At 43.8% G+C, this 107,138-nt stretch overlaps 2 protein-coding genes, 2 non-coding genes and 1 pseudogene across 4 annotated transcripts; 1 reads left to right on the plus strand and 4 right to left on the minus strand.

The window, feature by feature from the left end:
• Positions 1-602: 602 nt before the first annotated feature.
• Positions 603-26,673, minus strand: LOC109576057 (mitochondrial carrier homolog 1-like; annotated as a pseudogene).
• A 6,082-nt stretch (positions 26,674-32,755) lies between these two features.
• PPP1R8 (protein phosphatase 1 regulatory subunit 8) lies at positions 32,756-50,874 on the minus strand. Its single transcript, XM_019980214.2, has 7 exons — positions 50,718-50,874; positions 48,729-48,789; positions 43,520-43,673; positions 41,910-42,130; positions 40,231-40,375; positions 35,430-35,494; positions 32,756-34,199 (listed from the first exon to the last, which is right to left on the minus strand). The coding sequence occupies exons 1-7, from the start codon at positions 50,771-50,773 to the stop codon at positions 33,846-33,848; spliced, it is 1,056 nt and encodes a 351-aa protein (XP_019835773.1). The 5' UTR covers positions 50,774-50,874; the 3' UTR covers positions 32,756-33,845.
• Positions 47,036-47,201, minus strand: LOC139179209 (small Cajal body-specific RNA 1). Its single transcript, XR_011563637.1, has one exon. It is a non-coding gene; the product is annotated as a small Cajal body-specific RNA 1 (non-coding RNA).
• Positions 50,875-55,639: 4,765 nt separating the features above from the next.
• STX12 (syntaxin 12) lies at positions 55,640-91,536 on the minus strand. The gene is made up of 9 exons (XM_019980226.2): positions 91,302-91,536; positions 76,561-76,630; positions 74,771-74,870; positions 67,547-67,684; positions 65,380-65,423; positions 63,664-63,769; positions 59,258-59,330; positions 58,484-58,566; positions 55,640-57,169 (listed from the first exon to the last, which is right to left on the minus strand). The coding sequence occupies exons 1-9, from the start codon at positions 91,417-91,419 to the stop codon at positions 57,077-57,079; spliced, it is 825 nt and encodes a 274-aa protein (XP_019835785.1). The 5' UTR covers positions 91,420-91,536; the 3' UTR covers positions 55,640-57,076.
• TRNAC-ACA (transfer RNA cysteine (anticodon ACA)) lies at positions 83,691-83,762 on the plus strand. The gene has a single exon. It is a non-coding gene; the product is annotated as a tRNA-Cys (tRNA).
• Positions 91,537-107,138: the final 15,602 nt, after the last annotated feature.

Here is a 107,138-nt window from a genome sequence, read left to right on the forward strand (position 1 = left end):
CTGCACAGCCCAGTCTTGCCTAGGATTGCAGGAGAGGTCGGTGAATAAAAAAATAGGCTTTGGAGATACAGCTGGGCTTGAATCCTAGCTCCATCGCTTAGCTGTGTGATCTTGGGCAAGTTCCTAACCTCTCGGAGTCAGTCCCTTCTGTACAGTGGGGACTGGCAATGGGAGCATTGGTGAAAATGAAGGTGGAACACAGGCAAATGGGCGCCTGCCAAGTGCTTGCTGTTATCACTCTCGTTTCCCAAGGGCCTCTTGTATCTGAGACATTTCTCAGAGACCTCAGCTCTTATTTCCTTCTCCCAACCTCCTGCTTTCTATTTTTGAAAATGAGATTCTGACTGGAAAACTGTTCTTTGCTGTTACACAATATGCAAATGGAGGATCTGGAATTTGAAGCCAGGCCTGTGGTTGCCATCATCTGAGCCCTTTCCAGATGGGAACACCCGCCTGGACCTCCCCTAGTCCCTCAAGAGCTGGGTGGGTTGTGGAGGGGGAAGCCCAGGCTCACAGAGAGGCTGGGGAGGTGCTGTGGGAAGGAGCCCTCAAGGAGGGTGCCTGCTAGGACCCAGGGCGGAGTTTTCTCCATGGCCTCTCTGTCAGGTTTTTGGAGTCCGAAGGTGACGGCCTGCTGTGGGCCACCGCTGGTCAGAGTGATTTGGGGTGACCGGGGCCCTTGCTGCTGCGTTTGCACCATCTACTCTGGCATGTGATGTCCTGTGGCCTGGGGTTATCGGGCCACATTCAAGGGGGCGGGGTGGTCCTTTCCAGGAAGGGAAGGGCATGCTGAGGCAGTGCTGGACATGCTGGGTCCAGCTGTCTGCTTCAATGGCCGCCAGCGTGGCGAGCTGGCCCAAGGTGACGGAAAACACGCCGGCCATCAGGAGGGTCCAGGCCGGTGTGGACAGAGCAGGAGGATGCCTCTGCTCAAGGGTGAGCCAGCCGGCAGAGGCTGGAAGCCCTCTGCACACTGGTTGCTAGGTTAGAAGGCTTCTGTCCTGCAGCCTGAAGCCTTCCCCGGGCTCCTGTGGACTTCCTCCTCAAGCACAAGCCCTGATGGTCGTGAGAGGTGTGCGTCGAGGAGGAGCCATGTCTGGTGGTGAAGTTTCGAAGGTCTGATTCTGCTGCTCCATCTTGTGTGCAGCTCCGAAAGTTAGCTGCAAGCCCTCTTCAAGTCCCAGGACCTTGGGGAAGGCATGGGGGATATTGGCCCTGGGGGTGGGGATAGTGGGGGTCCCAGGACCCAGATCAGTAGGGGCGGCAGCTGAGGAGGCCTTTTTAGGCCTCGGAACAGGTTAGGTTCCAAAAGGAGAAGCTGGGGTGGAGCAGAACGGGAACAGAGAAAGTAGAAGCAGGGGCCTTGGGCCTGGGGAAGTGGGTGTGAGCCCAAGAGCATTTCCCCTGCACGTCCTAGCTGGGAGGGGATAGAAGCCGAAACTCCCTGCTCTCTGTGGCATCTACTTCTGTCCCAGAAGGGACTGCAGTGCCTGCGTGGCTAGCAAGCAGAGGGAAGGAAATGGGCTCAGTTCTGGGAGCAGGAGTCAGGCTTTGGGCTTCAAACACCACAAAAACCTCTGTGTAGTTTCTGGGTTTGGGGAAACAGCTGGGTCTGCAGTCTCCTCTCAGCAAAGATAAAAAGAAGTTCTCTATCTCAAAATACTAAAAATACAGTTATCATGTAATCCAGCAATAATACTTCTAGGTATAACCCAAAAGAACAGAAAGCAGAGACTCAGACAGAAATTCAAATACCCACCTGTTTATAGTAGTATTATTCACCATATCCAGAACGTCGAAAAATCCGTGTCCAGCAACCGATGAATAAACAAAACGTGGTGTGTATGTAAAATGGAATATTATTAAGTCTAAAAAGGAAGGGTAATCCGACATGTGCTACAACATGGATGAACCCTGAGGATATTATACTCAGTGAAATAAGCCAGTGACGAAAGGACAAATATCATGTGATTCCACTTACGTAAGATTTCTAGGGGCTTCCCTCATAGATCAGTCAGTAAATCATCTGCCTGCAATGCAGGAGACTCGGGTTCAATTCCTGTGTCGGGAAAATCCCCTGGAGAAGGAAACGCCAACCCACTCCAGTATTCTTGTCTGGAGAATCCCATGGACAGAGGAGCGTGGCGGGCTACAGTCCACGGAGTCACAAGAGTCGGACACGACTTAGCAACTAAAACCAAACCAAGGTATCTAGAGTAGACAAAACCATAGAGATGCAGAGTAGACGGGTGGTTGCCAGGGCCTGGAGAGAGGAAAAATTAAGAGTTATTACTTAGTGGGGATCAAGTTTCAGTTTCGTAAGATGAAAAATTTCTGGAGATTGGTATTACAACAACATGAACATACATTTTAAAAAATTAAATGTTTCTCTTTAGCTGCACTGGGTCTTCATTGCTGCGCACAGGTTTTCTCTAGTTGCCAAGAGCAGGGGCTTGCAGGCTTTTCACTACGGTGGTGTCTCTTGTGGAGCACAGGCTCTAGGGCATGCGGGCTTCAGCAGTTGCAGGGCAAGGGCTCAGTCGTTACAGCTCATGGGCTCACTCGTTTCGGCTCATGGGCTCACTCGTTGCGGCGCATGGACTCAGTCGTTACAGCTCAAGGGCTCAGAGGTTGCGGCACGTGGGCTTAGTTGACCTGCAGCACGTGGAATTTTCACAACCCCAGGATCAAACCCATGTCCCCTGCGTTGGCAGGCAGATTCCTAACCACTGGACCACCAGGGAGGTCCAATGTGAATATACTTAACACTCCTGAATATGCCCTTAATGGTAAATTTTGTTATATGTGTTTTATTATGATCTTTTTTAAAAAGTTACTTCATAAAAAACAAAAAGTTATCTCAGACTGTTTCTAAGCCTAAATCTAATGTACAACGTTGTTTATTCTTCAGAAACAATCTGCCTGACTTTGAGGTCCAGGTTGTATTCAGTATTCCCTCAACCTTGGAACATGGCTCCGTAGTCTCGGAGAAACATGTTTGCTGTTGGGAGTCCCGGGCCACTCTCATCCCAGACCCCTTGCGTCTGAAGGTTGAGAGCCTTCTCTGTCCCTGGTGCTCTGATTTTTCATGGGCTCAACCCTCTGCAGGGCTTTCCTTCTTGCTTCTGGGCACTTGTGAATCTCGTTAATACAGAGACTCTCGTTAATACAGAGACTCTCATTCTCAGTCCTAGAAACTTCCTTGTTTTGATTTTTTGTTGTTGTCTGTTTTTTTCTTTTGCTCCTTTGGGAGTGACTTTTAGTCATATACTATAGCTTCTGGGCCAGTTCTCATCTCCTTGAGCTTCTTTGCTACTTTCCAGATTTCATAGACTTCATCTTCTAACCATTCCACCACTTTTTAAATTTTTATGCTTTTATATATTTTTAATTTTCAGGAAGGACCTTATGGTGCCTTCTTGAGACAGAAAACACCCTACCCAAGTCCTCCACCTACCACTTGTTTGTGGAAAAGCTTTATCCTCCTAGGCCTTCCTCGAGTTCCAAAGGATAAATTTAATCAGAGAAGTGAGAAAATGGAGAAACAAAGGAGAATAGTCAAGCAAGACAAAATAGTAATAGTTTAACCATTAAGCAAACTCAAGGACATTTAGTTACTCCTCAAGGGCTAGGGATAATATGCTGAGCCATATTCTTTGAGCTGTTTTTCAAATACTGAAACATTCATTATTGGAAAAAGTTAATTGTATGATGTCCACAAGCACATAGATCCCCAAAAGGCTGGAACCAGAATGTTGATGTTGACTCCTGATTTTCTCATCACTGACCAATCAAGAGAAAGTCCACATGCTAATCATATACCCCACAACCCCCCTCCCCTGTCTGTAAAACTTTTTCCCTGAAAGTCATCAGGACGTTTGGGCTTTTTGAGCCCTAACCCCTTGGCCTCCTTGCTCGGTGCCCTGCAATAAACGTTGTGCTTTCCTTCCCCATAACCCAGCATCAGTAGATTGGCTTTATTGCACACAGCGCAAGTTTGCTTTGGTAATGCTTCTTTAAAATTCTGCTTTTAATTCATTCTGTTCTTATTTCATGGATATTACATATCAGGAGGAAGAGAGGGAGGTGTCAAAAAATTGTCTTCTGCTTTGACTCACTCTTCCAGAGAAAAAACCTTAGAAGTAATTAAGAGATGACTGTTGGAGGATGGAGGAAATGAAAAGTTCCCACCAAACTGAGGCAGTCTCTGGAGACTGAAAATCGAGGCAAGCAGCTCCATAAATAGATCAGTTTATTAGAGAGTAACTTACTCACAGGGTGGGATCTGGTGGGCAATGATCCAGAAGCACAGAAGCTGCACTCTGCACCACTGAGGGGACACTGGGCAATTTAATAGTTAACCTAAGGGGTGGGGGTAGGTGCTTGGAAACAGGAAGTGCATTCCCAGATCAAGATTTATGAATGGGCAACTGGTCTGGTGGGCACTGGGAATACATCATGGACGGCCCTCATTAGTGTTTGGAGACTAATAGACCATAGAGGCTACCTGGTCATTAAACAGGATCTATCTATAATGAGGCTAAGGATTGTTAAACAGTATCTATTACTACAAACCTCTTGATGACAGAGAAGTTATTTACTGCACCGTCCAGTCCTGAGTAGGGTCAGTGGAAAGACAGCAGGAGCTGAATGGGCACAAGATGGTGTCAGTTATGCCAGAAGCCATAGACTCCAATCCTGACATCTTGATAATGTCTTGATGGCCATCCAGCTTTATCCATCATTGTTCTACAGCAGCCACACTAGGGTCAGATCTTGGAAGGTGTCTTTCGTTTCTCATTGGCAGCAAGAACAAAGGATTCCTACTAAACATAAAAACATACTAAGGACATACGGTTCCCCATTTACTCAGGAGAGAAGTAAGCCAGTGAGTAAAAGCATCAGCAAAGGAAACTTTGATTAATGACTGTTTTCATATGAGAAAGTGAATCAGTTATGTTGGATTCAGATGAAATTATATAAATGGACAGCATTGCTGCCCAGTAAAGGCACAAGCTCCTCCCTGCCCAGCTGTCAAACGTCTAAAACTGTATGGTTTGCATCACCCCTTTTCTCTTTCGAACAGTTTCCTGGTTTAATAAACAGATGCTCTGGAGGGGGTTATTCAAAGCTGATGTGGGGAACTGTGCTTATGCCTGGATTACCAGAATGGCATTTACACCTGTGTATTGGGGAAGGAAAATAGATTTGGCCATTCCCAGCATGACATACTATGATGGACCTGCCACCTGGACTTCATAGTAGGAAATTATGGGGAACTTCCAGTAAGAACATGTGTATATACACATGGCCCGAGAGGGAAGGAAACCCCAAGGTGCATTACATCATTCTCCCACAGGGCAGATAAGCCACAAATAGGCTCCACATATCCAGATCCCTTGTGTGGGTGTCATAAAGTGGCCCCCTGTAGGAAGCTGCTTCTTTTCCTATCTGTTCAGTATTTCATGCCTATGGGTCACCTGCAGACTTCATTAGGAAGCCACCTATGTCTGTGATTTGTTTGGACATGGTTGGTCCTTTCTACGCACATGTGAAACTATTTACTTCTCACTAGGACTTGAGCCCATGTGCCAGGACTCAAACCCAGCCAAAACCCACAGTCTTCCAACTGAGATCATAGACCTGCTTTCAGGACCTAATGAAGCTCAGGTTCCTGGTGTCTCATTGCAGAAAGAATTCAGTGAAAGAAAAAGTAATAGGTAAGAGGTGGATTTATTTAGAGAGAAACACACTCCACAGACAGAGTGCGGGCCAGCTCAGAGGGCAAGAGAGGGCTTGGGAGAAACATATTGCACAGAGTGTGGGCCATTGCAGAAGGCAAGTTTGGCCTCAAAATGTGGTGTGGCTAGCTTTTTGTTGTTCAGTTGCTAAGTCGTGTCTGACTCTTTGCAACCTGCCCCATGGACTGCAGCATGCCAGACTTCCCTGTCCTTCACCATCTCCCAGAGCTTACTCAAACTCATGCCCATTGAGTTGGTGATGCCATCCAACCATCTCATCCTTTGTCTCCCTCTTCCCCTCCGGCCCTCAATCTTTCCCAGCATCAGGGTCTTTTCCAATGAATCGTTTCTTCACATCAGGTAGCTAAAGTATTGGAGCTTCAGCTTCAGGATCAGTCCTTCCAACGAACATTCAGGGTTGATTTCCTCTAGGATTGACTGGTTTGATCTCCTTGCTGTCCAAGGGACTCAAAAGAGTCTTCTCCGGCACCAAAAATTCAAAAGATTTTTGGGCTGAGTAATTTCATAGGCTAATAAGTAGGAGGGTTATTCCAAGTATTTTGGGGAAGGGGTAGAAATTTCTAAGAATTGGGCCACCTCCCACTTTTTGATCTTGATGGTTGGTCTTGGAACTGTCATGGTACCTCTGGGTGTGTGTGGCCAGTCGCTCAGTCATGTTCGATTCTTTGTGACCCCATGACTATAGGCTGCCAGGCTCTTCTGTCCTTGAAGTTTTTCAGGCAAGGATACTGGAGTGGGTTGCCATTTCCTTCTGCAGAGGATCTTGGACTGCAAGAAGATCAAACAAGTCAATCTAAAGGAATTCAATCCTGAATATTCATTGGAAGGACTGATGCTGAAGCTCCAATACTTTGGCCACCCGACGTGAAGAACTGACTCATTGGAAAAGACCCTGATGCTGGGAAAGATTGAAGGCAGGAGAAGGGGACAACAGAGGAAGAGATGGTTGGATGACATCACTGACTCAATGGACATGACTTTGAGCAATCTCTGGGAGATGGTGATGGACAGGAAAGCCTGGCATGCTGCAGTCCACGGGGTTGCAGAGTCAGACACGACTGAGCAACTGAACTACAATAGTGACTCCAAACAATATGCTAGTTGTCCTGGTGCAAAACTGGTCAAATGATTCCTAGATTCCCGGAGCTTAGCGTATGGGATGGTTTCGGGTACTTAGGAGCTGAACATGGACTGCTGAGGTCAGTAGCCCATCCGAAACAGGAGGAAAGGGGGCAGAGCACACCCTTTGAAAGAATGTCATAGCCTGAAGACACAATGTAAACTGATTAGAATTAAATGGGTCCAGGATGGCAGACAAGCCACCTTGGACTAGGCCTGATCCTCAGTATATACGCTCAGCTGTAATAGTGCAAAAGTAAGACCTACAAGACCTTTTAGAACTAACACCCCAAAAAGATGTCCTTTTCATTATAGGGTACTGGAATCCAAAAGTAGGAAGTCAAGAAACACCTGGAGTAACAGGCAAATTTGGCCTTGGAATACGGAATGAAGCAGGGCAAAGACTAATAGAGTTTTGCCAAGAAAATGCACTGGTCATAGCAAACACCCTCTTCCAACAACACAAGAGAAGACTCTACACATGGACATCACCAGATGGTCAACACCGAAATCAGATTGATTATATTCTTTGCAGCCAAAGATGGAGAAGCTCTATACATTCAGCAAAAACAAGACCAGGAGCTGACTGTGGCTCAGACCATGAACTCCTTATTGCCAAATTCAGACTGAAATTGAAGGAAGTACGGAAAACCACTAGACCATTCGGGTATGACCTAAATCAAATCCCTTATGATTATACAGTGGAAGTGAGAAATAGATTTAAGGGCCTAGATCTGATAGATAGAGTGCCTGATGAACTATGGAATGAGGTTCGTGACATTGTACAGGAGACAGGGATCAAGACCATCCCCATGGAAAAGAAATGCAAAAAAGCAAAATGGCTGTCTGAGGAGGCCTTACAAATAGCTGTGAAAAGAAGAGAAGTGAAAAGCAAAGGAGAAAAGGAAAGATATAAACATCTGAATGCAGAGTTCCAAAGAATAGCAAGAAGAGATAAGAAAGCCTTCTTCAGCAATCAATGCAAAGAAATAGAGGAAAACAACAGAATGGGAAAGATTAGAGATCTCTTCAAGAAAATCAGAGATACCAAAGGAACATTTCATGCAAAGATGGGCTCGATAAAGGACAGAAATGGTATGGACCTAACAGAAGCAGAAGATATTAAGAAGAGATGGCAAGAATACACAGAAGAACTGTACAAAAAAGATCTTCACGACCCAGATAATCACGATGGTGTGATCACTGACTTAGAGCCAGACATCCTGGAATGTGAAGTCAAGTGGGCCTTAAAGCATCACTACGAACAAAGCTAGTGGAGGTGATAGAATTCCAGTTGAGCTATTCCAAATCCTGAAAGATGATGCTGTGAAAGTGCTGCACTCAATATGCTAGCAAATTTGGAAAACTCAGCAGTGGCCACAGGACTGGAAAAGGTCAGTTTGCATTCTAATCCCAAAGAAAGGCAATGCCAAAGAATGCTTAAACTACTGCACAATTGCACACATCTCACACGCTAGTAAAGTAATGCTCAAAATTCTCCAAGCCAGGCTTCAGCAATATGTGAAGCGTGAACTTCCTGATGTTCAAGCTGGTTTTAGAAAAGGAAGAGGAACCAGAGATCAAATTGCCAACATCTGCTGGATCATGGAAAAAGCAAAAGAGTTCCAGAAAAACATCTATTTCTGCTTTACTGACTATGCCAAAGCCTTTGACTGTGTGAATCACAATAAACTGTGGAGAATTCTGAAAGAGATGGGAATACCAGACTACCTGATCTGCCTCTTGAGAAACCCCTATGCAGGTCAGGAAGCAACAGTTAGAACTGGACATGGAACAACAGACTGGTTCCAAATAGGAAAAGGAGTACGTCAAGGCTGTATATTGTCACCCTACTTATTTAACTTATATGCAGAGTACATCATGAGAAATGCTGGACTGGAAGAAACACAAGCTGGAATCAAGATTGCCAGGAGATATATCAATAACCTCAAATATGCAGATGACACCATTCTTATGGCAGAAAGTGAAGAGGAACTAAAAAGGCTCTTGATGAAAGTGAAAGTGGAGAGTGAAAAAGTTGGCTTAAAGCTCAACATTCAGAAAACGAAGATCATGGCATCTGGTCCCATCACTTCATGGGAAATAGATGGGGAAACAGTGGAAACAGTGTCAGACTTTATTTTTCTGGGCTCCAAAATCACTGCAGATGGTGACTGCAGCCATGAAATTAAAAGACGCTTACTCCTTGGAAGGAAAGTTATGACCAACCTAGATAGCATATCCAAAAGCAGAGACATTACTTTGCCAACAAAGGTCCGTCTAGTCAAGGCTATGGTTTTTCCTGTGGTCATGTATGGATGTGAGAGTTGGACTGTGAAGAAGGCTGAGCGCCGAAGAATTGATGCTTTTGAACTGTGGTGTTGGAGAAGACTCTTGAGAGTCCCTTGGACTGCAAGGAGAGCCAACCAGTCCATTCTGAAGGAGATCAGCCCTGGGATTTCTTTGGAGGGAATGATGTTAAAGCTGAAACTCCAGTACTTTGGCCACCTCATGTGAACAGTTGACTCATTGGAAAAGACTCTGATGCTGGGAGGGATTGGGGGCAAGAGGAGAAGGGGACGACAGAGGATGAGATGGCTGGATGGCATCACTGACTCAATGGACGTGAGTCTGAGTGAACTCCGGGAGTTGGTGATGGACAGGGAGGCCTGGCATGCTTCGATTCATGGGGTCTCAAAGAATCAGACACGACTGAGTGACTGATCTGATCTGATCTGATCTGATGATCAAACATAGAACTTTCATCAATAGGAATCAGATCACCAAGGGGATTTGGGGTCACCAACCCAAGTCATTATCCCCATTAGGTTCGGATGAACAGATGCACTGTCCACAACTTCCTCTGGGCTCTGGAGAGCAACAGGTTGCAGACCCAGCAGGCAAAACTACTGTGGACTTCCATGTTTGGGGGGCCAGGGAAGGGAGACATTTCCCGTAGCTGGAGTCAGGAAGATCATGAGGCAAACACCCGGTGGTGAAACAGATTCCATAAGGGAAGAAGATAAGGCAGATCCTCACTCACTGTAGCCATTTGATCTCTGCCGGCTAAGACCACCCCTGGTTTCGGCATTTTTCGCCATGGTGCCATGATGCCACATGTTTTGTCCTTTAATGTCTTCAGTAGGTAAACTGAAATTACACAGGGGCCTCAGTGGGAACCCGCATGGCTAACCCCACTTCAACTCCTGGGCTATTTTTCAGAAGAGATGATCTGGGTCTGTGTGGGGCCCATTCCCGTATAAAATCTCAGAATGAAGGCAATACCAAGACAAGTCCCATCACCCAAGGGCTTAGGATAAAAGTCACCCAGGAGGTGAGACCAATTTAAATACCAGTGAACTAAGTAACACCAGGCGGGAAGTCCAGGAGCAGCTGCAAAGCAAACAAACAAAAACAAGACCTTCCTCCCAGTGGACAGGCAAAGACATCCCTTTTGTACCTGCTTTCTCAGCGCCCTGGTTGTCCAAGCTGTTCACATGCAGATTGTCAGATCCAAGGGGATCAACCTTGCAATGTGCTGTCGAAGATACGCCTGTTAAGGTGGCTTTTAGCATTTAGTTAGGGGCAACCCACTTCAGTATTCTTGCCTGGGAAATCCCATGGACAGAGGAGCCTGGCGGGCTACAGTCCAGGGGGATCACAAAGAGTCAGGCAGGACTGAGCACGAGCAAGATAGGGACTTCCCTGCTGTCCCAGTGACTCAGACTGCACTCACGATGCAGGGGGCTGGGTTCCATCCCTGGTCAGGGAACTAGATCCCACCTGCGGCAGCTAGATCCCATATATCACGGCTAAGACTCTGTGCAGCCAAATAAATAAATACTTAAAAAAAAATCCAATTAACCAGTCTAGTTGTAGTGGGATTGTAAAGAAAATGTAAAGTCCAAAAACTTCGTCAGGCTTCTGCCCACTCTTGTATTTCATGTCCACTGAAATGAGTTCCTTGATCACCATCAATATGGGCCAGCGTTCCTTATCTTAACTTCCAATTTTGACAGTCCTTTGATTGTAATGGCCCGATTGGCTCTTACTGGCAAAGGTCTCCACTGATCCAGTGGCAGTATGGGTACAGGTTTAAAGCACGTGGATACCCTTCCAACACCCACTAAAACCCTATGTAATCCACTCGCCATCTGGGAACCAGATGGTCAGAGCATCTGATGTTACCTGCTGGGATGTCTCAAGGGTCAGCACCTCAAATGATCTACAGCTTGGGAATCCATATATTTGAGGATAAACAGAGCCTTTTTCCTTTGAGTGGAGCCATTCTGCCACATCAGAGGGGGTCTATAATTCCTCCAGTAATAGGGCTCTTGATCTGGTTAATGCACCAGCTACATGGCTGCCAGGTAGAGTGAAGGGTGAATGGGCTGAAATGAGCCACACGGGCACATTGACACCTGGTTGCCTGCAGGCAGTCCAAATACCAGCCCATAATTCAACCCCTGCAGAGGTTTATTGAATGTTTTCCAGTTATCTCGATGCCACTGAGACATCCACATTGTCAAGCCTTTCCACACAGCCTAATTGCCCGTGGCAAGGTTGAGGGGCACTGGACTGGTGAGTAGTCACCACCTTGAGTTCTGCCCACCGACTGCTTTGTCTACTCCCTTCCCGAACCAGATGACGTCAGAATCCAAACGAGTTGTCCAGTATGGAGGTGGGTTGCCCCTACAGCTGCCTTCCATGTGCCATGCACGAGCAGGGGGCGTTCCACACCTTCTCATACCTGTGCTTTACAGAGGGCGCCGCAGAGGAGCGGCAGAGCGGCTCTGGTGGCCACTGGGCCTAATGAAACCGAAACACCTGAGAGAGAGGATCGGTGTAAAAGGTGCTTCTCTGTTGAAGGTATGAATGCACTTGTGTAAAGTACTCAGCTGTGCACGGGCACACTTAGGTTTTGAAAGCAGGTCCTTAATCCATCAGCCCACAGGCAGAGGAGTCAGTAAGCTGAAGGGTAAGCTGGCGGTCAGATCCTCGGTTTGTTGTAAAGCTAGGGAAACTGCTATGAATTGAAAATACCTCCTGCCATATCGGGGCTTCCCTGGTGGCTCAGTTGGTAAGGAATCCACCCGCAATGCAGGACACCTGGGTTCGATCCCTGAGTTGGGAAGATCCCCTGGAGAAGGGAACGGCTACCCACTCCAGTATTCTGGCCTGGAGAATTCCACGGACAGAGGAGCCTGGCAGGCTACAATCCATGGGGTCGCCATATCTGTAAGAAATGACACAGCCATCAGCAATTTCTGCCAACCAGCAGATGCTGCCACTCCCTACGGTGACGGCTGGGGAGCTGGGGGAATGCAAGAAGCAGCCATCTGCCATTCCTTTAGATGAACAAGGAAACAGGATTGGCCCCAGATAGCTGAGGTGCATATGAAGGAATGAGGAATGAATTCAGTGAGCCCAGAGACTTGCATCTTCCCATACATAGAATACCAAATTCTTTAACTTGATACCTGATCTTTGTTGTTCAGACTGCCTGCTCCCTTTGTTGCAAATTTGTATATAGCCTGCCTCCCCACCCTCCAGCCCCCACCTCCTTGGAGCAGAGCTACTGAGATGCTGTCTCAGAGCTACTGAGCTACTGAGAGCTACCAAGATGCTGTCTCCCGGGTTCAGAGTCCTAAACATTCCCACCAGATAAAATGACTCTCCACTTTCAGGTTGGGACCGTATCTTTTAGTTAACACTGCTATGGATTGTTTTTCTATAGGACTAGACCAGTTCTGTGGGCATCACCGAGGCATCTCTGACACAATGGACATGAGTTTGAGCAAGCTCCAGGAGTTGGCGATAGCACTTCTGGCGTGCTGCAGTTCATGGGGTCACAAAGAGTCAGATACGACTGAGCGAGTGAACTGAGCTGAACTGAGACCAGTTCTCTGCCCCTTTCTGTAACTGAGACCAGAATCCCGGCAGGGCTCTTTTCCCATTTTGTTGCTGTCAAACAGTTCCCATTCAAAGCCTTCCAGATGTACACTTATGTCCAATTCACTCCTTGTGTTCAGCATTAACATGCTCTGTCCTTGGACGTGTTTGACAACCCATTTGGTCTTTTAAAAAGGCTCTTGTTGTGGGATATTCCAGTCCCAGATTGTCACTTTTTAACTAAAGCATATAGGGTCTTAATATCTGGGCAAGTGGGGATGGAGGAAAAAAAGGCCCCCTCAGCCCTATAAAGGCTGGTAACTCTTACATTACAGGATGTGGATACGCCTGTGTTTTTATCAAAGACAGTCTCAGGCATCCCTTTGGTCTCACCAGACCAGAGAACACCCAAGAACTTGACCCACTGTCCCGGTCTTTGCGTTTACTTGTCAGCGTTTACTTCTCATCTTCAAGATTTTAAATGTTCCTGAAAAGATGCAGTGGCTTGGGAAAGACAGCAAGTCATCACAGGTTATCATGATATCACCAGTGTAATAACAGAGAACAAAAGAGGGAGAAAGTCCTGGGCCACCATCCCATATAGCAGGACTGTGCTGATAACCAGGAGTCAGGACAGTAAAAGCCCATTGTCTCCCTTCCCATGGGAAGGCACATTGGTTCCAGGACTCCCTGTCTAAGGGTAAGCTGAGAAAGGCATTAGAAGAATCCAAGACACAACATTATGTCTTGAGAGACAAGATCGTATCCAAGACTCTGGCTGTGTTTGGAACTCTCACACAGAGGTGGGGTGTTAGCTGTTAAAGTCTCTGTAGTCTCCGTCATGGACCAGGTGCTGTTTGGTTTTTCATCCAGCCACGTGGGGCTACTGAACGGGCTTTGTGCCAGTCTTATAAAGCCTGTGTGCAGGCGTGTTAGGGGAAGCACACTGACTGAAACTGCCCACCCTGGCCAGGCACCATAGCAACCATTTGCATGAGCTGTTTTATGACAGGAGGCCCTGGTAAGGAACACGGACCTAATAAGCCACCGCCAACTGCAAGTGTTCGGGAAAGGTCAAGAGGAGACACCACCACCTCCCAGAATCCTTCTCTCTGGCATCCATCTTGGCTGAACAAGGCGTGCACCACCAGGAAGGACTCTGAGTCAGGATGACTGGCTAAAGACAACCCAGAAACTAATCCCATCACATAAAACCCGAGACTGCGAGCCATGAGCCATGAGGCAGAGCTCTTCTCCTGGGTTCCCTTACTCTGCTGCTCTCCACTTGGGTGCCCTTTCCCAATAAAATCTCTTACCTTGTCAGCACGTGTCTCCTCAGACAAGTCATTTCCGAGTGTTAGACAAGAGCCCAGTTTCGGGCCCTGGTAGGGGTCCCCCTTCCTGCAGCAGGCGTGCTAAGTCACTTCAGTCATGTCTGACTCTTTTGTGGCTCCATGGACTGTAGCCCTCCAGGCTCCTCTGTCCATGGGATTTCCCAGGCAAGAATGCTGGAACAGGTTGCCATTTCCTACTCCAGGGGATCTTCCCAACCCAAGTATCAAACTCGCATCTCTTACATCGCCTGCATTGGCAGACGGATTCTCTACCACTAGCACCACCTGGGAAGCCCCTTATAACCCCCAGCTTCTCTAATTCCTTGATGGTGGCCTGTTCTCCCTGTCCCCCAGGTAGGCGATATTGTTTTATTCACCACTCTCCAAAGGACAGGCAGTATTATAGGGTCCCCTTTAGCTTGATCGCTGGCATCTGTAAACGGAACTCACCCATGGTGGTTGCAAGGCCCAGGCTCTGTAGGTCACCCACATGCACCTTATTGGGTATGGACGAAGTAGAAACCAGAAAGGGACAGGGAGGCAGCCTTCTGCTCTGTAAATACGAGTGCGTTTGTTTCACTGTTTGGCCTTCATGTCCATCAGTGGTTCGAATTTCCCTTTGGAACTTGGATGGATTCCCATGAATCAGGGTACATTCAACACCAGTATCAGCTAAAGCCAGAATAGTCTGTTTATTGATGGAGGATAAAGAAATAGTTCAACAGGGGGCCTCCACTTGCCTCCTATAGCCGGCACCAAGGACCAAGCTTGACCCCACACCGATGTCTAGAAGTTGGGGTACCCACCCCTGTTCTTCATGTTCCCACAGCAATGGGACACAGGGGTGTGCTTCTTCCCCTTTTACTCATGCTATTAGGGGGGTAAGCTAGTTTTGTTTGGGTAATGCTTCTCATAGGGCGAAAAGGACTGAATTAGGGTGTTTATCCATATTATCCTTAGAGGGTCCCAGCTAATACAGTTATTGAACCAAACTTGGGTCCACTTGCCCAAGGGCAGTAAAGCCAGTCTTCTGACACCAGGATGTGGTAAAGGCAAGTGCAGTGTTTACTGCAGGGTGCCAAGCAAGAAATCCAGGGCAGCTGATGCTCAAGAGACCCAAACTCCCCAACGGCTATTAAGGAAAGGTTTTTAAAGACCGGGTGAGGGAGAGGGTTTTGAGGTGTGTGATCAGCGCATGGACATTCTTCTGACTGGTTGGTGGTAAGGTAATCAAGAGTTAACATCAGCTTTCTGGTTCCAACTGATCTGGGGTCTACGTGCTTATGGGCAACATACAGAACTTCTTCCACCCTGTGGGCTTTCAGTATTTGCAAAACAGCTCAAAAGACGGGGCTCAGGATATTATCTCTAGCCCTAAAGGAGGAGCTAAAGGCCGTTGACTTTGTTTTATGGATAAACGATTATTATTTTGTCTTGCTTGACTCTTTTCCTTTGTTCCTGCATTTTCTCAACTTTCCTGAGTAAATATATCCTTTGGAACTTGGGAAAGCATAGGAGGCTAAAGTTTTTCTACAAACAAGAGGCGGGGGAAGTGCATGCTGGGGTTCTGTCCTGGGAAGGCCCCATAGCATCCTGCTCACTTACCATACTAGATATTGTCATAATTGTTTGCGAGAAATTCTAGTTGGGCCTCTTTCTTAGTTGCCTCACTTTTTGGTTTTTTCTCTTTGGCTTTATCTACCCACCTACTTCCCTTATGTCAGACCTTTTCAGATTCACTCAGATCAGCTGTCACAGCTGCCATCATCTGAATGTGTTGATTAACCATGGGGCCAAACCTGAAGCCACGGTCCAGTACCAAGTTCCTGGAGCGGACTGCAGGATACGATCCTTCGTGCTTGCTGTAGATAACTTGGAAATTAGGAGCACAGATGGCACATTTCACTTCCAACCCCCTCACTATTTCCTGTGTGTCTTCCATACAGACCCATCGTAAAGGTGAAGGTTACACATCCCCCTCATTTGGCCAAGCCAGGTGTATACCTGCAGGTACCCCTTCAATCCAGTTGGCGAGGCAACCCTGGCTTTCTCCCAGCCCAGCTGCACACGAACGTTGCCAGAGGGCAGCCTGCACTGCTGTCGTTCAGTCGCTCAGTCATGTCCGACTCTCTGTGACCCAAGGGCCTGCAGCACGCCGGGCTTGCCTGTCCTTCACCATCTTCTGGAGTTTGCTCAAACTCATGTCCATTGAGTCAGTGATGCCATCCAAACATTTTATCCTCAGTCGCCCCTTTCTCCTCCTGCCCTCAATCTTTCCCAGAATCAGGGTCTTTTCCAATGAGTCAGTTCTTCGCATCAGGTGGCCAAAGTATTGGAGCTTCAGCTTCAGTTTCAGCCCTTCCAATGAATATTCAGGGCTGATTTCCTTTAGGATTGACTGGTTTGATCTCCTTGCTGTCCAAAGGACCCTCAAGAGTCTTCTCCAGCACCACAGTTCGAACGCATCAGTTCTTCAGTGCTCAGTCTTCTTGATGGCCCAGCTCTCACATCCATACATGACTACTGGAAAAACCATAGCTTTGACTAGATGGACCTTTGTAGGCAAAATGATGTCTCTGCTTTTAAATTCGCTCTCTAGGTTTGCCATAGCTTTCCTTCCAAGAAACAAGCATCTTTTAATTTCATGGCTGCAGTCACCATCTGCAATGATTTTGGAGTTCAGAAAAATAAAATCTGCCACTGTTTCCATTTTTCTCCCTTCTATTCGCCATGAAGTGGTCTTTATTTTTCAGCCACACGTCACAGCTTGTGGGGTCTCCTTTCCCCAACCAGGGATTGAACTCAGTGAAAATGCTGAATCCTAAGCAGTAGACCATCAGGGAACTCCCGCTTGGGTTTTAGTTTGAATCAGAGGTCATTTTCGGGTCTCCTTCCTATATAATTATGTCCTCATCTTCTGATGAGTGTTTATCCCAAGAATCCCACCTCTTGGGGTTCCAGTTCTCTCTTTCACTTCTGTGTGCTTCTCCTGTTGTATTTTCTTTGGCAAAACGTCTGAGGTGGGGAAGCAGCGAGGTGTCTGGATGTCCCTCTCTAAAGCCCGAACCTCTTTTGTCGTCTCTCGTACCCTGCTGAGCTGCAGTGCCTCTTCTGTGCTAATCCTCAGGGCCCACAGTAAAGGCCATGCAAAGCTGATAGCTAGCTCACTTTCTTTTTTCCACTTTTGCTTTCCCACCGCTTGGGTTAATACTCCTAGTAAGCCCTCTGGCATTTTCCTGGCACCCTGTGCTCACTCACTGGCCTGGAAGCATTCCACAAACCTCACCAGGTCACCCTGTGTGGGAGTAGCTTGCCAGCCTGGGATTCCCCCACCAACAACAGGCTCCCTCACCCCAGCCCCCTACACTACCCCTTTGCCCATTTCTGTGTCATTTTCAGTCTCCTAGCTGGTTTGCCAATTGTTGGCTACAGGAGGTAACAAAAACCAAACTGAGAAGTATCTTTTTTTTTTTTTTTTGGCCCTGCCTCAAGGCTTGCAGAATCTTAGCTCCCCGACCAGGAGTCAAACCCAGGGCTATGGCATTGAAAGTGTCGAGTCCTAACCACTGGACCTCCAGGGAAGTCCCTGAGAATCAGGCATCCTGAGATCAAAAAAACAAGGCAGGCTGCTTCATATAATTGGTGGATCGGTTTTTTCTAGGGTCTCTTCCTCACAGGGTGGGGACAGACAATGAAATAGAAACATTTCCAGCTGCAGTATTCACTACCGAGGACCCACTGGGGATAGCCTTATGGTTAACCTAGGGGGTGGGGTAGACGCTTGGAAACAGGAACTTTTTTTAAAAGTTACCCATGTATAAACCCAAGTCAAGGTTTATAAGTGGGTAGCTAGTCTCATGGGTACCAGGAATAGTCAGCAAAGGTCTTCATCACTGTTTGGAGACTAACAGAGCATAGAACCACATAAGCCTAACAATTATTAAACAGCATCTATTACTACAAATCCCTTGATGACAGAGAAGTGATGCGCCACACAGTACATTCCTGGCTAGGGTCAGTGGAAGGAAGGACAGGAGAAGCTGAATGGGCCCAAGATGGTGTCAGTTATGCTAACAGTCATACTGTTATAACATGACAATTATCATGGTACCGAAAGAGTGCGGGATCTGGCTGCTCACTGCTCAAAAGCCGATAAACAAGCTGAGTTGGCGGAAAGGTAAGTTTGCTGTATTTAAGATGCTGGCAACTGGGGCCGGGGGTGAGGGGCAGAAGTCTATTCAAAGGCTGACTCCTCACCACTGGCAGCCAGTGGCAGGAGGTTTATAGACAGAAGTATAAGTGAAGTCATTCAGTCGTGTCGGACTCTTTGCAACCCCGTGGACTGTGGCCTACCAGGCTCCTCCATCCATGGGATTTTCCAGGCAAGAGTACTTTATAGATAGAAGGAAGGGGCTACCTGCAGAAACAGCACAGTCAGCTCTGACAGTCACCTTCATATCGGTCATCAGTGGTCTGACCAGTGTCATCTTGATTGTTTTAGGGACAGTTAATCTTCAGGTCCAGGGTTGGTTTGTTTCCCTTTCTTTGAGGCCATTCTCGGAATTGTGGCCGCTCATGTGGTCAAGTGGTGCATTCTGGTCATCATGTAGTTAACTTCTCCACCTGGGGTTTCAGCATCTATAAGACAGCTCACAGGATATGACTCAGAATATTACATATAGCCACTGAGCAGGAACTGAATATTATGTATAGCCACTGAGCAGGAACTAAAGATTCTTGACTATGCTTAATGATACATTATTACTGTTTGGTCTCCTTTGTTTTTCACATGTTCTCATTTCTCTGATTGAATTTTTTCTTTTTTTTTTCCCAAATCACCACCAACGCATTTATTTGTGGGAGAAAGGGTCAGATCTTATTAGGTACTTTAAACTGGATATGACTAGAGACATGGGTCTGCCTAACATCTGAGAGTTCACGATTGCACAGATAACCATATCCTGCATGTGAGGCATCACCGTGGGGCATCACCCAACCTTGACCTTGACCAGGATTGGCTGGGGGTGAGGGGGGATACATTCTGAGCAGTCATACGATTTCCCATTTAGAATGTGCTGTCTTCTCAGACAAGTAGTGTTGAGAAAAACAAAGATAGGCTCCTAGCCAAGGCCTGGACATGATGGCCCTGGTGAAAGGGGCTCACATCCTATTTACAAAGCAAGAGGGCGAAGCTCCCAGCTGAGCTGCACGATGAGAGCAGGGGTGACTTGAAAGGTGTGAGTTGGGGGTGGGACCTGAACTCATGAGCCTCTGCCCATGCAACGTGGGCCTCCACAAGCCTGTCTCTGGCCCCTGCACGAGGCAGACTCGGGAAATCTGCAGAGTAAGAGTAATGGGGGAAATCTGCCCCCATTCCCCAGCTCCACCCCACCTTCCCTGGGTCTAAGAGTGCCCAGTCCACTGGACACAGCCTCACCCCTACCCAGTCCCTGCTTCTGGACAGACGCATGGGAAATATGGAAACACGCCCAGCCATGCTAGAGCACCTGTAGGTGATTCTGGGGTGGTCGTCTGACAGGTGCCCCAAGATGATCAGACCTCACCTGCGGTGGCCAAGGTGAGACAGCGTGGTTTTGCTTTTTTAGGTGATTCAGCTTACCCCAGGGCAAACCACGCTCCTGATGACACCCAGTGGAAAAGCAGGCTGGAGCCTTGGAAGAGCTGGCCCTGCACACTCAGGTACTTCCAGAGGTGGATCCAAGATTTGAATACTGGGGACCAAGGAGGGAGCCCAGCCTGCAGCCCGCAGTCCTTCCTGGCCAAGAAATCACCAACCAGCAGGAAGGAGGAGGTCAGCAGGCTCACTGCAATCCCCATCAGAAATTTGGTGTCAGCCCAGATGGCCAGCGCCTGGCTGAACTGGGAACCTAGATTCTGGTCGTTCCCCAGCCACCCCCCCAGGGCATCACTCACGCTGTCATCCACTAGGTAGGCACTGATGAAGTGGGCCAGCAGGTTACAGCCCCACAAGAAAATCTCCCAGGAGGTGGGGGTTTAAGCATATAAAGAATCCCAGCAGGCCCTCTTCTTTAAAAATCTTCCCAGTGGAGGTCAGCACACCACTGGACTTGGCCTCCCATCCCACAAACTGGACTATGCAGCGTGCCGAGACGACTTGCAGGGGGAGGGCCAGCATGTGCGACCACCCATGGCATCATCATCGCGTAGGAGGTCTCCTTCAGCACCTTCTTCAGAGACGTCTTCATGTCATCCTTGTTGGAAACCTGCTGGATCTCATCTGGTACCTTCTTCCTGCTGCCCTGGGTCACTGTGGAGAGGGCATTGGATGTCAGCCTGGGGGCTCAGGCTAGGAGCAGCCCTGTCTTTCTGTCCACTCGCACGATGTGCTTGGCATGCGAGGTAGAGGACCTTCCTCCCCAGCACATTGGTCCCAGTGGTGGGGGGCCTCGTCTCATGACCCACCTGGATGAGCAGCAGTCACGCCCAGTGGTGACTGAGCACCATCACTTCTGCACCCAACGCCACGAAAAGAGCCCCAGTGGGCAGGGCGTTGTCCCCGGAGCCCAAGTCCCCAGACACGCCGTCCGTCCTGTGGGCAGAGGGCTGCGCTGCAGGCTGAGGGGGGCACAGAGGTGCAGGCTGTGGATCCCTGAGCCCAGGCCTCGGCTCCCGCCGCCCCACAGCGAGCTCCGGCTCCAGCTCTGGCTCTTGCCGTCCCCGCGGCACCGCTGGGAGCCTAAACTTATTCTTTGAACAAGTTGTCCACAGACAAAAGGCAGGCAGAGGACCTGGTGGGGAAAGACCATAGCACCCTATTCCCTTTCAGTGATTCAGTCCAGTTCAGTTCAGTTCAGTTGCTCAGTCGTGTCTGACTCTTTGCGACCCCATGAATTGCAGCACACCAGTCCTCCCTGTCCATCACCAACTCCCAGAGTTTACTCAAACTCATGTCCATCAAGTCGGTGATGCCATCCAGCCATCTCATCCTCTGTTGTCCCCTTCTCCTCCTGCCCCTAATCCCTCCCAGCATCAGGGTCTTTTCCAATGAGTCAACTCTTCGCATGAGATGGCCAAAGTACTGGAGTTTCAGCTTCACTATCAGTCCTTCCAATGAATACCCAGGACTGATCTCCTTTAGAATGGACTGGTTGGATCTCCTTGGGACTCTCACACATCTTCTCCAACACCACAGTTCAAAAGCATCACTTCTTCGGCACTCAGCTTTCTTCACAGTCCAACTCTCATATCCATATGTGACCTCTGGGAAAACCATAGCCTTGACTAGACAGACCTTTGTTGGCAAAGTAATGTCTCTGCTTTTGGATATGCTATCTAGGTTGGTCATAACTTTCCTTCCAAGGAGTAAGCATCTTTTAATTTCATGGCTGCAATCACCATCTGCAGTGATTTTGGAGCCCAAGAAATAAAGTCAGCCACTGTTTCCACTGTTTCCCCATCTATTTCCCATGAAGTGATGGAACCAGATGCCATGATCTTAGGCTTTCAGTGATCATCCCAGCTCAAATGATCCGTTAAAGTAGCCAGTTGCCATCCCAGTCTTAAGTCTGAAATTTAAAAGTTACTTGAATACAATGTTGAACAATCTGAATCCTGGCTGTCTCTCAAAACTGTGAGAAGAACCCTTCCCAGGATTGATGTGCATTAACAGAGCTAACTAATTTCTCATGCATAGCCCCACAGTCTCTACAGTTCAGTTCAGTCGCTCAGTCGTGTCCGAATCTTTGCGACCCCATGGACCACAGCACGCCAGGCTTCCCTGTCCATCACCAACTTCAGGAGCTTGCTCAAACTTATGTCCATCGAGTCGGTGATGCCATCCAACCATCTCATCCTCTGTCCTCCCCTTCTCCTCCTGCCTTCAATCTTTCTAAGACATTGGACAGGAAAACAAGTTGGACATGCTCATGAAATTTCTTGCTTTCACCTCTATCATGTCTGATCCTTAAATTCATTTTTATGATGGAGTATAGTAAGTATTTCTGTTCCTACAGCTTCAGGGGAGAAAAGACAGGTCCTCCCCATCTTTCTGAGGCTTATTTTTACAGAAGTTGAGATTTTCATTCTTAGGGCCAGGCACTGGAATTTTGTTAGTTAATGCAGTGAGAAAGAGAAGGGTTGAGGAGGCCAAGTTCTAGAGGGAGAGAAGAAAAAAAAATTGTCTAATAACCATTATTTAACCGTACTGGAATCTAGAGTATTTGGTTGTTTTCTACAGTATTTTAGTTTGAGGTCAGAAATATCTTCTTAGAAAATGGAGTTCTTATTTCTTGCTCTCCTCAGTGTGCGTGCATGTGTGTGTGTGTGCGCGCGTGCGTGTGCGTGCGTGCGTGCGTGTGTGTGTGTGTGTGTGTGTGACGGGGCAGGGTGATTTTCAAGAAGAAAAGAGGAAGAAGATGCCTTCAATCCACTGTCTTGAAAAGACAACCTTGGAGCACTTCCTCCCACCACAGGACTTTGCATATGCCATTCCCTCTGCCTGGAATACACTCCACCCTCATGCCTGGGTAACTGTGTCAGGAAAACCCCTATCTTCCCAGGGAATTTCCTCCATGCCAAGTAATTCTCTGTGATACCAACTAGAATTATGCCCTAGAATTCAACTGCATTCTGACACAATCACCCCAGAGATATAATCAGATTCTACAGGTTAAGGGCTCAGTCCCATAAGACTGCCCCTCTCCACACACTTCAGAGGCTAGTCTGACCAGCCGTCTATACATCAACAGTTCCAATGACCCCCTCCTAGGGTTCGATCAATTTGTTAGAGTGGCTCACAGAACTCAGGGAAGCACTTACTTACCTTTAGCAGTTTATTAAAGGTTATGACAAAGGATACAGATGAACAACCGGATGAAGAGACACATAGTGTGAGGTCTGGAAAGGTCTCGAGCATGGGAACCTCTGCCCTGTGGCACGGGGGTGTGCCTCCCTCCCACAACATGGATGTGTTGGCTCGTCTAGAGCTCCCCAAAACCCATACTCTGGGGATCTTTATGTGGACATAATTAATTACTAACCTCCATCTCAAGCCCTCTCCCCTGGAGAAGTTGGCATGCGGTGTGTGTGTGTGTGTGTGTGTGTGAAAATTCCAAGCTTATAGTCATGGTTGGTCTTCCTGGTGACCAGCCCCCAGCCAGGATCCCAGCCCCACCCCCCCACAAGTGACTACAATAAAATGAAAGATGCTTCTAGTGCTCAGTCAGGAAATAACAAGCTTATAGGAACTCTGTGCCAGGAGCCAGGGGTGGATATCAATATCGATATATAATTATTATCTCACAATGACCTTTTTTATTCTGAGTTTCAACTTAAGCATCACATCCTCAAAAGACCTTCCTGATCCCACAGATGGAGCGTCCTCCCTAGCTACACCCCTGCACAGTTCCACGAACCCCTTCTCCACAGCCCCCTTTACAGTCATACTCTAATATTTGCTTGTGATTTCTCAGCATCTCTTCCTTAGTTGGCTATATGCTCCCTGAGAGCTGGCTGTGTCTCTCTTTCTCCTATTTTCACAGAACCTGGTGTTTGTTGAACAGATGATGGGAAAATGCTAGAAGGTGGGATCTACCCTCACTCCCTGACCTCCTTGGGGTAGAGAGAAGGGTCCCAGGGAGTTGGCAGCCCTGAGTCCCTGGCTTGTCACAACCTTTCTTGTGACCTTTGCTTTATTTGTTTATTTTGGGCCCTGCTGGGTCTTTGTTGCTGCTCTGGGCTTTCTCTAGTGCCAGTGAGCCGGCTGTGGTATGCGGGCTTCATTGTGGTGTGTGGGCTTCTCATTGCGGTGGCTTCTCTTGGCGAGCACAGGCTCTGGGGTACATGGGCTTCAGCAGGCGTGGACAAATGGGCTTAGTTGCTCTGCAGCATGTGGAATCTTCACGGATCAGGGATCAAACCCGTGTCTCCTGCATTAGCAGATGGATCCTTAGCCACTGGACCACCAGGAAAGTCCTTCCTTGTGATCTTGAGCTAAATAATTGTCTGTGTCTAAAGCATGTGCCCTCAAAGCCTACATTCAGCGTGGTAGGTTCAGGAGAACTGCAGTACCAACCTTGGCTCCAGGCAACACTCTGACAGCAATTCCTGCCACCTCTCAGCCTCAGTTTTCCCAGATGCAATGACAAGGTGTTGAAGGAGGCCACAGGTCCCCCTGCTTCCTCCTATTAGGACTTTCTGGTCTGCTTCAGCCCCGGGGCCCTCTCCCACAGCCCCTAGTCAGCACATCTGCCCTGATGTCCTCTGTCCCCTCTGCTGGGTCTGGCTCAGCCATCCTCGGCCAGGACGTGGCACACACTTGAATTTTCACACGCAAGAAGGTGATGGGAAGGCCTGGGAAGAACTTGGCTTCCCATGCACCAGGCGCTGTGCAAAAGGCTCTTGGTGCATGGCTTCACTCAGCTCACCATACCCGAGATGGGGTTATCTGGTGCTTTCTGTTTTGCAGGGGAAAGGTGAAGAGTGTGCCCAAGGTCTGCTGCTAGGAAGGGACGGAACCAGGGTCCCAGAATCCAGCAGCCCTTCCGCTGCTTGCTGTTTCAGGCAGGACACCCCGAGCAAGTTCCCTTTCCTAGGGGCCATCTGGAGCTCTCCCACAGAAGCTCTCGATCTATCTCATTACCCTTACTTCCCCTAAGGGACTGGGAACTTTGATGAAACGCAACTTCAGTTGCTGGTGTCTCCTCCCAACACTCTGCCAGGTCACAAGGTTCACGGCCGAGACTCTCCGGGCGGCACTGAAGGGGTGGCAGTTTCTGGATTCAGCTGCCGCTTGTTGCTGGGATGGAGGGTAACACCGCCTGCTGACCCGATCTAGTGGGGCAGGACCCAAGGATCTCGGGAGAGGAGAAGGTGGAAGCGCTTCATGATACATTTCAGTTCAATGCCATCCCTATTGGCTGGCCCACTGTGGGTTTACTGGGAAACTGTGGTCAACACCACAGACCCAGACTCTGCCTTCCAGAAACCCTGGTAGAAAAAACCCAGTGAGGTTTATTCAAGCTGACCTTCCTCCAGCAACCTGGGGACCAAGGAAGGTCATTCAGAGGAAGTGATGTGAGCCAAGGGTGAGTGGGAAATGAAGTGGGAGGGCACGAAGGAGGATGCACACTGAGAACTGACAATAAAAAAAAAAGTGTCAAGTGGCAGCCTGGGAGGCCCAGGAGAGTTTGGCTTCTGATCCAAAAGCTTTGGGGACAAGTCCCTGCTTGAGGGACAACGGAATGAGGAGTGATGTGCTGTGAACTGTATTTTAAGGAGATCACAGAAGAGGTGTGGGACATGGCTTGTTAGGCAGGGAGGGACACTCAGGGGGCTGCAGATGCTGGTGCTCCAAGGAGGCAGGAGGGAAGCCCTGCCCTGCTGGTTGGCAGGCGGCAGGGGGAGGCAGAAGGAAGCGGGACGGAGCCCAGGGAGCCTGGGTTAAGCCTTCCCATCTGAACAGGATTGCCTCCAGCTCTAGTCAGAGTCTCAGGGGCAGGGGGCTGGGGCCGTTGGGGGTGGGAAGGGAGTGTGCCAGCCTGTGCCAGACTTGCTTCCCAGCCCTGCTGTCTGGGAGCTGCTGATGGTGCCATTGTGCCCAGACTGCCTCTGGTTGACCCCTGATGTGGCCCCACTTCTGAACTGTCCCAGAATAATGAGGGCTTGAGTCCCAGGGCGGTCCAGGCTGCCATCTCTGCCCCCAGGTGGGGCTTTGGTTCCAGAGCGTGTGCGCTGTGTGCAACACAGAGCCTCTTCCACTTCCTTCTGAACAAGCCAGGGGTGGTGAATTATTAGGAGAGAGGATTCTTCTGTCCTAGCAAGTGATTCCAGGCATGGGGGCCAGGGGGCTCCAGGGAACAAAGTGAGACCTAGAGACGCCAGAGAGAGTGGAAAAGGGGTGGTGGGTCTCCTTCCACCTTTCCTGACACCCTTCCTGCCCTGAGCCCCTGGGGCTGCAGCTGCTCAGGCAGAAGTCTTCAGAAATCTCCGCCAAGGCTTCATTCCCACTGTGGCCGTCTTCTGAGCCTGAATCTCCAGTCCGACCTTGAGCTCCAGGTATATGTACAGCCCACCTGACATCTCCCCTGATGTTCCCCTGAAGGTCCTCACACTCAGCGCCTTCCCAAAACCCGTTCCTCCACGCCCCCCCTCCGCAGTGAATGGCACCTCTGAACGGCGGGGTGCCCAGGCCAGGGGTCTTCCTTCTCCCAGGACTCCGCCCCCTCTCTGCAGCTGCCACCTCGACCCAGGTGCCTTCAGTCTTGCCGCTGGTCTTCAGTCTCTGCCACTGCCTCCAGCCTCACCTCTTCCTCAGCACCGTCCTGCCATCTGCCCTTTAAATGCTGCCTTCTGGACTTCTCTGGTGGTCGAGTAAGAATCCACTTGCCAATTCAGGGGACATGGTTTTGATCCCTGGTTCAGGAAGATTCCACCTGCTGTGGAGCAACTATCCCCATGGCCCTTGGGGTGAAGTCTGAGCTCCCAATGACCCAGCTCTTCTGGGCCCTGACAACTCTGCAACCGCATCTCTTGCCCTCCCTTTCCAGAACTCCCCCTTCAGCCACTTCGAAGCGCTTGCTCTCCATCAATCCTGAAATACCCCTTGCTTCCCCAGGCCTTTTGCACCTGCTGGGAAAGCTCCTCCCCATGTTCATGCAGGATCACCTCTATTCCCCTATCAGATCCCAGCCTTCACACTCCATTTCTAGGGAAGCCTTCCTGATGACCAAGTTGGTTAGGAGTGCCTGTCCTAGCAATGGTTCTTTCATTCAGCAAATATTTACTGCTTGTTTAGATGAGCTAATCCCGGTCCCAGCCATTTTGAATACATCCAGAAACAATCCCAACCACCATCCATGCCTCTAGTACAGCTCACATTCAAATGGGGTTGGGGATGGGTGAAACAGACCATAAACAATACCAAGTGAATAAGCAACTGATCCAGTGTGGGTGAAGGCAATGGGTGCCATGAAGAAAATGGAGCGAGGGAAGCGGGAGGTAGAAGGCAGGTGGGGCGACTGCAGTCCTCACTGGAGATGGTAACCTTTGGGTGAAGACTTTGTCAACAATCTCCAGCCAAAGACTACCAGGAAGACAGGAAAATTATCACCTTGGGTTTCTGACTTGTAGTGAGGGACAGCACCCTCCATGAGGAGCATGGGGACCATGGGGCCACTCAGAGAGTGTTAGAAAGGCCTTACTCTAGGATTTGGACTTGGGTTAGATGGTTTAGAAGGGCTCCAGGAAGCAGGACTTTTCCTATGGATTGGATGCTGTCAAGAGCGGGGGCAATTCTATGACTGGGGATCTTATGAACCTTAATGAGAAGGAGGGACGACCAGCCCCAGGCTGTTAACATCAGCATGACACAAGTTTTCCTTATGAACTGTAGGGGGATAGCCGTAACAGATTACCACAAACTTGGTGGCTTAACAGAAATTTACTCTCACAGTTCCAGAGGCCAGAAGTTTGCTATCAAGATGGCAGCGTTGGTTCTTCTGGAGGCTCTGTTTCATGCCTCACTCCTTACTTCTGGTGGCTGAAGGCAACCCTTGGTGTTCCTGGGCTTCCAGATGCATCATTCCAGTCTCTGCCTCTTCTGCACAAGTTTCCCCTCTGTGTCTCAATGTCTTTCCCTGTCTCTTACAAGGACATTTACCATTGGACCTAGGGCCACTCTTATCTAAGATGATTGCATATCAAGATGCTTACCGTAATTACATCTGCAAAGACTCTTATTCCAAATAAGGTCACGTTCTGAGTTCCAAGTGGACGTACCTTTTGGGGTCACGAGTCAACCCACTAAAGGATGGCTGGTCCTTTTAGTGGCTTGAATGCAATGTCCTGAAAATACCAATCAAGTCTAACCATTCTATTGTACCATTTAGGACCTCCGTTGCCTTATTGATTTTCTGTCTAGATCTGTCCATTGATGTGAGGTGTTAAAGTCTCCTCCTGTCACTGTTTTCCCATCAGTTTCAACCTTTATGTCTTAGTATTTTAGATATTTGGGTGCTTCCGTATTAGGTGCCTATATGTTGAGTGTAAAATCCTTTCTTGTATTGATCCTTTTACCATTATACACTGTCCTTCCTTATCTTTCCTTAACAGCCTTTGCTTTAAAGTCTGTTTTGTCTGACTTGAGTACTCAACTCCAGCTTTCATTTGTTTGCATGGAATATCCTTTTCCATCCCTTCACTTTCAGTCTCTGTGGGCCCTAAGGTGGGTCTCCTGTAGGTAGCATTATTCCTAGGCTCCTGTTTTTTCATCCTGTCTGCCACTCCGTCCTTTGATTGGAGCATTCAGTCCACTGACTTTAAGGTAATTATTCCTTTTTGTAGTTTGGATAACGTTCACGTTTTGTCTGTGTTCAGACATGATGGTCTTGACCCATCATGGTCACAGAGTGGTCTTGTCTGGACACTGATGTTCTGTGAAGCTGTTTATGTGCAGGAGAATACCAAGGCCCAGCTGTGGGAGCCAGGTCAGCCACTGGAGGCCAGGGCCTGCTGTCCTCTTGTTCAACTTGAAGGCAATGAGGGAGGGAGCCATCTGGGGGCAGAGTTCCAGCCACAAGGGCAGGATGGGAGTGTGCCTTGAAGGGCCAGCCAGTCCCTGGGGTGGCTGCGGCAGAGGGAGCACGGGGGAGAAACGTAGGGGGACAGAGAGGCAACGGGAGGGGGTGCAGAGCAGTGTGCACAGTGGCTCTTAACACTGCAGGAAATAAGGGGCCTCGGGAATGCTCTGAGCAGAGCAGTGATGGAGTCCAGTCAACACCAGGACTGCAGTCATCAGCAGGCATGGTTTTGATGGAGCGTTAGGACAAAAGCCTGACTGAAGTGGATTTGAGTGCGAGTGGAAGAGAGTGAAGACACAAGACAAACCAATTCTTTCCAGAAGTTGTACTGAAAAGTGGAGCAGAGAAACAGGAAGTTGCTGGTGAGAAAGTGGAATCAAGAGGTTTTTTGCTTTGTTTCTCTTTGAAAGCAGTGATGGTGCATTTGAACGCTGCTGGGAAAAGTCTGGCGGAGAAACCGTCTTGACGGTGTCAGTTGGAGAGGGCATAACCCGAGGGGAGGGAAGACGGGCTCTGAGTGCAGGCAGTGGCCTGGCTGTGGAGGAAGACCATGGTAACGAGGAGAGGGCTGGGCTGCGGGTGCTGAGGCCGGCCGGCTGGGAGACTTCATCAGCAGAGGCTCTCTGTGGAAAGCCTCCCTCCACATCTCAGCGGCACTTCCTGTCAGTAACCTTGCCCCCAGGCCACGAGTGCAGTTAACAGTGTCTGCAGGAGCCTTTAGACACCCCGCCTGGCCCAGGTGTGGAGACAGCACTTGAAGCTCCACAGAACCCAAAGGGAACCAGAGATGGGAGACAGAAGGGAAGGAAATTGAGAAAGAGAAAAACCAGAAAGGGATCAAAATTCAGCCCTGTCTTCCACAGACTTCAGGCACAGGCAGGGGCCGCAATACCCTGTGCTGTTCACAGCCCGAAGCATCAGGGCCAGGTTTGAACTGCTAAGAAATTCACTTGTCAAGCTGAGCACTCTGCGAGCCTCAAGTTCCCAGCTATAAAGGGGGGAACACCACCAACCTCCTCTTGGGTCTTCTGTGAGAATTTAGGGGTTATAAAACACGTAAGAGTACCATTAGGGTGCCCAACAAGGAGCCAGATTTGTTTTCCTTCTCCCCGCTCATCTCCCACCCTGAGGGACCATCCTACATCCTCACACCGGTTCCTACAGGAGCTCCGAGAATGGGAGCAGGGCCCCGCCTGCTGGCTGACTCTGGAACTGCTCCTCTGCCCCGGTTCAGAGGTAGAAGACCGCACATCCAATTCTTCCAGCAATCTCTTTCCATGGCAGCAGATACCATGCAAATTCGGTAGGTGAGCACTCAGGCCTTCTTACCACCTCCACCATCACGGGGCAGGGGCCTTAATCCACCCTGACCCCCTTTATTCCTGCAGCTGCCCCTGCCTGGAGTGCCCCCACCTCCATCTGGAAATGTCAGAGGTCCGAAGCTTTCCACGACCCTCACCTCTTAGCGCCCCCTCACTCTCACAGAGAGAACTACTGGGGAACTTTCCCCACATTCTCTCCACATTTGGACTTAACCTCTAGATTGGCTAAACTGTGTGGAGAGAACTGAAACACCTGTCTCCCCTGCTTTGAGACTCACCTGAGGGCAGGAACTGCCTCATTCATCTGTTATTTTCTAACACCAGAATCCCATCAATCACTGCCCTACCTGAAACCTCCCCAAGGAAGTCTCCCCACTCTGGGTGGGGAGGGTGCGTGTCTGTGTGTGAGATGTCTCTAGATTTTTCCCGTATTTATGTCTTCACACATTTTTTTTCTTACGGGAAAAAAAGTCCTTCACTGGCTTCCTTACACCTTCAAATTCCCCAGCAAAGCTCACAGCATGCGACCTGGCCTCTGTCTTCCTGATTCCTCCCTCCTGCTGAGTAGTCATTCCCCTCATCCATCTTCCATGCATCTCTCACTGGTTCCTCTCCCTGGAGAACCACAGCTCACACTCCTCCATGCAGCAAATCCCTACTTGATCATCAATGCTCAGCGCAAATGTCATCTCCCTAGAGGCCTCCCTGACACCCCAGTCTCACTCATCTCTGCTGTCCTCATCCCATCTATCCCTCAGTTGAAGCTCTCAGCATCTGAGCAGCAGCACCGTTAAGTGTGCCTGTTTCCCTCTAGAAGGCAGGCCTCTAGCGGGCAGGGGTAGTGCCCTGCCATACGCCCAACTCACACGTGTTCGATCCATGTTAGCTGAAGTCCCCACTGCCATCATTTGCTCACAAGCAAAATGAGGGATCCAGCCAGGATCTCACAAACCCTTCTGACTAAAAATTCTGAGTTGATAATGACAAGCATATCTTAGGCATGCAGTTACCAAGCAGTTGCTCTTGAGCTGTGATCAACCTGTTGTTTTCTGCCAAAAGGTCCTTCTCCATGGGGTTCACCACCCTCTCCCATCCTGGGGAGGTAAACAGGAGTCATCCCCACCCTTCTCAGCAGAGGGCCCATTAGGGGCATAGGACGCTGGGGAACCAACAGTCAGTTGCTTCTCATCTCTGCATCCCTCACCAGCTCAGTGCTCACCGGAGCAGTGGAGACCATCTGCCGATCCTGGTGGTGAACAGGAGAGGTTTACCTCCCCAGTCATTGGCTAGAGCTGTGTTAGGGGTGAGAGGCAGCTAAGCCCCTTCCTGCAGTATTCCCCTTAGAGGGGCACTAAAACAGGATTGGAATAAATCAGAAATCTGGGTGCCAGGGAAGCCAGGTTTCCGTACCATGCCTCTATTTGCTGTGTAACCACCAAATTCAGCCATTCCTACTTCCACTAAAGTCAAACGGACCTTGGAAAAGAAAGACAGAGCTTTGCAGGCTTGGATATTCTCTACTGAGCCTTCTTTGAGACACAAATTGAAGTTTTACTCTGCAACTCAAATTCTGAAACCAAATAACACATGGCATAATCTCTTACCAGAAGGATTTTATTACCTAAAATACATCTAAATCTTTTATTATACCTTCTAGTAAGTTGTCCAGTTTGGGAAAAACTTTTCAATTTCCAAACATCTGCTGCTGCTGCTAAGTCGCTTCAGTCGTGTCCGACTCTGTGCGACCCCATAGACGGCAGCCCACCAGGCTCCCCCGTTCCTGGGATTCTCCAGGCAAGAACACTGGAGTGGGTTGCCATTTCCTTCTCCAATGCGTGAAAGTGAAAAGTGAAAGTGAAGTCGCTCAGTCGTCTAGCTCCAGTCTATAGAGCCCGGTGGCAAGCCAACTATGGCTCATACACCCTTCCCTTACCTCATCCCAGAGGCTGTGTTAACCTGTGCTCAGGCTCTGGAGTCAGAATCCAGTTCCAATCCTGACTTCACTACATGAAATCAGAAGCCTGTTTTCTCATCTGTAAAACAGGGATAAAAACAGTATTCCTCAGGGCTATTAAAATTAAATAAATGCTGCAGATGGTTGCTTGACAGTAGGCAGGTGCTCAACGACTGATTTTTAACCAGCACTAATAGTAACCTTTGCTATGACGACAGGAAGGTGTCCTCATAAGATGAGGACAGTCATCGTTACGGGAGCCGGCAGAGAAGTTAAACTTCTGCCTAGCTGTGATTTTATAGATCTCTGTTCCTTTTACCAGGCTGCTCCTGCTGTGAGTCCACACTCTCAACCTAAGGGATTTGGAACCTTGTTGGCGTTTTCATCACAAAGTCACATACTTTGTCTCACCATACACAAAGTCCACTTGCTGCACAGTGTTCTAGTATGCAAGACACATCCATCCAGTTCAAACTCCAGCTGAAATCCCCTCTAAACACCCTCAACTTCGCTTACTTTCACTCCTGTGCTTCCTGAGCTGTAGCACAAATGCACGCAGCTGCAGCCAGAGGGTGGTGGTTACACTGGCACAAGGACACCCGTCTTTGTCTTAACCCACTTTGCTCAGTGAGGCTTCATCAGGGGACTGGAATCTCTAATTAGAATTTCCAATTCATCAGGGGGCATCTTTATTTGTGGTAATAAAACGGGGACACAGCGTCACCTCCCAAGCCTGACAGCTGTACCTCTGACAAATATTCCCTCATGGCAGTGGAAGTAGGTGATGGCAACTGAATCACAAACTGCACCAGAATGACAAAAGTTACATTTAATTTACAATGTAATAAAGGTTACAGGTAAAAAGCTACACATAAAGCGTGAAAAGGCCTATTACACAAATGTACAAATCTCTGTACAAAGCTCTTATCAATGTGTCCTACCTTCGTCTCCTATGTTTGTTAGCCAGGTCTTCTAGTCTTGGAGCTCTGGGTCGAGTGGGGGAAAGAGCCTCCGAACCATCATCTAAAAATGTCCTCTTAGAGACATCCGTTACTTCAAAGTAAAAATCTTTTCCTTTTTAATTAGAATTGCTCTAACTGGTCATATCCTTTAAAAATTGCCTTCATAACACACTCAAAAAGGAAAGTAATACCTTAGAGAGTAGAGGACAGTACCCTGAAATCAAGTGAGAAACTTCTGCAAGTACTCAGATTTGACAAGAAAAACAGGTAAAGTTCAAACAATACTGTAAGTTTAAAACGGTCAACCTGTGTCTATGGCACTGGTCAGATGAAAAATCAAAATGTTCTCATTCGAACAGAAAGGACAAAAGAGAAAAGCCTAACTGCTGGACCTCAAAACCACTGACCCAGGAAAACACTTTTGAGTTTAAATCTTAGCTTAACTGGAGAATTTTAAACCCTCTTGTTAAGCAACCTGGAATCCGTGGCAACCCTTCTGCTACCTGGACTTGCAGGGATAGTAGGTATAAATTAGGCTACTGGACCCACAAGGCTGGCGGGGCTTCTGTCACCCCCACAGCTCTGGATTCAACCTGAGGGCCTAGAGTCTCTCCCTGGGGTACGTGACCTTAAAGAAAAATGACCCTAGAAAGAGGGAGAAAAGAAAAAAGGAGAAAAGGAAAGCCTGGGGAAAAGCCAGGGCAATCTATTTAAAAGGATATATGAAACATTTCTCTGCAATGAAAGTGTTCTGAAGACAGGTCTTTCTAGGATATTTCAACCTCACCCCCCGTTTTAATATTACATGGTTAGGACCCCAGGAGACATTCTGAAAGACGATACTGCACACATGAAAAGTTTTTCTCCCTAGTTCATTAGCTCCCCCCATCACCCTTCCACCCCATTCCCACCCAATCCCACCCTCCTCCATGACCAAAAATATCAAATCAGTAAGGAAGGTGTGGGCTTCTTGCCCGGCCACGCCTCTTTTGCGTATTTCTTCTTCTTGGGTTCGTTGACAGCTTCGGGGTTATAGACGGCAGGGTTTGGTGCAGGGTTCATGTTCACTGCTGATGGCACAACAGGGGTCAAGTCCACATCAGGAGCAAGGTTCGGGTATGGCATGGGCAAGCCACCAATGAGTGCTGTCCCATGGATGCCGTGTGGCTGGGAGCCAGCTTCACTGTGCGTGGGGGGCAGGCCCCCGTAGAGTCCTCCACTGAAGGCAAAGTTCTGCATGCGCCTGCTCCCGGATTCCTCCAGGCCCAGGGAGCCAGGGCCCTCCACCCGCTTCTTCTGTGGTTTACAGAGGAGACAGAGGTAAGACAGAAGAGTGCTGTTAGGTTCTTCTACTGCAGTCCTAGAAAAACTGGGACAGGCCCCTGAACCTCTAACTCGGTTGTTTCCCAAACAACCCATCTCACTGTCCTCAAATCTCAGGGCCTGAGGAGACCTTACAGTGGTCATCTAACATGTGGCTCCCAAACACTGCTCCACACAAACTGTTCACCATCCTATGTCAAACCAAGAAAAATGAGGCCAGTGTGTGAACTTTTCATAAAGTAAGACTTATCCAGTTTAAGTGACTATTTTTTACCCTAAGGTCATGCCTCTCTCTCTCTCTGTTTTTGATGTTAAAATGCCCTTTTAGGAAACAAAGGTGATTAACAGATGGTTGCAAGTATTCTAATTTTTATTTTCTGGGGGGAAACAGACAGCAGAAAATTCCAAAGGAAGAAGAAAGAAGAGAAAGGTGCTCAAGGGGAAATGTGGCACAAATTGTATGGAGTTGTATGAAAAAATTTCATCTTGTAGTTTTTCACATTGCACTAAAGTTCAACGAAAGATCTTCCTGAAACAAAGACTAACCAGAAACTTGACTCATTTCTTGATCTAATATATTCTGAAGATTAGAAAAAAAACCAACTCTCTCTAGCAGCTCTGACCAGCATCTTCCAATCACCATTTGAACACCTCTGCCAACAGGGATCTGCTTCCAGGGGCCATTGTTCCCTTTTGGAGCCCTGGCTGTCAGGTAGTTCTCCGTGTGTTGAGCACTCAGAACATCTCTGTAGCTTCCACTTCTTGGTTCTTCAATAGAGCTATCTTTAAACCTAACCCAACGTGAGCTGGCTTTCCTATCTGTGTCATTCTTGTTCACAAAATAAAGCCATGGCAAAAGCCAGAGATGCCATGCAGAAGGCAACTATGCCTCCTCTTTGCCTAACAGCGTACTCTGAGTTAAGAAGGGAAGGCTAAAGAAAGGTGGGTCTCTCTGCACCCTACCCCACTGAGAGGTAAATTTACAGACTTGCATCACATCATAATTTACATGCAGCATTAAGCTGGCTCGTCACCTGTAGTTTCTCTATGGCACTCCAGGATCCCGACACACAGATGGGGTAAAAGTATTCCCACAGTATGAAAAACAAGAAAGGAGCAAAGAACGTGTTTTAAAATTAAGCCTACACATGGAAGAGTGGGTTTTTAACCCAGACAATAAAACATTTCAAACATGCTTCCTACCTTGACTGGGACCACTGCAGTCTGCACCATGTTCCGAAAGCGACCAACCGAGGGATCCACATCCTCTGCAAAAAGACATGAGGGCAGGTTAATTCAGTAATCAACCGGGAGGATTAACGTCACACGGCTCAGTGTCAACAGTCATCACAATAACTCATATTAAAACAGTAAAATACAGCCAACACTTCAAGTGTTTGCTGGGTATGTGTTCAATCCTCACAACAACCCTATGAGCTAAGTACCACTAGAGTAAGCATATAACAGATGAGAAAACAATCTCAGGCTTGGAGGAGGAAAATGACAGGCCCAGTCACCTCGCCGGAGAGGAGCCAGGATATAAATCTCAGCAGCCAGAAACAGGCCTGTGCTCTAGACCACTTTCCCATTCCACATACTTCCCTCTTCTGAGGGGAGATTAAAAAAAAAAGCAGACATCATCAATCTCATGTTAGTAATAAAAGAGGGACACCTGAAGAGGTCACACACCACGTACTTTGCTAACACCTGCTCATAAGCGAAAAACAAAATAAGGATTCACACCCAGGGCTTCCAACTTAACTTTGCCTTTCGAGCTGAACACCTGTACACAGGCATACCTCGCTGTACTGTGTCTCACTTTACTGTGCTTTGCAGATATTGCAGGGTTTTTTTTTTTTAAATTGAAGGTTGGTGGCAACCCTGCATTGTCAGATGATAGTTTGCATTTTTTAGCAATAAAGTATTTAAAGCATTGTAAAGAAACAAGGACATGGTTTTTTTTTTTTAGATATAATGCTACTTTTTAGACATAATGCTATTGTACACTTGTAAATGTAACTTACATATGCACTGGCAAACCAAACAAATCTGCGTGACTTGCTTTGACATTTGCTTTTTTGAAGTGGTCTGGAACGGAACCCATAATATCTCCAATGCATGTCTGTACAAGGAAGACTCACTAAAAGATCTGAAGCCCCTGCCCCGGCAGCTTACACACACACTACTGCACCCTACAAAGCTTCTAGCTTCATTCATTCGCTCTGCCAGAAGAAAGCACTAAGGTCAGGTAACATGCTTGCAATCAGTCTCTCATTTATTAGACAGAAGGCAGGGAAATAAAGAGCAAAACACGGTCCTGTCTTTAAGGAGCTCACAGCTGTAAAGCCAGATGGGTCACAATACAATGGAGGTGCTTCAAGAGAAGTATGAAAGTAGTGATCTTGGAGCACAGACGGGACACTGGGTTGGATGACCTAGAATGAACAGCTTCCTCACTTAAGACGAAGTGTGGGGAAACAGGCAAGCACAGACTTACTATCATTACTAGAAAAAACAACTCCCTGGCCCTTTTATCTTAATACAGTGGTAGGAAAGGAGTTGTTTCTCTAGCAGACATTGTACACCTTATTTTAATGCATTGAAGGTGTTTGCTATTTAAAGAAACACTCCTGTGAGTCCCTTTGGGATATAAAGTATTCCTTATTTAACTGAAGAGCCCCTGGTTTATTTAAGTTTGGCTTTTCACATATTAGGATGCCTCTAAAGAATATATCCTGGAATTACGTACACAAACAATTGTTGTTCAATGAACAAACGAATGAACAGCTTCTATACGGAAAAAGAAAGAGGAAAAGGTACCCAGGCTCATCAGGAAGGAGACAAGGTCTCTAAAAAAAAGGCACCCTTATTTTCTCTCATTACCATAGGAGCCCTGTTCCAATCAGCCCTTCAGGAAAGCTAAATGAAATGCAAGAGCAACTGGAGCCCAAGAGGCATGGCTAACAGGGTATGTGCCCCACGAACACAACAGGCCTGTGGAAGTGAGGACGAGGCCATCGAGGAGACCCTGTCCTGTGCTGGCTGAACAGTGTTCGGTCCTCTCACCCTTTCCTCATTCTCGAGCTATTCGACTCCTGAAGAGGGAGTCTATCCACTGCAGGAAATCTCTGCTCCTGGAAGATCTACCAAGAAGTTCCTTGCCAGGTCTACTTCTGGTATAGGAAAGTCTGCACAGGTAAATGCAAAAGGGCTGGCAGATGATGACTGGGATAATGGCTAACATTTATCAAGAGCTACTGAGTGCCTGGATGAAGCACAAGCTGGAATCAAGATTGCTGAGAGAAATATCAATAACCTCAGATGTGCAGATGACACCACCTTATGGAAGAAAGCAAAGAGGAACAGCCTCTTGATGAGAGTGAAAGAGGAGAGTGAAAAAGCTGGATTTAAAACTCTACATTCAAAAAAGGAAGATCATGGCATCCAGTCCCATAACTTTATGGCAAATAGATGGGGAAACAATGGAAACAGTGACAGACTTTATTTTCCTGGGCTCCAAAAATCACTGCAGATGGTGACTGCAGCCATGAAATTAAAAGACACTTGCTCCTTGGAAGAAAAGCTATGACAAACCTAGAGAGCATATTAAAAAGGAGAGACATTTACTTTACCAACAAAAGACAAAGCTATGGTTTTTCCAGTAGTCATGTATGGATGTGAGAGTTGGACTATAAAGAAAGCTGAGCGCCAAAGAATTGATGCTTTTGAACTGTGGTGTTGGAGAAGACTCTTGAGAGTCCCTTGGAGTGCAAGATCAAACCAGTCCATCCTAAAGGAAATCAGTCCTGAATATTCACTGGAAGGACTGATGCTGAAGCCGAAGCTCCAATACTTCAGCCACCTGATGTGAAGAACTGACTCATTGGAAAAGATCCTGATGCTGGGAAAGATTGAAGGCAGGAGGAGAAGGGGATGCCAGAGGATGAGATGGTTGCATGGCATCATCAACTCGATGGACCTAAGTCTGAGCAATCTCTGGGAGTTGGTAACGGACAGGAAAGCCTGGTGTGCTGCAGTCCATGGGATCGCAAAGAGTCAGACACGACTGAGTGACTGACCTGAACTGAGTGCCGAGCACATATCTGAGGTATTTTCACTTAATCATTTAATCTCCCCATCAATCCTGTGGGGCCAGAACTCTGATATGTCACCTGGCCAGAGGGTCACAGAGCTACCAAGCAGAGATGTGAATTTCATACCCAGGCCCTCTGATCTGAGCCCACGCTCTTAAACACTCTGCCACACTCTCCCTGAACATACTGCCTTCATAAAGTTCCAGGACAATAACTTTCTTCTTTTTCTTTTTAGCTGCACCATGTGGCATGTGAGATCTTAGTTTCCTGACCAGATACTGAACCCATGCCCCCTGCATTAGGAGCAGAGAGTCTTAACCACTGGACCACCAGAGAAGTTCCACAATAATTTTCAAGAGAAAAAACAGAACATATCAGACCCCAGGTCTTCAAGACTTAATGAATTATCTAGTTCAGTCATTCCCATACTGTAGGCTGTTTATCAGTACAAATAAGAGCTTATTAAAACTACAGATTTCTAAGACCAACCCCTAGAAACTCTTATCTGGCATCCAGAAATAAACTTTCTAGATCAGTCATTCAGCTCCTGACTGGCCATTTCCCTTGGGCATTCACTACTTTGACAAGTTATTCATTCCACTTCACACATCATCAGAAAGTGAACAAAAGTCACTAGAATGAATGCTCCAATCTTTCACAGGAATTCTTTTAATTCTTCTTCTAAATATAAGGATTTGTTGTTGCTTTTAATGCCAAGCCAAATATTTGCTACTCACAGGCTCTGGTTTCACCCACTCCTTCCTCCTGAAGGTCAGCCTTGCAAACACCCACCCTCAGGGTGCCTCCCCCCAATATGCTCTCCTTCATGCACATTTCCCAGCATTCAGGGACCACTGTCTATAGCTGGGAGTCTCCTTCTCCCTTAAGACTACAAAACACATTTAGTATTTTAGTAGAAGTTATGGCCTTAAAGAGGCAAGTCTTCCGTGCAGTTAATAGTGGCAGTAAGTTGTCCAATTTTAAGAGTTACCAGTCATACACAGATCCCCAGGAAGACAACAGTGTCTGCTCTAACCTATACTTAAACTCTGCTATGATACTGCATCAGCAAAGGAGAACTACAGCCATGCTCTATATACTGAATTGTATGGGGCCTTGCTCTAGCTACTTCTTTCACACTGCAACTGGATAATGCTTGAGTGTTCAGGGCACTCCATCAATGAAAAAGCATAGTTTGTTTTATTGTACTTCACAGACACTGAGTTTTTTATATCGATAAATTTGAAGGAATCCTGCATCGAGTAAGTATTTCAGTGCAATTTTCCCAACAGCATTCACTCACTTCCTAGCTCTGTGTTACATTTTGGTAATTCTCACATGTTTCAAACTTTTCCATTATTATTACAGTTGTTATAGTCGGAGAAGGCGATGGCACCCCACTCCAGTACTCTTGCCTGGAAAATCCCATGGATGGAGGAGCCTGGTAGGCTGCAGTCCACGGGGTTGCGAAGAGTCGGACACGACTGAGCGACTTCCCTACAGTGATCTATGACCAGTGATCCTTGTCACTATTGTAAAAAGATTACAACTTGCTGAAGGTTCAGATGATGGCTGGTGTTTTTTAATAACAAAGTATTTTTTTAAATTAAGGTATGTACATTGTCTTTTTAGACATGATGCTACCACACACTTAACAGACTACAGCGTAGTGTAAACATAACTTTCACATGTACTGGGAAATCAGAAACTGTGTGTGACTTGCTTTACTGAAATTCTTGAACCAAACCCACAATATCTCCAAAGTATGCCTGTACTGTACAAAAATATCTCCCCTGAATACAGCACCTGTTATTCTAAACCCTGTTGAGAAACAACTGACCTACAGGTTGTGTAAACTACTCTCTAGGATCACAGCCTTTTCATCAGAAAAAACCAGGAAGACATCTCACCTGGGTTGATGATCTCATCATCCTCACTAAAGGTCACCCGTGAGTTCTTCCTCTTCCTCTTTGGTCTCTGAATGTCCAGATTCCCCTCCTCAATGGTGAGAGTGGAAATCCGCTTGTTGTGGGCAGTGTTGAATTCTGTCAGGTTCTGGGCCAGAGTTCACACAGGAAAGACAGGAATGAGTACACAAGGAATTTGAAGGAGAATATTAACAAACAAAGAGCAGGAAGGGATTAGGAGCTAACCTTGACCTCTTCACATAGATGAAATTCTCTTTTGCATCCAGAAAAGATTACTGTCCCTAAATAGCTAATACCAGCAAGACTCATTTGACAGAATGTGGAACATCTTCAGTGACCAGTGAGGCAGTGATATTCAAAAGGGGATAAAGGACCTTGAGCTGAAAACAAGTCATCTGTGCAAAAACCCTTGAATTGAGGTTTAGGGGTTTTTTGAAGAAGGTTTTCGTGTCTTCATGCTGAGAATTAAAAGAATGCGACTGGGAAGAAATTCAAGAACTGTTTTAAGTAACAAAACAGATGAGAAAGAAAAACTGACAGTTTCTTTCCCAGTAGCTCTCTCCTTTAAAACTAGCTAGGATGCTGCCAGTGCACTGAATATTTGGCATTAATATTTTGTCACTCCCCATCCCTGTCTGGCCCCATTTCTATTCATAACTATCCATCCATCTCAGTGATTAACCTGGCCTCAGCACTGCTGCCTGCCTCTTTTCAATCCCTTGGACTTATTTCAATCTGCGCTGCAGTTTGAGACATCCCAAATGTCTTGAGAACAAGACCTAGAGATACAGGAGGAGGCATGGAAGCAGCCTGGAAAAGAATGGGCAAGAGGGACTGCCAGCCAGGCCCCTGGCCATAAGACTACTTATTTACAACCAAGTAACTTCTGAGTTGTAAGATTTCTACTGTGCTTTTTTCTTCCTAAGATTTGGGAAACTGCCTCTGTATACAAGAAGAGTAAATGTGTGTGGGTGGTTACGGACAGGCAGGCATTTGATCTACCTGGATAGACCAGTCACACCAATCCAGTGACAGGCATGTGAAGACAAAAGCTACACCACCAACTACTGGGGTCAACTCTAGACAAGGAAAACCTTAACACATCAAAGTCAAATCTTGTACAATTCAGGGCAGCCAGGTCCAGAGCAAAAGCAGTCTAGTTCTACTCAGAAGATTCTTGGGCTGACTGGATGGTATCCAAAAAAGCTACATAAATGAATGAAAGCTTCAATCTCTGTAAGCCAGTGCTGTTCAAACAAACTTTCTGGATGATAGAAATGTTTTCTATCAGAGCTATTTAGTATGGTTAGTCACTAGCTACATGTGACTCTTGAGTACTTGGAATGTGGTTAGTGGCTACTGCATTGGATAGTATAGCTCTTAAGAAATGTAACTCCCAGCCTGGCTTCTAACATGCAGCAAAGGTGCCCAAGACAACCATAAGGGTCTACTGGTTAGTCAGCCCTGGATATATTTAACCAAACCCACACAATGCAGATTTCCAAGGGCCACACCACACTGGCAAAGTGGCAAAGGCTTATCACTCTGTTCAAGAAAACCTCCAGCTGCTAAGTCACTGGATTTCAAGCTACACAGAACAGCTACATACTGCAAAAACCAGAGTCTCCAAGACGTAACAATGACACAGACAATAGAATTACATCAAGTTCTGTCTCCTCCTCGGGAAGCCCCAGTAAGCCCTTGAGTTCATCATCCTCTCCACCCATCTTCTCATCTCCTTTCACAGCTGATGGCAATGTCTGAGGCTTCTCACGGAGAGTGTATGCCCGTGTGGATGCACCAAATGAGACCGTGGAGTCGATGGGAATTTGCTGAGGCTTGTGAGGCTCCAACCGAATGTGACCCAAGAAAGTGCCGTGTGCTGGGAATAACCAAATCAGAAACGTAAGAGAGGAAAAGAAAAAAACAAACAAAAAACAAACCTGAGTTGCAGAAGAGAAGCTTCTGCCAGCACATCAGTTTTGCTTTTTAAAACAGAAATGGCAGTGGGTCCACTTTGCATCCCTTGTCATGAGTCACACTGAAAAGGAAACTCCTTCACTGAATCCTTTATCACTACAGTGGATTTCTTACACATCTACAGAGCTGCTGTTACCCCACATAACAAGTTTCTCTGCTGCCAGACTGACTCCATTCTGGGTCCAGCAGGAAAGGCTCCAACCCAGCAAAAGCCATTCCCCGCAAGGAGGAGGACAGGAACTACTGCAGTCTGACCTCTCCAGCCCCCAGCCTAAGGAATACAGGAACTGCTGGACTGGTAGCAGTCATACTTGGGGATTCCCCAGGATAAGAAATGAGGCTGGCTGAAACACGTGCAATACCAATGGCAAGGTAGGCCAAAAATCCTACTGGAGAGTCTGGATATTTTTCCATGTCTACGTTCTGCATATTATGAAATGGAGAAAAAAGATGACATAAATTTTCAAGTAAGTGAGTCTGAGTGAACTCCGGGAGTTGATGATGGACAGGGAGGCCTGGCGTGCTGCGATTCATGGGGTCACAAAGAGTTGGACACGACTGAGCGACTGAACTGAACTGAACTTATGAGACAAGGCTCTCCAAAAACCATCATAACCATACTGGGGTAATGTGTGCATGTGTATGGGGAGGGGGAAAAGGAGTAAAACACAATCAACCCAGGAAGGAGATCCTTTACGTTCCATGCTGCAATTAATTATACACAGGTGAAAATGAACAAACTTCAAGGCCTCATGTAATCAAGTTTCAATTGCATTTCTGAGATTATCTCTGACAAACTTGAAAATCTTATAGTTAGGGTGTGCTCAGAGAATTAAAATTGATATTAGTAGTAATAGTCAAAGCAAAATGTAGCTGAGATAAAGAACCTATTATAAAAAATGAACTTGCTCAAAATAAGGATTTTTTTTAATGTCCTGTACCCACAACTCTGCTACATTAATGGAGCTAACCACAGCTTCTGCTTAAACTGGATCACAATCTCACAGGGGCCTATAAACACATTCCCTAGTTCCTAGGTGTTTTTTTGTTCTCTCTATACCTATTAGTCTCTTCAGGAAAGTACTCCCTAAAATCTTCTTCTCTCTCCACTCATCAATTACTTCAGTAAAATAGGAAATACCACAGGAATGGAGAAGGACTTATTCAAACACCAAACATAAACTTCTTTGATGAACAATAAAACACAATTTCAAATCTGAAGAACCCAAAGAGCATCTCCACACTGCCCAAAAGGGAATGTGTAAAATGGGATGGGATATGAGTTACTTACTACTGTTGAGATCTATAAGGAAAACTCTCTTCAGATGCTTGTGGTAGACCAAGGCAGCATGGACCCGAGAGCAAGACTGGTGGTCAATTGTGAAGTCGCACAAATCAGGGTTTCGCCCAAATAAGTAATACTTCTTCTCATCGATAATCAGTTTCTAAATAAATATAAAATACTACTTAAAGCTGGTTTCAACAGGGTTTAGCAAAGTCTTCCAATAAAAGTAGAGCATATTAACATAAAATTCCTTGTCAAAGTAAAAATATATATATATGTATGTATATGTATATATATTTCCTATTATTCTTCAAGATAAAGAGCTCAGAAAAATTTACTAACATTTTTGGGGGTTGGCAATGATTATCCCCAAATATAGTGGTCAAATGTTGAGTGCCGATATGAAAAGAACTTTCCCTAATCCTATTAGATGTAAATGGCCTGCAAGAGAGGTTGTCTTCTTTTCATTGTAAATTTAAGATTTCACTTAACTTTAGGTTGAGCAGGAAATAAAAACCTAAGGCATGCCTATAAAGGAATAAGACCTCTTTTCAGAAAAATACATATTCAAATGAAGATTATCAACTGGTTCGCAAAGGAAGGGAGGTATAAACACTTACCTATATTCTAATCATGCTGCCAGAGCCCCAAAATATTTTTGGAACCCCCTTGAAATCAGAATTACATTAGACATCACTGTATGAGCCTCTAGATCTACCTTTATGGTCCCATTTCATTTTGGCACAAAAAAGCATTACTCAGAGTTAACTCTAAATGAGTACTTGCTTTGTCCAAATATGGTATGACTTCATAGGGCAAAGATTTTCCAGGTTTGAGGGAAGAGAACGTACAGATTTACATTTATTGTGAGGCGAACGTGATAACCACAACACTACGGAAACTGGATTGTACAGATTTACATTTATTGAAGGGCTATTTTTTGCTAGGCATTTTAAGCATTATCTCATCTAATCCTCAAAACAAGTCTGTGAACTAAGTATCACATTTATTAGAGAAAGTCAAAATGTTAGTTGCTCAGTTGTGTCCGACTCTTTGCAACCCCATGGACTGTAACCCGTCAGGCTCCTCTGTCCATGGAATTCTCCAGGCAAGAATACTGGAGTGGGTTGCCATTACCTGCTCCAGGGAATCTTCCCGACCCAGGGATCGAACTGGGGTCTCCTGCATTGCAGGCAGATTCTTTACCGTCTGAGCCACCAGGGAAGCTTATCACCTTTATTATTAAACATAAGAAAATAAATTCAGAGAGATGAATCTAGTCATTCAAGGCAGTCAGGCTGGTTAACTAGCAGATGTGGGATTTAAATTCAGGTATGAATAACTTGCAACGCTAATATTCTAAACAACAGTGCCATGGGTCTGAAATAATTCTGAGAAGAACTCCAAAATGTTTCTAACCACTCCTGTGGAACTGGAAAAAATAGAACTATATAATGTCTCAATATAATAGCAGAAAAGAGGATCTTGCAGAGCAGCAAACTGTTATTTTAAAAATTGCAGGGGCTGACGTAGCACTGTTAACTTTTATTTTGCCAAAAAAGAACTTTCTTTTAAAATTGTCACCAATCATTTTATAAAAGAAAGGTCATTTTAACAAAAAAGCAGGGAGGAAAAGGATAAAGGGTCACTCTTTGAGTTGAATTTAGCTTTATGAAAAACTCACTACACTGTCTTTTTCTTTTAATCCTAGATCAGTAAAGCTTTTCCAACATACTGGTTGTGGACTGGGCTGTCACAGATGAAGGACCGTAGGTTAAATTTTTGCTAACACTTCATTCAGTTCTTAAGGTCTACAATTTGAGCCTTTGAAAAATAACCCTCATTCATATATATTATGTTGTTCCTTTACAGTTTTTATTTTTATCTGCACCACGTGGCTTGTAGGATCTTAGTTCCCAGACCAGTGACTGAACCCGTGCCCTTGGCAGTAAAAGCGCCGATCCCTAACCAGGAATGCCAGGGAATTCCCTGTTTTTTTTTTCTTTAAACAGAATGTCTCACTAAGCTCTAGTTCACATTTCACACTATGCTCCTTCTAAAATCCCTGAGAGAAGACAGCACAAAGCTGAGCAAGGAAGTACAGTCAAATTAGGATGGTACCAGGCTAGGAATCAAGAGGCTTATTTTTCGTTCCTGGCTATGTCACTGAACTCACGGTGGGCTGCTATTCTCCCCTGTGCTTCAGTGTTCTTACAAAACCAGAAATGCACCTCACATGCTGGTAACAGTTAACAACTGCTGAGTACTTAAGTGCACACATTGTGCTGTGAGTTTTATGCTATGTCATTTCATCTTTACAGCCACTCTGTGAGGTAAGGAGGTACTATTATTCCTATATTTATAGATAGGAACAGTGAGGCATAAAGAAATTAATTAATATATGCAAGTTCACACTGCTAGATATTTATAAACTGGATTAGAAATTCAGGTCTGATTTCACACAGTCTAAGCTTTTATAACCACTATATATTTTCTTCACTCTTCCTGCATCAAAAAATCTACCATATGGCAAAAAACATTTAAGGAGTGAACAAGTAGTATAGGTCATAATCTTAATTTTTTTTTAAACACTTACCCAGTTACTTGCCAGCTTATACGTTAAGGCTCAAAGGGATGGGGGTCACCTTTGGGAAACTCTGTCCAGCAGAGCCCACTTGCTGCTGGGAGAGCTTGTTCCAGGCCCCTAGTGCTAGGGGGCATCAAGATTTAACAACAGTCTGACAGCTCAATCCCACAATCATCCCATGCCTGCTTAGACCCAAATATTAAGACTTGGGTTAAAAATAAGATATTGCTTTAGAATTGTGAGAGCCCTAAAATGTCAACATGTTATTTTCTCTAGGTAATATCTATGCAAGTTGAATCTCATAGATGCATTTCCCATTCGTATCTATATGCACATACATGATGTCTTCACAAACTTAAATTTGCTAACCACAGAACTCACAAGCTGGACTTAAACAGTCATAAGACCACCAGCTCTTGGGTTCTAATACAAAATTGATCACCTTTCTATGATTCCCAGCTTCCCTGGTGGCTCAGTGGTAAAGAATCCACATACCAATGCAGGAGACACAAGTTTGATCCCTGGGTTGGGAAGATCGCTGGAGAAGGAAATGGCAATCCACTTCAGTATTCTTGCCTGTGAAATGCCAAGGACACAGGAGCCTGGTAGGCTACAATCCATGGGGTCACAAAAGAGTTGGACACAACTTAGCAACTAAACACCACCACAACAAGGTGTCAATACCAGAGATTTAGGTGTTTAGAGAAGAAAGAGAAAAAGCCTCCAAATTAAATATGCACATTCACAATTAAAGGTATCTCAATTACAGAAGTGTGAAAATGTAGAGGAAAAAAACAGTATGCCTCAGAAGCAAGAAAATGAGTGAATTCTAAGACAATTTGCTTCTTCTGTCCAGGTGAATGAAATAATGCACTGGCCCTTCAGTAGTCACTAAACCACAACTGCTTAACTAGCTATGGCTAATACCATTATCCAGTTGTGCCTCTGAGTTATAACTCAGAGTGTATCTTTACACCCTGGGCTTAAAAGACTCATGGCTTTTGTTTTAATATTGCACTTCTTAAACCCAGCTATCACAACACATCACAGGCCTCTGACATAAGGCTTGGACATAGATAGCTCGGTTAGTATCAAGTGCTGCCTAAATCCTTAAATAATAAGCAGATTTGGAGTCTATTTCTCTCAGAAACAACACAGTGATGCCTATGGATTGTAACATGACACCTTTGTGGCAACTCAGCATACCTAAGAGCACTGAAAGACAACATTACCAGTTAATGGAAACCAGTAATCAGAGGGATGTTTGACAAGTTGAGAGTGCTTTGAAAATATATATTATTTCTCAAAAGAATTATGATATTATCCTTAAAGCTAGGCTCCTTACTGTTTCTCCCTATTTCAAATTAAAGATTTATTATATTCTGGTTAAAAAAATAGATTTCTGTATGTCTATTCAGCAACATTTTATATGTGTGGAACAGTTTATAGTTAAAAAAAAAAAAAGAAGACATTTTAGCTAAATTATTCCCTTGAATAATCCTGATATTTTGTAACCTTTAAGACAGAAGAACCCAAGACAAAGTGGTTCTAACTGACTGGCTAAGGGCTTGATGAATTCATCACAGCTTCTGCCTTAATGTTTTGCAAAATACATGTATCACTACAACATCCTGAAGGTGAAAACAATGTATTTATACAACAGCCTTCAGGAGATCTCACAGTCAGTTTTCATTACGGAGTGCAATGTTTTTACTATATACACCAAAGAAAATAACTGCACTCAACAATAGGGCCTTGAACTTAAAATGTTATCTGAGCAAGCAAACCTAAAATTGGTTGAAGACATGGAGACTCACAACTCGATGGCCACAGTGGGCTTAATCCCCATTTCTTGGTAAATAAATGGCAACAAAAGAATTAAAAAAAAAATCCACACAACCTAATAGCTAAACAAAACTCGTGTTCTCTTGCAGTTCTATGTGGTTTTCATTCTAGAAACTTGGAGAAAAGCTAGAATTCTGCTACAGTTGTTCTTTATAGTACTTACTTCGATTATAATCATGTAAATTTTTGTTTGGTTCTGTCTTTCCCACCAGATGATTTCTTTGAAAACAGGAACCATGTTCATTTTGTTCACTGCTGTATTCCCTATGCCGAGCACAAAGACTGGCACATAATAAGCACTCAGTAAATGTTTAAATGAATGAATGAATTTCATCACCATTTCCATTCTCTTTTTTGAACATGTGTCTTAGTTTATTATCTTCTAGCTTGAATGTCATAAAAGCAATTTAAAAGCTGAATTCAATCTATATAATTCACTTTCTTTAATTATTGCAGATCTTGCACCTTCCACACAATTCCACATACTCAGAGAGAAGGAATTCACCAAGTTATAGGGCATCCAGTTTCACTGAGGCCTACAGGCCCATGATCTATTAAAACCCTTCATTTGGAAGGTAAGAGAAGTCACAAAAAAACTGAGTATCTGTGGAGATACACATTGGCATGTGTTTTATCACTATGTGCTTTTAATAGAAAAAAAATCAGGATGAACAAAAGTAGCATTACTGGAAAACAAAGCACAGGAGAGGGGGTGGAAAAGTGAGTCACTGGCAAGAATCTTTAGTGTGGTGGGGAAAAAAGGGAAGACGTGTATTTCCATACCTCAATTAGCTTGTCTCCTTTGACTACATCCAGATGTAAACCAGGAGGGGGTTTACCTGCCCTGAAAAGTAACAGTGAAAAAATATTTTCAGGGTGAGTTTGTAAATGCCATTTACAATCATTATCCCATTCAACACTGGGGCTCTCTTACCAGCCTATAATTAGTTCATGTTCAAGCAGAAATGTCATCTACTTTACTGTTATTATAGCTCCTTTCTGCATTTGACACTTACCTCCCCAGTGATTCAACTGCTCTAAAACATATTTCAGGGGATCTGTATTTAGAGCAGCACCAAAGAAACCTGTATTTTAACACTGAATTATCTACCTTGGAGAGAAAGCAGCACAGATAATTCAAGTACTATAGTCGGAGTTGTCTGGTCACTTTGAGTTTGAGCCTAAGATTTGCCACTACCAATAATTACCATACAACGGTAGAATAAATCAGTTGGTGTCTGGGGCTGATCAAGGTAGACTCATCACAGAAGAAACAGAGGGTATTGTCCTGAACTGAGGTCAAACCAGATATGTAATTTAGGCAGTTAGGGCAATCCAAAACTATGCCATGAAACCAGGTACCAATAAATACAAGAGATATTTGTTAACTTTGAACAGGTCATTCTACAGTGGCATGTATAAGGGAACTTTTCTCTATACTCCTATAATCATACCATCCAAGGGAGACAAATATATGTCAAAGCACCTAACACAATGTCTGGTGCACACCAGACGTTAAGGAAATGATAAGTGATCTTATACAGTCTCTTCTAACTATAAATTTACTATCCTGGCCCAGTAAACTTATAGTTAGAAGACATAAGTAAATATTCTGAAATCAATGTGGCAAGGAACCGAAATGGACACAATTTGCAGACTGGAGCAACTCTGTGTTACAGAAGTGCAGAGGGACCCAGAAAATAGCTACACATTCACTTGTTTCCTGTGTTTGCTCCTCTGAAGTTTGAAGAACAATCTTACCAGAGTCCCAGCATCTACGCACGCGTTGCGTGCACACACACACAAACACAAATGCATCCATTTACATCTAGCTGAAGATACAACATAGTCATCTCACAAGCCTGACCCAACTCCTATATGGTGGTTGCTGGGAGGACAGTGCATTGGACAAAAGCCCATTTTGTCTGGAAACCAGGGAAAGCCAAGTTACATCCAAAATATGCTTTCTGAACTCCTACTATGTGTCTGGCTCAGGCCTAGGAACTGTGACTCTACAGATACATTAGGCAGCCCTTGAGGGATTCAATATAACGGAGCCAGAGAGTAACACACACAAACAATACACTGTGACGAGCAGACACAGCTCTAACTCCGATGGGTCGCCTTACCGGGCAATTTATATAATTAATCGTGTACTCCACTCAAAGACTAAAATTATTCCATTATTCCCAAGAACTTGAGAAGGGAGGAAAGGGGTTCATCCTAACAAGCAAGGATGCCCTCTGGTGCCCGACTTCGCGCTGGTGGCTAAGAGCACAGGAGTAGGTCAGAGCTGTTCCTGCCCTCAGGGAGCTCCCAGTCAGCGAGAGACAGGCAAGGGCCGCACCAGGCTGCAGTAACAACCGCGGGATGCGAGGCTCTGAAAGGGGATCGGGGCCAGGAAGCTAGCTCGCGCGCGCTCGGGACAGAAAGCGGGGGGCAGGTACCGGGCTCCACAAGAGCACCAGGCACTCAGTCAGGAGTTGGGGTAAGTTCGAGACCAAGGCCCCGAAGCGCCCCGGCAGCCGGCTGACTTCCCGAGGGGCTGCCTAAGCCAGCGCCTCAGAGCCCCCAACTCTGGGTTTCCTCGGTTTCTGGGCCCGGGCTCCAAGCTCCAGGTTCCTCCACACGCCGCCCGGCCCGACGGACACTTCTCCCTCTGTCAGTCCTAAGATGTTTGGGCCGTTCGGCTCGCTGCGAGAAATCAGCCGCCCGGCCGGCACAGGCCAGCGCAGGCCTGGCCACTCCAGCGCTGGTCGCCCCGCCACTCACCAGGTCGGGCAGTCGAACAGCGGGAGGCTGGAGCCGGAGTTCGCGGCTGCCGCCATCTTGCGTCTCCCCCTCCCATTTGGCGGGCCCGAAGCACGCTGGGAAACTGGAAGACCCAGAGGGGGGAGAGGCGGCTTCCCAGCGACCTGTGCGTCTGCGCGCGCGCGCACACACACACCCACGCACGCACGCACGCACCGACGCACGGGGCGCTGTAGTAGCGGTGGACACTGGGATCCCGTTTAGAGGTGTTTTTCAGGGTTTGAGAGAGTTGACCTTCCCAGGAGGCCAGGGCTTCTCTCGGCCGGCAGTTGTCTGAAGAAAATGGGCTCGTAGGGAGGGGTTTGGTTTCCCTCTACGTTCTTTTTGCAAAGACGCTCCCAGGCTCTGAAGTCTTGTGATGCCACCCTTGCCCTGGGCTCGCACCGTCAGCCTTTTGACTCCCAAGATGGAGAGAAGCTAGAGGGTATAGGGCTTAGGGATTGGAAAAACACCGGTCTGCTGTGTCTCCTCTAATGGTCCTGAGAAGCTACCTTTCGGGGTCGTGTAAACTCTATAGACAAACAGCCAGGGACGGATCCAACCAGATGGCAGGCGTCCAGATCATCAAAACGCATGACTGAAAAAGGTTATTTAATCAAGTGGAGGCCTCTTTGGATTTTAAAATTTTGGTCATAGTGACTAGATTGTATAACGAAGACAGGATACAGGTCTGCTTTTGTCCAACAGCTGGGTGAAAGATCATCAGCAGGGCTTCTGGTTGTAATGGCTTATGTCTAATGCTGCTGCTAAGTCGCTTCAGTCGTGTCCGACTCTGTGTGACCCCATAGACAGCAGCCCACCAGGCTCCCCCGTCCCTGGGATTCTCCAGGCAACAACCCTGGAGTGGGTTGCCATTTCCTTCTCCAATGCATGAAAATGAAAAGTGAAAGTGAAGTCGCTCAGTCGTTTCCAACTCTTAGCGACCCCATGGACTGTAGCCCACCAGGCTCCTCCATCCATGGGATTTTCCAGGCAAGAGTACTGGCATATGTCTACTGAGTGCTTATTTGGGCAAGAATTTAGTCTATATGGATCATCTCATTTAATCCTTAAAACTCTCTTTGAAATAGGTATTATGATCCCTGAGGGGAGGCTCAGAGAGACTGAATTGCCCAGAATCACGCTAGAATGAGTGGGATTCAAACCTAAATCTGTATGAGGCCAAAGCCCATGCTCTTGAATCATCACTCTCTCTCACACTTTGATGTTGATATGATCATATTTATTTTATTAGCATGCAACTGAAGCCCAGCACTTTTTCAGTTTTGTAGAAAACATGAGAGGATTATCCAACCTGTTTTTTTCTTTTAAGGAAACCAAATGCAAAATTACTGTTCACCTATAAAGAGGCATTGCACAGCAGATTATCTCTTTCTATGGTGGAGTTCTTGTCCTGATTCCCTACTACTGGTCCTCTAGATTTTAAATCTAACATCAACCTGTTCAAAAGATTTTGCCCTGGGTGACATCTCCAGGCATCAAAATTTAACTGTAGCATATTAACTTAGAATTTAAAATGATCAACTGTTAGGAGAATCACATGTTCCACTGGTCTTCAAAAGCACAATAAACTCATCCAGCAAGGATGTTAACTGGTCAGATCACTTCTTTTTTGGGGGGGGGAGGGGCTGCATGTGTGGCTTTCAGGATCTTAGTTTCCTCACCAGGGATTGAACCCCGGGCCACAGCAGTGAAAGCACCAAGTCCTAACCACTGGACTGCTAGGGAATTCCCTCAGATCACTTATCTAATGAACGGGTTAATATACCCCCTTTTCCAGCCCTGTGATTCCAAAGATAGACTAGGCCAATAGTTCTAAACTTGGTTTCAGAGAAACAGGCTATAGCTTCCTTCTTTGAGCACAAGGACTTGATTCTTAAAAAGAATTAAATTGTCTCAAGTGTTTTGAGTATAACAGAAAAGAGAAGGTACTTTTATCTGGAGAGATTGTGTGGGCCTTTGAGGTCCTATGCCCTTTTCAGGCATGAGGTGGTACTGAAGGCATTTCTAGCTGTCAGTGACCTTAATAACATGTCAGCTTTCTTTCAATTTCTCAGCTTCCATGGGTGGTCCATTATTTAATCCCTTATAATGCTGAATATACACCCAAGAAAACTAAAACTATATTCTTACCCTTATAATTCTTTATTCCTTGGCCATTTCCCCTGTCTTCAGCACAGCTAATATTCACACTGACCGCTGATGTGATGTAATGGCACACTTACCTAGGCCTTATAAAGCAAAATGCTCTTTGGGTACCAATGATGTCAGTACAGATGCAAACTAGAGGACAGCAGTCTAGGAGGTGAACCTTTTGAAATGTAAAGACTGATAGACTAGCTGCCAATGGGTTTTGGTATCTCAAAAAAGATTAGTTTCTTAGACTTTGAGACTTCCTTAGAATAGAATCTAAAGACATAAGGAATATACTGAAATAAAAAAAAAAACTTCCTTAGAACATCTTTGATATGAATGATCAGATGGAGACACTGAAAAAAAAATTGTTTGTATAGAGATGGTACATCAGGAAACTTCATTTAACCGGATGGTGAACAAAAAATTTACAAGGTGCTAAGAAAAGAAAAGATGTTCATGAAAAGTGAATAGAAATTGCCATTACTCCGGATTGTTAAAGCTTTGTGAAAGAGGTGGTGGAAGGACAGTTTGTATTAATGATGAACAGAGACAGTGTATAGGTCTAAAGGTCTGGTTTTGAAGTCTGTGTGCTTGAGATCAGATCCTGGCGCCACTGCTCCTAAACTGTGTGCCCTTGGCCAGGCCACTTACTACACCTCAGTTTCCTAATCCATAAAAATAGGACAAGAAAAATACATCTCTTCAATGGTTTTGTGGCTATAAGATGATAAATGTAAAATGTTTAGCATAGTGAATTGTCTGTAGTAAGGGCTTCAATATCACCCCACAAATGACCAAGGAGAGCACTTCCACGAGCCTTTAAATTCCTACAGCAGACCACCATCCTTGGCCTCAGCTTCTTCAGCTGTAAAGCGATGGGGCTAGTCTAGATGAGTGATTCAGACATTAGAGACGTCATGGACTAGGAGAAAAAGAAAATACTACAGCAGCATCAACTTTTATTTTGCCAACTAAGGAGATTTTTAAATGAAGACTGTGACCTAACATCACCACCTTTTCATTTTCATAATCTTTTTAAAAAGTGATGCCATTAGCTCAAAGATGGCACTTTAAAAAGCCTACTAACATTATTTTTCTCATTTCTCCATGGACTGTAAAAATTTGGTCCTCAATCAGAGTCCCACATTATCCGAGTCCTATCCAACTTTATCTCTTTTAAAAATTAAGTACTATTTTGTCAATCAAATTTCATTTTGGATAAGGATTCAAATGAACTCCTCAGTTGACCTAAAAGCAGATCAAGGGTTAGAATCAAAATCTTTCAAGCTATTCCCTGGCAAGATGGAGATTCTGAAGTAGTTGTAATTCATAGTGCTGGAAAGCAATACTGAAAAATTCTTTGAAACCTTGGGATACCCTAAACATGCTTAGAAAAGCAGGGAGGAAGCAGGTGATTCCTACTCCTAGAAATTGAGTTCTATCTAACACTGAGTTGGGTTCTGGTCTGCATTTAGTGACCAAAAGTAAGTTTCATTTCCATGACTGAGAACTGCCTCTGAACAGAAGAAGGGGGAAAAAAAAAAAAAAACTGAAGGGAGAAGGCTCAAGGTGTTTTAATTTGCACTGACTGAAGCATAATTTCATTTTGATATTTTTGCTAGTGGTACAAGGGAGTGTATCTCCACTCCTTAACAAAACAAAACCTGTTCAGGGAGCACAGATCTAGCAGCTAACAAGTTCTTGTTCTCGAATATTCACAGAGGAAGTGGCCCGCATGACACTTCTACTCTACCCTATACTACAGCACTACAGTTTTAATTCACTTGAAGAGAAAACTTTCCATAAAGAAAGGAGAAAGGGAGAAAGAGAAAAGGAAAGGAATACAGACACAAACAGAATTTGTATGTTCAGACTAAACCCTTGTGATCCTTATAATCAGAGAATTTAAAGCTATAAAAGAGCAACTGAGGACACTTGGGGCCTATGGGTTAAGTAACTTGTTCAAATATCTATAGTGAGTAAACGAGAGAATTAAGATTCTCCAGGCCTTCTGTACCCCAGTCTAGTTTTTGACCTCCAAACCAATGGTTTTCAACCATGGTTATATCTGAGAATTATCTGGAGCTTTAAAAGCCCCTATATCCAAGCTATAACCCCCACTAACTAAATTAGAATCTTGTGGCAGGGGTACTGAAATATCAGTATTTTTTTGTTTCTAATGTGAAGACATAGTTAAGAACATCACTGCCCTAAACCATGGTGCCCTCAAGGTGGATGAAGCACAGATAAGGATGATTCTGTGGACAGGTTTGTTAGGCCCATTTAGCAGAACCTCTTGGTGGCAAGTTCCAGGCCATTGCAATTCTAGGCCAAGGTCATATTTGAGACCCATGATTACTATTACCACACCACCATGGGATTACATAGTATTATAGAACAGAACTATGGTGGCTTCATTTAACCCAAACTGAAAAGTGTTTTGTTTTTTACAATCAAGCCTTTTTTTTTCTTGCCCAGAGTGTTATAAATGATGTATTCAGGTCCAAGTATAATTTAGAGCTGAAGGGGCAGTGATTGTAGAACCAATGAATTAGCTCCGAAGCTGCTGCCTAGGCCTCTGTGACACCCCAACAGCTCTATTCTGTTCTTCAAGGAAAGGGCCTCTTCCACCCCCAAACCAATCCTCACCTGATCTCCAGTTTTCTTGCAGGTCTCAGTTTTTCTCTGGACAGCACATCATCCGATATCTACTGCATTAGGATGTTAACGCATAGAAACTTATAATAGAAGCTTTTAAAATGTTTATTTGTATTATAAGGGTGAAATGATGCAAGAGTGCAAAGAAACTTAAGTATTTAGCCCTTGTTTCCCTGCTGTTCACATTATTTTAGGAAAAGAAGATTAAGTAACATTAAAAGGAATGGAAGAAGTAAATATAAATATACCCAGCCAAATCCTCTAATTCACTAAAGGATGAACTGAAATTGTTGGCCCAATTCACATTTATTGAGAACCTAAAAAAATTACTTCCCCTGTAACTTCCCTGGACCTGTGAAAAAGGGGAGTGGACAACATTTATATTACAAGACAGCAATCTTTTATTGAAACATTTTTTTTGGTCTAAAACTATGCATGGAGAGATTAACCTCTTGTTCATAAATTAGGGTAATTCTAACATCACTATTCCAAACCAATATTATTTACAAAAAAAGAACCTTTTCTTTGCTTTCTTGCCAGTTCACAGGACTAAATTTTAAACCAACTTCAGTCTAGCTTTTAAAATTTCCCTGCCACCAAATGCCCAGCAAACCTTATTAGGGTAGGGGGCAGCCTTTTGATGGCAACAGTCATCATTTACCAGGAATGTACAACCACAACTGAGCAACAACAACAAAAGATTAAATCATTCCAAACAATTCCTATTTGCTTTCCAAAAGCATGCTTTGTCTACTTCTCCCATTCTATACAGACAGGTGGGAGAGGAACGCCACAGAGCATCATAATGTTAATTAAATTAACCTCTTCAAAAGGGGACAAGATGGTTTAGCGTATATATGGATGAACTGCAGTCAATGATACTAACAAGTAATAAACTTTAAACCCAGATTAACACATATCCCCAATAGCTGGCCAGCTCAAATCATTACTTCTCATTTAATCTGGATCACATGTGCAATTTTTTACTCTCTAGTTAAATACATCGCCAAAATTTTTCAAAGCATATAGGGAACAGGCTTCTTAGAAATTCAAATTAAAATGTTAAATAATAAAAATTGCTGGCTTATTATACAGTTTCTGACAAACTCCAATGTGCTGGGTGACCGAAAGTAATTCTATCTCAGTTGCTAGTAAAAAGGTAAATCTTGTATATACATAAAAAGACAATATTACAAGACTGTAGTGTTATCCTACCAAAACAAGAATATCTAGAATGGAATTTTAAGTAAACACTTGGGATGATGAGCAATCAGAATACAAGAGAAAAGAAAATCCACATAAATTAATTCTTAATTTGAGAAATCAATAAAATGTATACACAAATTGATAAATACTGTCTCCATAGGTCACTAATTCCAAGGACTAGTTAGTAGTTAGTTTCTAACTAAATTATTACAAGACATTCTGGTGTATTCTCTTTTCTTATGATCAGTTTGTTCTGGCAAGACTCCAACAAGCACTTGCCCTTGAAACAGCTCAGCGGGAGAAGGCTGGAGGCAATCACTTCATTTATTAACTAGCCACAAAATAAATCCAAAGATTACAATAATCACTGACAGGACAAGCACCAGGATACAGATCTTCTTGCGAGATTTTTTCTGAGGAGAGAAATATGTAAAGAAGACACTCATGAAACAAGTAAAAAATGTTTATAAGACTCCAAGAGTGCTTCATCAATCGGCCTCCTGGTAATGCAAAATTAAACTCTGTGTATGATTATGCAGACACCTTCTCAAAAATCTCAAGGTACCAGTGCTAGACAGCAGTGCAAGTCCTCATTCAATGCTCCCAAATACAATTTGCAAAGGCACTGTTTATATCTATGTTGCAAGATGTTATTTGCCATAAAATAAGTTATTTGTACATGTGTATTTGAATAAAGGTTTTATACCTATTATAAAATTTTATGTTCACTGTAAAAAACAGACAAGGAGAAGAGAAAATAATTACCCACAGATAAAACAGCTGACATTTTAATTGTATATCCTTCTGATCTTTTATCCAGGCACATTTATCTGAAATAATTGGGACCATACTGTATCATGTCTGATGGTTTTCTCACTCAATATTTTAGAATAAAATTTGTGATATTATAAACTCTTCATAAACATCTCTTTTACTTCCCACATAAAATAACATGAAGTGGATGTATATAATTTACTTGACTGTTCTTTACTGTTGGATATTAAAGTCATCACTCACTTTTTAAAAGGAAACTATTGTTAAATACAATTTCTTTAAGAACAGTCCCGGGGAAATAAAATTGTCTTAGGAACATGGTAAATGACTAAATGCTATTTGTTTCTAAAAAGCCATGCAACACCAGATTGAGGAGAAATGAGAAGGACCTCATTCACAACATGTGTAAACTGAGGTGAAGACCCGGATAAAGTTTGTAAAACCAGAGTTTCAAATAATATGTAGAAAAATACCACTTTACAGAAAGTAGAACAATTAACCCCTAGGTGTTCACAGCAAAATAACCCCCATATGATAAGCCCCAATTAAGTCATACATAAACAGCAGTCCAAGTTGAGTCTCTGTCCATTTTCTGTGGCAACAGTCAACATACATTATCTGCAAAGTCCTACTTTGTAACTATTACTATCCTAACTGAAACAAATTTCAGCTGTGTAGGTTAGAAAATTAGCCTTACCCCAAACTAGGTATCATGCTAGCTTATGGGGATACCTTTGTAGCTAAGAGGCTTCTATGTCAGTTTATTCAAAGTTTGATGCCTTTTTTGTAGATCTCTGCAAAGGAAAATACTAAAAATGGAGCTGGGATGGCAATTATGACTACCTGCCTCCAGCTTAAGACTGAACAAACGGCTGCAGCTGCTCAGTGTCGGTGACTCTGACGGCCCCTAGAGACTACAGCACAGAGGGATTTTCTTTTGTACCTGCTTTTACCTGATAGTAAGCAGCTCGCTGTAGCTGGTCAGTGGCTCTTTCTACATGCACCTCTGAGCTTTCCACGTTGGCTTCTATGCTGTCTGCAAAAAAGAAGGGCAGTGGATGTTTTAGCACAGTCGGATGTTTCAAGACTGCAAACTGAAGAGAATTCTGATGCTAAGGGTCCTGTTCACCACCATCACTCCAACTATCCAGCCATGAGATCAAAAGTTACCAGCCCCATAAGAGAACAGCCCTCTTCTTTGGAAATAAACACTGAAGAATTATTTAGAGGTAGAGGGTTATGAAGTATGCAAATCATCCACAAACAGTTCAGAAAAAAATCAGGTAAATATATAGAGTGCAAATAAAAAGCAAATGGGGTAGAATGTTAATAAGACGTAAATCTAAGTAAAGCTTATAAAGGAGTTCCTTATTATTTTCATTTTTGCAACTTTCTGTGAACTTGAAATTATTTCCAAATAAAAAGTTTTTTTAAAAAAGGGTTTCGAATCCCATAGTTGTGCAAGTTTCTGCAGATAAAAACTGAGAAGCTGACAGCTATTTCCCTAAACAGCCAAAGACTTACCATGAGGCTATGGCAAGTGAATGGACTATTCATGGAAGCTTCATTTTAACTTCCACATTTGACAATGTAAGAAAATTTCTAAGAAAATGAATTTAGTGATTTTTTGAATGGTATTCCTAGATTTCTAAGACACAGCTTACTGACTTCTTTGCATACAAAAACTATCCACTCACCTTTATGTTAAAGGTATCAATAATACATACCAATGAGATCACCTTGGTCGTGGATCATCATGGCCAAATCTTTAAATATCTGATTGACATCCAAAATATCAGCCTAAGGAACACACACACAAAAAAATTAACCAACATTAAGTAACATGTTGGAAGATTCATTTCCTCTACTTACCTAAAGTTCTGGCTATTAACATAACACGTGTGTTTTTAAAGCTTATAAATCATGCTTTCTCTATAAACAGAAAATGAAAATAAAGTTAATTATTAACACTTACTAAGTGACTTCTGTATGCAGAGTACTATGCCAGGTAGGTAATTAGAAGTACAGTCTCTTGGAGCCTATCAGTTACAGAGGACTGTTAACCCTCCACAGTCTTGTTCAACCTTAAATTAAGAACTTCTTTGGACCTCCCTACTAAAATGTGGACAATTACAGTACCCATCTCATAGGATTTTCAGAAGTACTAAATAAAAAATTCTTAGAACTATGCAATAACCACTTCGTAAGTGTTAGCTATTAGTAACTATTACTTAACTGGTCTTTTGGAGAAGGAAATGGCAACCCACTCCAGGATTCTTGCCTGGAGAATCCTGTGGACAGAGGAGCCTGGTGGGCTGCTATCCATGGAGTCGCACAGAGTCGGACACAACTGAAGTGACTTAGCGTGTGTGCGTAACTGGTCCTCATGACAACCAATAAGACATGTATTATCTCCATTCTATAGAAGAGGAAAGTGAAGGCTCAAAGAGGTTTAATGACTTGTCCTAAGGTCTCACAGCTAGCATGTGGCAAAACTGAGAATTAAAAGTTCGTGATGGGCTTCCCTGGTGGTCCAGTGACAAAGACTCCATCTGCCAAGGCAGGGGACACACGTCTGATCCTTGGCCTGCACTCTAGAGCCTGTGCTCTGCAACAAGAGAAGCCACCACAATGAGAAGCCTGCGCACCACAACAAAGAACAGCCCCAGCTCTCTGCACCTAGAGAAAGCCCTCGGGTAGCAATAAAGACCCAGCACAGTCACAAGTAAATAAATAAATAATCTTTTTAAAAGTTCACGATGTTTGAATTAATCATTCAGTAACTCTATGAAGTTCGTGTCTTCTTTGAGGATAATGAGGCTCAGAGAGGTTATGTAACTTGTCTAGTCATACAACTCATCAGTGAGGAAACTAAGCACTGCAGCCAGGATGATATTCCTAAAGCCCACACTCTTTCAATAAGCAATTCGCTGCCTCTCAGATGCTACAATTAAAAAAAAGATACCTTCAAAGCAATGACTTCCTGATCACAACTTGGCAAGAACAGTTCTAGCCAGCACCTCAGTTACTTGTTAAGAGTCTACTATAGTTAGGACAGTTGGCTAGTTGCTGTCAGTATAAAAGGGCTTAATAATAGTTATCTGCGGGTGGAGGTGGGTGGAGGGATCAGTATATAATAAGATAAGAAGAAAGGGTATTATATGGTAAATGACTAATAAATGGTATAGCATTTACCTCAAGCAGAGAAGGAAGACTACAGCAGAAGAGGCAGGACTTAAGAAGCCATATACATAGAAAGGTAACTTGGTTAAAGAACAAACAGCCCAGTTTGGCTATAACATGGGTGTGATATTATAAGAAATATATATTTGATCTTTGTCCCAATCCCAGCACTGAGCTCCTAAAATTTTTTTCTAACTGATAAAAGAGATAAAGATGTCCTTTTTTATTCAAAACAAACCCTTTCAACCACTCCTGAGTTTATGTTAATAGCTTGGCTTTTGGAAAACCCCTAAGGATGGGGGCTATTTGCCTGGGAACCAACCTGGTGTTTAGTTGGTTGGAACTTTCAGCCCCAATTCCAACCTCTGGGGAGGGGAGGAGGGCTCAAGGTTAGATCAATCACCAAAGGCCAATTATTTAGTCAATCATGCTCATGTAACCAGAAGTTCAGAGAGTGTCTTGGTTAGTGAACACATGGAGATATGGGGAGTGTAGTGGGCCTGGAGAGGGCATGGAAGCCATGCACACGTGTGTGCTCAGTCACTTCAGTCGTGTCTGATTCTTTGTGACGCCATGGACTATAGCCCACCAGGCTCCTCTGTCCATGGGATTCTCCAGGCAAGAATACTGGAGTGGGTTGCCATGTCCTCCTCCAGGGGATCTTCCTGACCCAGGGATCGAACCCGAGTCTCCTGAATCTCCTGCACTGCAGGCGGATTCTTCGCCACTGAGCCACTGGGGAAGCCCCATGGAAGCCATGTACCCCTGGCCACATACTTTGCCCTATGTATCTCTTCCGTCTGGCTCTTCCTGAGCTGTATCCTTTTATAATAAACCAGTAACCTAATGAGTAAACTGTTTTCTTGAGTTCTGTGAGCTGCTCCAGCTAATAATCAAACCCAAGGAAGGGGTCGTGAGAACTTCCAATTTCCAACCTGCTGGTCAGAAGCACAGGTGACAACCTGGATTTGCGACTGGCACCTGAAGTCTCGGAAAGGGGGTCAGTCTTGTGGGACTGAACTTTCAATCTGTGGGATCTGAGGCTAACTCCAGGAAGACAGTATTAGAACTAAGTTGCACTGTAGCACATCGTGATAATGTGGCAGAATTGCCTGATGTGGGGAAAAAAACACATATTTGGTGACCAGAGTGTGGGAAGGATAGAGTGGGAGCAGAAGAGAAACACACCAGAGTGTGTTGCTGCACTGTTAGAGCAGGGTTTGCATGTTAGATGCAGGAAATGACTGGATACGAAAGTGCAACGGCTAAGGAATTAGACCTTGATTCTGTTGAATGTGAAGTGCCCATGACACTCCTCTCCTCAGCTCCACGCATCTCATTCTACTCTCGGCTGGACGGGATTTCTCATGTTAAAGAATCAATTAGATGATTAGTAGCAATAGATGAAAAAGAAAATACATGACATCTTTGAAGTCAAACTTCAGGCTTTCCCTGATGGCTCAGCCGGTAAAGAATCCACCCGTAATGCATGAGACAAAGGAGATATGTGTTCGATCCCTAGGTTGGGAAGATCCCCTGGAGTAGGAAATGGCAACCCACTCCAGTATTCATGCCTGGAGAATCCCATGGACGGAGGAGCCTGGTGGGCTATAGTCCACGGGGTCGCAAAGAGTCGGACACGACTGAGTGACTTTACTTTCACTTTCTTCAATTAAAAAAATAAACTAAAAAAAAAAAAAGAAGTATCAAGAATAAAAAAACAGAGGGCTCTAGGGCAGTGTGTCTCAACCTTGACTGCACTTTGTAATCACCTGGGAAGTTTGTAAGATAAAAAATGGCCTCACCCAGGGCTTCCTGTGGATGTTTGTCTATTTTTAACCTACAAAAAAATTAGAAAATCACACGCAGTTCAAACTAGTAATTGGTGGGTGGATGAGAAGAGCTGGGGCATTTAAAAAAAAAATCTCCAAGTGATTCTAAAAGTGCAGTCAGGTTCAGAACCACTGCCACAGACGAAGGTCAAGGAGGAGATCAAAGTTTCTCCTCTCTACAATCCTCCTCCCCACACTGCCCCCAAGATGGCAGTCTTCCATCTCCATGGAGAAAAGTACTCATGTTTAAGGATATTTTACTGGTCATCATGCAAAAAATTAAAGTTGGAAACTCAGCTAAGAAAGGCCTTGAGACCTCTCTCTCAACCCTCACCTCAAAAATTGTTCCGTTTCTCTGACGCACTGATGGGATACCCACAATTTGGGATTGGACTTTCGGATGCACAAAAATGGAGGAAATTTGTTGGCCTGTCTTTATTCTGGGTTATTCAGACTAAGCAAAGGGCTCTTTGTAGAGGCCCACCGAACCTAGAGATTGGCATTGAGGTTTGGGGACGATGTCTTAATAAAATATTTGTTGGCCTTGCTCTGTTCTCTATGGGTATTCCCATGGAGACCATATAAAATATGGTGACTGAGGAGGGGGTCCAGGTATCCTCAGGCACCATGACCAATACCATCCTAGTGAAGTGTGAAAGTTGCTCAGTCATGTCCGACTCTTTATGACCCTGAATCCTCTTTGTGGCCTGAATTCTCCAGGGCAGAATACTAGAATGGGTAGCCGTTCCCTTCTTCTCCAAGGGGATCTTCCCAACCCAGGGATTGAACCTAGGTCTCCCGCATTGCAGACGGATTCTTTACCAGCTGAGCTACCAGCGAAGCCCAAGAGTACTGGAATGGGTAGCCTATCCCTTCTCCAGTGGATCTTCCCGACCCAGGAATCAAACCAGGGTCTCCTACATTGCAGGTGGATTCTTTACCAGCTGAGGTACCAGGGAATCCTGACACGATCATAAGAGTAGTTCAAATTCACCATGATTACACTGAGACATAATATGCAAACTGTACAACTCATTTCATCCTTTCTCATAATCACTGAGAGAAAAACCAGATTGCAGATACACTGAGTCAAACAAAAAACATGACCTGGCCCTCACCTCCAGCTGCCGAATTGCCGTCTCCCTCTCCTTAATAAGCTCCAGGTCCTGTTCGGTGATGGCCACCTCATCCTCCTGTCTCTGCATCTGGTTCCACTCCTCATGGCTGCAGGGAGACAAGCACATGGGCTGATTCCTCCCCGCAAAGGTGGACCTAAGACATATCATCTCTAGAGTCAGCAGAGCCTGTCCAAAGACAGTACCAGGCCTCCAAGTCCTCTGGTAACAATACAAGTCCCTGGGGGTTACATTCTTCACATCCAGAGGGAAAGAACTGGTAACACCAAGAAAACCAAGTCTCAACTTTCATGGGCAAAACTAAGAGGAGGCAGAATTACAAGGGATGGGACTCCTTGCTGTTTCCATTCAGGGATATACTCTATAATCTTGCTAGACAAGAAGCGGGCAGAGATTTGAAATCTCTGGCCCATTCTCTCCCAGGGCACTCTCAAAGTGCAAAATGTGTTGCCATCTCAGGTACTAAATGGGTAGAGAAGAGCAGGTTAAGTGACCTGTCAGTGCCTCACCAATTAGTCTGACAGAATCATATCTCCTGGTTTTCAAGGATTTCTTTGAGGCTGTTAAATGTCTCATAACAGAAAACCAAAGTGAAAAAGCTAATGAAATGTTACAACTCTTCTTTTCTGGTACCATATTTAGAAGAAAGGCATATGACTTACGAGACATGCACTTTGAAAATTCAGTATTAAGCACCTTTCCAGTAGTACACATAAATCACATGCCATCTCCACAATACTTAGAGAATTTTCTCCATGTGCTGGAGATACAAAACTGAGTGAGAGAGCACTCCAGGCCTCTGAGGTGCTCACAGTATAGTGACAGCAAGACAGATGCATACCTGTGACAAAATACTTTATGTTCTGAACTAATACCATCAATACATTTCTATGGAATTAATTAATTCAGTTTGGAGGAGAAAGGAGATGTCTTGTAGATAAAAAATCATTTGCTTTTTCCAGGGTGGCCTCCATTTTAGCGATGAGTAAACAGAAACCCAGGAACTTTGAAGAACTTATATCTGAATTACAGGTAAAATCTCAGCCCTCCTAAATTGTAGGTTTTGGGGGTCTCTAATTATTCCTCTTGAGCCAAACCCTCTCCTCAACACACAGACATCAGAGATTTCTTGAAAATTTTTTATTCACTTTGAAATTATCCCTTTCATAATTCAAAGATCATGGAAAAGCCCACTGTTTTGACTTTTTTAATTTGATGGATTATAAATTACCTACCCCAGGGCTCTTGAGAGTCCCTTGAACTGCAAGGAGATCAAACCAGTCAATCTTAAAGGAAATCAGTCCTGAATATTCATTGGAAGGACTGATGCTGAAGCTGAAGCTCCAATACTTTGGCCATCTGATTCGAAGAACTGACTCACTGGAAAAGACCCTGATGCTGGGAAAGATTGAAGGCAGGAGGAGAAGGGGACGACAGAGGATGAGATGGTTGGATGGCATCATCAACTCGATGGACATGAGTCTGAGCAAGCTCCGGGAGTTGGTAATGGACAGGGAAGCCAGGTGTGCTGCAGTCCATCGGGTCGCAAAAGAGTCAGACACGACTGAGCGACTGAACTGAACTGACCCCGGGGTCCCTTTATTTTTCCTCCTTTTTTCTCACTCATTTTTAAAATTGAAAGTAAGTATAAAGTATAAAATCCCATCTCAACTATCTACCTTAGAATAATTCCTTTACCTGTCAAAGGAGACGAGCTGTTCCTCTCTCTGCCTCTCCTCCGCCTAGAAAGTAGATGGCATCATTGCTGCTGTTATTCACAAACATGTCACAGACACAGACACACACACTCACATACACACAATGGCCTCCTTTAGCTACAGTATGAAGAAGCAACATCCTTTGGCTCTGATAGGATCTATAAGATGACACAGGGCTCTGGCAATCTGTCTTGACTGAGAAATAGGTGTGAAGTAGTCAAAAGCCAATCTGCACTCCACTTTGGGTTCAGAATCAAAACTATACTAAGTAGGATGGAGAGAACATGGTAAGAGAAAGGAATAAAAATTAATAACAGTGATAACTTATTTTAAAATTTGGAGATAGGTGGATTAAGAGGAAGAATTGAAAACATGCAAGCAAACAAATTTTCAGAACTTGTAAAGATTTTTTTAAAAAAATAGACCTTTAAAGCATATCAGGTTCTAAAGTGACAAAGTGACTTCAAAAATCAGTCTAATGATACATTATTTTTGTAATTTAACAACCAAGAAAAAAAGTTAAAAGAGCAATCGATTTTTAAAAAAAACCTTCCCTTTTTTTATGATAACAGTAATCAAAAAGCAAAATAAAGAAAATTTCAAAATTATACCCACCCAGAGGAATACAGTGGGGTTTTTAAAATTATTATTAGTTTTCCCTCTCTCCCCAGATCAAGAAACGAAACACTGCTAGTGTCCTAAAGCCTACCTCTGTGCCCTTCTCCAATAACCACCACCTCCCTCTCCTCCATAGTCACCATTATCCTGGCTTTTTGGCCACCATTTTCTTGTATTTTTAAAATACTGATACATATCAATATTTAATATTGTATCTGATTTTGAATTTTACATGAATGGAATTATACTGTTTGTATTCTTTCATGCTTTGATTGGATCACATTAGATCACGCCAGATCCATCCCTGATGTAAATATAACTACGGTTCATTTTCCCTGTTGTAATATATTATAGTACCACCACATATTTATCTCTTCTATTGTTAATTGACATTGGAGTGTTTCTGATTTTTGACTACTACAAATAATGTTGCTATGAACACTCCTGTACTTATATCCTGGTACAAACATACAGAGTTCTCTGGGGTAGAACGGCTGGGTCATAAGGAGTTCTGAAGTTACAGTCAAATGTTTTCCAGTGGTTGTTTCAACTCACTACCACTGGTGGAAGGAAAGTCCCTGTTACATTTCATCCTTTGTGTACCCTGGGCTGTGCACTACACTGCAGAAATTATTTGCCGGTATTCTTTGGGGGCTAGAATAAAGGTGTCTGAACAGAGATGATTTTGTCTGGCACGAAGGTACTCGACCAGACCACGACTACTGGAAGCTTCAGGCCTTTGGACCATTCAGGTGGTATGAATTTGGACAGCAAATCTGCCTGAAGGTTACTCTGTGGTACAATTTACTGTCTGGATTTCCCCTCCCTCTCGCTGTCCTCAGTGCTAACGCAATCTTTTTAGCAGTCTGCTAGGGGAAAGGAAGGCTTACTTTTCATTTCTTTTAGGGCCCAGTTTAATTTGAGCAGCACCTTCTTTTACAATATCCACCTTGCATGGACCCATTACTTTGACTTCATGCCATAAGGACATCAAAACTGAATTCACGTTTGCCCTCAGTAAATGTACTCAGTGGAAAAGTAGTTTTTTTCAGTGCTCTGCTTATCTCTATGGGTTCACACCTTCTCTTAGGCTTTGATCTTAATATTTTCATGGCTCTTCAATATTTTTGAGACGTTGGGTTGTTAAAATCTAGTATCTGTTAATTCTTTTCAAAGAGAAGGCTAGTCCAAATAACCTAGCCTGCTACATTCTAGGAAACGGATTTATCCTTTCTTTTTAAAAAGCTTTTAACATAAGATCAATATGACAATGAGAAAGGAAAAAGAAAATTACACATAATTCTACCTGTCATTTTTGTAAATCTTTGTGCATACTCCTTTCCAGTCTTTGACCGTATGTACACTTTTTTAACAAAGGTTATACCAATCTGACATTTTCATAGCAGCTAATGTCCATGTTTATTATTTGGAGGGATAGAAAGTAAAGACAAATGGTCAAAATTTTTTTTTTAAACTTAGGAAAGAACATCCTGAAATTTACAGAGGTCTTCTTTTGGAAATAAACTCACAGAAAGACGAGATCCAGCTCTTGCTCGGGCAATGCTCTCCTTCTCCTTTTCAGACACCCTTCTCTGCACAGCCTGGAAACTGTTTAAGGCTGCAGAGAAGTCATTCATGAGACGTTCCTTCTGAAGTTTCTGCTGGCGCTGGGAAATTAAACAAGAACTTAAAATTTCATATTAACCCAGAATCATTTGCTTTTAATTCCCTTTAAAAGCAAAAGTACACCCCCTAAAAATTCCCAACTAGGAAAAGAACTATGAAATAGGCTCTTCCTTAAATGAATGAACTTGCTCTTTTCTAACTCAAATCTCTAGTTAATACTAAAGGCCAAGTCAGAGTTTTCCTTCTTTCATTCTGACAAACCTGTGAACTAGGTGTCTTTTACCTTGTAAGGGAATCTCAGAGGGAACCACAGTTCAGAATTTTGGTTCCCAGGAGAATCTAAAAGCAGAATAAACACCTATGGATTTAGACTGGACTCAAATAGAGACTGTTTCCTTGCCAACATGTTAAAAACTGTATTCATCTATAGTTAGTTCACAGCTTACCTGAACACCATAGAATCATTTGCCTTCACACTATAGTGAGGTTCAAAATCTTTGAGAACCTAAAACTTATTCTGCAGAGTTACAGGCTATGTTTACTTAGCTGACTGATACTATGTCTCAAAAAGCACATCCTGAGAGCACCTGCTGTAGTCAATTGGTACTACAGGTTATACAGAGGCAAGTATAATCAGTAAGAATCCAAGTGGTCAAGGCCTCAAGAGGTGGTGGACACTAAGGGAAGAGTAAGGCATGAATGGTAGAGAGAAGGCGAAAGGCAAAGCCATGCAAGGTAACTGTGCGAGCAAAGGTATGGTGGCAGAAATTTGCAGAGGATTTATAAAAAGGTAGTTTGACTGGAACCAAAGGTTTTTTTCATGAGAATAGCTAAAAGATAAAACTGAAAAAATAGGGAAGGGGCTGGCCACTGCAGGTTTTATTTTTATCTTTTAAAGATTTGCTTACTTGGCCATACTGGGTCTTAGTGGCACACGCAGGATTTTTGATTTTCATTGTGGCATGCAGGGCTTCCCAGGTGGTGCTAGTGATAAAGAACTCGCGTGCCAACCCAGGAGACTAAGAGATGGGGTTCCACTCCTAGTCTGGAAGATCCCCTGGAGTAGGGCACAACAATCCACTCCATATTCTTGCCTGGAGAATCCCATGAACAGAGAAGCCTGGCAGTCTACAGTGCATAGGGTCACAAAGAGTCAGATATGATGGAGCGACTTACCACGCATGCACTCAGGCATGCGGGTTCTTTAGTTGTGGCCTGTGGAGTTTTTAGTCGTGGCATGTGAACTATTAGGTGTGGCATGCAGGATCTAGTTTCCTAAGGATCGAACTTGGGCCCCCTGCATTGGGAGGGCGGAGTCTTGGCCACTGGACCACCAGGGAAGTCCCCACAGCAGGTTTTATTTTATTTTTTAAATTTATTTTTGGCTGTCCAAGTCTTTGCTGCTTCACACAGGCCTTCTCTAGAGCGGGGGTTACTCTTTGTTGCAGTGCGAAGGCTTCTCAATGCAGTGACTTCTCTCATTGCAGAACACAGGCTCGGTATTTGTGGCTCACAGACTTAGCTGCTCTGTGGCATGCAGGATCTTCCCAGATGAGGGACTGAACCCGTGTCCTCTGCATTGGCAGGCAGACTCTTAAACACTGGACCACCAAGGAAGCCCAGCTGCTGCAGGGTTTAAATGCCAAGCTAATGAGTTTGGGATTCAACCTCTAAATAACAAAGAGCAATGAAGATTTCTATGAGTGGAACATGATGTGTACAAAATGATAACTTAGAAAGATGAGTCCACGATGGTGAACACAATGGAATGGGAAAATGAAATAAGTCAAAAAGATGACCACAATAATCAAGGTTTAGGGTTAGGAAGACATGGTATCAATAATGAGAACACAAAGAAATGAGTCTAAAAAACATGCGACTGGCTGTGGGGAAAGGAGAATAAAGTCAAAGGATGACTCACATTTCACACCTGGGAGAGAGATGGTAACACTGAAAGCAAATTTAGATGAGGGACTTTTTATCCCATTCCTGAGATTTTAATTTTTACATAAACATTAAATAAGAGAGCGGAAAAAACGTCATTCCCTCTCACTATCCAAAAATATTATCTTTTAAGTATATCATAAACATTTTTCATGTTAACATACTCTTCACAATTTGGTCTTTGCTACATCAGTTCAGTTCAGTCACTCAGTCGTGTCCGACTCTTTGAGACCCCATGAATCGCAGCATGCCAGGCCTCCCTCTCCATCACCAACTCCCGGAGATCACTCAGACTCACGTCCATCGAGTGAGTGATGCCATCCAGCCATCTCATCCTCTGTCGTCCCCTTCTCCTCCTGCCCCCAATCCCTCCCAGCATCAGAGTCTTCTCCAATGAGTCAACTCTTCACATGAGGTGCCCAAAGTACTGGAGTTTCAGCTTCAGCATCATTCCCTCCAAAGAAATCCCAGGGCTAATCTCCTTCAGAATGGACTAGTTGCATCTCCTCGCAGTCCAAGGGACTCTCAAGAGTCTTCTCCAACACCACAGTTCAAAAGCATCAATTCTTCGGTGCTCAGGCTTCTTCACAGTCCAACTCTCACATCCATACATGACCACAGGAAAAACCATAGCCTTGACTAGACGAACCTTTGTTGGCAAAGTAATGTCTCTGCTTTTGAATATGCTATCTAGGTTGGTCATAACTTTCCTTCCAAGGAGTAAGCATCTTTTAATTTCATGGCTGCAATCACCATCTGCAGTGATTTTGGAGCCCAAAAAAATAAAGTCTGACACTGTTTCCACTGTTTCCCCATCTATTTCCCAGGAAGTGATGGGACCGGATGCCATGATCTTAGTTTTCTGAATGTTGAGCTTTAAGCCAACTTTCTCACTCTCCACTTGCACTTTCATCAAGAGGCTTTTGAGTTCCTCTTTACTTTCTGCCATAAGGGTGGTGTCATCTGCATAGCTGAGGTTATTGATATCTCTCCTGGCAATCTTGATTCCAGCTTGTGTTTCTTCCAGTCCAGCATTTCTCATGATGTAGTCTGCATAGAAGTTAAATAAGCAGGGTGATAATATACACCCTGGCAATCTTGATTCCAGCTTGTGTTTCTTCCAGTCCAGCGTTTCTCATGATGTACTCTGCATAGAAGTTAAATAAGCAGGATGATAATATACAGCCTTGACGTACTCCTTTTCCTATTTGGAACCAGTCTGTTGTTCCATGTCCAGTTCTAACTATTGCTTCCTGACCTGCATACAGATTTCTCAAGAAGCAGGTCAGGTGGTCTGGTATTCCCATCTCTTTCAGAGTTTTCCACAGTTTATTGTGATCCACACAGTCAAAGGCTTTGGCATAGTCAATAAAGCAGAAATAGATGTTTTTCTGGAACTCTCTTGCTTTTTCCATGATCCAGCGGATGTTGATCTCTATTTCCTCTTCCTTTTCTAAAACCAGCTTGAACATCAGGAAGTTCACGCTTCACATATTGCTGAAGCCTGGCTTGGAGAATTTTGAGCATTACTTCACTAGCATGTGAGATGAGTGCAATTGTGTGGTAGTTTGAGCATTCTTTGGCATTGCCTTTCTTTGGGATTGGAATGAAAACTGACCTTTTCCAGTCCTGTGGCCACTGCTGAGTTTTCCAAATTTGCTGGCATATTGAATGCAGCACTTTCACAGCATCATCTTCCAGGATTTGGAATAGCTCAACTGGAATTCCATCACCTCCACTAGTTTTGTTCATAGTGATGCTTTCTAAGGCCCACTTGACTTCACATTCCAGGATGTCTGGCTCTAGATGAGTGATCACACCATCGTGATTATCTGGGTCGTGAAGATCTTTTTTGTACAGTTCTTCTGTGTATTCTTGCCACCTTTTCTTAATATCTTCTGCTTCTGTTAGGTCCATACCATTTCTGTCCTTTATTGAACCCATCTTTGCATGAAATGTTCCCTTGGTATCTCTAATTTTCTTGAAGAGATCTCTAGTCTTTCCCATTCTGTTGTTTTCCTCTATTTCTTTGCATTGATCACTGAGGAAGGCTTTGCTACATAATACTCCATTAAGTTGATCTAGTAAATTTTATGTAAGCATTCCTTCTAGATTGTTCTATTTTTAACTATTACAAATAAATAAAGCTAAAGTAAGGCCTATTGTAACAGCTAATATTTATACAGTGCTTATCACATATCATATTGTTATAACTACTTTATATAATAACTCATTTAATCCATATATCAACCTATACTATTAAAGTACCTATTTGACAGATCTGGAAAATGAGGCACACAGAGGTTAAGCAATTTGCCTAGGATCATATAGTAAATGGCAGGGGTAGAATTTAAATCCAGGAAACCTGGCTCCAGAGTGCATAGCTGGTTTTTTTTCCCTTAGAACTTGGAACATTTGCATGAGTGGAAATATTAGGTCAAAAGGCACAAACTTTTTTTTATGACAGTAAGTACTGTCAGTCAGCTTAGTGAGGGGTTTGGGTGAAACAGAAGGGATTTATTAGCGTATCAAAGAGGAGATGTCAGAGCAGGAATTAGCGATATGGGCCAAGTACTCAGAGGTGCAGGGGCAAGGGACGGAAAAAGATTTGGGGACCACAGTCATAAAAGTCACAGGAAGCTCATAAAAGTAGAAAAGACTCCTGGGGGAGAAAGCATAAAATAACAAAATTAGAGGATCACTGGTTGTGCCTTGGGGCACACCCACTTCTAGGAAGACACAGAGTCAGAGAAGCTGAGACTCAACCTGGGGTAAGAGAGACAAAAGGCCAGAAAGGGGTCACCAGAGTCGGGAGACATGAAAACTACTTTGTCGTCTTTAGTATGGAAATCATGGGAAGAAAAAGGAAGTTTCAGTAAAGACAGGATGAACAGGAGGATCAAATAAAACAAAGAGAGATGAATAAAAACGCAGAAAAACCCCACTGGATTTGGCAATTAGAAAATCACTGATAATAGTGCATAAGTATGAAAGAAATGTGAAAGTACGATGTATGTTTTGATAGTGCAGTAGCAAAAAGATGAGTGACAGGGCTAAGATTAATTAGATAAAGAAACAACTGAAAAGGAAAAGAATATTCAGCACAATAGGAGGAAGGGAATCCAGGATTCATATTTCACCAGAAATAATACCTCTGTGGATTTATGTTCTTAATGATCCAAACTTTGCCAACAAAGGTCCATCTGGTCAAGGCTATGGTTTTTCCAGTGGTCATGTATGGATGTGAGAGTTGGACTATAAAGAAAGCTGAGCGCCGAAGAATTGATTCTTTTGCTCTATGGTGTTGGAGAAGACTCTTTAGAGTCCCTTGGACTGCAAGGAGATCCAACCAGTCCATCCTAAAGGAAATCAGTCCTGAATATTCATTGGAAGGACTGATGCTGAAGCTGCAACTCCCATACTTTGGCCACCTGATGCGAACAGCTGACTCACTGGGAAAGACCCTGAGGCTGGGAGAGACTGAAGGCGGGAGAAGGGGACCACAGAGGATGAGATGGTTGGATGGCATTACTGACTCAATGGACATGAGTTTCAGTAAACTCTGGATGTTGATGATGGACAGGGAGGCCTGGCAAGCTGCAGTCCATGGGGTCACAAAGAGCTGGACACGACTGAGCAACTGAACCGAACTGAATGATCCAAGATAATGGAAGGAAACAAGAAGATGCATAATCCAAAAATAATTTCTATTTGATTTTGGAATACATTAGATTTTTTTTTTAAAGGAGATTGAACTTTCTATGTTGCTTAGGCTACTATTTAACACTTTGCTGTTGTTCAGTTGCTCAGTCATGTCTGACTCTTTGAGACCCTGTGGACTACAGCACATTCTGTTGACATCAGACTCTTAGATTCCCTTTTTTTACTGCTAAAACTATCTACAAGAGTGTATTCCCTATGTGTACAGCTGGGAGAGGAAAGGGGTTGATTTGGGAACAATTTGAAAGAATGAATGGCAAGGGGAACTGGTCCAGTATGAGAAACAACCAACACAAACAGCACACAGGCAGAGTCAAAGGGCGGCTATGCTAAAGTTACTACTTTGCAGCGCGATGACAAAGCACCTAGTTTGGGTTCTGGTCTTTTGTGTGAGGGGATGCCAAGAATCCAAAGACTGAACACATACTTCATTAAACGCCTTGTCAGGAATGAGTTAAACTGACTATTTTCAAGCTTTTTTAATGGAGATCCAGAATAAAAATGTGACATCTTGATCTAGCATCGTATATACACATATGTGTGAAACAAAAAAGTTTCATGTAACAGTACTTCCCTTAATTACATGGTTACACACTCTGATATTTCTATTCTTTCATTTCTTTTAAATGGCGATCACAATACACTAAAATTATATTATGTTCCAACAATTACAATTCACAGACAACCCAGGAAGGGGAAGTGGTAGGCTTCATCTTTACAGCCATCAGAGACAAAATATCATCATTTAAAGAATTCACTAATAAAAAACAACGTAAGTTAAGTGCTCCCATGAACGGCATAGAAACTAAAGCAAAATAAAATCACAATAGTCTAAGATAGAGAAGATTTTTGTCCTGGAAGAGACAGGATGTGAGGCAGACCACGAACGGTAGGTTAAAAAGTCAAACTACAACAGAGGGAACACATTTGACTTCAAGAACAAGTGAAGGAAAGGCATGGTGTATCAAGGGAACAATGAATTCCAGTAGAAACTGTGTCTCTCAAGGATTTAAATGGCCACTGAAGAAAACGACTTGAGCAGAGAAATCTATTTCTCAGAGCATTTCCTTAACTGGAAACCTACAAAAATGTGACATGAAAGTGACTGCAAAGTAAAAAAAGACATTTGCTTGAAATTTATAGACACTGGATACAAGCAAACTAGAATCAAGCCAGAAAGCATAAAGCTGCTAATCAAATCCCAACAAGATGCAAACACCGAGATTCTTCTTCAGTTAAACCCATTTTACTAATATATTATTGCTAATTATCGCAGCAGCTACTAATACCTTCCAAGATCTGGTAGCTGCATTCTTTCTGTTGTCACAGTAGACACTTATCTATTTTATGGATAAGGAAACTGAGGTTCAGTTTGAAGGCCAAGTTTGTTTCACATACTGCCTCTCCAAAAAAACCAATATTTTTCTTATTCAAAATAAATAAAAACCCCAGAAAATACCAACCTGTTCTGAAGTAGATAAAGGAAGGGGCAAGGACCCCAGTTCCTTCAGTAATTCATTTGTTTCCTTGGCAAGCTGATTTGTAGAGTGTTGTAACTGTTGCCTAAGAGAGAAAAGATGTGTTTTAGGATATTCTCACTTCTTGAGAGCTGTTAGCATCAGTCTGTTCTCAGAGTGTCTCATGATGCAGGGAATGAAAGGGCACCTGAAGGATGTTCCCAGATGCTCAGGTTCACAACAGAATTCCAGAAGTACCACCTAGTCAAACTCACTTCAAGTTGTCTTCACATTACCGAGTAGAAAGAACCTACCTCAATGAAAACTGCTGATTAGGTATTTTAATTCTTTGGGGAGAAAAGAAAAGCATTCTCAGCAGTTCTGATAGAAATACAAAAGCAGCTGCCCCCACACCTCAATCTAATAGTTTTAACACGCTGAACTCTCTCTGAAAATTCTCACGCTCATTCGCCCAAGAGTTCCGCATGGTTACTGTCTGTCACAGGCCACTGACTAGTGACAGAATCCACGCCCTGGGGGTTGGATGAAATGTGCATTAGAAGCAGAGCTTCTACCCTAGGGAACAACCTCCAAAGATCAACTCCCACGTTTGTGCTTAAAGCTGGTGCTTTTTCAGCTTTACCCTTGGCTCCCTACCTATGCTTTATGCTTGACTTTCTGGCTCTTTTCTCCAAAACAAAGAAGCCCTATACTGTGTTTAAAAAAAAAAAAAAAAAGTAAGGAGCAGAGGGGAAAGGAAATTAAAGAGGGAAAAATGTGTGGGATTGAAAGGTACTGGAAATACAAAAAAGATTCCTTTCAGTCATGGTTTCTTCTACTATCTGGCCATTTCTGCAACGGTTTTAAGGGAGGACAGAGAAACCACACTACTGATTACTAATATTTTTTCACTGCAAAGGGGTCTCCAAGATAGAAGGGAAAAAAAAAAGCAAAACCAAAAAAATTTAAAAAACCATGAGAGTCAAAACCAAGAGGGAATCAAAAAACCAAAAAACAAAAATGGGAATTTCCTGGTGGTTCAGTGGTCCCCTCTTCCACCGAAGAGGGCACTGGTTCAATCCCTGCTTGGTGAACTAAGATCCAACCAGCCATATGGTACAGCAAAAAAAATAACAATAACAAAATAAAAATCAAAAGCCCCCAAAAAGAGTCAATCCAAAGCTTGAGCATCATGGACAGTACTAACATACCAACAGCTACCTCATGTCTCCATCAAGAAAGCTCAAAGTACTAGCAGTAAGTCATTCTCTCACTTCCCAATGTCTAGGACAGGAAACAAAAATAGTGTTAAAGATGGAAACTAGAACTTCTAACAGCAGAAATAGAGTCAAGAAGGACATAATAAAAAGAATCTATTCCACTATTCTCTCCTCGGGCCATTCCGAATACACTTCTTTAATATTATATACAGTTGGAAATCCAACAGATTAGACAAGCAATGTAGATCATCAGGAGGCCTGTGCCAACAAGGAAGCTCCTGTAGGGAGAATGCAGTTTAAGAGTCGTAGGGATTCCCCCTCTACTTCCCTAAATTGTTCTGCTAAGCTGTCCAAGGGAGGAAGAAAAGCAGAGTCCAAGGACTCTGAGAGGCAAGGGAGATCACAACCCATTAACGTATTTTGTTGCTCCTCTTCTAGATCCAGCTATGACCTCATGTCCCACTGCCTCTTGTGCTGACCTCACAGGCCTGAAACCTAAGCCGCCAAGCAGCAAGAGCATTAAGTGTGTCCCCAGAAGGCCCTCACAAATCCCAAACTTGTTAGGAAGCTACTCACAGATTTTCCTGTAGCTTGCTTGAATCCTGCTTAGTTCCTAGTTGGCTCATCAAGTTCTTTATCTGAGCGGCTGGGGAGAGGAGGAAATAAAAATTTATTAAAAAGAAAAATACATTCATCACAAGCACCGTGGGGAGAGGGAAAGGGATAAATGGGAGACTTGAGATTGATATATACATACTACTATATATAAAGTAGATACCTAATAAGGACCTATTGTAGAGCACAGGGAACTCTACTCAATACCCTGCAATGGTCTATAAGGGAAAATCTGATTCACTGTGCTGTACACCTAAAACTAACACAACACTGTAAATCAGTTATACTCCAATAAAAATTTAAAAAAAAAACAAGCACCCTAATTCTCAGATCACTAGTCTCTCCCCATATCCTGAATAAGAATGTACAACTAATAGAAAGCATGCTATGATCAAGACCCTGGTCTTGATCTTCTAAACTATTCTCTTCTAAATCTACCTGTGAGATCTACCTTTCTCCTAGAGAGTAACTATGCCACTAAGCAGAAGGTGGTGGTTTTCGTCACTCCCAAAGAACTTCCACATTCTACCAGATTTCCAGTGGCACTGGTTAAAATGTTTGTCTCTTTTGGAATGGCCTTGATACCAAGTATCAATTCACAACAATAAACATTTAAATTCATGAATACAAAATAATTTTCTACAGCAAACATTTCTGGAAAGACAATGTACATTTATTATTGATAATAAGTTACCACTAATTGAGCACTTCTATGTGCCAAGTACTATATTAGGAGCTTTGTATACATAATCTTATTCATTTTCATAGCAACAGTCTGAAGTAGATGTATGTTCATTTTGCAGATGAGGAAACAGATTTAGAGAAGTTAAATATCTTATGTAAGCACACACACAAAAAGAAGTAGGGCAAAAAATTCAACCCCAGGGACATCATACTCCAATGCCTATGTTCTTTTAATTATGCTGTCTGTAGACAAATAGTACATCGCTTTGTTCAGATTACTCTACCAAGATATTGTGCTAAGATCAGGAATGGTCGTATTTGAATCCTAGATGTTTAAGACCCTAGTCCTGAACTAGGAAAGCAGAGTTCCGGAGGAACTGATAGTCAGAAATAGTCTGGCTGGGAATCTGAACACCCTTGTCACTCACTGACTTCTACAACAGGAATAGAGCCCCTGATTTCCTATGTCCTACTTTCTATTTTCTTTTTCTGTTGGCAGAGAAGATGGGGGAGCTTCATTCATTTATTGAGCTTGAAATTTTATTGTATGTTTGTTTTTTGTTTGTTTTTATGCTTGCATTTTAAAAGCATTCACTGTCTTCTATAGGGCTTCCCTGGTGGCTCAGAGGGTAAAGCATCTGCCCACAATCCAGAAGGCCTGGGTTCGATCCCCAGGTCAGGAAGATCCCCTGGAGAAGGAAATGGCAACCCACTCCAGTACTCTTGCCTGGAAAATTCCACGGACGGAAGAGCCTGGTAGGCTATAGTCCATGGGATCGCAAAGAGTTGCACATGACTGAGAAACTTCACAACTGTCTTCTATTGCAAGAAACTGGAATACAGAACACAATAACAAAGTACTTTGTGTCCAGTGGAACATAATTATCTCCAAGTTTCACCAGGACTTCAAGAGATAATATATCACAATAGGTACAGGGCTCCTCTGGCCAAAAGACAGTTCCTTTGTGAGGGCTCTCCTACCCTCTCAGGTTTAATCCAGTTCCACTTGTGAAACACCAGACTGCTAAATGACTGGCTTAGGGGAAGATGAGGAAACCAATGCTTACTGTAACAATTTGTATCTATTATAGGAACAGATTATATACAAGGCTTCAATGTCCAATAAAAATGAAACTTCACTTATTAGAATTTTAAATTTTAAAAATTGATTGTTCCTTATGATAGGGTGCTTCTTAAATAAAAAATTTGGGGGTCACAGTCATAATACTGACCTTAATTTGGTCACCAAGAGTAGTAAAAAGGCAAGCTTAGTAAGGACCAGTTACCTTACAGAATCACAGATGTGTTAATAGCTTCTAAGTCTGTTAAGAAATAATAATTAGCCAAAATCTTCTAGGTGGTTGCTGAGTGACTCTACACCTAAGGGAAACTGAACAACCTAGCCCTTAACAGCGTCTAGGAGTTATTTCTCCTGCAAAAAATTAACAAACGGAAACCTCAAATTAAATAGAGTTGGGAGATCCCAAGGGGGAGCTCTCACACCTACCAGACAGCAGAGCCCAGCAGGAAGACACCTCTAAGCCAGTGAGAAGCCCTGGACTCTGGGGTTGCTGTATTCTTCCCAACTTTCTTTACCCTTCCCTTGCTAGAAGGGGGCTTGCACTTGGCCTGCCCTGATTGCAGACCCCAAACTGCAACTCTCTGGTAACTCTGAATAAACCTGTCTTTGCTGGAGAAATATCTGGCAGTTTCTGTTTTAGGTCAACATCCTTAGCCCAGATCACTGTGCCATAATAGGTGTTACAAAGCAAAAGTTTCCAGTCAAGAATATATATGTGTGTAACACTTCAAATTATGATTTTATCTTATTTTAAGACCATCTTTTAAGCAAAATATAACTCCAATTTTATAACAGAAATATAGATTTCACATGATTAAAAAGTTGCCTTTTGACAAACTTTCCTAAAATATAACTATTCTATTAAATGAGGGTTTTTTAGCTTAATGGTTCCACAGGAAAATGTAAAGCACTATAGAAGATTGCATTCTGCTAAAAAAGCATTATGTAAGATATAAATAACCATTTTTCATCACTAAGATGTATAATATCCTTCTTACCTAAGTCTAATGGGAATCAGAATCAAAGCTATCAACTGATTGGCCAAACAAATAATTTAAGAAAGAGGACAGACATTAGCATCTACAGAGCGTTCACCATGTGCCAGACACTGGGCTATGTACTTGATGTGGTATGCTGCTGCTAAGTCGCTTCAGTCGTGTCCGACTCTGTGCGACATAGACGGCAGCCCACCAGGTTCCCCCATCCCTGGGATTCTCCAGGCAAGAACACTGGAGTGGGTTGCCATTTCCTTCTCCAATGCATGAAAGTGAAAAGTCAATGTGAAGTTGCTCAGTCGTGTTCGACTCTTAGTGACCGCATGGACTGCAGCCTTCCAGGCTCCTCCATCCATGGGAGTTTCCAGGCAAGAGTACTAGAGTGGGGTGCCAGGGCCTTCTCCATTGATGTGGTATAATAAAAAGTATATTTGGTCTTTTTCCTCAGGTCCTGGCAAAGAGTTCCTAAAAGCCTTAGAATTTCCTGAGTGATAGGAGTGTCTTTTGTTATTCATAAAGGGCTCCTTTGGAGCATACAGAGTTTACCTATTGAGGTGACCTAAGCCCTGATGGCCTTAGGGTGGGCAGGGTTTGTCACCGGAAAGACCAAGTAATTAACAGGTTGGAAATTTCAGTTCCACCCACCAACCTCTGAGAAGGGAAACTGGGGGTAGAGAGAGGAAGTACAGATTAAACTCTATAAATTCTTGAACTAGATTTGATGAGCTTCCAGATTGGTGGACTCCCCAGGTGGTTCAGTGGTAAAGAACTCACCTGCCAATGCAGGAGACTCAGGAGACACGGGTCCAATCCCTGGGTCAGGAAGATCCCCTGGAGGAGGGCATGTCAACCCACTCCAGTATTCTTGCCTGAGAAATCCCATGGACAGAGGAGCCTGGCACAGTCCATGGGGTCGCAAAGAATCAGACACGACTGAGTGACCACACACAGATGCAGGGAGGGTGTCAGTGCCCATAGAGAGTATAGATATTTTGAGCTCTTCCTACATACCTTGTTCTAGCAATCTCTTCTATCTGGCTGGTCCTGAATTATGTCCTTTTATAATAAACCAGTCCCTGGTGGGTCAGAGGGTAAAGCGTCTGCCTGCAATGCGGGAGACCCGGGTTCAATCCCTGGGTCGGGAAGATCCCCTGGAGAAGGCAATGGCAACCCACTCCAGTATTCTTGCCTGGAGAATCCCATGGACAGAGGAGCCTGGCAGGCTACAGTCCACGGGGTCGCAAAAAGTCAGACACGACTGAACGACTTCACTTTCTTTCACTATAATAAACCAGTAAGTGAATGTTTTCCTGAGTTACGTGAGCTGGACTAGCAAACGAGCTGAACCTGAAGAGGGGCTCATGGGAACACCTCCAATACAGCTCACTGGTCAGAAAGACAGGTAAGAACCTACACTTACAATTGGCATCTGAAGGGGGTGGGGTCGGGGGAGCCTTGTGGGACTAAGCCCTTAATTTGCGGAATCTGATGCTAACTCCAGGTAGTGTCAGAATTGAATTAAATTGTAGGACACCCCACTTAAGTCCACAGAAACTGACCACTGGTGTGTGGTAAACCCACACACCTGGTGTCAGAAGTATTGAGAGTGGAGGAAACAGCAGAAGAGTGCTTTTCCTTCACTCCTGATAAGCATTATCTTACTGTTGTTGTGCTAGTTGCTCAGTCGTGTCCAACTCTTTGCGACCCCATGGACCATAGCCTGCTAGGTTCCTCTGTCCATGGGATTCTCCAGGCAAGAATACTGGAGGGGGTTACCATTCCCCTCTCCAGGGGATCTTCCCAACCCAGGGATTGAATCCCGGTCTCCCGCACTGCAGGCAGATTCTTTACCTTCTGTCCCACCAGGGAAGCCCCGTATCTACTTAGATAAGCATTATTACAGGTGGGTACACTGAGGCTCACGCTGTTGCAAAACTCATTCCTTCATTTAGAATACCTATTCTACAGATATGTGCTCTAGAAGATATTGTTCTCAAGAAGCTTTCCTTTTTAGGAGAAGAGATAATAAGCATGTATCAGGTAGTGGTAAGTGCTATAAAGAAAAACAAAATCAGGTAAGGGCCAGAATAACAGGGTAGGGAGAAGATAGTAGTTTACAGGAGGTAGTCAAAGATGACCTGTCTGATAAGGTGACACAGAGGAGAGACCTAAAGGAAGTGAAAGATCAAACCATGAAAATATCTGGGGGAGAAGCTTTCCAGCAGAGAGCATGAAGCACAAAGTCCCCAAGGCAAGAGCACTTGCTGTGACGGAGAAACAGGGGGCCAATGTGACTAGAGAGATGAGAGAGGAGGGGAGCCAGAATACATAGGACCCTGTAAACTGGAGCAAGGCCTTCCAATTTGAATGAAATGGGAAGCCACCAATGGTTTTAAGCAGTGTCATAAAAGTGAAAGCGAAGTCCCTCAGTCGTGTCTTTGTGACCCCATGGACTGTAGCCTACCAGGCTCCTCTGTCCATGGGATTTTCCTGGCAATAGTACTGGAGTGGATTGCTATTTCCTTCTCCAAGGGAATCTTCCCAACCCAGGGATCGAACCCAGGTCTCCCGAGTTGTAGACAGACGCTTTACTGCCTGAGCCACCAGGGAAGTCCATAAAAACCAGAATTCAAATCCAGGGCTAATTCCAATAACTATATTTTTTTATGTCACATTAGACTCTCTCAGTTTTCATTCCAATCCCAAAGAAAGGCAATGCCAAAGAATGCTCAAACTACCACACAATTGCACTCATCTCACACGCTAGTAAAGTAATGCTCAAAATTCTCCAAGCCAGGCTTCAGCAATATGTGAACCGTGAACTTCCTGATGTTCAAGCTGGTTTTAGAAAGGGCAGAGGAACCAGAGATCAAATTGCCAACATCCGCTGGATCATGGAAAAAGCAAGAGAGTTCCAGAAAAACATCTATTTCTGCTTTATTGACTATGCCAAAGCCTTTGACTGTGTGGATCACAATAAACTGTGGAAAACTCTGAAAGAGATGGGAATACCAGACCACCTGACCTGCCTCTTGAGAAACCTCTATGCAGGTTAGGAAGCAACAGTTAGAACTGGACATGGAACAACAGACTGGTTCCAAATAGGAAAAGGAGTACGTCAAGGCTGTATATTGTCACCCTGCTTATTTAACTTATATGCAGAGTACATCATGAGAAACGCTGGACTGGAAGAAACATAAGCTGGAATCAAGATTGCCAGGAGAGATATCAATAACCTCAGCTATGCAGATGACACCACCCTTATGGCAGAAAGTAAAGAGGAACTAAAAAGCCTCTTGATGAAAGTGAAAGTGGAGAGTGAAAAAGTTGGCTTAAAGCTCAACATTCAGAAAACAAAGATCATGGCATCTGGTCCCATCACTTCCTGGGAAATAGATGGGGAAACAGTGGAAACAGTGTCAGACTTTATTTTTGGGGGGCTCCAAAATCACTGCAGATGGTGACTGCAGCCATGAAATTAAAAGACGCTTACTCCTTGGAAGGAAAGTTATGACCAACTTAGATAGCATATTCAAAAGCAGAGACATTACTTTGCCAACAAAGGTCCATCTAGTCAAGGCTATGGTTTTTCCTGTGGTCATGTATGGATGTGAGAGTTGGACTGTGAAGAAGGCTGAGCGCCGAAGAATTGATGCTTTTGAACTGTGGTGTTGGAGAAGACTCTTGAGAGTCCCTTGGACTGCAAGGAGATGCAACCAGTCCATTCTGAAGGAGATCAGCCCTGGGATTTCTTTGGAGGGAATGATGCTGAAGCTGAAACTCCAGTACTTTGGCCACCTCATGCGAAGAGCTGACTCATTGGAAAAGACTCTGATGCTGGGAGAGATTGAGGGCAGGAGGAAAAGGGGACGCCAGAGGATGAAATGGCTGGATGGCATCACTGACTCAATGGACTTGAGTCTGAGTGAACTCCGGGAGTTTGTGATGGACAGGGAGGCCTGGCGTGCTGCGATTCATGGGGTCGCAAAGAGTCAGACACAACTGAGCAACCAAACTGAACTGAACTGAGACTCTCTCACAGGCAGACTACATTTCCTCCTTTAGAGGAAATACACAGAATGTAGTGACTTAGGGCAGGCTTCCATTTGCCAGTGTTGCACTTTGCCCCACCCTGCTTATCTGACAGCTCCCTAACTTAACAGCTCTGTCCTCCAGATAGGCTGATGCCCCTGCTCCAACCCGCTCCCTTCCCTAAGGCCCTGCCACCTTTGGGAAGGTTCCTGCATATTTACCGGAGTCCAGCAGAGTGCCAGCACCCAGGGAGCAGGAAGCAATTGCTGATTAATTCAGTTAGCCTCAGTTTTGAGACTTCCCTGGTGGCTCAGACGGTAAAGCATCTACCTACAATGCAGGAGACCCAGGTTCGATCCCTGGGTGGGGAAGATCCTCTGAAAAAGGAAATGGCAACTCACTCCAGTACTCTTGCCTGGAAAATCCCATGGGAGGAGCCTGGTAGGCTACAGTCCATGGGGTCGCAAAGAGTCGGACACAACTGAACGACTTTACTTCCTCAGTTTTATGTCATGCCACTTTCAAGGCAGCAGATATGAACGAACATGAGCTAGGAATAATGAGACCTAAATTCTAAGCCAAACAGGACCACTAACTACATGTACGGCACCAGATAAATCATTTCATGTTGCTGGGTCTCTTTCACCAATTGTATATGATATTCAGGTTTAACTAACACATATTGAGTACTTTTTGTCTGTCACAGTACTTACTATTTGTGTGGGTGGGGCTTTTTTCCTCATTCAATTACTATGACTACATAAGGACTAAATGACCCTTAAGTACTCCCACCACTGCTCAATGATAAAAGTCAACAATAATGAAGAAGCTCTAGTCCCAGAATGATGCTGTGTAACCAAGCAGTTTTTTTGCAAGACTGAGTTTGGCTGAGAGAGACTCTGCCTCTCTGTACAAATGGGACTGGACTGACTATACACCTCTGGAGAGGAGGGACCACATTCTACTCATTTTTGTATTTGCATAACCACACATGCATACACACTCCTCCAGAAAATAATTGGTTACAGGGTGACACATAGAGGTAAATGTTACTAGTATGGCAGTTCAAGGAAACAGATCTCATCTTATTGACTGTCTTTACATAGAGCATTCTCTTTAGAAACTCTAGAGATTTTAAAATTTCAAGTTGTTAATCACCAATCAAAATGTATTAAGTGCCCTAGACAGCAAAGGGGATTTTACAGACTACGGGGGAAAAGTCAATTTAAAATCAGCTGTTCTTGGTTTAAACTCAGCTGAGAACTTTTTTTACCTAGTCTTTTCTGACTTCTTTTGTTTGCTGAGATACATAAATTGGGATGGGGGGATTGGGTGGAGGGAGGAGGACTTTATAGCGTCACTTGTTAGCTAAACACCAGAATGAATCCAAGCTTTCATTAATTCTATTCAAATTCCTGAATATTGATATTTTCCTAAAAGTTTCCAGCAAGATGCCCCAAAACTCAAATGATAAGGACAGTAATGTCTTTGTTTACTGGAAGTAGAATTCTTTGTATAATGCCCTCCATAACCACCAACATCAGAGTTTATTTGAAAATAGTGACTCAATGACCCATCTGTTTCACAACCAAGAACTGTATCACTTGAGACTTCCCTGATGGTCGAGTGGTTAAAACCACCTGCCATTGCAGGGGACATGGGTTTGATCCCTAGTCCAGGAAGATCCCACATGGTGGGGAACAACTCAGCCTGTGTGCCACAACTATTGAGCCTGAGAGCCTAGAACCTGTGCTCTACAGCAAGAGGAGCCACCGCAAGGAGAAGCCCACACACCACAACCAGAGAATAGCCCCCACTCCCTACAACTAGAGAAAGCTCAGGGCAGCAAGGAAGATGGAGCCCAGCTACAAAAGTAAACAAATAACTCTTTTTAAAAAAAGAAAAAAAAAATAAATAAATAAAAAAAGAAAAGAACTGTATCCCTTAAACCTAAAGCACAAAAAGAAACAGTTACATACACACTTATTTTTCCCTTGAATGCACTTAAGATGTTAAAAAGTAAAGTGATATTTTTTGGAATAATTTTTATCAAAATGGGTTAAATCTAGAAGAGTTTTCTGGTCAGCTTAGTTAATGAGAAAACTCCTTTTCTAAGCATTCTAGTAAATGAAAGTTTTACTTTTAGACTGATTTGTTACATTTTGGATGAAAATCACTGGGTATCTATCCTCTATGAAATGCTACATAATCTGGAAACCAGATGACTAGGCCAAATGTAAAGACAAGTTCTTCAGTTCTGTGTAAGCAATTTTGTTATTTTTAAAACTAGGCCTCAATTTCTCCTATCACTGACCTCTCATGTTTAAAAGCATGTCCTGGCTAAAACTTTTATAAGACTACAAAGCAAACCAATTTATTGCACATTACAGCTAACATCCACACTAGGAACTGCTCTAAACTGAACACTCTTCGTGGACTTTTAGCTGAGATCAGCTTTTAGCAGAATCTGAATCTCCAAATGAACCTTAGTTCATATCAAAGTCTAGACACACTGAAAGCAACTACCATAAAGGTAAACAAGCAAACATATATTCAAGGAAAGAATCGTATTTACATAAAATGAGAACATGATAGCTTACGTTACGACATAAGTCATGACAATGAAGTCATCTCAGCGTCTTACTCTGAAAATTAGGTTTGCATCGTTTTTGCAAAGCTATCATGAAAATGACCTGACTTTTTAGCCACTATGATAGGAAAGCTCTAAACTAAACTGAACACAAACACTGAATATCGAAGGTATAATCTTCTATTTACCACACCCATGACAGAACACACAACGGGTTAAGAACATAGACTCTGAATTGAGACTGCCTGTGTGTTATTCCCAGTTTCACAATTCCTAGTAAAAGGCTCCACTCCTTTGCGCCTCAGTTTCCTCACCTACAAAATGGGAATAACAAGAGAATCCTCGTGTGGCTGCTGTGAGGCTGACATTAAGACAATATGAAGCTAAATTCAGAACAGTGTCTGGCACTTAAAAGAACTCAATCAAGCATAGCTATTATTATCAAACTCGAGACCAAGAAAAATGTACTTAGCGATGATAAAAATCAATTAAGTACATACTGAATGCCAACTATTAACACATATCCACTGCAGTGCCAGGCCCTGTAGTTAAGAGAGAGCTGTACAATGCGCGGTTGCTATCCCCACAACACTAACAGTGATCTCTCAGTTGGAATAACAAGGTCAAAAAGCATGCATTAATTACAGAATACACAATAAAGTAAGTGCTAAGCTTGCGAATTCAGAAAGAAAAACAAAATGACAGTTAACATTTCTTAAACAATGCTGCAGTCCTGCTTCAAGCACTTTACATAAATTTCCTCATTTAATTCTCATGATCCTATGAAGTAAAGACTGTTATTAACTCCATCTTACAGATGAGGAAACTGAAACGGAGAAGTACAGCAATATGCTTACACAGCTAGTCAGAGCAGATCTAGGACTCAAACCCAGACCGTCTGACTCCTGAGCCCGCTCACTTAACTACTAAACTATGGTGGAGCAGGGGACTCAACCAATGCTATTCCGGCCGGGCACTATACTAGGCACTTTCAAAGAACGCATTTTACCCATAGCATTCATTTTACAGATGGGGTAACAGACAGAAAGGGGAACTGCTCCAGGCTAACGGTACAACATAGAGGAGCAAGAACTCTGTCACAGATCTGCTGAGCCTAACTCCCGGGCTCCTGTTGACTTCATTCTTTGAAAAGCAAGGGAAAGCTTAGTTACAAGGGGCAGGATTTAAGCACAACTCAAAGGATTTGTATAATTTAGGTGGTTTGCGAGGCAGGGAACGATTGAAGAAAAGAGGAATAGAATGAGCAAAAACTTGCTGCAGAAATCAGTGTTTAGGGATGTTAAGAAAAATAGCCCGCCTGGAGCAAAGGGTGACGAATAGGAGAAAATATGGCTAATTTGGATTAAGATGACAAAGACAATGGAAGCAAAGCGGAATGCTAAGACCTGATGCAGCAACAACAGCCAGCCACTGTAGGCTCTTGAGGAGGTAAGAGGGATTTTAGACATACTGCTGATAGCATTATTGGGGTGAACTAGAAAGGAAACAGAAACACTGAGACTATGCTGCTGGATACAGATGTTGAGATCATGAAGACTTCACAAAGTGGGCAACGAAATAAACAGCAAAGGCAAACAATTTTAAAAGAACAGCCCACAGGATTTCACACAACAGTCAATTTTAAAAGTTTAGCTGCTTTTAAGTTTTTTGTAAACAAAATCATATCAATAAATTAGCAACATTAAAGAACAGACATGCTGTTCTTTAATCTCTTCAGAGATAACTTGGAGCCTGTTAGGTTATTGCCCTCTATCTGCCCAGACCCTTCATTTCACAACAGGCAGAGTCAAACATTTTTCTTCTGTTGCCCACACAGACTGATAACAACCGTTTGTGCCAGGCAGTCAACCTTAGCTGTACCTATAACAACCCACACAGTGGCCTGCCGTATTTCAGCCTGAAAGGCTCAGCAATTCCAAACCCACAAATGCAGCTGAAAAGTTGAGAAAAAAGAATAAGCTATTCTCTCATATTTTCAATAAATACAGGTCCTTGCAGGACTATATGGACGTGGGCATATGTCTGAAGCAGGGGGTGGAGGGGGGTGGGTGTCACATCCATACTGTATACTTAGGTACACTGGCCAAGTTTGGGGAATGGGTGCCAGCCTGGTAAATGGGTAGAGACAATGTCACCCTACCCATTTCCAACTCCCAGAGCCTCACTAAACAATCCCAAAAGGAAAATTCCAACTCACACTGCCTAGGGTCATAAGATGTGGTAGGAACCACATAGCACAAGATAAATGAGGCAGGGAGAGTTTCAAGATGGTGGAAAAAATCTCATTCATTCAAATCTACTAAATACAATTTACTGAGCCTCAAGACCCTAAATAGTATGATCCCTGGCTATCTCCACGGCCTCTTTTCCTACTATGCTTCCTTCTCTAACTGCAGTCCAGACACATTAGTCTCCCTGCCATTCTTGGAGGCACTGAGGTCTTTGCTCTTGCAGTTTCCTCTGCCTAGAATGCCTTCCCTCAGCTACTCACATGGCTCCCTCATTTCATTCAGGGGTCTACTCAGAGAGGTCCTCCTTGACCATCTGATGTAAGAATAAATAGCACTTCTTTCTCTGGTTACTTTGTGTCTCCTTATCCTGCTTTATTTTTCCTTCATAGCACTTACTATTTCTCAACATTAGTTATATATGTGTATGTATGCCTATGTATGTATATACACACATTCATACACACACATATATACACACACACACACTATCAGGGCAGGGTTTTGTCTATCTTGCTCATCACTCCATCCCCTGTGCATAGCAGGTGCTCAAAGAATATTTGTTGAACAGCGAATAAGTGAATCTATCATATGGGTAGATCTTAGGTAAGTACTAGAAATATAAAGATGAATAAGTCATGTCTCATTTCTTCGAAGGAACTAACAATCTAGCAGGAGAGGTAGACCAACCACAAGAGGAGAAAGTTCCACAGCTCAGGCATTCCCCATAGCTTCCTATGAAGAGTAAAAAAAAAAGTCACTTCTAACCTGCTGAAGTGTTAGCTGCTACAAAACTAATATTAATTAAAAATTATAAAAAGGCTAAATGTTGGTCATAAGAGACAGATCTGGTTTCAAGTTTCTTATCCTGTTTCCTAACCCATAAAAAGAAATAATACTGGTAATTACTTCAAAGGGTTGTTACAAAATCAACACTTGCATCGCTGTAAAGCACGTACATCGCCTGGCACACAGTAAGCACCAAAAATGTTAGCTATTAATGTTATTAATGGCTGAATCCAACTATTACTTGAGCCTGATGCCTAACCAAGAGCTAAATCTTATGAATTCTATCGCCAAAGACACCTCTCCTATCCTTTCTTTCATTTTCAGTTCCTAACTGGTATCTCTGATTCCAGTCTCTCCCTTCCAACTCGATTTACACATTTCTACAGAATTAAATCCAAACCCATTAGGTTAGCAATTAAAGCTCTTCATATCTAGGTCCCAACTTAACCTTTCCAAGCCTACTTTGCACTCCATTCTAGAATCCACCACACTAGCCAAATTAAACCACTCTACTTTTTTATACACAGCACATGCTTTCCCCCTACCATGCCTTGTTCATTTAATTCCCTCCTTAAATGCCCTTCTCTTATTTACTGTAAAAAGTTCAAATCCTTTCCACCATCTTTCCAGCCAGACCCAACTCAAATGCCATAATGCCTTCCCTGGTCCCTCCCAAGTGAAAAAGATGTCTCTCCTGACTACCTATAATTTTATTATATCTCTTCTATAGCACCAAATCCTTTCAGTTGCTATGTACGCCAAAGGCTCCCTGCCAGTTCTTATACACAGTACATGCATGATACTCAAATGCATACAAAATGAACATTTCACACATAGACATTAAAATTAGAATTGGTCTCAACAATAAATTTTTGGCTTTGAATCAGAATTTTCTGATCTAGCCTGTGTTACAGCTCCCTCACAAAAGGAAACTGGAACACAAAGTACTATACTTCTGAACCAATGGTCATATATTTTTAAAATATTTTTTGGCTGCACCATGCAGCATATGGGATCTTAGTTTCCCAACCACGGTTTGAACCTGCGCCCCATGCAGTGGAAGCATGAAGTCTTAACTTCCCTGGACCACCAGGAAAATCCCACCAGTGGTCATATAAATTTTTGTTTCGGATTTCACAGATCACATAGTCTTCTTTCCACTCCCAAGGTGCCAAGACTCAAATGATTTCCATCAGAAACTTTCCCTCTCTCAAATTCTACATTACATATTAAATTTAAAAGCTAAGTGGTATTTTTCTTTAAAATATAGAACATAATTGTGATTCAGGACCAACTAGTTCTACCTATTAACAAGGCACAGCCAAGCTCACAAAAACACAATAATAAACAACAAGGATGATGATACCATTCCTTCCAAGTAGTTGCTGCTGCTGCTGACCTCCTGTTTATAAGGCTCTGAGATGATCTTCAGGCACAAGATTTAACTCATTCATCTACAGTCTCATTTAGACCCTAACAGTGGGGAGGCAGTTTTAAGACAAGCAATGACATTCTGAAATCCACCACCAATTCTACCGTGTCTTACTTGCTATGTGATTGTGGCCATGTCCCTGAGCTTCTCTGTGTATCATGCTTGTTCAAAAGAGTAACTAGATCGGGAAGGAAAACAAAAGACTTATCAGCTTGAAATCCAAAAACACGCAAATCTTCTGCTACAAAAGACAAAATACTGTAAACTGAAGTGTCTTTGGTGAATTCTCTTTATTAAAGTAGAAGTCATCTGACCCCCTTGAATACAAGTCATTGTAACTGACTTTCAAACGTTACAGGAAGAACTGTATTAAAGTCACCAAAACACATGCATTCTCCACTCTGCTTAATTGAAAGCAGCTGACTTTCAAGAAGCCAGAAGCTGAGCAGAATGTAAAGTCTAAACCAGTAAACAACTCCCGATCCAAACTGGTCAAAGAGAAGTGGGTGGAGGGAAGCAGATGACAGGAAAAACTCGGCTGACCGCTGCATCAGGTTGACTCACTCACTGCTCTGGAGCAGACAAACACACCCTCCCACCCTGGGGCTGTCAGGACTGCTGTCTTAGCCCCAAAACACCTTAAGGGCAGAACTCCTGAGAAGAAACTCGAGCTTCAGTTGAGGCGCCGGACCCTCAGGGTGCCTGGGCCTGGCAGATTCGCGGATGGCAGGCCACCGTATCCAGAGCGGAGCGCTCGAGACGGCCTCAGGTGTGGCTTTGGGCTCCGCCGTCCCGGCAGCCTCGTCAGGACGGCCCCCGCCCCCCCAGCCGCCGCGGTACCCCGGCTCACTGGCTTGGCTGATCCGCTGGATGTTGCCGCTGCATGTCTGGATGATGCTGTTGAAGTCCCGGAGCGGGGGCCCCGAGCCCCCCGGGTTCCGGTACATGTCTAAGGGACCGTAGGACATGACGAGGAGCAGACAGCGACTAGCCCCGCACCGCGCTCCTACCGGAAACAGCCGCCAGACCCGACCCGCAGGCTGACAGGGAAACCGGGAAGAGAAAGGGCGGGGACGGGATGAAGCTGCGTGCGCACTAGCCCCGCCCCCTCGCGGCGCGCTCGCGACCGCCCCGGCTCGACCCGCCCCACATTTGCGCAGGCGCTGCCGGACCTGGCGGCTGAAAGGTAGCTTAGAGACGCGACGCCCTGGAGTTTGAGGGGCGGAGCGATGACGTCATGCCGTTGGGACTCGGATGGGAGAGTCTGGGGTGGCGATGTTGTTTATTGTCAGGGCACGGCGACAGAAGGCAAGAATTTTTCAATTAGCATAAAATTGTACCAGATGATCTCAGCCCTAACATCCTATCCTGTTCTATTCTGAGAACTCAGGCCCAAATATGGAGAATTCGACAACCTTGAAACCCAGATCCGTAACCAAACTCCTGAGATTCCTCACTGTTTTCATCCCCTAGGGCTTTGGGAGGATTTTTGAAGCACTTTTATGGTTTACAAATCACTTTCATTTCTCTCTCCACCCCTCTTCTAGTCTGCGTGCTTAGTCGCTCAATCGTGTTCGACTCTTTGCAACCTTATGGGCTGTAGCCCGCCAGGTTCCTCTGTCTATGGAAGTTTCCAGGCAGGAGTATGGGAGTGGGTTGTCATTTCCTTCTCCAGGGGATCTTTCCCCACCTAGGGATCGAACCAGCGTCTCTTGTGTCTCCTGGATTGGCAGACGGATACTTGATCAGTGCGCCACCTGGGAAGCCTAACAATAAAATAATAATGAAAAGATTTTTAAAGCACGTATTATGTGTGACCACCCCCCCACCCCCCGCCCCACTGCAGTTCAGTTATTCATAAGCTGTTTCACGCCAAGGGATGATGTCCTAACTATTCTTACCTTCAGACTAGATAACAGACCCCATGGACTGTAGACTACCACGCCCCTCCATCCGTGGGATTCTCCAGGCAAGAGTACTGGAGTGGGTTGCCATTTCCTTCTCCAGAGGATCTTCCCAACCCGGCTCTCCCGCATCGTAGGCAGATGCTTTACCATCTGAGCCACCAAGGAAGTCATGGATAACGGACAATCGATTTTTAAATGTTGAAGTAAAGTAACAACAAAACAAGCATGATCATTTCCCCTATTTCAGGTGAGAAAGTTAATGCCACAGAGGTTAATTTGCTTTTCTGAGATTTGACTGCAAAACCCAAGCACTAAGCTAATTGTATTGTCATCTTGCTATGTCCTTAAAATGCATTCTCATATTACCAAATTCATTCTCCATCTAAATCCCTCCAAATAACTTCTTCATCTATATCCCAAACCAGGATTTCTTGGAGAACTAGATTCTCAATTTTTTAAAATCATTCCCTTAAGTAACTTGTAATGTATGACCTCAGTGTTTCCATAGAAGACTGCATTTTGTGAGCTTATGGTAAATGGAAAGACAAGGGTAGATTTTGCTTTGGGGGGAGATCAAGATAGACAGAAGTGAGGGGAAACTGGCAGTGTTTGTTTTCCGTTTTCTCCACCCCACTTCACCCCAGTCTGCTTTGCAATCTCTGGGGAATGACCAAGAGAGGAAGCTGCTTGTCTGTGTGGGAGGGGGCCCTTAATGGGTGAATGAGCCTATGTGCAGCCTTAGAGCTTTTATAAGCAAATCTGTCTCTATTTTTTTTGTTGTTGTTGGAGCATTTATAAGAGCTTTTATTTTTCTCTCTCTCTCTTTAGAAAAGGACAGATGACATTTGGGGGCTCTCATTCTGGTTTTTAAAACCATATATATATTTTTTTAGAATGCATAGTTTTATATGTTTGCCGGCTAAGTCGCTTCAGTTGTGTCTGACTCTTTGCAACCCCACGTCTCTTCTGTCTCCTGCATTGGCAAATGGGTTCTTTACCACTAGTGCCAACTGGGAAGTCCATAGTTTTATATATCTTGCCAGCAAAGGTCCATATAGTCAAAGCTATGGTTTTTCCAGTAGTCAGGTATGGATGTGAAAGTTGGACCATAAAGAAGGCTGAGCTGAAGAATTGATGGTTTTGAGTTGTGGTGCTGGAGAAGACTCTTCAGAGTCCCTTGGACGGCAAGGAGACCAAACCAGTAACTCCTAAAGGAAATCAACCCTGAATATTCATTGGAAGGACTGATGCTGAAGCTGAAGCTCCAATACTTTGGCCACCTGACATGAGAGCCAACTCATTGGAAAAGACCCTGATGCTGGGAAAGATTAAGGACAGGAGGAGAAGGGGGTGACAGAGGATGAGATGGTTGGATGGCATCACCTACTCAATGAACATGAGTTTGAGCAAACCCCAGGAGATAGTGAAAGACAAGGAAGCCTAGTGTGCTGCGGTCCATGGGATCACAGAGTTGGACACAACTTAGCACCTAAACAACAATGGTAGTATTGTATGGACTTCCCAGGTGACACTAGTGGTAAAGAATCCCCCTGCCAATGCAGGAGACCTAAGAGATGCCGGTTCAATCCCTGGGCGGGGAAGATCCCCTGGAGGATGGCATGGCAACCCACTCCAGTATTCTTGCCTGGAGAATCCCATGGACAGAGGAGCCTGGCAAGCTACAGTCCATAGGGTCACAAGAAGTTGGACATGACTGAAGCGACTTAGCACACAGCATACATAGTAGAGTAAATCAGTATTCTTGTCTGGGAAATTCCATAGACAGAGGAGCCTGGCTGGCTACAGCCCATGACAAGAGTTGTACACGACTTAGCAACTAAAGCACCACCATAGTTGGAGAAGGAAATGGCAATCCACTCCAGTACTCTTGCCTTGGAAATCGCATGGACAGAGGAGCCTGGTATGCTACAGTCCATGGGGTCACGAGAGTTGGACACAACTGAGCAACTTCACTTTCACTTTTCACTTTCATGCATTGGAGAAGGAAATGGCAACCCACTCCAGTGTTCTTGCCTGGAGAATCCCAGAGACAGAGGAGCCTGGTGGGCTGCCGTCTCTGGGGTCACACAGAGTCAGACACGACTGAAGCAACTTAGCAGCAGCACCACCACCACCACCATAGTAAATAATGTACATTGTACTTTTTACTTAGAAAATAGCCTTGGGAATGTTTTCATTTACATTTGACTCTGTTCAATGAAGTGAAGTTCAGTAAAGGTTTTCATCCTGGTTTGAAGTGGTGGTTGTTATTGTTGGTTTTTCTCCAACTAAAATAAAAAGTGGTTTTCGATCTGTGCCATGGCTATCTTGTGCTGTCACTTGTAGCAATACATTTGTGCCTTGCAAATACTAAATGTCAAATGAGTATATATTGAATTTATACATGAATAATAAATAATAAGTATCATTTCTTAAATGCCCATCCAGGCAATGTGAACACATTTTACAAAGTTACTGGTAATTCCTAAGATGAAACCCATCTGATAGAGACCACCTATGGTCTGACAGATTTATTAACTTAATGCTGCAAAAGGGACAGTTATGGGGCGTCTTACCAAGCACAGGGAGAGAGAGAATTATTCTAGAATTTTTAAGGATGGACTGTAGGTAAAATTTAAAAGAAGCAGTGTTTTTGATAGCCTCAAAGCATACCAGGCTATGTGTAAAGGGATTATCATCGGGCCTGAGCTAACAAGAGGACTCAGAATCCTGTTTCCTTGGAAACTAACAACGTGAAGATAAATGTGGAATGCTGTATCTAGAAACCCCTTATCTGAAGCTCTGCACCTGGGTTGGAAATTGAGGCTGCTTCTCTGTGTCAAAGTCACTCAGATGCTCCAGGCAAGTGTGGAATGCTCTGGTCTCACTGATATTTCAAATAGCAGATTTTCTGAAAAGCACTGCTTTTAGAAAATGAGATTTCTCAGCATTATGTCTTTTTTGCTAATTGTCAAAAACAGTTTTTCATGGTTTGAACCCATCAAGGTGAGATTAACTCCTTGGTAACAGATGAAGAAACTGGTGTTCTCTAGAAGTCTGGATGCTTGCCCACCATCATGCAGCTATTAAATTGCAGAGCTATGATTCATGCATATTCTATGACCCAGTAATTCTACTAACTATATACTCAACAGGTGTGCATCAATATGTGTTCCAAAAACCAAGTATTAGGAAGTTCATACCAGCATTTTTTATGACTAAGCAGATTTCATCTGTATTAATTTTTTGTGTGTTATGATTAACATACAATATACAGATATTACATGTTCATTTCAATGAATTTTGACATTTGTATATACTCACATACTGTGTTAGTTGCTCAGTCATGTCCAACTCTTTGTGACCCAGTGGACTGTAACCCGCCAGGCTCCTCTGTTCATGGAATTCTCCAGGCAAGAATAATGAGTGGGTTGCCATTTCCTTCTCCAGGGAATCTTCCCAACCCAGGGATCGAACCAGTGTCTCTTGCACTGCAGGCAGATTCTTTTTCATCTGAGCCACCAGCCACCAGGGAAGCCCATACACCCACATAACCACCACCCAAACTGAGAAACACAACATTTTCATTGTCATCAAAGAAAGTTTCTTCAAACTGTGGTCCTTTTTTTGTGGGAGGGGCTACACTGGGTCTTCGTTGCTGCACTTGGGCTTTCTCTAGTTGTGAGCAGGAGCTGTCTCTAGTTGAGATGCTTGGGCTTCTCAATGTGGTGGTTTCTCTTGTTGCACAACATGGGCTCTAGGGCACATGGACTTCGGTCATTAGTTAGGGTTGGGGACTCAGTAGTTTTGGTACACGGGTTTGCCCCCGAGCATGTGGGATTTTAGTTTCCGGACCAGGAGACAAGGGACTGAACCTGTGTCCCCTGTATTGCCAGGTGGATTCTTAAACACTGGACCACCAGGGAAATCCCAGCTGTGCTCCATTCTAGTCAATTCCCCTCATCCCCAAAAATCATTTTCTGATTTTTATCATTACAGGTTGGTTTTGTCTATTCTCAGACTTCATCAAGAAGGGATCGTACTTTATCCTTTTGTCTTCTGATCATACTTTAAATATTCTATCAGTTCAGTTCAGTCACTCAGTCATGTCGGACTCTTCGGGACCCCATGAATCGCAGCACGCCAGGCCTCCCTGTCCATCACCAGCTCCCGAAGTTCACTCAGACTCATGTCCATCGAGTCAGTGATGCCATCCAGCCATCTCATCCTCTGTCATCCCCTTCTCCTCCTGCCCCCAATCCCTCCCAGAATCAGAGTCTTTTCCAATGAGTCAACACTTCTCATGAGGTGGCCAAAGTACTGGAGTTTCAGCTTCAGCATCATTCCCTCCAAAGAAATCCCAGGGCTGATCTCCTTCAGAATGGACTGGTTACATCTCCTTGCAGTCCAAGGGACTCTTAAGAGTCTTCTCCAATGCCACAGTTCAAAAGCATCAATTCTTCGGTGCTCAGCCTTCTTCACAGTCCAACTCTCACATCCATACATGACCACAGGAAAAACCACAGCCTTGACTAGACGAAACTTTGTTGGGAAAGTAATGTCTCTGCTTTTGAATATGCTATCTAAGTTGGTCATAACTTTCCTTCCAAGGAGTAAGCGTCTTTTAATTTTATGGCTGCAGTCACCATCTGCAGTGATTTTGGAGCCCAGAAAAATAGTCTGACACTGTTTCCCCATCTATTTCCCAGGAAGTGATGGGACCGGATGCCATGATCTTGGTTTTCTGAATGTTGAGCTTTAAGCCAACTTTTTCACTCTCCACTTTCACTTTCATCAAGAGGCTTTTGAGTTCCTCTTCACTTTCTGCCATAAGGGTGGTGTCATCTGCATATCTGAGATTATTGATATTTCTCCTGGCAATCTTGATTCCAGCTTGTGTTTCTTCCAGTCCAGCATTTCTCATGATGTACTCTGCATATAAGTTAAATAAGCAGGGTGACAATATACAGCCTTGACGTACTCCTTTTCCTATGTGGAACCAGTCTGTTGTTCCATGTCCAGTTCTAACTATTGCTTCCTGACCTGCATACAGATTTCTCAAGAGGCAGGTCAGGTGGTCTGGTATTCCCATCTCTTTCAGAATTTTCCACAGTTTATTGTGATTCACACAGTCAAAGGCTTTAGCATAGTCAATAAAGCAGAAATAGATGTTTTTCTGGAACTCTCTTGCTTTTTCCACGCTCCAGCGGATGTTGGCAATTTGATCTCTGGTTCCTCTGACTTTTCTAAAACCAGCTTGAACATCAGGAAGTTCACGGTTCACATATTGCTGAAGCCTGGCTTGGAGAATTTTGAGCATTACTTTACTAGTGTGTGAGACGAGTGCAATTGGGTGGTAGTTTGAGCATTCTTTGGCATTGCCTTTCTTTGGGATTGGAATGAAAACTGACCTTTTCCAGTCTGGGAAATAGACGGGGAAACAGTGGAAACAGTGTCAGACTTTATTTTTTTGGGCTCCAAAATCACTGCAGATAGTGACTGCAGCCATGAAATTAAAAGACGCTTACTCCTTGGAAGGAAAGTTATGACCAACCTAGATAGCATATTCAAAAGCAGAGACATTACTTTCCCAACAAAGGTCCGTCTAGTCAAGGCTATGGTTTTTCTAGTGGTCATATATGGATGTGAGAGTTGGACTGTGAAGAAGGCTGAGCGCCGAAGAATTGATGCTTTTGAACTGTGGTGTTGGAGAAGACTCTTGAGCGTCCCTTGGACTGCAAGGAGATCCGACCAGTCCATTCTGAAGGAGATCAGCCCTGGGTGTTCTTTGGAAGGAATGATGCTAAAGCTGAAACTCCAGTACTTTGGCCACCTCATGCGAAGAGTTGACTCATTGGAAAAGACTCTGATGCTGGGAGGGATTGGGGGCAGGAGGAGAAGGGGACAACAGAGGATGAGATGGCTGGATGGCATCACTGACTCGATGGACGTGTGTCTGAGTGAACTCTGGGAGTTGGTGATGGACAGGGAGGCCTGGCGTGCTGTGATTCATGGGGTCACAAAGAGTCGGACACGACTGAGCGACTGATCTGTGGTCCTAGTGTGATTAGATTGACTAGTTTTCTGTGAGTATGATTTCAGTGTCTGCCCTCTGATGCCCTCTGGCAACACCTACCATCTTACTTGGGTTTCTCTTACCTTGGGCGTGGGGTATCACTTCATGGCTGCTCCAGCGAAGCGCAGCCGCTGCTCCTTACCTTGGACGAGGGGTAACTCCAATAGAGGCTGATTTATCAGGCAGTTTCAGGGATGTGGTCAAAGAAATTTCAAACTCGTAGGCCTTCCTCCTTTTCCTTTAGCAGCTGGGAAACTGGGGGCATTTGTAGCGCCCCTGGAAGAAGACTAGCAGGCTGAGAGAATGTCACCTCTGAGGCACCCTTCTCTCTCCCTCTCTCCCCTCACAAATGCACACCCTGAGCCCCTCGCCAGTTGTCACAGCCCAGCTGCTGACCCCTCCATCCACCTAGCTGCGGGATTCCGACATCCAAAGCCCCCACTTTCTCCTAAACATATTTTTTAGTGTTGGCTTATTTCAATTAATATGCTTTTGAGATATTTCCATGATGTTGCATGTGTCAGTGGGTTAATCTTATTACTGCTGAGTAGTATTTTATCACATAATTTTACTACAATTTGATTAACCATTCCCTTATTGAGGGGCATTGGAGTTGTTTCCAGTTCAAAGCTATTATGAAGAAGGCCAGAGAAGCTTTTATTTTTTTAGATCTATTTCTTTTTTATTTTTTAAATTATGAAAATATGATAACACATTTACAGACGACTTGGAAAATACATAACAAGGTTACATATAGTTCTATTATATATTAGTTATTTTTTAAGTAGATAAGATTTTTGGTTGGAGCTTCAATATCAAACTCTCAAAAATTAATAGAATGAATATACAGAGAAGTTGAAGGATATAATAGACCTGAAAAGTACTATGAACCAATTCAACATAATTAAGATTTATACAATTTTCATGCAATGATAGGATACAAATTTTATTCAAGTTCTATAAACTAGGAGACCCTGAAACATATCTAGGGACATAAAACAAGGTACAAAAATTTCATGGTCAAAAGGTATTGAAATCATATAGATTCTGTTCTCTTATCACTGTGGAATTATGTTAGAAATCAATATCAAAAGACATTTGAAAATAATTTTCAAGTGCAATGTGACATTTACCAAGAGAGATCTTTGACTTAGCCTTTGAAAGCCTCACTAAAGTTAGAAGACTGAAAAAATGTAGAGGGTGATTGCAGAGAAGAGAGCATTTAAAGGAGAAATTAATATCAAAGATACTTTTAAAATTTCACGTATTTGGAAATTAAATGTCCATTTTTAAATGATGGGTGTATATAAGTCATAACAAGGAAAATTAGAAAATATGTGCAAAGGATTAAAATGAAGGGAGAATTTATCAGTTTGTTGTATGGAGCTGAAGCTGCTCAATACAATTAAATACAATGTGGACTCTTGAATAAGATATGAAAACAAATAATGGACACTAGCATAAAATTTTATGAAATTTGAACAAAATCAATACTTTAGTTAATAATACTGTTCAGTTCAGTTGCTCAGTCATGTCTGACTCTTTGCAACCCCATGAACCGCAACATGCCAGGCCTCCCTGTCCATCACCAACTCCCGGAGTCCACCCAAACCCATGTCCATTGTGTCGGTGATGCCATCCAACCATCTCATCCTCCGTCATCCCCTTCTCCTCCTGCCTTCAATCTTTCCCAGCATCAGGGTCTTTTCAAATGAGTCAGCTCTTCGCATTAGGTGGCCAAAGTATTGGAGTTTCAGCTTCAACATCAGTCCTTCCAATGAATATTCAAGACTGATTTCCTTCAGGATGGACTGGTTGGATCTCCTTGCAGTCCAAAGGACTCTCAAGAGTCTTCTCCAACATCACAGTTCAAAAGCATTAACTCTTCAGTGCTCAGCTTTCTTTATAGTCCAACTCTCCTATCCATACATGACCACTGGAAAAACCATAGCCTTGACTAGATGGACCTTTGTTGGCAAAGTAATGTCTCTGCTTTTCAATATGCTATCTAGGTTGGTCATAACTTTCCTTCCAAGGAGTAAGTGTTTTTAATTTCATGGCTGCAATCACCATCTGCAGTGATTTTGGAGCCCCCAAAAAATAAAGTCAGCCACTGTTTCCCCATCTATTTGCCATGAAGTGATGGGACCAGATGCCATGATCTTCGTTTTCTGAATGTTGAGCTTTAAGCCAACTTTTTCACTCTCCTCTTTCACTTTCATCAAGAGGCTGGAACCAGTCTGTTGTTCAATGTCCAGTTCTAACTGTTGCTTCCTGACCTGCAAATAATACTGTATTATATGTTAATTTCCTATTTTTTTAAACAACATAGTATTTCTTTATATTCTGAGAACTGGATTAGAAGTTTCAAGTTTCAAGCCTCATTCAAAAAAATTTTTTATAAATCACTAAGATAATAAATTTTCTAGACTTTTAGCAGTAATACTAGATACCAAAATACATGAAACTATATCAAAGTTTTGAGTGAATATAAATTAGAAATGTAGTATTTCTATTCATAGTAAGTCAAACAAGTGGAATCATATGGCAAAAATTCATAAGTTTTCTAAAATATATATATTACACATGACTATTTATATATGTATACATATTATACGTACTAGTTATGTGTATATTATACATATGCATACAGAAGTTTTTCTACTATGCTTAATAAAATCTTGAGAAAGAACAATGGTAACCAAAAAAGAGGGTCAGGAAGCAACAGTTAGAACTGGACCTGGAACAACAGACTGGTTCCAAATAGGAAAAGGAGTACGTCAAGGCTGTATATTGTCACCCTGCTTATTTAACTTATATGCAGAGTACATCATGAGAAATGCTGGGCTGGAAGAAGCACAAGCTGGAATCAAGATTGCCAGGAGAAATATCAATAACTTCAGACATGCAGATGACACCACCCTTATGGCAGAAAGTAAAGAGGAACTAAAAAGCCTCTTGATGAAAGTGAAAGTGGAGAGTGAAAAAGTTGGCTTAAAGCTCAACATTCAGAAAACTAATAAGATCATGGCATCTGGCCCCATCACTTCATGGGAAATAGATGGGGAAACAGTGGAAACAGTGTCAGACTTTATTTTGGGGGGCTCCATAATCACTGCAGATGGTGATTGCAGCCATGAAATTAAAAGATGCTTACTCCTTGGAAGGAAAGTTATGACCAACCTAGATAGCATATTCAAAAGCAGAAACATTACTTTGCCTACAAAGGTCCGTCTAGTCAAGGCTATGGTTTTTCCATTAGTCATGTATGGATGTGAGAGTTGGACTATGAAGAAAGCTGAGCGCCAAAGAATTGATGCTTTTGAACTGTGATGTTGGAGAAGACTCTTGAGAGTCCCTTGGACTGCAAGGAGATCCAACCAGTCCATTCTAAAGGAGATCAGTCCTGGGTGTTCACTGGATGGACTGATACTAAAGCTGAAACTTCAGTACTTTGGCCCGTCTCATGTGAAGAGTTGACCCCTTGGAAAAGACCCTAATGCTGGGAGGGATTGGGGGCAGGGGGAGAAGGGGATGACAGAAATGGCTGGATGGCATCACCGACTCGATGGACATAAGTTTGAGTAAACTCCAGGAGTTGGTGATGGACAGGGAGGCCTGGCGTGCTGCAATTCATGGGGTCGCAAAGAGTCAGACACAACTGAGCGACTGAACTGAACTGAACTAAACCAAAAAAGAGGTGGAGAAATTGGAAAACATAAACTAAATGAAGTGGGAGCACTGAATATGAAATAGGAAAAGTGAAGCAACCAGATAAAAGCAAAAGATCATTATATAGTCCAGTTGTTTTTAAACGTGGTTGCTCATTAGAAACACTTCTGGAGCTTTGGAGAAAAAAAGCAATACCTGGGCATTTGTATTTTTCAAATAATTGCAAGATAATTCTGACATGCATCTGGATTTTAAAAAGTAATTACAGGTTTTTCTATTAAATGGTAGTGTTAATGATGTAGAATTCTATTGTTTTCTGTTGCAGAGCAGCATTTATTTCTACAGGTCCCGAACTGGAGACAACCTAAATGTCCATCAGCAGTCGGATGGATAAATTGTAGTATCACAGAGCATGAAAATTAATGGCCTATTACTATGTGAACAACATGGGTGATTTTGTCCAAACATCATGTCTGGCAAAAGAAGCAGACAAAAGTGAGTACATTCTGTATTATCATCCTCTGCTGTCCCCTACTTGTTTTGCCTTCAATCTTTCCCAGCATCAAGGTCTTTTCCAGTGAGTTAGTTCTTTGTATCAGGTGGCCAAAGTATTGGAGCTTCAGCTTCAGCATCAGTCCTTCCAGTGAATATTCAGGGTTGATTTCCTTAAGGATTGACTGATTTGATGTCCTTGAAATCCAAGGGACTGTCAATAGTCTTCTCCAGCACCACAGTTCAAAAGCACCTGTTCTTAGCCTTCTTTTACTGGACTATAAGAAATAGTGAAGGACAGGGAAACCTGGTGTGCTCCAACTCATGGGGTCACAAATAGTCGCATACAACTTAGCGACTGAACAACAACAGCCTTCTTTATGGCCCAACTCTCACATCCATACATGACTACTAGAAAAACCATAACTTTGACTATATGGACATTTGTCAGCAAAGTAATGTCTCTGCTTTCTAATATGCTATTTAGGTTTGTCATAGCTTTCCTCCCAAGGACCAAGTGTCTTAATTTTGTGGCTGCAGTCACCATCTGCAGTGATTTTGGAGCCCAAGAAAATAACATCTGTCATTGCTTCCATTTTTTCCCTTTCTATTTGCCTTGAAGTTCTGGGACCAGATGCCACGATCTTAGTTTTTTGTTGCGTTTAAAGCCAGCTTTCTCGCTCTCCTCTTTCACCCTCATCAAGAGGATCTTTAGTTCCTCTTTACTTTCTGCCATTAAAGTGGTATCATCTGCATTTCTGAGGTTGATGATATTTCTCCCAGCAACCTTGATTCCAGTTTGTGATTCTTCCAGTGCAACATTTTGCATGATGTACTCTGCATATAAGTTAAATAAGCGGGATGACAATATACAGCCTTATCGTACTCCTTTCCCAATTTGAACCAGTCAGTTGTTCCATGTCCTGTTCTAACAGTTGCTTCTTGATCTGCCTACAGGTTTCTCAAGAGTCAGGGAAGGTGATCTGTTACTCCTATCTCTAATAATTTTCCACCATTTATTGTGATCCACACAGTCAAAGGCTTTAACACGGTAAATAAACCAGATGTTTTTCTGAAACTCTGTTGCTTTCTACATGATCCAACAAATGTTGGCAATTTGATCACACAAATTCAGGTGTGTATACGCTAAGCTGTTTCAGTCATATTCAACTCTTCGTGACCCTATGGACTATAACCCACCAGGCTCCTCTGTGCATGGGATTCTCCAGGCAAGAATACTGGAATGGGTTGCCATGTCCTCCTCCAGGGGATCTTCCCGACCCAGAGATTGAACCTGGATCTCCTGCATTGCAGGTGGATTCTTTACCCACTGAGTCACCTGGGAAGCCCTCACAGCTTCGTACATCCATAAAATCCTTTGATATATATACTAAGAAGGACAAATTTTACTACATATAAATTATATCTTATTAAAGTTAAAAATAGCACTCTAAAGATCAGTGAAATGAAGTTGCACACATGAGGTGAGTAATATGGAGTTGAAAAAAAAAAAGACATATTAATTGTGGTTTTGGTGAACATTCTGGTGACCTAAAAGTGATCTTGGAACCAAGTAACTTTGGAAACAAAAAACAAGTGAGCATACATGTTCATTCTATTTTGTCACTGTTGTTTTCCCTCTCAAGAAACAGAAAATATAGATTCTGCGGGAGTCTTGCATAATAATAACTTACCAAATCTAGTGCGTACTATGTGTCAAGCACTGTTCTAGAGACTTCTCAGTTCAGTTCAGTTGCTCAGTTGTGTCCAACTCTTTGCGACCCCATGGACTGCAGCCCACCAGGCTTCCCTGTCCATCTCCAACTCCCAGAGCTTGCTCAAACTCATGTTCATGAGTTGATGGTGCCATCCAACCATCTCATCCTCTGGTGTCTCCTTTTCCTCCTGCCTTTAATCTCCCCCAGCATCGGGGTTTTTTCCAATGAGTCAGTTCTTCGCATCAGGTGGCCAAAATATTGGAGTTTCAGCTTCAGCATCAGTCCTTCCAATGAATATTCAGGACTGATTTCTTTTGGGATTGACTGGTTGGATTTCCTTGCAATGCAAGGGACTCTGAAGAGTCTTCTCCAACACCACAGTTCAAAAGTATCAATTCTTCAGCACTTGGCTTTCTTTATGGTTGTACATACACTATTTAATGTATGTAGGATCATACATACATTGTGTAGAAGGAGACTTCCGTATACATTGTTTAATCCTCACAGCAACCCTAAGGTAAGTAGACATAGAACTCAAACACAGGCAGTCCAACTTCAGAGCTAACCACAGCCTGACACAATCTCACTTTTCAAGTAGAGTCGATAATCTTCTTCAATTCCAGTCTGACAAGCACTACCAGGCTAAGTAGTTATTGGTTTCAGTCATAAGTAAGAAATATGAACCCTTTCCCCCCAAAAGGCAACTTTTATTCCCGCCTTCAAAACCCAGAGATTCACATAGCTGTTACTCCGTCTCATAGATCAAAGGTCAATGTAGTAGCCAGCCTCCCAGGTGGAACCCAGTGGTCTGCCTGCTGATGTGAACGCACCTGGGTAGTCTCATTCCACACTGAATAATGTCAGTGATTTGTCCTCTGTAACCAATAGGGTATTGTGGAAACATTGAGGTGTGACACTCAGAGATAGGCTATGAGAGCCATTGCAGCTTCTGCCTTGCTCTCTTGAATTTGGTTTGGTTCTAAAATCCATTCCCTATGTGGGAGTTTATATTTTTAAAAATTGCTACCACAGTGGTTTCCATCCCACATGCTCTTCTACTTTGTCACCCTCTCATCAAGAGAAGGGATCTATGTCCCTTCCCCTTGAGTCTGGGTGGACTTCTGCTTTGACTAATAAAAGCTGCAGAAGTGAGGTACTGTGACCTCAGAGGACAGTCAGAAGATGAAACACAGCTTCAGATCTGTTCATGGGATCGCTTGTGCGATGGAGTCTTGAGCCACCATGGAAGAAGTCTGATTACCTAAAGGCTGAGGAAGGCCAAGCTATATATGGAGGGACCCATTACATAGGTGCTTCAGTCAGCATTACTAGACTTTATCATCTCAGTCCCAGCACTAGATACATAAACAGAGCCTTCAGAGAGATGATTCCAGCTCCAATAAGTGTCCTTCGTCTCTTCAGTCTGCCCAGCTGAGGACCCAGAACTTAAGCAACAAAGACAAGTCATCCCCACAGTGCCCTGTCCAAATTCTTGATCAACTGGGTCTGTGGGCATATTAAAATGGGTGTTTTAAAAAACTAAATTTTGGGAAGTTCTCTGGTGGTCCAGTGGTTAGGACTCACTGCTCTCATTGCCATGGCCCAGGTTCAATCCCTGGTCAGAAAAAAAAAGACCCACTAAATTTTGGGGTAATTTGTTGTGTAGGAATAATAACTGCAACACTCTACAGCTCCTGACAGTTTGGGCTTTCCCAAAAATGCCCCCTCCTCCAAGAATCTGGATGACTGTTAGCTGAGGATAGTTATACTGCCAGTAACATATGGTCTTAAACTGCAAAGGATGGGACCAAAATTCTGCTAAGTTACTTTAAGGTCTTTTGTTGAAGAGCTTCACTTTCACTTTCCTGAAAAACTAGATGATGTCTTTCTCTCTTTATATTCTTCGCCTCTAGTGGTTTTTAAGGCTGAGTAAATGAGTAAATTAAAAAGCAGAGACACCACTTTGCCGACAAAGGCACGTATAGTCAAAGCTATGGTTTTTCCAGTAGTCAGGTATGGATGTGAGAGTTGGACCATGAAGAAGGCTGAGCACCAAAGAATTGATGCTTTCGAACCATGGTGCTGGAGAAGATTCTTGAGAGTCCCTTGGACAGCAAGGAGATCAACCCAGTCCATCCTAAAGGAAATCAACCCTGAATATTCATTGGAAGGACTGATGATGAAGCTGAGGCTCCAATACTTTGGCCACTGACATGAAGAGCCAACGCATTGGAAAAGACCCTGATGCTGGTAAAGACTGAGGGCCAAGAGAAGGGGGTGACAGAGGATGAGACGGTTGGTTGGCATCACCAATTCATTAAACAAGAGTTTGAGCCAACTCCAGGAGATAGTGAAGGACAGGGAAGCCTAGTGTGCTGCATTCCGTGGGGTCACAAAGAGTCAGACGCAACTTAGCATCTATTTTTTTTTTTTTTGCATTTATAGGGGTTGCTTGATGCATGAATTGCCAGCGTTACATGGGAATTCTGAAATGTTGATCGATGTTTCAGCTCTGTCTAAAGGACTTTCTACAGTCATTACAATTGTAGGACTTTTCTGCAACGTGAATTCTCTCATTCTAGGCCAGGTTGGAAGCATGGCTAAAGATCTTTTTTTTTTTTTAATTTTAATTGCTTTAAGCCAACTTTTTCACTCTCCTCTTTCACTTTCATCAAGAGGCTTTTTAGTTCCTCTTCACTTTCTGCCATAAGGGTGATGTCACTTAGCAACTTAGCATCTAAACAACAAATGGGTAAATTAAGAGAATTCACACAATAAAGATGGTCAGTCTACTGTCTTAGCCTGTTTGGACTTCTATAACA

Source organism: Bos indicus, chromosome 2, assembly GCF_029378745.1.
Source record: "Bos indicus isolate NIAB-ARS_2022 breed Sahiwal x Tharparkar chromosome 2, NIAB-ARS_B.indTharparkar_mat_pri_1.0, whole genome shotgun sequence".
NCBI classification, from domain to species: domain Eukaryota; kingdom Metazoa; phylum Chordata; class Mammalia; order Artiodactyla; family Bovidae; genus Bos; species Bos indicus.

What these genes read in the sequence shown, in the direction of transcription:
- PPP1R8 (XM_019980214.2), bottom strand. Translation starts at nt 50,773, where the DNA reads ATGGCGGCAGCCGCGAACTCCGGCTCCAGCCTCCCGCTGTTCGACTGC. An exon ending in CTGTTCGACTGCCCGACCTG is followed by an intron (nt 48,790 to 50,717) that starts GTGAGTGGCGGG and finishes GTTACTTTTCAG; the next exon opens with GGCAGGTAAACCCCCTCCTG. An exon ending in AGGAGGAGACAGAACTTGAT is followed by an intron (nt 40,376 to 41,909) that starts GTAATTCTATTG and finishes ACTCTGGCCCAG; the next exon opens with AACCTGACAGAATTCAACAC.
- STX12 (XM_019980226.2), bottom strand. Translation starts at nt 91,419, where the DNA reads ATGTCCTACGGTCCCTTAGACATGTACCGGAACCCGGGGGGCTCGGGG. An exon ending in CAGCTCGTCTCCTTTGACAG is followed by an intron (nt 63,770 to 65,379) that starts GTAAAGGAATTA and finishes GTCTCCCTGCAG; the next exon opens with CCATGAGGAGTGGAACCAGA. An exon ending in CGACCAAGGTGATCTCATTG is followed by an intron (nt 58,567 to 59,257) that starts GTATGTATTATT and finishes TCTTTTTTGCAG; the next exon opens with ACAGCATAGAAGCCAACGTG.